The sequence below is a fragment of the Monodelphis domestica genome, chromosome 2 (genome assembly GCF_027887165.1).
Source record: "Monodelphis domestica isolate mMonDom1 chromosome 2, mMonDom1.pri, whole genome shotgun sequence".
NCBI lineage: Eukaryota > Metazoa > Chordata > Mammalia > Didelphimorphia > Didelphidae > Monodelphis > Monodelphis domestica.
In genome coordinates, this window is record NC_077228.1 from 259157318 (window position 1) to 259296851 (window position 139534).

Below are 139534 nucleotides of genomic sequence, written 5' to 3' on the forward strand. Positions count from 1 at the left end.
AGAAACATTAGGAAGAATCAATAGAACTTGGTGATGAGATCAGAAGAGAAAAAAAGGTTGACTACAAGAGAGATCTAGATATGACTGTGCCTCTGTTAAATAGATTGTAAACTCCTTGAGGGCAGGCACTATTTTTCTTTTTGTTTTTGTTTCCTCAGCATCTAATATCCTGCATATGTAGGCACTTCAAAAAATTCTGTTGAATTGAAATCAAACATATAACTTGGGGAGAGGGAATAGTACTTTCAGCTGAGACCCGAGCATCTCCAGACTGGATAATGCTCTTTCATGTCCAATTCTGTGACCCCTTCATCCTTACTTAGCAAGCCAGTACTTTCCATGAGGTTTTCTTGGCAAAGATACTAGACTGGCCTGCCATTTCCTTCTCCAGTGAATTAAGGCAGACAATAATAACACATGTATAATCCAGACCAAATTACTTACCCTCTCTGAGAAGGGGGAAGAGAGGGAGACAATTTATATCTTATAATTTCAGAAAATATATGTGGAAATTTGTTATTTCATGTAATTGGGAAAATAAAAACTTTGAATAAAAAAAAGAATTAAGGCAGACAGAAGTTGTCACTTGCTCAGGATCATGAAGCTAGTAAGTATCTGAGGCCAGATATTCTTGAATTAAGACCCAGCAGTCTGTCCACTGAGCCATCTAGCTGCCTCTGGTATGAGTATCCATTTGAGAATGGGATACTAAGTACTAGGAATGCAATGAAGTATAAAGAAAAGAGGCTGAACTCTTCCCATTTCACCTAAAAGGTCTTATAGCTTAGTGGAAGTAGGAAAATGGGGAATGGAAGGAATAGACATATAAGGGAGAGCATGGGCTGTATTGTATAAGAGCCATTTAAGAGATTGAGACAATTCAGCTGTTGCTTAGTCAGTCATATCTGACTCTTAGTGGTCCCATTTGGGATTTTCTTGGCAAAGATACTGGAGGAGTTTGTCATTTACTTCTCCAGCTCATTTTGTTTTAAACTCTTATCTTCTGTCTTTGACTCAATACTGTGTTATTGTTACTTAAGGACTAGGTAATAGGAGTTAAATGACTTGCCCAGGATCACACAGTTAGGACATGTCTGAGACCAGATTAGAACTCAAGGGTGTCTCCCTGACTCCACTGTCATCTAGGTAGCTGCCTTACTGTAGGAGACAATAAGGGTAGTAGAATTAGAGACCAGGAGCTTATGCTTCCAAGGGAAGAGAAATGAAAAGGAAGATACCCAAAATAGGGCTAATAGGAAGATTAAGATTTAGCAACATAAGGGACATCTAATCAGAGTAATGATTCTAAGAAGGAAGGTAAGAGTTTAAAAAAAAAAAGATTTAGCCACATGGAGGGATGGGAAGGAGGTCCAAATATAAGCACAATCATAGAAATGGAATGGTATGAGCAAAGGCCTAAATAATAGGAAAAGAGAATAAACCAATTCAGTAGATATGGAAGGTTGGTGTCTGGGAGATAAGGACTGAAAAATGGAAGGGTCAGATGGTAGAAAGTCTTGAATTCAATTCAAATATTTAGATCAAGAAATATTAGGGGTTGGGGCAGCAAGGGAGCACAGTGAATAGAGCACCAGGCCTATAGTAGGGAGGATTTGGGTTCAAATCAGGTCTTAGATAGTTCCCAAATCACTTAACCCTGATTACCTAGCCCTTGACATTCTTCTGTCTTACAATTGATAATAAGACAGAGGTAAAAGTTGGGTGTTTTTTTTTGTTTGTTTTTAAAAAAATATTAGAGGCCTACAAATATTAAAAATGACTCGGTTCTCTGTCTTCTAGGTAAGCCTAGGAAGGTAGACATATTTACAAAGGGAATGGTGGAAAGGATCCCAAAAAATGGTGTGATACTTGGAGAGAGAGAGAGATCACTCATGGATGGAGGAGGAGATAAAGGAAGGCTTCATGGAGGAGATGATTCACCAGAAAATTTTCAGTTGGTACAAATGTAGGGTTTACTGTTTTAGCATGTATAATGTATGAAGGAGGAAAAGGACAAAATAAAATTAGGGAAATGAATGGGTATAGTGTGACTAAGTCTAGGAATATAGTTTGAAAATGATTGCAGAGGCCTCAAATGCTAGGCAAGATTTGTATTTTTTTTTCTATAAACTATGGAGGCCAAGGATTTTGAGCAGGAAGATGAGTGTCTTGATTAAATCTTGATTAGGAAGATTACTGTGGCAATGGTAGATGGATTAGAGAATAAAGAAACTCAAGGCAGGGAGATGAGAGCACAATTACTCAGATAAAAAAGTAATGTAGGACTAAACCAGTCTGGTAGCAATAATCATGTATAACTATGGGAGGAGTGACTCAACTGGACTTAAGAAACATCAGAAAGGAAAAATAGAACTTTGTAATGAGATCAGTAGAGAAGGGAAAAGAAGCTCAACGAAGAGGGATGAAGGTGTCACAAAGACAGGGAACCCAAGTAGAGTACTGTTGTTTCAAGGAGAAACCCCATGGTTCCAGATTCAGACATCTTGCTCCATTTCTCACTTATACACCTCAGGGATGAAGATTCCGTTTCCTTCTTGAGGTTGGGGTTTCCCCATAGGTAACAACTTTATCTCCCCCCCTGAAAGTGGGAGCTGTCCAGAGCTGTCTTTCTCCATTATTTTAGATTAAAGACTAGAACACATGAAGGGATGAAAATAAGGATATTTAGTGACAAGAGAAAAAAAATACCAGAGAAGGTGAGAGGTGTCTGTGAGGTGGGGATATACATGAATACACATCTACCCACATCTACACACACCTTGATCACTCTAAAACAAAATAATAATGTCACCCCAACATGGATTTTCTAATGCCATGGGGAAAATGTTCCAAAGAGAGTTGATTCCCAGAATCTGCAAAACCAGCAAAATCTGGGGTAGCTGGGAAGAGGAAGGCTGGAGATGACTCTGGGGCCAGTGTTCCCAGTTGATTTTTTCAGGGACTACTTAAAGGAGTTCTTGGAGGGATAGTATGGGGGTTCTTTCTATCTATATTCATTTGGGTCACTGAATAAAGAGTAGTGGTGGTGGCCTGTGTGAGTGGGTGGGAGGTTAGGTATGTGGGGGGATCACTGGATGCATGACTGTGAGTGACCAGACTGAGTCAACAGAGAGCTCTTGAAGGTGGAAACTAGGGGGAAGTCTTGGAATCTTCTCATGGGGGTCACTCTGTTAAGAGGGATCTGGACCTGGAGGGAAGAGATAAAAGGAAATAGGAGGAAAAATCAAGATGGGTTTATGATGTGATAGAAGAGAGTATAGTGATTAGAAGAGCATTTGACCCACACTCCCAACCCCAGGCCCATTCCCCAGCTCACTCTATTATACAGCTGATGAAACCGAGAATTAACAAGGCTGCTGAGAGGGAAAGGAGCAGGATCCTAGCTTCCCTCAGATCCTGGCGTCCTGTGGGAAAGAGAGTGGTAAAAGAAGGTTGTCAGGATGCAGTGGGACCTTTCCTGCCCACTTTTGAAAGGGAGGCCTAAAGAGAGGATGGTTAGAATTCTATTGGAGAAGGAATTGAACTCCAGATGAGAGTTGGAGGGCTACACGATTGGGTCCCCAAGGGCAGGAGCTTCCAGAAAGGGCAGACAAGGGACTTAGATACTTGGGCTGACCTGGAAAGCAACGCTTGAGAGCCCAGCATTGAACTTCAACAGCTTTGCATGTGGAGCAGTTGTACAGAGTCGTTATTCCACCTGCAGGCCACAGTGGAGGCTGCAAGATTGGCTAGTGGAGATAGTTTGGTGAGAACCCTGCCCCCTCCCTCCTAGGGTTAGAGTCGTGATGGCAGCATATGGGCAGCTTCCCAGGAACAGGGATTCCTATTAGGTACTCTCCTTATCCCTCTCCACCCAATCTTTGTTCTCCTCAGAGATCCAGGTGATCAGACTACCCTTTTCCTCTCAACTCATTTGCTATATACTCACGGCAAGCAGGAGGGCACAGAGCTGAGAAAAATCAAGAAGAAAACTTTTTGCATCCAATGCAACCCCTCCTCCCACCATATCCTTCAGGGTTCCCCATTATCTCCCCCTGCCCCTTCCCCATGTCTGATACCTTGCCTCACAGATTCAGGAAGTTTAGTCTCCTGAAGCCAGTGCCAATAGGAGGAAAGGGAGAACACAGAACCTTTGATTTCTGGGAAAGAGGGCAGCAAATGGTTTATTCATGAATCTTCTCCTTGGCCCCTACTCCAAGTCATCATTTCCATTTTTTATCAGTGATTCCGAACCACTCCTTTCCCCCTCAGCTTCCTATTTTTCTCCCCATGCTCTTCCAATTCCCATAGGTCTCCTGGTCCCCCATCCCTAGTAACCATTCTCTTATTCCCCTTTCCCTCCTCCCTTCCCTCTCTTTTCACCATATTTCTTTTCCTATTCTCTGGTTTTCACTTCTTCTATTCCATGCCTTCTACCCATTATCTTTCCCAATGGTTCATTCTCCCTTCTTCATCCACCTAAGATGCCTCCTCCTTTCTCCTCACCAAAGATACTCAATACTCTGTGTGTCTTCTCTGTGATTCTATTCATGGATACATCATCTGGGGAAGAAAGGAAGATAGGAAAGGGATAGAGAAAATCTTAGACATCCTGGAGAGTAGAGTCCCTCTCCATGTGACATATAGTCTTCCTTTATGGATCCTCTAGACCCACATTGAAAGTAGATCCTATAATAAAATCCAGGGGAGATCTTAGCAAGAGATTTACTAGAAAGGACTATTATGTGGAGATGTGAAGAGATTTAGGAGCATGAGGAGAAGCAGAAAGGATTGTTCTAACAGATGCCTTGCAGTCCAGATCCCCAAGAGGCCTGGAGAAGAAGCCAGAACTGAGACTAGAGGAGAGGATTCCTAGGTCCCACCTAAGGCAAAGGCTGAGAAATTCCAGCTGGTTTTACAGTTTTCCCATTCTGAACTTATCTGATCACAGAGATGAGCCACTCGTCCAGAAAGGTCTCTAGAGGGGAGACGGCAGAAGATACAGGCCTGGGAGGTGCTCAGGCAAAGATAGCCAAGCATTAGGACCCACATGAGGACCAGAATGAGAACTTTGGTTGAAATAGGATATAGGATACTGATTCTGTCCACTTTGACTATGGGGCTCTTTATTCCTAGGTTCTAGAACCCCAAGGGTATTCCAACTGAAGGATAGCAGGTGAGTGGGTAGGGTCTCAGAATACACAGGGGGTGAGTTGGAAATATAGTATAGTAGAGAAGCCTAGATTTCTATAAACCCAGCACCTTACATAACACTGATATTTTTTGACTATTGTTGGTCAGTGATGCTTTCTGTAAGCCTATAAGGGCAATGTGTGATGATTAAAATAGTGGGAGTCATAAACTGTTACAGATAAAGAGTGGTTGGCTTAAATTGTGACTACAGAAAATGTGGTTTCAAGACAGTGTCTTGTTTTAAATCAAATATAAGGTGGTCGCCAGGGAAAAATTCCCAAATATTAAGTATACCCAAGTCAGCTGGGTTTTATGAAGATTTTAATTAATTCAAATGAGGAATTAATGAAAGAGAGAGAGAAAGGAAATAATGAGAAAAAGGGCTAGACCAGCCTAGGCTAGCATGAGCCAGCCTAGGCTGAAAACCCTAAGAGAGAGATCAGTCAGTCTTTTATCCACTCACCACAAGATTTGTCCAAGCAAGATTCTAGTGTTCAGAGAGATACCAGCTGCCTCCTCCAATTCAGCTTTTCCCAGCTGAATCTCTCTCTCTCTCTCTCTCTCTCTCTCTCTCTGCCTCCTTTTTGACCTCCTTTTAAAGGGAATTTTCTCCTATGTCACCTGCCCTAAGTTCTCACATCTACCAATCACAGTAGACGTTTTTCCAAAGGACAGACCATCCTTAATTCACACCTGAGTAGACTTAAACTTCTGATTAAGTTCACACCTGAAAAAAACCTCTGAGTAAGTTCTCACCTCTTTGCTCCTTGTAAATTCACAAGTTGTCTGACCTTTATAGGTACTTATCACCCTTTTGTATTAGATCTAAAAATAGGCACAGCTTAAGAACTTTTGCCTTACTATAAGTATGGGTTTAAGTATTTTTCATTGTTCAGCAAGGAGTTTCTTCCCCTAAAGCAGGCTTAAGTAGGGGTGGAGTAGAGGTCTCACATTCCTGATCTAAGTTCCTTCATTGTTTAAAATGAGGAAAGGTCTTAACCAAATCTTATGAAGTAGGGTCTGAGAATTTTTAAGATTCACAAATGTCACTATTAATTTTCCAGTGAGGGAGTGTAATATTTTAACACAGTGCCTGGCACATAGTAAACAAAAAGAATTAATAAATTCTTGTTGACTGATGGATCGACTGAACTGGCCAGCAGGTGTCCATCTATTTGGAACAAGAACCCAGCTGTGTAAATTACTCTCTGTGGTTCATGAAAAAAAGCTGCCCTTTTTTAAGAGACTGCAGCATAATTGCTGGCCACCAGAGGGGGCGCAGCACAGAAAATCCTGCTCTGATCTCCCACTGCCAAGCAAAGGAAGGGAAGGGAAGGGAAGGGGATAAACTTTTTAGGCACTTCACAGATATCCCATCTGATCCTCACAACAACACTTGGAGGTACATGCAGAAATATTCCAACACCAGCAGCAGCAATTTTGATGGATCCAAAGAGAAACTAAGAACATTAGTCAATCAACATGCATTTATTAAATGACTACTAAATATCAAGCACTCTTGATAAGTGATCGGTACAAAAAGAAATCAAAATAGCATTTCTGACCTTCAAAAACCTTAAATTCTATTGGAGAAAATGGAATTTACACCTTTCACTGTTACACTTTTCACTGTTATTGTTTTGAATTGTGATTTCATTGGTATAGAGATCTTCCAGGGAAGTGATTCTACCAAATGCAGATGAGAATTTGTTTTGTGGCTTCTCAGAGAGGCCCATAGCAGTGGAAAAAGGCTGCTTATGGAAGATGAGATTCGAGATGGGACCTGAAAGAAGCCAGGAAGCAGAGATGTGGAGGGAGAGAACTACAGGCAAAGGGGATAACCCAGTGGAAAATGTACAAAGCTGGGAGGCGGGATATCTTTTAGGGTACAACAAGAAAGATAGTATCATTGAATCAAAGAAAGAAGTGGTGTAAGAAAACTGGAAAGGTAGGAAGGGGCCAAGTTATGAATGGCTTTAAAAGCTAAGTGGATTTAGTTTTTGACCCTGGAGGGTTCAAGGGGAGGTGATACAGTCAGATTTGCCCTTTAGGATGATCAATTTTATAGCTGAGCAGAGGATGGACTGAGGGTAGGGGGCAGGGAGGGGCTTGTGAGGCTGACAGATCCTCTAAAAGGCTATTGCAATGGTGCAGGCTTGAGGTGATAAGGGTCTGCACCAGGTGGGTGACAGTATCAGAGGACAGAAGGGAGAATATACAAAGAATCAGCCAACCAAAGCAAAGGCCTCAGTAGAATGGAATGGGGGTAGGGGTGACAAATTATGGAACAGATCATATTCCATTTTTTCTAACCAGACTTCTGATCTTGGGCTTGAATGAAGAGAGAAAGGTAATAAATTTCTCATGCAAAAATGATGAGAAATTACTCTATCAGTTGCTTTCTCTGTGAGTCATGTCCCCAGGTCTAGGAGAAAATCCTAGGAGAGAAAAAGAGCAAGCAAGGACACAGGTTATACTTATGCGTTCCAGAGTAGCCCACCTCTACTTTTGTGTATAAAGTTGTAACTAGGGAAGGGCAACTGGAACTTTATCTCAGGACAAAGATATAGATAGAAGGGTATTCTTCCTCCTGGTAGTGGTTCAGAGACTGCCCTCTCTCTGTCTCAGGGGAAAATACTACTCTCTCATGTAGTACCATCAATATGTTCAAACATTCTGTCACTGTGGTGTCTTTCTCTTCCTCCCCAGTCCCAAAGGGAGTTGGGTCACTCTCTCTCCTGATACAGCTGTATACATGTTCATCCTGTCCTCTGTCACTACTATCCTTTCTCCAAAGGTTTTTCCCCCAGGTGAAAAGATTCCTACTTTCAATTCTGTTGCATATTCAATTCCCAACACATCTCTTCATATACCCACCCTGACCCTCTCTCTTTCCCCACAGATTTCACAAATTTGCAGTATAAAAAGGTTTTACTTTTATTATTTCTTAGGCATTTCTTATTTATTATATATGAATAATAAATAGTAACTTCTGAAAAAAAGATCTGTGCAAAATAGAAGAGTAAATATTCTATTTCCTTTTCCTCCTCTTCAGTCTTCTTAACCCTTCTTCCAATCTTCAGTTTGTTGTATTGAATTTCTCTTTCAGCCCAGGGCTGCTCAGGCCTCCCACTTATAGTGAAACCTAGCATCAGGACCATGGTTATTACAGCAACCAATATCTACACAATAGCCTCAGCAGCCCAAATAATCCCAGAGCTTTTGTATCCAGGCTCTCTCAGAGACAGAGATGCACAGAGACAGCTTCACCCCTGTTGACAGAGGACTGTGGATGCATTCATATATACACCCTATGGTTCAATAAAATATCTATCCGTCCATTGGATGTACACAAATGCACACACCCTGTGCCAATCCAGTCATTCCACAACAAGGAACAACACTGTAATAGGTACTCTCCAAAACAGACCTAGAAAAGCCCAGAGCCTGGGAAAGGAGTAAAGTCAGAGATCAAAAGGCAAATGACAGATTCTATTGTCATCCAGAGACATATAGCACTGAGACACAAAGGAAGACTCCCTGCCTCATCCCCCACTCTCTGTCAGCATGAAACATGGGGACAGAGTATGGGATCAATAAGTCAATAAGCTTTATTATACCAAGTTTATGGATAATACTTGGATTCCCACAGTTCACTTCCCCCCAACCTCTAATTTGGAATCCCTTTTGATATTTTCTCTCCTCTTCAAGTCTGAGCTCCAGTAGGGGACCGTAAGGTGCCCTTCAAATTTCATAGCCCTTTAGGGGACTGATCAAAATCATTTCTATTAGGTTAGAAGAGAGGGGAGGGTTGGTTTTCCAATTTTTCTATTCCTCCCTAGATTGAAGCTCCAGTCAAGAGATAGACAGGGAGTCCCCCTTAACTCTCACAGCTCCTACTTCCTCCAAGTCATTCCAGAAGATCCTAAATTTCTTACAGATCTAAGAGGAGTAGAGATTGCAACCCCCTCCCAACTTTATTGACTCTTCCCATTTCCCCCAAACCAAGTCACTATCCTTCAATGTCGAACAAAACGCAATGATCGAGAGTTGAGCAGGTCCTCAGGATCTGGGAAGACAGAGTCAAGTCGAAAGCCATGTTCCAGAGCCACCTGGAGCACTTCCTCCAAGAACCCAGGTGTCCCCAATACCTCCCGCCTCTCACCGGCCTCTCCTACTGCCCACAGTTGTTTCAATCCTAGACGTCGATACTCAACCTCAGGGAGCCCTTCTGGGCAGGGAGCCCATTCCAAACGGAAATGGGGACTTCCATCTCCTCCTTCCCCTTCAGCAACTCCAAACCTGGCCCGGAGCACCCCAAGACAGGTGGGATCTGTGCAGAAAATATTGGCCCTAAAGGTGTCAACTCGGGCAGCACTGAGTTCATAGTGGTGGGGGCCTCGACGAGCTGAGAAGTGGACCAGTCGTGGGGTGGCATCCACATCTGCATGGAATAAGGCAGCTGTGACCACCTCGGTTCCCTGAGTTACTTCCAGTTCCCTGAGTGCATCTAGTAGGGGCTGGATCTGGTAGAAATCAGCCTCGGCTCTCAGAAGAGCTGTCTCCCCGTATCCCCTAGGCAAGTCCAGGCAGCCCAAGCGCAGGAAATTGAGGATGTGACGGAAGGCTTTACCATCCCTGTCAATAAAGTAGTAGCTGCTACCCTGAGGACCAGAGTTGGGTGGCAGTGCTGCACCCTCTCTGAACATGGCCCCTAACATTGAGTCTGGGAATCGAGTCAGAGTTTCCAGGGTGGTAGCATACAGTGTTCCCCCCACATTCAGTGTCACAGGCCCCCCAAAAGAGGGTGCCTGGGAGGGCATCGGAGGAGGGGGAATTTTGAGGAGCACAGGAGATATACTGATGGGAAAGAAGAGGCTGGGTTTATGGGGTACGGTAGAGAAACTGATTTGTAGATTCACACCAGATGGCTTTGAGGTAGGGAATAGTTTAGGGGTACCCAGCAGCTGCCTCTCTGGTACACCTCAGCAAAATTAGCAGTAGAGGATATTTTCAGGGTATAGAAAAGTTTGGGGATACAGTGCAGTCCTGGGACGGCCCTGTGGCTGATTCCAAAGACAAAAAGCAGTTTGGGGGTGCGCCTCAGCTGGTTAAGGATGTTGAGCCAAATTAGAGATCAGCTCGTGTGAGACAAACAGCTGGCCTGTTGGTTCAGAAATGCTGGGTTCGGAGTACTCCAAGATGTGTGGGAAGAACTTTTTCTGGGGTACCTGAAGATTACGTTTCAGGGTTCCAGCCGACAGATGGGCGGGACAGAAGCTGATTTCTGGGTGATCAGAGAGGGGAAATAGGAATGCAGTCTTTTGGAGGGGAGGAGGAATCACTTGGCCGCAGAGAATGTCTTCAGTTCCCAGCAGAAGATATCCTAGAGCTGGCGCCGATATTTTGGGGAGCAGGTCCAAAGGTCTAGCGTTTCCAGTTCCCAAGTTAGGGAGTGGGGAGCCAAAGGGAGGCTGGAAGGGGCTATGACTTCAGGATGGGATGGAGTAGCCAAGCCGTCCCTGCAATAGGTTTCTGGGCTCGCTCCAAATTCGGCAAGGGTAGAAATAGTCTCAGAGAGCCGGTCAGGACCCGGGATTTCGGGGGCCGCACCCAGGATGGGATCCGCTGGCGTCGGCAGCAGACTCGATCCTCTGCTCTTCAGGAAGTAGAACTAACAACGCAGACGTGATGAGCCCCTTTAAGAGACAGGCCCGCCTCCTCGGAGCCCTACCCCTCCCTCTCCACCCCACCCCCACCTCCGCCTCCCCACCCCCTGCATCGCCGGCTTGTTCTGCCTTTTGGGGACTAGGGCTGAGCTGGACCACGCTCTCCCGCCCCGGGGAGGAGACAGGGAAGGACTGAGAGGAAGAGCTGAATATGAGCTGCGGAATTCCCTGGAGGCTGGAGCGGAGAGTGCAGGGTAGTAGATTCAACACCCTCCCTCCTCCTTCCCCACGCCTGGGTACCCAAGGGGAGGAGAGAGAGCCGGGTGGAGCAGAGCAGGCAGTCAGGGAAGACTCCCTTAACTCTCTCCAAGGGAGGCAACGACTGTTTCTGGGTGTGGAGGTTTCCCTACATTAGGGGGTCTTCCAGCAAAGAGGATTAGCACACCCCGAAGTTGTGCAAGGCATCTCTTACTCAGCTAAGGGTTCCTTAGGATGGATTCCTGAATGGCCCTGACAGCGATTCTTTCCTATTTTGAGCCTGGGGCTTGGGCCACCAGCACTGAAAGCATCTCTGGCTGCCTAGGGACACCCGAGTCCACCCGCGCCCTGCCGCCCCCTTCTCCTAAGGTTCTAAAGAGCCGAAGGTTTTAGATTGCAGTGGACTGAAGTTAATAGCCTGGGCTCCGGGGAAGTTCCCCGGGTGAGGAAAAGGCCTCGGAATTCCTGCTGACCGAGGCGCTGAGACATCACATTCCTGGTATCTTGGGAGGGTGGGGTCAGAGAGACAGGGAACCTGAGTCTTGAAACTCTCCCTGGAAATAATTGGTCTCCTTTCCGTGGCCCCCTTTAGGGGAGGGGTCAAGATTTGGGAGGAATAGGAAAAGTAAATGTCCCGGCCTCTGGAAAAAGAAAGCTGGGGCCAGATTCCTGGGCCAGTTGGATCCCCTCTACCCCTAAGAGGTAGGGAAAGCTCACCCATACTGGAGGGAAGGATTGACCACCCTTCTGGCTAACCAGTCTGGTAACATTTCATCAATACTCTATATGCTTGGGGGCAGCTAGGTGGCTCAGTGGATTGAGAGCCAGGCTTAGAGACCAGAGATCCTGGGATTCAAATTGGATCTCAGCTCAGATACTTCCTAACTGGGTGACCAAACCTGGGTGACCCTAACTGGGTGACTGAGCAAATCACTTAACCATTGCCTAACACTTACCTCTCTTCTGCCTTGGAACTACACAGTATTGATTCTAAGATGGAAGGATGAGGCTTTTATTTTTTTAAATTACTAATGTTTCACCCCCGAACTAAGGGTCTTCTGAAACATCCTGAGTTGGCAGTTCTCTATACCTAGAGTCCCCCAATCTGCCCCCAAATCCCTTAGCTTTTTGTAGGTTTCCCCCCATCACTTCTATCTCTCCCCCAATCCACTCCTCCACACCAATACAGTGGAGACATGTTGGGAGCTGAGAAATCATTTTTAAGTGAATGATTCCAAGGGAAGGTTGGGGGTCTAAGCACTCCAGTTCAGAGGGTGTGGAGATCATGGCTTCTTCGGCTCAGCTTCTCTGGATCATCAGAAGCCATGAGGGAGAAGTCTCGGAAAATGTCCAGATACGTCTCATCTCCTGAGGTGAGGGAAATAGGAAGGAAGAGAGAAGCTGGAGGCTGACGGGCTTTGGGGTTTCTGAAAAGAGTTGGGGGCATTCAGGGTCCAGGCAGCCGTGAGCCTTAATTCATAAAGGGAATAGGATCCAAAGGAGAGGGACACACAGTTCTGGGGGTTAGACAGCTCACCTGCCTGCCCTTGGGCCACTTCAACCTCTCTCATCTTTGCCAAACGTAACCTGAGGCAGAAGGGAAGGAATTTGTGTACAGCCTGGCCTTATCTCCTGTCCTAATTCATCACTCAGACCACATGCCCGTGCTGTCCCATATTCCTTTGCTTTCCTCAGTACTTCTCCTTTCCCTGAGCTGGGTTCTGTCCCATTGGATGTTCTTGGCTCCCACATCCATTGCCTGTCTAACCTGCATTCTTATCCTTTAAGCTGTTTGAACACCCCCCCCCACCCCCACCCAAAGGTAACAGGTCCAAAATGGAACTGTTCCTGAAAGCGGCTCCTGACAAACTTTCCATTTAGTAATCCCTGTATTATTTCAATATCCTCCCCTTCCACCCCTCCCCACACTCACCCTCAACCAATAAATTGCCAAGTCCTGTAACTGCCTCCAGTTAATTGTCTTTCCATTCTTACTGCTACCTCCTAGTTCTTGATCTACTTAGCTTGGGCCTGAGCTACTATAATAATCTCCTCTTTCCTCAATCCTCTTTATCTGCCACACTGGGCTCAGAGTATGTTTCCTAAAGCTAAGATAGGAAGAAGTCACTTCTCTACCCCAAAACTTGCAATAGCTTCCCAGTTTCATGAATAAATTCTCAGCTGCACAGCCTGGCATTCTAGGACCCCTAGACCTAATAATCAGACCCTTACCTACCTTTCCAGCTTTATACTCTACTGAACATAAATTCATTTCTCTCACAAATCCTTCCTCTGTGCCCAGGCTCTCATTTGCCTGATGTTTTCTTCTCCTATATCTCTATTAATTGGAATGCTAGTCACCCTCCAAGGCCCACATTATTATTATTTTTAAACCCTTACCTTCCATCTTGGAGTCAATACTGTGTATTGGCTCCAAGGCAGGAGAGGTATGGGTTAGGCAATGGGGGTTAAGTGACTTGCTCAGGGCCACACAGCTAGGAAGTGTCTGAGGCCAGATTTGAACCTAGGACCCTCTTGTCTTTAGGCCTGGCTCTCAAAATACACTGAGCCACCCAGCTGCCTCCCACGTAATTTTTTTAAACCCTTACCTTCAGTCTTAGTATCAATTCTAGGACAGAAGTTCTGGATAGCTAGGAAGTTTCTGAGGCCAGGTTTGAGCCCAAGGTACTCCTGACTCCAGGCCTGGCTACCAAACTGTCCCTCAAGGCTTACTATAACTACCATATTCTTCAGAAGTCTTCCCTCTCCCCCAAACCAGGAATGATTTATCCCTCTTCTGAAACCCTAGAGCATTTATTTTCCTTCTAGTTTTATATGTGGGAAACTGTACTTTGGAGTTAGGAGACCTGGGTTCTTAGTCCAGGTTGGGTAAATTATTTCAGTTTTATGAGTTCCTTACCTGTGAGACTAGGGATAATGTCACCTATTCTCAGTAACCTGTGATAGATGGTGAGGATCAAGCAAAGTGACTATGAAATGCAGCTGTCAGATGTAAAGTGTGATACCCATGTCCTCAGCAAAGGGCTGCCTTCTTCATACAGAAAAAGATGTATGGAGTAGGTTATAAGCTCTGTGAGTACAGAGATAATGCATTCCTCATCACAGGAAAAACTAGAATTGGGTGAAAGGACCTGTTTTGGCCCATTTCTTCAGCTGTCAGGTAAAGGGGGTGCATGATGATCTTTAAGCCACCTCCTAGCTTTGCTCCATTTTTACCACCATGCCCCCAAACTTCTTTCTCCCTGAAGGGCTTTACATACTGTATGAAGTATTTCTGATGTTATAGGAGACCCTTGTTTACTGAACAACACTATGCCTCTCAGTTCCACCCTTTCTTCAAAACTCTGCCCTCCTGGGTCTTCAGCATCCTGGCTTTAAGCTTTAGTTCTACTTCTTTTCAGGCCCCATCCCAATAATCTTCATTCTGCTCCTGTTTCCCATGCCCCTTCCCAGATACTCATCCTCATCTTCACAGGACTCACAGAGTGACGATGTCTGCATTGGCTGTGTCCATGGCAATGGTCAGAGGGTCTTTCCCTTCAGAGTCCCGAGCTCCCAGATCTGCCCCCCGCTTCAGGAACAGACAGGCCAAGCTGAAAGGAAACAATGGATGTGGGGTCCTCCTTTGCCCTACTCTTAACCTCCTGCCCCAGCCATTTCTTGGTTGTCCCCTCCTTTCCATCTGTTCTTTCCTCCCCTGGGGACCCAGGAATCCTAGTTTATACCCAGTATGGCCAAGGATGGTGGCATGGTGGAGGGGGCTCCTCCCCATGCTGTCTGCCTGGTTCACACTGGCTCCATTCTGTAGGAGAAATTCACAGGCAAGTAGGGAGTTCTGAAAAAATAAAAGTCAAAGAGTCAAAAAGAATGATATCAGGGAAGGAATAGATAAGATAGGGTCTGGGAAAGGGGGCAGAGGAGGAGTTGGACTGCCAAAGTATTCAGAATTTGTTATGGCATCTCTTGCCTCCATACATTTTTTTTAAGCCCTTACCTTCCATCTTAGAATCAATACTAAGTATTGGTTACAAGGCATATGAGCACTAAGGGCTAGGCAATGGGGGTTAAGTGACTTGCCCAGGGTCACATAGCTAGGAAGTGTCTGTGGACAGATTTTAACTCACGGTCTACCTGTCTCCAGGCCTGGCTCTCAGGCCACTGAGCCACCTAACTGTCCCTCATCCATGCAATTCTACCAGTCCATCTTCCATGCCTTCCATGCTCTCCCTACTAAACACTAATTCTTTCTCTAATCCTCCTCTCTCCCTTTAAGAATCAGCTCAATTGTCATCTCCTTCATGATTCTCCCTGGCTCCTTCCAGTTTTTAGTGCCTTTTCCCACCCCAGCTTTGTATTTACCCATGCATATATGGTATCATCCTAGGTGAATATAAGCTTCTGGGAATTTGGGGGGTGGGGAAGGCAGGGAATATATCTCTTGTCTTGATCACAACCTAGTAGACATTTCTATATTATACTTTGTATTGTAAAGGAGACATTGGTGGAGACAGAGAAGGTACTTGGGGAGAAAAGAGAGGACTGATGCTGGAAGAAAGAAGGAAGCTACACATGAAAACACCAGATGATAACCAGATATCCATGAGTAAAAGTAACAGAACTAGAGGACAGAGCTTGGAGAGACATATATTTCGGGCAACATATAAGAAAACCAAGTGTGAGCTAGGACACAAAAATCTCAAATAAATGCAAAAAGAAATCTTAAACACATTCTTTTATAGAGCACATAAGATATCAATAAAGGAAAAATGAACAAAATACATAGACTTAAATGGAGATTTTTTTTATATCTGACACCCTAAACAGTGGGTCACAGATAGAACCATAGAAACAACAACAAAAAAATGTTTTGAGATTATATTTCAAAATGTATGGGATATAGCGAAAAGAATTCTTGAAAGAAAAAAATTTATCCTATAGCACTTGTATTAAGGTTCTTCTCTTTGTTCATTCCTTCAACTGATTTCTATAAATTACTTGGATTATATAAAAATGGCTTTTGTACAAATTAAATATATCCAGCTAAAATAAGAAAATGTATAAATTGGGGGGGGGGGAATCTTTGCCCAAACATTTCTAACAAAATCTAAGATCCAAAATCTAAATGGAAATTGACACAAATCTACAAAAACCATTCTCCAGTCATTAAGTGGTCAAAGAATATTAACATGCAGCTCTTAAAAAAAAAGAAATGCAGGAGCAGTAAGGTAGTATAGTGAATAGAACATCAAGCCTGGAGTTGGTCAGACATTTCCTAGCTGCATGACCCTGGGCAAGTCACTTAGCTCTGATTGCCTAGCCGTTGCCCTTTCTATCAGTTTACTAAGACAGAAAGTAAGGGTTTAAAAGAAGCAATCAATAACCATCTAATTCAAAGAGATCATGGGAAGAGGAAAAGGACTCGTATATATGAAAAAATCTTTCTAACAGCTATTTTCTTATGATAGCAAGGAACTTGAAACTGAAGGGGTACCCCTTCAATTAGGAAATGGCTGAACAAATTATGATATAAAATATAATAGAATACTTTTGTCCTGTAAGAAAATAAAGGGCATAGCTTCAGAGAAACTTAAGAAGACTTGCATGAACAGATTGCAATGTGAAATTAGCAGTACCAAAAGAATAACTTCTATAATAACATCATAAAGACTTTGAAAGGCTTAAGAATTCTGACCAATTACGATGCTAGATGATGAAACATGACCCCTTACCTCCTAATATAGGTGACAGATTCAGGATGCAGATTGAGACATATATATATATTTTTTTTATATATGACCAATTCATGACTTTGGGTTTTTTGATTTATACATATTTGTTATGAGGCTTTTAATTTTCCTTTTCTATTAATAGGGGGACTGGTGGGAGGTAAAGAAAATAAATAAAAATTTTAATTTAAAAATATTCTTGACATTGATAATAGATACATATAAATTAAAACAAGTTTAATTACCTGGAGGTAGCACCCTGATATGATACCCTGAGGTATCACTACATACTCATCAAACCAAGATTATCTTAGATGGAACAATTCAATGTTTATAGGGACTTGGGAAAGCAAGAACATTACCTGATTGGCTGATGGTAAAAATGGTAAAAACAAATGATGATCTTAAAAATTAGTTCAACTATTTTGGAACACAACTTAGCAAAAACAAGAAAAGTTAAAAGGATTGTTCAGATTCTTTGATTCCATTATTTCACCATTGGGTCCAAACCTTAAGGAGATAATGGACAAGAAGTGACAAATCTCTATGAAAATATTCAGAGTAGCACTACTTGTGATAGCATTGATTAGAAACAAAAGATGGGGAACTAGGGAAGAGTTGAACATATCAAGATATTTGAATACAATGATACGTTACTGAATCATAAGGAAAACTGAATATGACTAATCTAAAGACAAGATGACACAGAGTAGGCGCAAAGCAAACCAAAAGAACCATAGACATCATTACTATTGAAATGAAATATTTAAAACAATTAAAAGAAATAAATTTAACTTGAAACTATTTAAATAAAATATTCAAAAACACTAGATAATACTGGAACTAATTTACAATATATTCACCCATTTGTTGTAAGAGGAAAAATTATTAAATGCATATGTAGGGCAGGAGCATTTCATTTGAACCTTTAAAAAAAACCATTTTCAGGGATCTTACATTATAAGCACCATGGAGTAATGTAGTATATATACCATGTGTTGAAACAAAACTTGTCAAAAGCAAAAAAAAAAAAACCAACAACAACAAAACCAACAGGCTGTACTTCCTGTCTTTATTTCCTCTCTTCAGCCTGGCTTCTGACCATAACTTTCAAATTGCTCTCTGAAGTTCTCAGTGCCTTCTTACTTGCTAAAACTCTGTCTTCTCTCAGTTTTAATCCTCCTTGACCTTTCTGTAGCAGGCAATAATTAATTGTCCCCTCTCCTCCTGGATACTCTCTTCCCCACCCTGGGTTTCTATAAAACACTGGTTTCTCCTTTTTGACCACACCTTCTTAGCCTTCCTCACTGGTTTAACTTCCTCCTCCTGCTGCTCCCTTGGGTGTTCCCCAAAGTTCTGCCTCTTTTTTTTTTTCCTCTAAGCTCTACACTGATGATATCAAAGGTTTAAGGATCGACTCTATGTGGGAGACACTCCCAAAGTCATCCAGACAACCATCATTTCTCCTTTGGATTTGTAACTTATGCATCTATCAACAGCTGTCTGACTGTAGGACAATTCACCTGGCTGTCCCAGGAACACCTCAAACTCAGCATTTTGAAACTGAGCTTAGCATCTCCACCTTGAATCTAATCCTTCTTCAAACTTTTCCATTACTATAGTATATAGTTCTATATAGATAGTACCAGCATCCTTCACAGTTAGCCAGGTTCAAAACCTTTGTCATCTTTGACTGAGCCACATTCCTCAAGTGCCTACCTCCTCCCCAGGGTTGATGTGAGGACCAAATGAGATGTAACAATTTAGTGCAGTGCCTAGCACATAGGAGGCATTTAATAAATATTTGTTCCCCTTTCCTAAGGCAGGCAGGTGGATAAAGTAGAGAGAGTGCCAGGCCTGGAGAGAAGACCTGAGTTTAACTCTTAGACACTTACTATGTGACCTGGGCAAGTCACTCTCTTTGCTTCAGTTTCCTCATCTATAAAATGGGACATTAATAGCATCTATCTCCCAGGATGGTTGTCAGGATCAAATAAGATAACAATTGTAAAGCATTGACAGTGTCTGGTATATAGTATATGCTACACAAATCTTAGCTATTATTATTTCCTTCCCCAACCCCACTTCCACAAATTCTCTTTAACAATACTATTTTGTCTTCATTGCAACCATCCTGGTTCAAGTCTACATGATCTCTCATCTGGACTATTGTATTAGGCTACTAACTGGTGTTCCCTCTTTCCAATTTTTCCCCTCTCCAATACCCTTCACAGTTACCAAAATAATCTTCCTAAGGTACAGATCTGACTAAGGCCTTCATGTTCGAAAATCTTCAGTGGTTCCCTATTACTTTAAGGTCAAAATACAAACTCCTCAGCTTGGCATTTCAGGTCTAGAACAATTTGGTTCCAGCTCTAGGTAGTCTAGTGGATAGAATCTGGACTGGGTTCAAATACAGCTTCAGATACTTCCTGGCTGTGTGACTCTGGGCAAATCACTTTACTTCTGTCTGCTTTAGTTTCCTCTTCCATAAAATAGGCATAATAATAGCACTTACCTCACAGGGTTCTCATGGAAATCAAATGAGATAATCTTTACAAAGTGCTTGGCACAGTGCCTGGCACATAGTAGGTGCTATATTTTATAAAGGCTTATTCTCCCACCTTCCCCCTACTTCTCTCTGTTTACAGAACACTTCATCTAGATCTCTCCTTTTTCTTATCAAAGGAGTTAAGGGAAGAGTTGAGCTTCAGGCAGGAAGTCGAAGAATGTCTGGGCAAAACAGAGCCAAACAGGAGACAAGGGAGATGGGATCTGGGTTGGGATAAAGGAAAATGAGAGTTCAGGCAGAAGGGAAGGAATCAAGGATCTTCTCACCGCAGATGTGGCCTGAATGAGAGGGGTTGCATTTTCTTGTGCCCCATTTACCCAGTTGACATCAGCTCCATGGGCAAGGGCATCAGCCATGGTGGGAAGAGACGGGTGTGGCCCAGCAGCCCAGAACAGCAAGGCTCCTGGGTGTAAGCACCCCGATTCGCCAGAAGGTAGTGCTGTTGGGGGGTTAACCATTAGTGTAGGGATATGTCTCTTGCCCCTGGCCCTCCATGCCCTGACCTGGAAATAACAGTATAGTATGAAGGAAGATACAGGTTAAACTATTGGGAAACCCTCTTCGAATTATAGTAGGGGAGACAGAAGCTCAGGTCCAGATACCTGGAGGAGAGTCCCTTAAGGAGGTAGGAGAGAGGGTGTTTAGAGCTCCAAAAGAATTCTTAAACTCATGTTTATAGTATGCACTATATTATAGTCATTCTCGATCACCGAGAGACTACTACTACTATAGTATGCACCAAATGTTGGGTATAGAGGCAAGGGCCTAGATTGCATGACCCCTACCCCAACTCTAGAACCTAGTTTTAAGAATCTTCTGGCTCTGAGGATCTCTCTAACCTTATCTTCTTTTGATCCTGGGAGTCTAGTCTCAAGCTTTCAATGACCATGTTCATTCCTCTGTCTTTAACTCAAACTTTTTTATGCTTCATTCATTCTCCCAAACTCAAGCCAACACAATCTCTTCCACAAGTGCTTCCATCTCACCCTAGTCTATCCTATGGTACCTCCCTCCTCCCAGTCGTTTCTAGTCTTTATAGTCTAAATAGGACATACAATGTAACTCAGTTACCCAGTTCTGAACTTTTCTCCCATTGTTTTGGCATTATAATTTCATTGTCCCTATTTTAGATCATCAACACTAAGCATTACTAATATTAGTCTCTCCATAGTATCCACAGCAACAGATTGAAACCCACCTCCTCAGGAATATCTAAAAATTTCCTTCTGGTTGATTTGTGTACATACCTGTTTTGGCCCCTATGTTCCCTGGTCGGGGTTGAAGCTGGGGTTTAGGAGGCAATGGAGGCTGCCCTCGGGGGTGGCCACGTCCCACTTTTCGTCCTTTGACCACAGGCAGCTTGGTCAAAAATTTCTTCTCCACATATTTGGCATGAATCCATGCCTCCTTCTCCTGCCTAATTGGGAGAGTAGGAGATAGTATAATGGATGAAGGAAGGCTGAAAACAGGGTAATTTCTCCTTCCAATCCTAGGGCTCCTAATCTCAAATCTCTTCCTTTCTAAGGATCTCTGTTCCTTTCCAAATCTTTAGTACATCAGTTCTCCCTCACCAGGGTCAGTCCCAGGAAAATCCAGGCAACTAAAACTCTGTTTCCTATGTCTGCTTACTCCCTTTCCATCTTCACACCCATCAACCCCTTTACCGGGAACAGGTCGGTCCAGGTTTCTTCACAGACATGTCCTGTATTCGAGCTTCATAGATCTGGTTGATGACAACATTCCCTAATTCACACATTAGCTTCATGAAATGGTGGAGGCAATGGAGAATATAGGCATGAAATAACTGGCATGAACAATCCCCTCCAACACACACACATTTCCCCATGATCTTGAAGGCTTCCTTGGCCCTCTGCTTGTCACCCCACTACCCCTCCAAATTTCTTCTAGTTGAATCACCTTCACCAGTTCAGGCTCCCAGGAATCAAGGGTCAGAGATCGGACTTTGGAGAAATGAACCCCTAGGCTCCTGCATAGGAGAGACAAGGGGAGGACAAGGCCAGTTAGGGTTGTTATAGATTTTGGAAAATAGATTTGGGGTAGAGAGTTCATAAATAAAGGGGAGGCAGTATTTTGGTGGGTGTACATGCTAACAAAGCCCAGGCTGATGAGAGACAGAGATCAGAGTAGAGCCATTAAGTTTTCTCCGTCTTATAAAATAGGGTTAGACTGACAGCCTAGTGAGCTGCGTCTAGACACTGCTAAGCTTTTATTATACATTTCTAAATCTGAGCCTCTTGGGATATGACCAGCTATGAAGGTAAAGTTAGATCCTCAGAGATAGAGCCTCTATTTTTCTCCTCTTTGGTTCTCCCCTTAACCCCTAGCATTGAGCTTTTTGCACATAACAGACTCATAACCAAAGTCAGGTGAATTGATCTGAAATTGAGACAGGACAGTGGTAGGTAGCCAAACTCAGATTTAAGAAGCTAACTCTCATCAAATGCTGCCATTATTCCATTTCACATCCTTCTTTTTCTCCTCTTTACTTTAGGGGAATTGGGCTCTTTTCCAATCACCATGTTCCTTTCTTTCTTGGCTCAGACTCAGCATAACCTAATGTGAGGTGAGGCTCCTGTTTACCTAATGACCTTGGTTTAGGAAGAACCTTGCTGCCCCCAGCTCTCACTCTGGAGAAGAGGTAAATAGGCAAATATTGAGAAACAGATGGAAAAGATGGAGAGACTGAGGAGGGGGGAAATGGGGGATGGGGTGGGGAGTAAGGGAAGCATTAATCCCTAGAAGGAAAATGAATGGAGAGAAGGGGTTATATATAATAGGGGTGTGGGGCATCTCTGGGCCTCAATTTCTTCCTCTGTAAAATGAGGGGGTTGGACAAGATCAGCATTTCCTTGTGTTCTTTGGAATGCTGGTGTTCTCTGTGATGTGAATGGGAGCTCTGTGAAAATATGTCTACGCCAGTGATCTTTTCCCTCTAAAATATTAAATGTGAAATTCTTGTATCTAACACATTTTTTACATGTAGCCATTTTTTGTATAAAAACAAAAACTGGGCTCAATGGCTTCTATTTTGTTTTACCATTTCCCTGACCTCTCCTCTTTAGCCCTGCTATAGTCCAAACTTTCAAATACTTCCAACCAGAACAGCATTTATGAATTGTCTATAGATTTCAAGTCTCCAGTTGTTGTGAAGCCAAACTGGTTAGGGTAATTATAGGCTAAACGACCTCAGAGTTCTTTCCATCTTTGACATCCTATGGTTTTATGATCCTAGGAAGTGATGTAGGTCATTGGTGTAAGAGACTAAGGAGCTGGGGTAGGGATTCCAAAGGGCTCATGTAAAGAATTTGAGGGCTGAGTAAGCAGGATCTTCCATAGCACAGAGCACCAAGAAATGTATTGAGGGTAGGGAAGGGATACTGAGGAAGGGAATCCATGGGAGATATTCTAGAGAGAAATCTTGAGGCACTAAGGGTTGCAACCTGTGAATTCCAGAGCACTGGATGCAGAGGGTCACGCCAAGATTGATGCTCGCCCATTCTGGTGCAGGTTCCCGGCAATCACAGCACTGGGCATTCCCCTCCACACTCTGTACCTGGGCTGCCACTCGTCCTGCCACACCAGACCCTCGGCCTATCCCCCTGGATGCTCCTCCACAAGCCAGGGTGGAGGCAGAGCCTGGGGCTGAGTGAGAGGGGCCCTGCAGGAAAAAGATACCTCAGGAGACACCCCATCCAACCCAAAGAGGGTTTATGACTAATTGATAGATGAAGGCTAGTTAGACTCCCCCACTTCCTTCCCAGCCTCTCCTCACCCTAGATGAATAACAGTGACTCACATTTTATATAAACTTTAAGGCTTACAAAAATCCTTCAGGTAAGACAGAACAATTGAAGGTTAGAAATTTATGGCCTACCTAGAGACCTAAGGACATTGTTCATGTGCTGATCAGAATGCAGGATAGAAAAGCAATGATCAACAAAGGATCATAGTCCCAGTGAATTTCATAAAACATCATGGGCATGACTTGGGGAAGAGATAAGTGAAGGTAATCTCCCCAATATTTTCAGTTGGATAAAATGGAGCCCTGGGAATATCTGCTGGGACCAGGGGTGTGATTAAGAACTAAGAAGGTTCCCTCAAGGGCAGCTGAGTGGCTCAGTGGATTGAGAGCCAGGCCCAGAGACGGGAAATCCTGGGTTCAAATGTGGCCTCAGACACTTCCCAGCTGTGTGACCCTGGGTAAGTCACTTCACCCCCCCCCCAATTGCCTAGCCCTTACCAGTGATTCAGCTAAGAGGCAAAATGGATAGAGTACCAGGCTTGGAATGTCAGGGAGATTCATCTTCCTAAATTCAAATTTGAACTCAGACACTTACTAGCTGTGTCTAGTGACCTGGGCAAGTCACTTAACCCTGTTTGCCTCAGTTTCCTTATCTGTAGAAGGAGCCAGAGAAGGAAATGGCAAACTACTTGAGTATCTTTGCCAAGAAAAACCCAAATGGGGTCACAAAGAATCAGGCATAACTGAAGGGACTGAACAACAACCATCAGGGTCACACAGCTTGTAAGTAAGTATCTGTGGCCACATTTGACCTCGGGAAGATTGGTCTTGCTGACTCCGGGCCCAGCACTGACCACTGTGCCATATAGCTTTTAGATTCCACGTCTTTTGCTTTGAAATAACATGTACCTTCTGTTTGGCCTGGTAAAAGGAAACTCATTGCTAAAGATCCATGAGCTTCAATGGTCATGAGCTTGAGGTGATGCCCTACCCACAGACTGCCTGTAACCTGGAGTAGCTTTTGGGGAGGTAGTATCTGCCCACAGGATGGTTTCCATTTTATAGATGAGATAGAAGAGGAATTCACTTGCTGAATGTCACACAGCTATTAAGTGGAATGAGCAGGTTAGATCCTCTAACTTGTTATCCAAGGTTTTTTCTAATGTTTCTCCTCATTGTCATGTCCCTGGACACCTACCTGGTCCAGAGAGCCTCTTTCCTCCTGCGCCTGGCTGAAGGCAGTAGCAATGCTGTTTTGAACAGCACTAACCCACAGCTGTAGAAGCTGCTCTGAGTCAGCCTGGAGGAAGCAGGACCTAGGGGGTTGGGGAGTGGGCAAAGAAAAAGATTACAGAGGCAGTATGTAGAAGTAGGAACAGAGCCGGCGATGATTGTTGTTCAGGGATATCTGACTCTTTCTGACCCCATTTAGGATTTGGGGGGGCAAAGATACTGGAAGTTTGCCATTTTCTCCAGTTTATTTTGAAGATGAAGAAACTGAGGCAGCAAACAGCATTAAATGACTTGTCTAGGATCACCCAGTCTCTGAGGCTAACTTTGAACTTGGGAAGATGAGTCTTCCTGACTCTAGGTCCAGTGCTCTATCCACTGCACCACCCAGCTGCCCATGAGAAGGTCATCCCATATTTAAAGAGTTGCGTTTACAAAGGCCTCTCCATGTGATATTCCAGTGAATTGAACAATACAAATATTATCTCCTTTTTCCTTTAGAGGAAACTGAGTAAGGTGACATCACTAGGAAGAGCCTAAACTGGGACTAATGGGGAGAGAGGGTCAGGACAGGACATGTACCCAAGTAACCCTAATGAGTGAGTTTTTTTAAGAGACCTGGGAGTCTAAAGGGGGTACTGAAAGACAAATCCTCTTCCTAAGCCCTCCTCAACACCGGATCCACCCCCCACCTCCACCATATTCCCTATCCCCATTACTTGGTGGGAGACACGACTTCAAAGCAGAATCTTCTTTCAGAGTCAGGGCAGAGCTTCACTGTGCACAGACGAAGGTCATCCACAACCACAGTCATGGGGTCCTAAAGGATGTAGAGGCAGATATTTGGCCTGCCAACCAACCCCAGCGCCCCTTCTACTCATCCTGACACCAAGGACTCATGAATCTAGCCAATCTCTACCCTTCACATCTCTATCTCTGTGCATTTTTCATCCCCAAATATCACTACTCACCCTGTATCTCTTTTGATAAACCAGCTGGTTCTTCTGAATGGTGAACCAGCGCCTAGGATGGGGAACTTTGAGTGAGCTGGAGTGGATATGTGATGGAGGAAAATGGGAAGGGTGGGGAGAAAAACTGAGGGGACTAAAGAAATGGGAGAATATAAGCTTGTTTTTTTGTTTTTTTTTTTTCAATTTACTACAACTGAACAATGGGGAAATACTGGAAGGAGGAGAAGAGGGGCTGCTGTACAAAGAGAGGAATTAGGCATGGCATGGGTGAAATCACTCAAACAAAGTTAATATCAAAGAATCATAGAAGGTCAGAATGGGAGAAGCCTTTAAAGGTCACCAATCTAAATTCCTTATTCTAGGGGGAGGGCTAAAAAGGGACCAGGAGTCAGTGGGAAAAGAATTTGGGGAGTTAAATGCATGTGTAAAAGAATGGGAAGTGGGGGAGGAAAGTGGTAGCAGTGACCTTACCTGCTCCATGTCTTGAAGGCATTACTGGCCCTTTTGAAAAGGTGTCCTTCCATCACCAACCCCCCTGGTCCTTCCCTCAGGCCTGGTTCTGGTTCTTCTCCACTTAGTTCCTGGAGAAACCAAACATAATACAGGATGGCTGACATAATACAGGATAGCTGACCAGGACTAGAAACTTTCCCTTCCCCATTCCACCTGGATCTCCAGCTTGATTCTTGCTCTCATTTCCCTTAGGGACTCACTTGCTCCTTCAGCAATACATGTCTCTGCTCCATGTCTCTTTTTTCACGTGCAGACTCCAGGACAAGCTTGTGCAACTGTAAGTAGTGGGGGAGAAAAGTATCACAGCTAGAGCCACCAACTCCCATTATCCCTGGGGATGGGGGGCAAAATGAAAATGGAGAGGGAAGAAAGGTTGGAAAGAGGACTTTTCCCGTTGCAGCCCCATAAAAATATCTACTACATATTTCTCTAGTTTCAGTTCCTTTTGTACATGTTCCCCCATCCCAGTTACATCCAAGTCTCTTATATTCACTCTTGAAACTTCTCCATCTCCCCCCAAAAAGAAACTTCCCTCTATCCTAATTTTTTAAAACTCATACCTACTGTCTTAAAATCAACACTAAATATTTAGTTCTAAGGCAAAAGAGGGGTAAGGGATAAGCAACTGGGGTTAAGTGACTTGTCTAGGGCCACATACACACAACAGCTAGGAAGTGTCTGAGGTCAAATTTGAACCCAGGACCTCTAGGAACTCCCATCTCCAGGCCTGGCTTTCTATCATGGAGTCAATCCAGATGCCCCTACCCTCATATTTTTTTAACCCTACCTCACCCACCACCTCAGGCATCCCTTACCTGGGCCCCCAGCTCTTTGTGGTAGACTCCTAGCCCACTCAGTTCTTCATGACCCAGCTGGAAGTATATTGCTTGAGCTTCTACCAATCGAAGTACCTTGGGTGTGGAGAGTGGGAAGTGGGGTGGGGAGAAGAAGAGAAAATGTACAATTAAGGAATCATGGCAATGGCTTCCTACCAATAGCCCTAATCAAAGCATTATCCCCTCTTTCCTACCCTGATGATGTCGATGGATGGTTTATAAAACATGGAGTCAGAACATCTTGAGATGTTCCCTAAACTGGTCTTTGCACAGTAGGCAAGCAGATTGAGAAGAGCTGGAGAGCTAGAGAAACTCTTTATGGAATAGTATAGCTTTGTGGATTTTATTTATTTGGATGGGTTTTCCTTGCCTCTGTCTGTGATCCTATGTGTTTTAAGTGTCCAGGGAACATTTTGGTTTGGTTTTTTTTTGGCATGCTGTGCTGAAAATTGCCCAAGATGTCAGAGAAGAAGACTGAAGGTCTGGGCAATGACAACTCTGAATCACAATATTGCCAAAAGATATTTTTTGACTAGGTCCAAAGACCAGGAGAGAAGAGTTTGGTATGAGCTCTTTGCTTTTCTTCTGTCTGTTTTTTTTTATTGTTCTGTTGTTATTCTCTATCAGGATGTTTGTTCCCACACAAAGAGTTCTTCTCCATCTTTCACCTATCTCTCCCACTTCCATACTCCCAAAGCCCTATTACCCCAACTTACAAACTCCATGATGTCAAACTTCCTCTTGTCCAGGATCACATTGATCTAAGGAAGACAAGGCCAATCCTCCTGACAACTCAAGGGAAAGCTTGTAGATTTTCTAATCCCCAGAACCATCCCACAAATACAGAATCATAGAGCATCACAGCCAGAATGGCTTTGAAAAATTCAACCTTCTCCTCAATTGAAGAAACTAAGGCCCATAGATGGGATATGGCTTATCCATGAGTCACCCCACCTACTTACCGAAGACTGTGTGACTCTCCCAGGATTTCCCCTTAGTCCTCATATTTTCAAAATCTTTCATGCCTCTCCCATTCTCAAGCTCCTATTCTAGAATATTGGGAAGGACTACAGCATTGTTGATCCCCAATCAGAATGGAGGGAGGAAGGGGTGTCACCTGCAGTACATAGTCCAGTGCCCGCCCCTGGTAGCCTGCCCTGGCTATCTTCAGTGCAGCCATTGCTTCTTCTGCCTCATGTGCTCGGCGCCGGGGGACTTCAGCATTGTGGTTGAGAGCTGCTTCTAGGTATTCTGCTCCTTTCCAAAACTCTCTTCGGGCTTCCCAGAAACCACGGAGACTCCTAAGGGAGAAATGAAGGGTCCAAAACTCTTACCATATCCTCTCAAAAGAAATAATGGCGTAATTAAATTTAGAAGAGCCTTCTTGATACACTCCCAAACTTATACAGTAGATTCTAAACCTAAGACTTCTGGGATGTGATGTGAGAAGGAGGTTTTATCTCCTTCAAAATTTGGGGCTGGGTGTGGAGACTATGAGATAAATGATATCTAGCTTTGGAGGCTAAAGAATGGGGAGAATATGAGACTATAATGCCCCACTTCCTTGAATTTTGGGGTGTTCTTGATCTTCCCTTCAAAGAGTAGGAGACTTCTGTGAGGAGTTAGTGGAAAAGGAGATAAAGGAAAGTGAAGACTTAGCATGGCTCCAGATTTTAAAAAACAAACAAACAAAAACCTTACTCCTTCACAAAAGTCTGGATCTGTTGTTTTAGGGTCTGTTGGGTGGCATTCAAGAGATCCTGGCAGAAAGCAGATGATTAGGACCTGAAACACTATTTTAAAAAGAAAAAAGATGCCCCCCACCCCCATCTATCCACTCACTTCATGGCAGTTGATTTTGTGACTCAGGCTCTCAGTAAATTTGTTCAGGCATTCCTAAAAGGGAATAAGGTAAATGAGACCCCAGTGAGGTATATCCCTAGAACTTGACCATGACACACTGCCCCTGCTCCTTTGCCTTTCCTCTCCGAGTCTGATAAATTTGTGTTTAAACAGGATAGGAGTAGAATTAGATTTGTTCAGTCATGTCCAACTCTTCATGACCCCAGTTTGGGGTTCTCTTGGCAAAGATATTAATGTGGCTTGCCATTGCCATTTCTAGCTCATTTTACAGAAGAGGAAACTAAGGCAAACAGTATTAAATGACTTGTCCAGAGTCATATAGCTAGTGTCTGAGCCCAGATTTAAACTCAAATCTTTCTGACTCAAGGCCTGGTGCTTTATCCAATGCATCACTTAGATGCCCTAGAATTAGATTAGCATTTTTAAAATTGTGTTCTGCAGAATACTGGAGTTCTTCCTTAAGAAAGTGCTATTGCCAGCAATATCTCTCATTAAAATTGCTAAATATGAAAAGTTTGAAACAAACATGTATGGCAATTTTTTTTCTATTTTGTCCCCAAATTTCCTAGCCTTTGGGACTTACAGTCATCATGGGCTCTGGGGGACCCAGGTTTGAGAGTTCCTGGATGCCACTGATGAAGGCTCGAAAAGTAGTAAGATAATGTCGTCCGCTTTCCAGTAGACTAGAACTGAGTTTGAGGAGCTAGGGAACAAGGGAAAGATGGGTCATAACTCAGGGCCCCCCAAATCCATTTTCTAACTTGGAGATACCTTTTAGGCCATAGTTCTTTACCTTCCCATTTTCCCTCAGATCTCACCACTAATCACCCTTTTATATACCATGATTTGGCAATTAGGCCAAGCTCCTCATTAACTTTGTATATGCACTGAGAGCTTGGTTTTTGTTCACATCATTTTCAACTTTCTTACCATTCTGTCTTCCACTTGTCTTCACTCACCAAAATTCTATCTTCCTTTCAAAGCACAGCTTTGATTCTTAACAAGAAGCCTTCCCAGTCTACTCTTGGACTAGAGATCTCTCCCCTTCTCTGCACTACTAGAGAGCACTAATACTATCTTATTCTTTTCTAAGTTTCATGTCCTATATGAAAATATATGAGAATATCTCTCTAAAAAAGCAATGAGTTTCTCAGAACACAGAGACTCAAAAACAAACCAAAACCCTTATTTTCTGTCTTAATAACAATTCCAAGATGGAAGGGCAAGAGCTATGACTTGCCAAGTGTCACACAGTTAAGTATCTGAAGCCATATTTGAACCCAGGTCTTCTTGATTCCAGGTCTGGAGTTTTATCCCCTAGCTGAGCTGAGACTTTTTTTTTTAATTGAAGAACACTAGATATGTGAGTTAGAAACCCAAATTTGGCCTCAAATATTTCCTAGTTGTGTGACCCTGGGAAAGTCACTTAACTCCAATTGCCTAGCCCTTGCTATTCCTCTGTCTTAGAATTGATACTAAGACAAGTAAACATTAAAAAAAAAAAAAGAGTTGGAAGCCAAGAGTTTCTAGTCTCAGGACTATTTGGCAAATGGCTTTACCTCTCTAGGCCTCGTTTTCCCCATTTGTAAAACAAGGATAACAATTTTGCCAGACTACCTCACAATGTTGAAAAGGGGAGCATTTTGTAAATTTTAAAGAGCTTCAGAAATGTGAGCTTTGGGGGAAGGGGAGATCCCTGTCTTTGCTTGGTGATAAGTACACTTGTTGGCTCAGTGTACACTTGTTGCACTGGCTTCCCAATTCTTCCCCTAGATCTTCTCTCCCCCTATCTTCTATTCTGCTTCCTATGTCTCGATTTCCTCTCTTCCGTCTCCAAGAGATCACCTTCTCCAGACGATTTTCCAATTCTGACACATCAGATTCCACAGACTCAATGGAAGCCCTAGGAAGGAAGATCACATACATGCTATGGGGAGGTAAGAAAGGATGAATAAGGAAAGAGGACTACTAGATTTGACATCCTATAACTTGAGGTCTCTGCTGTTCCCTCTCTGTGTAGCTTTTAAGTGAATCACTTTCCCTCTTTGGAATTGGAATTATGGGCTTAGTGATCTGGAAGATGCCTTTGTACTCTACTAGTAGAGTCTGAAGAAGGCTGGAAGGAAACCTCTGGTGTTTTAGCAGACAGTGGGTAAGGCCATAGCAGGAAGGATCAAGAGGGTGGTGGATGTGGTAAGGACAGGAAATTCATAGCCTCCCCAGAAAGCAGGTGATAGGGGTGGGGGTGGGGGACAGGGAGCTCAGAGAGAAGAAAGAAGAGCAACAGTTATGGAGATTGGATAGGCAGGGACAGACATATGGGGCCCATTGGGTGGACTGTCAAGAGTTGAAGAAGACCCCATTTTGGCCCCCATACTCTTCCGTTTTTCAGCCCTGTTTACATGAACGAGGATGTCCAAAAAGGGAGGCAGGAAATCACTTGCTATCTTTGCCCCCAACTTCCAGCATCCTCTTCACCCAAAGCACCCCCCTACAACCCTATGCACTTACCGGAATCGGGGAGAATCCTTTAGACACTCCTCAAAATCAAGTTTGACAGTCATCTTGGGCACTGTGGAGAAGAGGGCTAATTCTCTCTGGGGTGGAAGTGGAGATGTAAAGAAGGCTCACCCCCAGAGGGGAGGAAGGGGATGATGTAAGAGTTTAAGGAGAATAATCGTTTATTTCTGGGGTTGAAAGGACTCTGTAGGGAGGTCTTCTCACCCCAGGGGAAAGGGGTGGCAAATGAAAGACACCCTTAGTTGTCAGGGCTGACTGGGAGTGGCAGAAGGTGGGGCCTGAGGCTGGTGGAGGAGGTCTGAGATCAGAGAAGTAGAAGATCCCTCCCTTTCTTGGGTGTCTGCCCCATCGTGATGCTTCCTTCCTCAAGTCCCTAGGCCTCTGTCTTTCATTCCCATTCCTTGTTTTCTACTACCCCCATAATTTCTCCAACAAGGTTGTTTTATTTCCAGAATTTCCAACTTCATGTTCTTATTTTACATCCCAGATTCATGTTCAGTGGTATTTGAATGTGCCTTTTCATTTCACTTCCTGGATTCTTTTGTATCAACCCATGCTTTCCCTTCCATGCTTCCCTCTTTTCCTACTCATTTCCTTATTGCTCAGAACCCAGCCATCCACTGAATCCCATGCACCTGGACTCCACTCTTTTTTTTGTTGTCCTTTATTGTCCATCTCTGGGTGGTCACAGACTGGGGAGGTGGGGCGTATCTGTAGTGTCTCCCCCTCCCCCTTGTCCCCAGTTTCCTGAGTCGGCTACATCTTCCATTGAACAGCATCCTCCTCCTGACTCCAGTGTAGACGAAGTGTCTCATCTGGATGATGGGGGGAATTATGGGAGGTTAGGGTTAGGGAAAGTTATTGGGGATGGGGCAGGGGGCTAGAATGCAAGGGAATGGGAGTACATTTATTACTGAACAGAATAGCTCCCAAAGAATTAAAAGGAGACTCCCATCTTCATCGCTTACTATTGTTATTCTTAATGATGTTACTTTTAGAAAGCCCCATTACACTCTTAAGGCACTTTCACATACATTATTTGTTTTGGTCACAGAAAAATTGAGGCCCAGAGAGGTGAAGGAACTTATCCAAGATCCAAACTAGGAAGAGATCATCCTGGGATTTGAACTTGGGTTTTTCTAGCTCCAAATCCAGGGTTCTTTCCACCAACCCATAGTAATATTATTTACAGTAAAGAAAACCTTTCTTCTGTTTACTGTTTTGTAAGACTGATTTTTACATTTTATACATATGGGGGTAGCAGAAGCTTTCTCATGCAATGAGAAAGGAAGTCACTGCTGCCCCCAACCCAGTTTAACTGTGACCTTGCAATTACAGCATTAGTTCCCCTTCTCCCTCCCAGCATATCTCAGGTCCAACCCTGCTCTGTGACTCACGCCTTCGTTCCGGCCCTCCCGAGGCCCTCTGACTTTCCCCAGCATCTCTGTCTGGAATCCCCGAGCTCTTCCAGCTCAGTTCCTTGGTTATCAGCCAGTGACACCAGCCAGACATCACAGGGGACCCACTGCGCTTCTGGGGTAGGGCTGTGCCTGGGAAGTTGGGTGGGGAGGGTAGGAATCAGACCATGAGTTCTCTGGGCTGTGAGAAGGAAAAGAGGAGGCAGCCCTAGGGGGATCTAGAATAGGGTAATTGGGGAAAAAGTTTGAGAAGGGTTCTTGGTTGGGTGGGAGAAGAGAAGAAGGGATAGAGTTGGAACTAGAAGTAGGCAAAATAGTCAGCCAGCAACTGGCAAAATAGTTGAAGAATGGAGTAGGGAATGGAATGCATCATGTGATTTATATTTTTTAGGATTAAAACACAGCTGATATTTATGCTTCCATTTATCACTAATATTACTATTGGGTTTAAATGAGCTGCTACTTGGCATGATAGATAAAGTACAGGACCTGGAGTCAGGAAGACCAGAGTTCAAATGCATCTCTAACATTTTATTTAGCTATGTAATCCCGGGCAAATCACTTAGCCCTGTTTGTCTCAGTTTCTTCATCAGTAAAATGAGCTGTAGAAGGAAATGGCAAATCACTCTGATATCTTTGCCAAGAAAACCCCAAATGAGATCACAAAGAGTCTGACACACCTGAAATGACTAAACAACATTATAGCTTTAAATGTTTTGGTAAAGTCCTTTAAAAAACACACACAAAAACAAAACAAAACATATGTCTGTGGGGTGATAGGGGTAGGGAATGTGCAACAAGGGGCATTTATATATATTTTTTAATAAATGTCTACATCTTTAATGGCAGAAACTCCAGACTAATGTTCCTTAGACATTCATTTTGCATCACCAAATATTTGTATTAAAGGGAAGACTCAAAGTCTCCCAAATCACTAAGGGCATTGATGAATCTTGAAAAGGGGGAAAGGAATAAGCATTAATACCTGCTATGTGCCAGAAACTGTGCTGAGTGTCTTTCACATATCTCATTTAATCCTCTCAACAACCCTGAAAACTACTGTTCCCATTTTACAGTTGAGAAAACAGAGGCAAAGAGAGCCCATGGTCACACAGCTCCTCTCTAACACTAAATTTTACCTCAGGCATTTCTGATTCCAGGCTCTACTCTATCCACTCATTCATTGTACCACCTATAAATGCATGTATATGTATGTGCGAATGTGAGTGTGGGAGGAGGGTTAATGGGAAACATTCCTTAAATGGATATCAGGAAGGAACCTAGCAGGAAGAGGACTGGGGTGGAAAGCAGTGATGGGCATATCTGGGGAAAATTGGGAAAGTGGAGGGGTTTGGAGAACATAGGGAGTCACTGAAGGATCTTCTAAGGAAGGGTAGTGTCATGGGCCCCTCACCAGGCTGAGACTGTGCTATAGTGATAGTCAGAGGCTTCTCTGTAGCCTTCTGTTCTCCATTGGATGCCTGTCCAGTAAGACCAAGCAGGTGGACTCCCTGGGAGGTCAAGGGCTTCTCTATAACCCAGGTCAATCCAGAGGTGCCTGTAAGGACCCTGGGGTTCAGATATTGGAAGGCAGGCATCTGACCCCCTAAACCAATATCTCTTCCTTCCATTCCAGTTAGTCATTACCTGGCCCACATATCTATTTCTCCCATCTATACATTCAGTGAAAGGACCCCCAGCTCCCACCCTGAGCCCTAATACTATGACGTATTACAACTAGAAGAGACCTCACAGGTCACATTAAGTCTAACTCCTTTATTTTACACATGACAAAATAAAGCAGTCCAAATTATAGAATAGACTCTTGAAGGTCACACACAGAGCAAGTCAGTGCCAGAGCTGGTACTAAAAATTCTTGGTCCTCCTGACTCCTAATCCACCGCTTCTCTCACAATTTAGGGCTGCCTCACCATCTCTCCGATTCTTGTATCCTTTTCTAGAACTGTGGGTTTTGCCGACTTCACGTGTGTCCCTTTGCTGTAATAGTCCTGCTCTGGTGGGGGCTGGAGCAAGCTCTCGCTTCCATCCCCAATCAGAGGTATCTGAGGATTCTTTCTTAGATTAACCAGGATCTCCTGAACATCTCTCCTTTGTCAGATACAGTCTAACCCTAACCCATTTCCCACCTTGGCAGGTCCTAAGTCTTAAGGCATTTAACTTAAAATCCCTTATCTAGTTTCATTTGCTTCTCTAATTTATGTTTATACCAACACCTTAACTCTATTGGAGCTTCTGTCCCTCTTCGTTTGGAAGTGCCTCCTGAGGTCTTTAATCCCTCTTACTCTCTGGCTCTTCTACTCTGAAGGTGATCAGGAACATAAAGCCCATTTCTCTGCCTAGAATCTCTTCCCCACAGAGCTTTATGGGAGAATCTAATCTCTGTGAGAGGGGAAGTAGGAATAAGGGGAAGAACCATGATGCTCCATACATACATGCTCAATCAATTCCTATGTAGCAGGGGGTTGGAGCATGCTTAAGAATGGATTCTATAGCTTCATTCCCATGCATATTCCAACTCTCAGCCTTTCTCACTTCCCACCCCCATTTCTTCTATCTCATTTGGGATGTTCTCATTCCTCCCTACCCCACCTTACCCTCATTTAGAGACTGGGGCTTGGACTCAGGACAGTGCATCAATCAATTCTGGAATTTGTGCCTTAAATAAAAGATCCTGCTTTGTCTTTTCTCCTGGGGTGGGAGGTCATCAGGAAGTGATGAACTCCTATTATAATTCCCATGAATCCCTGATACTAATACCAAGGCTGACTAGCCTCTAAGACTGCTACCAATGCAGTTCTTAATCAATCTCATTCATCCATTCCTTTCCCTCTCTTTCCTTCCTTCTCTAGTTGGAAAATCCAGTGGGGATCTGGGACCCTTCCATAGAGCTTAAGTGAGCCAGATATTTTCTTGGGAAACCTAGAGAAAACTAACTCACCTGGGGGCTCCTCTTCATCATCCTGTACAGCTAATTTCTGAGCTTTGAGGAACTTCCCCTCATCATAGTGAGCCTTACGATGCCGCTCAAAATCATTTTGCACTGTGGAATGGGAGAGAACTAAGCCCTTGGGGCCAGTAGTTGAGCCTCACCACCCCTGCCCTACCCTTGGCTGAAAGTCTCACTTTTTTTAGATGTTAACTTGTCCTTGGAACCTGTGTTGTTATCTCCAAACTGAAGAACTTTGGGGTAAAAACTGTCCAATGATGCAAGCCTGGGGGAAGGGGAGTGGGGGGAAGAGAGCACTGAGGGCCCTGAAGAGAGGGAAGTGGGGATGGGGGTAGTGGTGGCAGAGGGCCTCCAAATGGGGAGAGAAAGCTACAACTCCCAATATCTCTCAAAGGGCAGATGACTCTACCACCAACTGCACCTTTATGTCAGAGCCAAATGGGAGCTATAGTTTCTTCCATTATATGGGTCCCTGAAGGGAGTCCCAATGGACCCAAGGGTTGGGTGCTGGCCAGACTCGCCTGGGTCCTTCATCAAGGAGAGCTGAGGCCAAGGAGCCCCCACCTCTCAGCAAGCACTTCAGGTGACACTGCCTGTGAGGTCCCTGCTCTCAGATCCTCTTCACTGTCTTCCAGCCTAAGGATGTGGGGTGTGGCAAGGAAGAAAGGTGAGTGCCTTGGGAAAAAACAAAAACAAGCATCTATCCATCCAGACTGATCCCTCCCCCAAATTCTGGTGACTAGCTAAGGTCTTAAGTCTGAAGCCCTAGGGGCAGGATGGGACCCTGGGAAGAAGAGTGGTATGAGGCTTGTCACAGCCAAGGTCTGTGTCCTGTTTTCCATGTACTTGGTGAATGGGGACCTGTGTTTGGCATGTGACCTGCGGTAGGGTGTGCTGGGCTCATCCACCTTCATGAGTCCGTAGTCCTTGCCCAATGGATGGTATGTGGCCAAGATATTCATCTCGTCCCAGTGTTGGGACTTCTTCCTGGATTGGGAGAATCATGGAGAGGGGTATCCTGAGTTCCCCTTCAGAATCTTGTGCTTCCTTTCCCTTGTCAGCCCCCAGTCCCTGAGAGATACTGAGAATGCTAAGCAGGGAGGTGGTTTCTGGTATGAAGGATTCCAAGTCCAAAACTGACAACTTGGCCAAGTTAAACTCTTTTATCTCAATTTTCTCAACTGAAGTTGAACTAAACATCTAAGGTCCCTTCCCTTCCAGCTTCAAATTCCTTGATCCTTCAATTTCCCTCACCCCTTTTTTAGACCTCATCTTCCAGGAGTCCTCAGAGGGTCACCCTCTTCCCTCAGCCTATCCCCTCTCCCACGTGGCACAAACTGTTATTATGGACTCCCTCCTCTCCCATCTCATTTCTCCCTCTTCCCCATCTCTCCGCTCCTCCCATCTGCCCCCTTACTTCTCCCCAATGGGGACTCTCTGCACCATAATGGTGCTGGTGTTCTTCAGGATGCCCCGGGGTCGCTCATCAGTGGAGCTGGAGACTGAACATGGGCTGAGCTCCCCGGAGTGCAAGCTGGATTCGGACAAATGCAGGCCAGCGGCAGGCCCCTCCAGAGTGTTGGGCGCCGTCACGTGCAGGCCACCCCCCCCTCCTGTGGCCCCCACAGCCTCCTGCTTCTCCATCGTGCCCCTCCCCAAAGCCGGGGGCCGCCCTCAGCTGCCCCGCCCCGCCCCTCCGCCCCACATAGCCCCACCCCCGTGACCCCGCCCCCACCACGGCCAGCTGGGGGAAATCCGCACTCCACTCTCCCCTCCTCTGCGCTCTCCTCGGGGGATGCTCTTTCCTCTAGCCCCCTCGTCCTTCCCACCGGGGGAGTGGAGGTGGGCGGAGTCACGGTTCGAGCCCCGGGGCTCAGCTCAGTTCCCTGCCGCCCCCTCTTTAAGCCCCCCCCCCGTACCCCTTTTCTGTCTCCCACTTTGCCCTCCCCCCCACTACCCAACCTAGCCAATGACAGAGCCGATAGTCCAGGGAGGCGGGCCTCGTCATTATGACGTCATACAAATAGCTGCCTAGTCAGCGAGGAGTGGGGTAGATCTGGAGAAAGGGGATGCTTAGGCTTTTGGTTCGGCAGTTCTTGGTTTAGGTTCTTGCTTGCGGTTGTCCGTGAGATTAAATATATTTGGGGGTCTTTGACATTAGCCTTGATGGAACTAATTTTTAGCCCTAGGTAAAGTCATTTCCACTTCAGTTTCCTCCTCTGTTAAAAAAAAATTAAATTGGAGTGTGTAAGGATGGTGAGTTGCATTTGATGAGCTCAAAGGCCCCCTCTGGAACTAATTCTTATTCAGTTCACGTCCAGCTTTTGGTTATCCATTGCTAAAACTACCGTCCCATTCGTCACTCATTGTTTTGAGAGCCCCTTAATGCCGGGCTTGATTTAAGCCCAAAAGCAAGCTTCATTTTTCCTTCAGTGCTGCAGCGGGTTAGATAGTCCTCGGTGTACAAAGCCTTATTAATAAAACACAAGATCTTTACCAATTCTCGGTCGGAGGTTTAATGATTCTGGAGATGGAGAAAACGGATTTCTGTGGAGAGGACTAGAATAGGGTACATAATTTAAGGAAACATGTCTACCACACCCCCAAGAGGAACGGATAAGGTAGCAGCTATGTCCGGACAATTGTTGCCTAGCAAAAAGATGTAAGCGAAGCCGTAAAAAAGCCGAGATTTTACCGGGGAAAGGAAATTCTTTTTCATGCACCCTAGAGCATAGAAGTCGTAAAGCAATGGGTTACATTATTAGACTTAGATAATTCCTTATATAAGGAATTGTTATTCCTTGGCCGTAAAGTAACAACTTAACGGGACGGAATGGGGGACACATCTCACCATTGAACAAGTAGAAACGCCTGATAAAATGTTTCCCAGCTGTCGTAAAGTAAGAGATGACATACGACTGTCCTTCTGAGGTAAAGCCACGGGTTCACATCTCTTGCCTTTCGTATTGCTAGGCAACGGTTTTCTGTGTGCGGACACGTGGGGAGGGGACCTTGGAACTAATAAAAGCAGCTTGACGTGATGTTGTAGAGTTGGGATCTGGGCCACGCGAAAAATCTCTTGTCCATAAGCTAACATCGAGGCGGGGTCTCAATGGCTTTCTTAACGGTACCTCCTAAGCTCGCGCCCTTCCACCATAAAGGGACCAATACCTCAGCAAGGGGTGTGTATGAAAAGAGAGGCTTACGCCAATCCGTTGTCGCAAAGCAATTGCACCACTGTGCCGTAAATCAAACTTGTCGATTGTCGTCCTCCGCGGTTCGGTTACCCTCCCCCATCTTGGTCCTTTTATTTTCGATCCTATTCCCTTTCCACCTGACCATTCGGCATCACTTCTAGTGGGGCGGGGCTGACCTCAGTGCTCAAGGCTGACCTCAGTGCTCAGTGGCCCGGCAGTGCCGTAAAGCAAATTCACTAGCCTCCTTTCTTCCTTTTCGCGTTACCCGTCTTGGTTGCCAAGCTGCCGATAAGCGCAGCTGTCGCACAGGCCCCGGTGTCAGTCAGCGTCGGAGCGGGCGGCGGCGGCGGCGGCGGCGGCGCTGGGGATGGCGGCGGGGGCGGGGGGGGGGCCTGGGGCCGGGACGGGCGGTGGTGGTGGCGGCAGCAGCGGCGGCGGCGGCGGCGGCGGCGGCGGAGGCGGAGGCGGCGGAGGAGGAGGCGGAGGCGGGGAGCTGCACCCGCGCACTGGGCGGCTGGTGAGTCTGTCCGGGGGTGGCCGCACGGCGCGGAGGCAGCAGCCGGGCCAGGAGTTCAACCATGGGCTGGTGCTGAGCCGGGAGCCCCTGAGGGACGGGCGAGTCTTCACGGTTCGGATTGACCGCAAGGTGTGGCCCGGCCCCGGGGGAGATGGGGTGGGAGGGAGGAGAGGGGGAAGAGGGAGGAGTGGGGGGCGTGGGGGGGGGGAGGTGGCGATGAGTTAGGGGAGCAGAAGCTCTCTGGGCCAAATAAGTGAAGAGCATATTGCGCCAAGGTAATGACAACAGAGACCCAGCTTCTGAGGAGCAGAGACTTGAGGAAGGTAGATGACATTTTTCTTTGTTTTATTTTCTGAGGACTTGTCTCAGAGTAATGGAGATATTCAGACATGTAAAAAGACTCAGGGAATTGGAAAGACCAAGCCAAGGAGACTAGGAGAATGACTAGGAAGTCAAGGAGACAGCCAGATAAAAAGGAAGAACTTTTGGAAAAAAGAGGAGGGACCTACTGTAGGACAGAAGACCAGAAGGCCTTCGGTCCACCTGAACTGTTTCTTCCTATGCCCCTCTCCACCCAACTCCCGATTCCCCATTTATAGGTGAACTCTTGGAGTGGATCAATTGAGATTGGAGTAACAGCATTGGACCCAGGTGTACTGGACTTCCCAAGTAGCGCCACAGGACTGAAGGGGGGCTCTTGGGTAGTGTCTGGGTGCTCGGTGCTTCGGGATGGGCGTTCAGTGCTGGAAGAGTATGGGCAGGACCTGGACCAGCTGGGTGAGGGGGACCGTGTGGGTGTGGAGCGCACAGCAGCTGGTGAGCTTCGACTCTGGGTCAATGGGCGGGACTGTGGTGTTGCTGCTACTGGCCTTCCCTCTCGAGTCTGGGCAGTGGTCGATCTCTATGGCAAGTGCACTCAGATCACCGTGCTGCCCCCAGAGCCTGGTCTTGGTACCCCTACACCTCCCCCTGCCCCTGCCCTGCCCCCTGGGGACACTTCTGCTGAGCAGGGGCCCTCCGGAGATGAAGGTGAGATGCCACAATGAAAGGAGGAAGAGGGTCACAGGTTGGGAACACAGGAGACATTTGGGAATTTGCATATATATGTATATACACATATGTGTATATATACACATATATAGAGAGGGCGGGGGAGTAGAAAAACAGCTAGAGGTGTGGAAGTTTGGCACAGTTGGTGTGTGGGAGGGATAGCTGGGATTATAGTCTGTGGAATAGTTGGGAATGTATTTTGCAGGGAAACATTTGGGTATTTATGGAGTAGAAGAGGGCTAGGGAGGGGTCAGGAAACAACAGAAAAGAAGAGGTTGGGAATATTATGGAATAAAGAGATATGGGAAGAGAAGAATATGGGCAAAATAAAAACTGGTGCATGCAGAGCAGTTGAAAGGAATGTTTTGGGGGTGAGGGGCTAGGCCTGGGAAAGTGTCCTGGTTGAGAGGACCAGGGGGTGAGGGCTTGAAGACCTTACTCCCTTCCCACCCCCACCCTGGTCCCTAGCCCTCATGCCGCCCCAAGCCCAGGCCCAGCTGGACAAGTTTCCCAACAGCCTTGAGTCGGAGAATGGTGAGGGGTGGGGTAGGGAAGGGAGGAGGGGGTAAGAGGTGGCTGGACTGAGGAAAAGGAGAGGGGTGGATAAATGGGAAGTGGGTAATTGAAGGGGAAGGGCTTTCAAGAAAGGGGAAACAAGCTTATTAGAGGACTAGGACTTTATTTTTCCCTTTTCTCAATTTATTGAATTCAGGTTTCTCAGGCATGGAACTGTCAGAAGTAGTGAGTAATGCCATCCTGTCTGCTTACAATGGGGGACTTCTGAGTGTCAGCCTTGGCTCCCCACCTGCAGAAGGGCCAGGACCCAGTACTGGTGGAAATGGACTCCCTGCCCCAACTCCCCTTACCTCCAACGATGCCCTTCTCTTTCATGAGAAGTGTGGGACCCTCATCAAACTTAGCAACAACAACAAGACAGCTGAACGTCGACGACCTCTAGATGAGTTCAACAATGGAGTTGTAATGACAAATCGCCCACTACGTGACAATGAGATGTTTGAGGTGGGAGCTCTGGGGCCTTGATTCTAGCTTTTCTCAGAAATCTAAGTGTATTATGTCTCAGTTTAGCTCTCTAAGCCTTGTTCTGTGGGGGACCCAGATATTTGATACAATAATCTTGATAAGGGGGGGAGTGGGAGGTCTTGGGATGGGCCAGAATTTTTTTCCTTAGTTTTCCCTCTACTTGGTAATAGGAGGAGTTAAGCTGAGTATCTGTCTCCTCCATCACCATTCTGTTCTTCCTCCCTCCTACCTGCTGACTTCCTTCCACCCTAAGATTCGAATTGACAAGCTAGTGGATAAATGGTCAGGCTCCATAGAAATTGGAGTGACAACCCACAACCCAAACAGCCTGGAGTACCCAGCAACTATGACCAATCTTCGTTCAGGTACTAGAGATCTGAGCCCCTATGAGGAATTGGAAGGGAATATCTCAAGACTGTAACTAAGAGGAGTAAGGTTTTCCTTCTATAGGCACTATCATGATGAGTGGCTGTGGGATCCTGACCAATGGCAAAGGGACACGCCGGGAATACTGTGAATTCAGCCTAGATGAGCTACAGGTGAGAGCCAGGGTCAAGCCTGGAAAAGTATCGGGGAGAGTAAGAGTAGACTTTCTTCCTATTAGATAAATTAGGGTGTTTGCAAGTGGGTGGTAGTTGGGGGATGGTGAAGTGGCAGGAAAGATTTTTTGTTCAGTCTGCCCTTACTATTGCTGAGACCTGTTGTCCATCTCAATAACATAGATAGATGGGAAGATGCCAGGATTTGGGCTTCTTGAGTGTGGGAGCTGGGGATATGGGTTGGGAGGAAAGTCTGAGTGCTATGATATTTCTTGTGCCCCCCAGGAAGGGGACCACATTGGTCTCACCAGAAAATCCAGCTCTGCTCTGCACTTCTTCATCAATGGAATTGATCAAGGTAAGGTGAAGAAAACAAGACTGAGGTACTCAAATCCACTAGGGTGGAGTAATTGGGTAGGAGTTGGGAATGAGGTTGATATAGAAAAGTTTTAGAAGATTTGAGTTTAAGGAACGTAAAAGATGGGAGTGACCCAAGGTTGACTTGTTCTCTACTTCTTTCCCATTCTTCTTCCATGATTTCATGTTATCTTTGGACCTCTTTCTGAGTTTGTCTCTTCTTATGGCTTCCTTCCTTTTCTTCTTTTTTGACCACTGGATAGGTGTGGCTACTCCAATGACACCCCCTGTGGTGTATGGTGTGGTGGACTTGTATGGGATGGCAGTGAAGGTGACCATTGTCCACAACCACAACCACAGTGACCGTCTTCGACGAAACAATGCTATTCTTCGTGCTCTGTCTCCTGAGGGTGCCCATCGTAGGCCCCCTCCTGGCCTTGCCCACTCTGAACCTGATCGCCTGCTGTTCCACCCCAACTGTGGACAGAAGGCAGCAATCACTCATGAAGGACGAACTGCTCTTCGACCCCAGTATATAGTCCATGGATAGTAAGGGGCTTGGGTGGGTCAGGATAGAGGAATGGTTCTTTAGAATAGAGAGATAGAGTGGCACCTAAGGGAAAACTGTAGTTTGGGAGTTGTCTGACTAGGGGAAATCTCCCTAATCAAGAAGAAAAGGAAACTGGAATTTGGGGGCTACTGGAAATATAGTTATGGCTGGGTCTTGACTCCCTATTTTACTCTACTCTCAGTGCCACTGATGACTTCAATCATGGTGTGGTGTTAAGTAGCCGGGCTCTTCGAGATGGAGAGTTATTCCAGGTTCGAATTGACAAGATGGTGGACAAATGGGCAGGTTCAATTGAGATTGGGGTCACCACCCACAATCCAGCTTATCTGCAGCTGCCTTCTACTATGACCAACTTGCGTTCAGGTAAGGGGCTCTTGCTCCAAGGATAAGGAGCAGTGTTTGGAAAGGGATGAATTTGGATAAGGATTTGGAAACAATTTAGAAAGCAATGTAGAGATCAGAGAAGGGTAGAGAGCCAAGTTCTGGGAAGGAAAAAAGAGCTGGGATTAAGGAAAATGGGGGTCTTTCAATCCCTTTTGTCCCCTTAAGCTTTATAAAACCATAAAATCTTTAGTGATATCTAGCCCTCCCTAGTTTAGAGAAATAGGCCAAGATAGGTGAAATGATTTACTAGTCCAAGGTCATATCCTGAGTCAAGGACAGAGCTGGGACTAAAACCTCGTTCTTCAGATTTAAAATCCTACTCCTGTAATATGCTCTCCTGACCTCTTAATCATCTGCACTTCTTCTAACTCACACTTTTTCTCACCAGGAACTTGGATGATGACCGGGAATGGGGTGATGCACAATGGAACAACCATCCTAGACGAGTATGGTCACAACCTCGACCGACTCAAGGTTTGGTGGGATTGTGGACTTTGTTTCTCAAAGGGCTTAATAGGTGGGGCTAGAGGATGGAGATGATTTCCCACTCCTACCCTAGGAAGAGAGAGTATAGTATGGTTTGTGGTGGGCAGTAGATAACATCCTGCCCAACACTAATCATGGTTCGGTTCAGGGATTAGGACCAATTTATTCTTTTTCCCAAGGCTGGGGACACAGTGGGTGTAGTGCGTCGTGAGGATGGCACCCTCCACTTCTTTGTTAATGGAGTGGCCCAAGGCCCTGCAGCATGGAATGTGCCTCCAGGGGTTTATGCTGTCGTTGATCTCTATGGCCAGGCTGCACAAGCCACCATTGTGGATGACTCTGGTAAGGAAAGGACATAAAGACAGCAGGAATCACTTTAGGGATCTAGAAGGGAGGGAAGGTCTGGGAGGAGTTGAAATAAAAGAATTGTGAAGAATGGATGTGGTCACTCCTGCCTCCTTATCCCTAGAGTTGTTGCCACTCCCTGATGACATTTCTGAGGGAAATAACCAACTGTCACCGAGTTCACCTTCATCTGGGGCAGGGACCACTGACCTTCGATTCCACCAACTCCATGGCAGCAATGCTGTCATCACTAATGGGGGCCGAACAGCACTCAGGCACAACTGTCGAAGTGAATTCAATGATGCCATCGTCATCTCCAACCGGTCAGTCCCATGGGAGATACAAGCATCAACTTACCTTTCCTCTCTGCCCCCTCTGATGCTTTCAAAGACATCCAAACTTCCCCCTTCTTTTTGGTAGGGCGCTTCGAGATGGAGAACTCTTTGAGATCGTTATCCAGAAAATGGTTGATCGTTGGTCAGGGTCTATTGAGGCTGGTAGGTTGGTTAGGGTGAATCTAGATCCTTGAAAAAGTTGACATTCAATGGTTACTTGAGCCATAAAGGGAATGGACCCCTCTTTCCCTTCTCAGGAGTGACTGCCATACGACCAGAAGACCTAGAGTTCCCCAATACAATGACTGACATTGACTATGACACGTGGATGCTAAGGTGAGGCAATTTGTTCATCTATTTTCTACTTCCTGTCATTTCATTTTTTTTGCAAGCTGATTGTATTTATTTATTTTTAATGTTATTTGGTCAATTTCAAACATTATTCCTTGGTTTAAAAAATCATATTCTATTCCTCCTTCCCCTCCCCCCACTCCTCCTGTAGCAATTCACCTATTTCCATGCTGTTGATGTTTGCACTAGGATGTTCATTTAGGGTCTACATCCCCAATTGTATCTCCCTCAACCCATGTAATTAAGCAGTTGTTTTTCTTCAGTGTTTTTACTCCCACAGTTATATTTCCTGTCATTTCTTGCATGCCTTATTGCAAAAGGCTTCCCAGGCACTAGGTAGGATAAAGGAAGGAGAAATCAAAGCCCAATTAGACAGAGAGAGCTATTGTTGATGGGAATTCCCATAATTGTGGTCTAAACTGTTGCATAAGTATAAAGAAACAACATATATATATCATAGAAGGGAGAAAAGAATACAACAGGGCATGTAGATATTATAGCAGGAAATGTTTTAGTTGAAGGACTGTGTTGAAATAGGTTTAGGGTCATCTCACTAAGATGACATCCTAGTTGAAGGGAATGGGGCTCAGTGAAAGGCTAGACCTGGAAAAGTGCCTTTTATCAATACTCTAAGGGAAAAAAAAATTTTAAGCCCTTACCTTCCATCTTGGAATCAATACTGTTTATTGGTTCCAAGGCTGAAGAATGGTAAGGGCTAGGCAATGGGGGTTAAGTGACTTGCCCAGGGTCACACAGCTGGGAAGTATCTGAGGTCAGATTTGAACTCAGGACCTTTCCTATCTCTTGGCCTGGCTCTCAATCTACTGAGCTACCCAGCTGCCCCCTCTAAGGAAATTTTTTGATAACAGGTGGATTTCCCTATTTTGTCAGGGGACTTAATTCCCCTTTCTCCTACTTTTCTCAATAGTGGCACAGCTATCATGCAGGATGGAAACACAATGCGAAACAACTATGGCTGTGACCTGGATTCCCTAGGCACAGGCTCTCGGATTGGCATGATGCGTACTGCTAAGGGAGACCTGCATTACTTCATCAATGGCCAAGACCAAGGGCCTGCCTGTTCTGGCCTCCCTGCTGGGAAAGGTGACCTCCCTATTCAGGAGTCCATGTCTGGCCCTCTAGCCTCTAGTTCTCCAAACCAACCATTTCCCTTTAGGGATGCAAGACATTCCCTCAACCCACACCCTTCTTGGGGACTCAGATACCTTAGTCCTCATTCCCTTCAGGATTTCAGGCAACTGGTGTCCCAGCCCCTGCCTCTCCCTCTGACCCCAGAGGTGTATGCTGTGGTGGATCTCTACGGCCAGTGTGTCCAAGTCTCCATTACCAGTGCTACAGGCCCTATGGATAACAGCCTGTCAACCAGCAATGCCACTGAGAAATCTTTTCCTCTTCATTCCCCAGGTAAGGGCTTCAAGGAACAAGGGATCTGTAGATAGGAGAGTGTTGAAAGCCACATAACAGAAAAATTATTCAGTTGAGACTTATGGAATTTTTGTAATATGGGATAGGATAGCTGTGGTCTTGGGGATCATAGATAAGAAAAAATTCTCAAGGATTTAGTGGTAGTAAGGCAAATAAAGTCATTCAGGGGATAAGAGAGGTAGGCCTGGAAACAGGAGGTCTTTGGTTCAAATCTGTTTCCGGTACTTTCCAGCTGTGTAATTTTGGACAAGTCACTTGAACCCCAATTTTCTAACCCTTATTGTTGTTCTGCGTTGCAACAGATACTTAGCTTTGACTCTTAAGACAGAAGGTAACAGTTTAAAAAAGAGAGAGAGAGATAGTGGTAGTTTCAGCAGTATAGAGTATGAACAGGTCATTTTTGATGAAGGGGAAGATTTAAGAATTCAGAGAAGAATGAAAGCAGGACAATTCACATTAGCTTTTTCTTTATGAAAAAATGTCAAGTTCATGATTGAGACTTGGAGGCAAGGAGGTATTCTGGTTTGGGAAGATGTATTGCTATATGTCCTTACTGTCCCTTCCAATTTCCTGCATGAACAGGAAATAGTCTACCAAGTCTTTTCACTTTCTGCAGAAGCAGGCAAGCAAAATTGGTGTCTCTCTGGGTAGAAGATGGCCTCATAAGGTTTTTTTGTCACTAATCATTCCAGGATTCAGCAATGTCTAAGCACTTTCTGGCTATCAAGATATGTGCTGAAATTTATGTTCTACTCTCATCTTCAAAAAGTTATGCTTCCCATATTTCTAAGTCCTTTCTCCCACTTTATGTATTGTGCCTTTCCCAGTGGCTGGTGTGGCTCACCGATTTCACAGCAGCTGTGGAAAAAATGTGACATTTGGAGAAGATGGTACTCGGGCCATGAGGGTAGCTGGCTATGCTCATGGCCTAGTCTTCAGCATGAAGGAGCTCAGGACTGATGAAGTGTTTGAGGTAGGAATGCAAGATGGTAGGATGGGGTTGGAGGCCTCCAGTGAAAATTTTGAAGAGAACTATTAATGGACAGATTTGGAGAAAACTCAGGACAATTCATTCTTCTGCCTCTTTCCTCCTGACTTTGCCTCCTCTCCTGAATCCTTCCCTCCTCTCCCTGCCAGGTACAAGTGGAAGAGCTGGACGAGAAATGGGCAGGTTCATTCAAAGTAGGACTGACAACACTTCTGCCAGGGGACTTGGGGCCTGGGGGAGGGACTGGGGCAGGGCCAGGGCTGCCCACTTCATTACCAGAGCTACGGACCAAGACAACATGGATGGTTTCTGGCTGTGAGGTGAGGCGTAATGGACAACTTCAGCGGATGAACTATGGACGAAATCTGGAGAGGCTGGGGGTGAGCAAGGCCTTGGAAAAGGGGTGGATTTGGCATATTGACATAGATTTCTGGGAGGACTGAGAAGTAGCAGAAAGGAGTGTTGTTAGGAGAGATGGTGTGAGGTTATGGATAGGGAGAACAGAGGATAGTGGGCTAGAAGAGGACAGTGTAGAGTACTGGTGATTTATGATCCCTGGTTGGAAATCTCTGGGCAGGTGGGAAGCCGTGTGGGAATACGTCGAGGGGCAGATGACACAATGCATATCTTGGTGGATGGTGAGGACATGGGGCCTGCAGCCACTGGCATTGCCAAGGTACTGGTGTTGGATTTTATCATTTCCCTGTCCTTTATTCCCAGGCCCACATTCCTTACTTTACTCCTTTTCTTCCATTTTGGTTCCTTCCTATCAGCCCTCCTTAACACTTTTTGCCCAACATCCCTCCATAGGTAACATCTTTCCCCAGTGGTTATTAGGTTTCACTGCTTACTTTCTCCCCTTCCCTTCATCTTCTCTTCTGTTGAGATCCATGATGTCTTATCTCTCCCTTAGTCTGTTCCCTCAGCTTTTCTCCCCTATTGAGTGTAGGGTTTGTGTGAAGAGCTGCAGAATGGGGAGAAGGAAGTATGCGGTAATACTCCACTCCCTCACCCATATGTGCCCCCAGAATGTGTGGGTGGTGCTGGACCTGTACGGGCGGGTGAAGGTCATCTCCATTGTCAGCTCCTCAATGCTAGAGGAGATCGAAGGCACCAAGCCGCCCTCCCTCAGCTCAGATACTGGCAGTGAGGGTGAGGAAGATGAAGATGATGAAGAACCAGGCATCATGGTAAGAGCTGAGGCTTGGGGAAAGTAAGGGTCTTGATATCAAGTCTCTATAGTCCATGCCACCATCTAATTGAGATTACACCTTCTGACCCGTATCTGCATATCTTAGATATTGGATGCTTGAGGAAAGGGGTGGGAATGTGTCTGGATATCCAAATATCTCATTTGGGCAAGAGATTCTCATTATGGAGAATTACTCTTCCTTATTTTAGGACCTGTGAGAATGGAAAAGGATAAGTTACAGCCCTTAGCTGACACCCACATGGTCCTTCCAACAGGGTGAGAATGAAGCAGCTGTGGTTACCCCTGCAGCCCTCGAGTTCCTGGAGAATCATGGGAAGAACATCCTCTTATCCAATGGGAACCTGACAGCCACACGAGTGGCCAGCTATAATCAGGGCATAGTTGTAATAAACCGGCCCCTGATTCCCCAGCAACTGGTCCAGGTGGGCTGGGGCCTTGTCTCCCTAAACAGAAAGGGAACTCCTTGCCCTGAAGAACTCTTTTTCTTTCTATTCCTTCCAACCCCAGTTGTTTCCTTGAGTTTCCCTTCTTGCTGAATAGATATTAAGAAGGTACAGCATGACTATCTTTTGGAAAATATGAAATAGAATGTTGGTTTCCCTTCTAGAGAACCCTTATTTCTGTTTCAGAATCAGAAAAAAATTCAACACTGTCAATAACTTCTTTTATGAATGACACCTTTGTTAGTGAGCTTTTACCTCTTTCTACCTAGAGAGAAAAACATACAAAATTAACATGGATAATGCTTGTCTGAGGAGGAAACTGTCAAAAACCAAAGTTAAACCATTCTCCTTATTGGCAAGGGAAGTAGTTTGTCCAGTTTACCCTAGACCATCCCCCCTCCCTCCAGTGCAGCCACTTCCTGTGGGTCAATGGCTGCTGGGAGGTAACCTCCCCTCCCCCCAGGTGCGACTAGACTTCCTGAACCGGCAGTGGACTTCATCCCTGGCCCTGGGAGTCATTGCCTGCCCCCCTGAGCGGCTCAACTTCCCGGCTTCAGCTTGTGCCCTCAAACGGGCCTCCTGGCTACTTCGGGGCCAGGGTATCTTCCATAATGGCCTCAAGGTGGGCAGGGGCATATAAAGAAGGGGAACAGGCCTGTGGGCAAGGCAGATCCAATGAATGGAGATAATTGGGATATTAGGAAGGAAGGAAAGGGCCCTGGAAAATGGGATAGTATAAGAATTAGGGAGCCATTTGAGCTGGGGGTAGAATATAAAAGGCAATGTGAACCTAAAGAAGAGGGGAGGTGGTAGGTAGACCCAGAGGATGGGCCCTGCCAAGAAGATGCAGGAATAAGTATTGGGGGAATCATAAGAGAAGCCTGGGAATAAAAGGTGTACAAAGAAATATATGTTTGGGTATAGAGTGACCAGAAAAGAATATTGGAGAATGGATATTGATTTCTATGGGGTGGTGGGGTTTTTTGAAAGAAAGTGTAGCTCACTTCTCATGCTTCTACCCCTCAGATCTGCGAGAAGTATGGGCCAAACCTGGACACGTGCCCAGAAGGCACGGTGCTGGGGCTGAGGTTGGACGGGTCTGGGGGGCTGCACCTCTATGTCAATGGTGTGGACCAGGGTGTGGCTGTGGCTGAGGTGCCCCAGCCTTGCCATGCCCTAGTGGACCTCTATGGCCAGTGTGAGCAGGTCAGCAGGGGGTGGTTGGTCAGGGATAGTGCTGGAGGGGGGGAGGAATATAGGAAGTTATAGGAGTATGGTGGTGGTGGTTAAAAGGTTAGAATTGGGGGGTGTAGTAAAGATATGATGGGCGGTTTTGAGAGAACTGGGGAGTTAAAAGGGGAAAAGGAATTGAGATTGAAGGGGGGAGAGGGTATGAGGGATGGTATATAGTGGGATTGAGAAAATCCAGTGTGGTAGGGGAAGGCAACAGACCTAAAGTTAACCAATCCTTCTCCTTCCTCTGCAGGTGACAATTATGAGTCTTGAGACAGGGGCAGCCAATGGGGAGGGAGCTGGGATCCAGGGGGACATGGAGAAGGCTGATGTGGTAGATGGTGAGGCTACAGGGAGGGTCCCCATTGGAGAGAACCTTGTTACTCTAATTCTACTCTCTGAACTCCTGTCCCGGCCTTATTAAGCCCTTTGCCTCTTTCTCAGAGGATCATTTCTTTCTGACTCTCCTCCCCAAACACACACAACTTGTGCTAAATGAGTCATTTAAGAAGTTAAAGAGGCATGTTCAGGAGAAGGGGAAATGTCCCCAAAATATGTCCTGCTCCCACCTCTTCTTCCCCAACTCCCATTTGATTCTTTTCTTCTCTCCCCACCCCTTTCCTACTTTGATTTGGCCCAACCCCTCAGGCATCAAAGAGAGTGTGTGTTGGACCCCACCTCCAGATGCCAGTCCTTTAAAGAGTTGTGAATACCATGCCCTCTGCTCTCGATTCCAGGAGTTGCTGTTGCTGCCTGGTGAGATGCCATTCCTTAATTACCATCAACTTTTAGGTCTTTTCTTCTTTGGACACTAGGGGTGCCTTCCTCAAACTCCTAAACAGTTGGGGTGGGATAGGATAAGACTCTTCCTGAAGATTAAGAAGAAGCCAGACTTAAACCTGAACAGAGATACACAGATGAGATATAGACTTGGGAATTCTGTAGGAAATGTAGTCCCTGAAGCTGTTACTTTCTTTGTCAGAGGATTACTTTGTCCCACCCCCCAAGCGAAGCCTTTGCTACTGTGAGTCTTGTCGGAAACTTCGTGGAGATGAGGCACATCGACGTCGGGGGGAGCCACCACAGGAGTATGCCTTGCCCTTTGGCTGGTGCAGGTTCAACCTCAGGCATGTGACTTGGGAGGGTTGGGCAAAGAACCCCAGGGCAGCCTAGGATTCGATGCAGCACAGAGAGCTTGCTTTTATTTTCCAATATTATCCGTCTAGAACAGATTCCTGTTAAGAAAATGACACCAAAATCGAATTTGTAGAGGTATTTTATTTTGTTTTTGTTGTTTGTCTTTTCCCTTTGCCCTCCTAACCATCCTGTGTCATTCCCTTTGGGAAAAAATAGTAAAGAAGGTCATTGGAGAATCTTTTTTTTTCTTCTTAATTTTATTTTAAAGAACAAGGCCATAAGACACCAGCAAGCAGGACAAAGCTATACTGTGCACTTAATATATACCTGAAACAAGCTGTACATAATGGAGATCTGTAGTTTCTTGTAAAATTCTCTTTCTGTTCTACTATAGATATATAGACACTCATTTTATTTTTACGTTCAGAATTTTTTAAAGTGTATAATAATGGGAAGTAGAGGACCTGGGTTTGAATTTTGATTCTTTCTAGATCTATGCTTCTAGGATCCTCTTTCTTACCAGATAGTTTTCAGCAAGACAGCTGGATAGAACAATTCATTTTGTTTCTCTCTGAAGAGAAATGGTTTTGAGGTGATCAGAATCAGGTAGACATAGACATTTCTTTCTTGCAGGGTGAATCCACGACTGGAGACAGCCACACTATCCAAGAAGTGGCACATGGCCTATCATGGGAGTAGTGTTGGGGCTGTTCGGAGGGTGTTGGATCGAGGGGAGCTAGGGGCAGGTAATGTGATAGGAAAAAACTGAGGGACTGTATGTTGAAGGGAGTGATTGGGGGAACTAGGACTCCCCTTGACATGGAAAAGAATGAGTCATACAAGAGTGGGGTATAGGAGGTGGGGGAAATAAAGGGGAAGACCCCCTAACCATTCCCCTTTCTCCTCAGGTAGTGCTTCAATCCTAAGCTGTCGACCTTTAAAGGCAGAGCCAGGGTGTGGGTATGGAGAATCTGGTGAAAACTGTGTCCCTCCTCCTCCTCGGGAGGAGCAGCCCCCTCCTGTGCTGCTTTCCCCCTCCCTTCGGCATGCTGCTGGGACTGATGCCCTTGCTTCCAAAGTGCAGTGAGTAAGGGAGAATAAAGGGAATGAAAATTGAAGTTGGGGGGTTTTTTAGGGATGGGGGGTTTGATGAAACTTAAGAGGGAGGTCCCTGCAGTCCAATTTTACCCACCTTGTTTTCCACTGGATTTTGGGTTCCAGTCTCCTCCCTTCCAACTTTTCCCTAACCTATTGGTTTCCCAAGACCCCTTTATTCACTCCTGTTCCACAATTTTTCCACCATGTGTTTGTACATTTTCACCCCTTCCTATCCTCATCCAATCCCAACAGTCTCTTCTTTCTTGTCCTTAGATTTCGGGACCCCAAATCTCAAAGGCCCTACCAGGCCCAGGTGGCATTCCAGGTGTGTGTACGTCCTGGATCCTATACACCTGGCCCACCTTCAACAGCCCTTGGGGGCCCACCTGACCCCCACTTTAGCCCTGCTGAACTTGAGTGGGTGACCAAGGAAAAAGGTGCCACGTTACTCTATGCCTTGCTGGTACGAGTGGAATGAGAGGATATGGGGCCCATATTGCCAAGCACAGTTGGCAAGGAAGGTTTATGGACTTGAAAAGCACCAACTTTTTATACATGCCCCCAACCATTCCCAGGGAGAAGGGATATGGTAGAGGCACCTTCATATTTCCAGGGGCCTTTGCATTTTTGTTTAGGGAAGTTTCCAATTTGGGGAGATGGTTCTCCTGGGTCTGGGGATACCCACAAATTTTAGGGGAATCGTGATCATCCAGAATGTTTCCCTATGCATTGGGAAAGTCCATGGAGGCTGAATTTGGAAGGCCTCCCTCAGTGAACTCTTCCTTGACCCCACTACTTCCCTCCCTCTCCTCATGCACTGATTTGGGGGAACTCCCATCACTTAATTTATTTCCGTTGTTTCTGGTTAATGTGAATTCCCAAGGGGAGTTGTCTCCCTACCTTCTCCGTTGAAACTTTTTCCAGTGGGAAGGATTAGCTGGGGAAGAAGGAGCCACCCCTGTACAGCTGTTACATACTCTGATTTCTTAAAGAACTGAAATAAACATCCTGTCTCAGATAAAACCTTGTCAGTTCCCGTTTCCACTTGCACTCATCTAGAGAAATCTTAAGCCAAGGGAGTTTCAAGGAGTAGGCAAATAGGTTTCTCAATGGATAAAGTGTGAACTTGGAATCAAGAGGTTCAAATCCTGCCTTAGATACTTGGTAGCTGCTGTGTCAGCCTGGGTTTAACTTTCTATGTTTGTTTCCCTATTGCAAAATGGAGATAACACCTGCCTCACAAAGTTGTGAAGATCAAATGTAAAGCACCTTGTAAACCTTAAAAAGAGCTATATAAGTAAATGCTAGTTATTAGGCAGAAACACTGTAGTTTGTTTTCTTCTATATTTATGCTCATCCCTCTTCCTGACACACTATAGTGTTTGGTCAAGTTATTTTCTCCCTCAATGTCATTTCCACCTAGAAATTCTCAGGAAAAAAGGAAAAATTGACCTTACACCTTTCTCTGCATTAGTGCTGGCACTACCCTCAGTTTATGGTTCCCTTTCCAAGGTTATCACAGAATTTTTGATTGCCTGGTATTGAAAGGTCAACAGATATAACTTGATTCCAATTACTTTGGGAGTGGAACTGATGGATTTAACGATGACTCCTTTAATTCTCTTTAGTTGAGAAGCTGTTTTTAAATATTCTTGAAGCACTATTGATTCAAGGCAATGTACTGGGGGTTAAGGGACTTGTTCCAAATTCTGAGTCTGCCACTTAGTAGTGTTCTGAGTTCCTTCTTTTCTGGGCCTTAAACCGTAAAATACAGTAATTGGACTAAAAGATAGCTAGGGGTTTCACCTACAATTGGTTATTTGAGCCTTGGCTCCTGCCCACGCCTCCCGTAGGAGTACCCACAAATAGGGGTTAGGTTTTCTCAGGGCGGGGGAACCTCCCATTTCTCCCTCGGAGACCCTAGGCCCCTCAGTAGAGGTGGGAAAGTCACATGTTGGAAGAGAAGGGCATTCCCACCCGTTCATTTAGGTTCCTTCCATTCCACCGCCCCCTACGTGTCTCACACGCCCCGCGCCTGGTCGAGGGGCAGGCCTAACGACGTAGCTCGACTGCCCCGAGCCCAGTGCAGGACGCGCAGTCGCTGTAGTTGCCTATTCTCCGGCGCCCGCCCCCTTCCCGCTCAGGCTGCAAGCAAAGCTTCGCCATCACCCATCTGTGCCCCCGGAAGTACTTAACCATGAGTAAGGAAATGACGAATTCCCAGAGGCCTGTAGGAGGGCTGAAGTGAGGAAGAAGAGGAGGCAGGTAGGGAGGGGCTGGGGGCCCCGAAGTTCTAATGTAAGTTTTGGACCCTGGTCGCGCCTGCGCAGAACGGGGCCACTGCTGGTAGCTGCTGGACAAGTGGGGAAGGTGGGGAAGCCTGTGGAGCACTCGACCCAAACCCCGCTAGCCGAAGCAGGTGATGGGCCCGAGGGGTGGTGGGGCGCCTGACGGGAGAAGCACGTGACTCGCCCCACACGTCCTGGCGGGGGCGCCTCCAGAGCCCCAATAGTCTCCGGCCCCGCCCTGTGGCCCCGCCCGATCGCTGCACTTCAGGGACTGAACAGCCCTATGGGGAGGGGAACAGAGGTGGGGCTCGGGAGTTCCGCGCACCCCTCCTGGAGCAAGGCGCCCAGCCCCACTGACCTATCCGGGGTGGATAGCCCGGTTTCCCACCTTATTTCTTTGGGATGGTGGGGTGGGTTCTCCGGTCCACTCTTCCCAGAATGGATTCCAGTGGGAGTACCTAGAGCAAACTATAATACATCTTTGTGATAATACTTATTCCCCAACAAACCAGATTTCTGCTGGGTTACTAGATTCATTTCGAGAACTGGATTGTCAGTGATCAGGTCTCAGGATACGCACCCCAGTCTGTGTGACAGCACTCTGCCGGTCACCATGCCGGCCCTGCTGGAACGCCCCAAGCTCTCTAATGCCATGGCCAGGGCATTGCACAGACATATAATGATGGAGCGGGAGAGGAAGAGACAGGGTGAGTGAAGCTGCCCCCAGCCTTGGGCTGAACACTTCAAGGGAACAAGACTGAGCCCTGTAATTTAGAGATATATCCTCTAGCTATGTTGCAGGGGGAGGAAGGGAGGTAATCCAGTAAGTAGCCTTGCAAGTTGAGTCCCCATTTCACAGTTGAGAAAATTGAGGCTACCAGGTTAAGTAACTTGCCCAGGGTCACACTGCTGGAAAGTGCCTGAGGCTAGATTCGAACTCGTTCCCACCTCCAAACCCAACATTAGCCTGGGCTTCAACTGCCTCAAGTTGTCAAGTGATCCTAGTTGAGGACTTGTGAGCCCCTATCTAAGTTTGTTTTCTGTGTTTAAAATGAAAAGGTTTTAACTCTTCCCTGTACCCCTTCCCCAGAGGAAGAGGAGGTGGACAAGATGATGGAACAGAAAATGAAGGAAGAACAGGAAAGGAGAAAGAAGAAGGAGATGGAAGAAAGGATGTCACTGGAAGAGACCAAGGAACAGGTAAACAGATTTTTACAGACACACCAATTCATGTTCTTCACTCACCCCGATTCCCTCCCCCTACTCAGCAGACCTCTTTTCACTATCTCTCCATGATCCTCCCAGATCCTTAAGCTGCAGGAGAAGCTACTAGCCCTACAAGAGGAGAAGCATCAACTCTTCCTGCAGCTCAAAAAAGTTTTACATGAAGAAGAGAAAAGGCGCCGTAAAGAGCAAAGGTGAGAACATGAGAGCTTTGTGAAAAGGGAATTTGGGTACTGAGATTTTAAAATTTCATGTAATTTCCTTGACCCCGTTTCTTCACCTGTAAATCTTTTCAGGTTCCTTCTACATTTTATCTTACTATCAAAGTCTTATGGTCTTTAACTCTCCCTTTAGTGACTTGACAACACTTACGTCTGCAACATACCAACAGGGTCTGGCTGTGCACACAGGGACACATCTTCTCAGCATGCAGGGTGAGGTGGACAAGGGGGAAGGGTTGGTACAAGTAGGGCAAGGATCACAGGATGTCTTAGACTCTACTTTTTGACCAACTTCACAGGCAGCCCTGGAGGACACAGCCGACCAGGGACTCTTATGTCTGCTGATAGAGCCAAACAGATGTTTGGACCCCAAGTGCTCACAGTAAGCAGACAGTAACAAATGGTCTATCTTCCCTAGTCATAAATTTAAGAGCTGTCTGTGGTAGTGAAGGAACCCAGGGCATGGGTTCACATCTTATTCTGCCTTGACAACTTCTCTAGCAAGTTACTATTGGCTCATCTTTCAAATTTGGAAATGTAAACTCTGGCAACTTGGTCTTTTATATATATTTATATAAATGCCTGGTATTTTCATCTCAAAGTCAAATAACAGCATATTTTCTAATATTTGAATATTCTAATCTTTCCTGTCTTCTCCAGACCCGTCATTTTGTGGGGTCAACAGCATTTGCAGGAACCTCAGAACATGGGCAATTCCAGGGCAGCCCTGGAGGGGCCTATGGGGCCCAGCCCCCACCTCACTATGGACCTACTCAGCCTGGTTATAGTCCCAGCCAACAGCTCAGGGGTAAGGATAAAAATGAGAACGGAAGTAGGGTGGAAGTGGAGATAGCTGAATATTTGGTTTGTGTCTAACCTGCTCCTTCAGCTCCTTCAGCTTTCCCTGCTGTTCAGTACCTGTCACAGCCTCAGCCACAGTCCTATGCAGTACATGGCCACTACCAGCCCCCACAAACAGGTAATGCCAATTGTGGATCATTTTATCCTGTTTCCCAGTTCATTAGTTTTCATATTCACTGATTTATCCCCACCTTAGGGTTCCTGCAACCTGGAAATGCCCTTTCCCTTCAGAAGCAGCTGGAACATGCTAACCAGCAATCTGGCTTCTCTGATTCGGTAAGACCCAACACTCTTGGGGTGGTTTTATAGGAATGTTTGAATGATCCTGAAGTTCTGACTTATTGCCATGTGTTACAGTCATCCCTGCGTCCCATGCACCCCCAAGCTCTTCACCCAACCCCTGGGCTTTTGGCTACACCCCAGCTTCCTGTACAGATGCAACCATCAGGAAAGGTGAGGATTAAGTGGGATTTAAAACCCCATTTTTGAAAATGGGGTTGACACTGATCTTTCCTACTTTGTTCCCATAACAGTCAAGCTTTGCAGCCACCAGCCAGCCAGGCCCCCGCCTCCCTTTTATTCAGCACAGCCAGAACCAACGTTTTTATCACAAGTGACCTGAGGACCTCTACACACAGCCCCAAAATCGGGGCCATGTCCTGCCTCCCCAGAGCTCCAATTAATAAAATTAAACTGCCATCAGAGAACCTGTTTCCTGCTGTCTGAATTCCCTCTGTTTCAGCCCACTAAAGTCACTAGAAAAAGTATATGAAGCTTGGGCAGTCATATTAAACTTGTAGTTTTATTCAGGTTTGATTTTAACAAATGTGTCAGGGAGAAAACCGCAAGGAGGGGTGGGGCCCATGGGTGCTAGGGGCCCTCCTGGATGCCTGAGGAGGGGAGTAGAGCCCCCTCCCCACTCCTGTCCCTTCTCCCACTAAAGAGATTTGGGTAAAGACACAGGCAGATGGGGGGGAGGGGTCTGGTCCCCTGTTGGAGGAGGGAGTGGTGCTAGGTGAGGTATAGGGAACCAGGGGGCCAGACAGATAGGTAGGTCAAGGGGACAGGATTTTTGCCAGAATCCAGAATCCACAGCTTTCTGCTTCCAGATTGAATAATAAAAAAGAAAAAACTAAATCTCAAGGAGCCCCCCATCCCTTCTCCCCCACCAGGGCTGTAGTGTGAGGTGGGGTAGAGAAGGGGGCAGTTTTACCAAGGCTCTGCCCCCATCTTGTCCAAGGGGTTGGGGGAGACAGAGCTGGACTAAAGGGGTGGGGTGGGGTGGGAGCTCCCCGGACTGAGGAAAAAAAACCAAAATAAAACATCAAAGAAATAAGAGTAGGCGGCCAGCCAGGGTAAGGCCAAAGCCAAACCAGGCTGGGGAGGAGAGGGAAGGCCTCTTCAGGCGCCGATCGCTGCTGCTCCTGCAGCCACCACCACCCTGAATGTGGAAAGAAAGATTTAGGTAAAGTACAACCAATACATAGCATGCAAAACAGATAAAGTATTACAGCAAAACAGGGGAGTGGGGTGGGAGTCTAGAAGAGATTCTAGATAAGCAAAGAAAATATAAGATCCCACTTACCTGGGGGCCAGTTACTTTGCCATGGCCTTGATTGCAACAGCTGCTTCCTCTGTCATGGCTGACAGCACCGTTATCTGTAGGAAAAGGAATCAAGGTCTAAAACTCTATCATAAGATTGTTAATTGGAAAACGAAGGTGGGAGGCGGATATTAGGATTTACCAGAATCTCTTCTCCACAATCATACTTCTGCTCAATCTCCTTGCCAAGGTCACCTTCAGGTAAACGCAGGTCCTCCCTCACCTCCCCACTGTCCTGGAGCAGTGAAAGGTAGCCATCCTGAATCCCAATCAGCTAGGGAATAATAAGGAGTGGATAATCAGAATTCATTCCACTTTCCATCAGGAACTCCACCCCCGACTTTTCAACCAAATCTCAAATCCAATTCTTTTCTCACATTTAAACCCCCCCCCCCCCAAGCCTTAAATGTTAGAGCCCTTTCTAAGTACCTGGAAATCATTTCTCTTGATATTGGGCACATCCATGTTGTGGGTTGAAGGGCAGATATCTTCATATTTCTTCCCAGTAAAGATATCGATACCAACCAGATGAACCTGGATACACACACACACATGTGTATATTACAGAGAAATCAGCAATTTTTTGAAGGGAAAGCGGGAGAGACAGGCATTGGGGATGTTTTAGGGCACAAAAAAAAAGCCAAGAGTTTGAGGGATAAAAAAAAAACACCTGGACACACTTGAGAAATGATTCTAGGAGTTTTGGGGAACAAGATGGGAAGGGGCAGAGATCAAAGCGTTAATAGAATTCATGACAAATACAGATAGCCCCAACCTCCAAAAACAAGAGGCAAGAGGTTGAAGAATCTGGAAAACAGGCTAAGTCTGAGTGTTGAGACAGAAAGGAAAATAGGAATCTGGGAACAAACAAAATAACTACTCAGACAAATTATAAAGTCCAAAGTGAGAAGAATGATCCTGGGGAAGTCTATATTGAACAGGATCAATTAAAAAAAAAAACTAGCTTTTTCTTATAAGAAAAGTAAGCGTATGCCAGAAAAAAGTAAAGGACAAAACCCTTGAAATTTCAAATATTGGGCATAATGTTCCTTTAGATCTTTCTGACCCTGGACAGGAGAGGAAAGAAGCTAAACTATTCATAGGTAAAAACAAAGGAATCTAAAAAAGGTCTTCTGAGGCTAGAAGAAATAAATATAAAGTCAGGATCCCAGAGCAAAGAAAAAATGAGGCTGTGGAATGAAGTCAATGGTGGTAAGAGACTCTCAAAGGAATTTTAAAGGTGAAAAGAGGAAAACTGAGGTCAAGGTAGGAATACAAAATGAAGTACTGGTTGGCCAAAAAGCCAGAAAGGCAAAGTCGGGAGTCATCAGAGATCTAATAATCTGGGACAGAGAGTAAGGTTTAGGAAGAACCAAGAGCCAAAAGGAGGCAGGGAAAAGAATATAAGCAGGCTAGGAAGTCAAAGACAAAATAAGAGCATTTCTGACCTTGGCATGGCCATGCTTTCCAGTCTTGGAGGTGGACATCTCAACTATCTTACAGGGCCGGCCTTTGAGCACCACAAAGCCATTCTTGCGCAAGGCAGAGCACTGCATGGGAAAGGTTGCTGATGCCCCTGCATCCCCTGTCTCGAAGTCCAGGTCATCTGCCATTTTGAGAGACTTCTATTCCAACTAAGAGGGAAAATAGGGGGAAAGAAAGAAAAAAAAAGGCGTTATTAAGGGGTTCTTTAAAGTTCCCTCATAGCTATTCTTCCCCTAGTTCCTGGATCTTTCTAGAGGTTAGGAACTTGGGGGAAGGGGGGGTGTAGTGGGGATGGGGAAAAAGATGGTAGAATTTAGGGTAATACTGATAGTCCCAGAAAATAAGTCCATTTTTTTCATTCTCACATTTGTCACACACACACCCCCCAAAGGGAGCCAGGGCTATAATTAGTTAAAGAGCTCTGAGCAACTGGGTGGAGTTGGGCTAATGCTAGGGGACTGGGTGGAGACTCAAGAGCTCAGGGCTCCACCCACAGTTGTGTCACACACCCCTATACCTACCAGTGGAACAGGAATCCACAAGGAACCTTAGCCAAAGAGATTCCCAGCCACCCAAACCCAAGCTACCAGATTCTGTCAGGGGAAGGGGAGAAAGGGAAAGGATCTACTCACGCTCCAGACAAGCAACCTAGTCATTGCTCCCTCAGGAAACCCAAATACCAGGCCTCCCCCTAGGGGCCCCTCCCACTTTTCCCAGCATGCACCTGCACTTCAATAGGCCTCGGGCCCAGGCGGCACATGGGGTAAGTTTGGGGTTACAAATCCAACCAAAGGGCTAGGCTAGTGGTGGTAGTTAGGAGTTGCACTGAATATATTTAAAGAGATAAGGAGGCAAAAAACCTACTTTAGGAAAGGATGGAGAAAGGAGGAAAACAGTGGCCATCTGGAAGCCTGTGTCATGGTTTGAGAACTCAAAGGTTCCAAAATACTACCCAAAATCAGGAAGGAAAAATGCTTTTTTTTGCCCCCTCCCCTTTATGTAATGCAAATTAATGGGGGAAATTTACCAAGGGCTAAGGAAGTAAATGTACCCCCTCCATCCTTTCCTTTTATCATTTAAATATTCTCCTTAAGCCTCCCTTCCCCTATCTCTTAATTTCTGGGATAGTTCTTTTTTAAATCCAAATTCTTCACTCCAAAAGAGAAAGGAGATAAATACTGTTGTATGGTGTGAGGCCTAAGTGGCAAGGTTATCACATGCTAACAGGGGCCTCTCCAATCTGCTTTAAACAGTAGTGCTAATACTGAAATCAACCCAATTGCCAATTTAGCCACCTTAATTTTGTTTCATACCACCCCCTTTAAATGTTCCCCCCTCTTTTTTGCTTATCTTCTGGACCCTCACTCAGGATTTGGGGGGATGGGAAAATAGCCCGCCTTCTCCCTTGCCCGGTGCCTCCCTACCCTAGGCCCCTCACCCCTCTGCTGGAGGCCTCAAACACACGATGTGGCAGAGTTCTAGCCACCTCCATGGGGTCCCCCTCTGCCTTGAATTTCCTGCCCCCTCCCTCACGACTTAACCCAGGCCATGTGGCCTCACAGTCCCCCTCCCTCCCACTCAGAGCCACCTTCTCCAGCAGAGGGAAATCGAGGGATTTCCCCCAACGCCCCCCCCAATCCAACTTCCTGTACCCCAAAAGCCCCTCCCCCAAATGTTTTAGCTCTCCTATAGCCTCTCTCCCCGCGTGCCCCACCACGGCCTTCACGTGCCCAACCCCCGACAGAGCAATTCTCTCCCCCCCTCACGTGTCCGCGTGGGGCGACCCCAAATCCCTCTCCAAGTCTCAATCCCAACCCCAACGGTCCCGCGTGGCTCATTCTCTCCTCCTCCCCCCCTCCGACTCACCCACGTGGTCTCATTCCCTCCCCCTCCCGCGAGATGAATCCAATCTCCAGGTCCCCTCGTGGTCTTCTGCTCCAGGTCCTCCAGCGTGGCGGCCCCGCGCTCGCCGTTCTACCTTCCCCCAATACCCCCCCCCGCCCTGCGTCGCGCCAACGTCACCCGCCCCGGGACCATAACCGCCGCACCTCGCGCCAGACCCGCAAGGCGAGCGCGCGCTCCCGCCCTTTCCTTCGCGCTCTTACCCCAACCCTCCCTTCCCAGCTTGGGCCCCGCGAGGCGACCGCCTGCCCTTCCCCTCCCCCGCCTGTCTGCCGGCCTCTCCGTTCCACTCCATTCCATTCCCTCCTCTCAGCTTCCCCGACCCGGGCATTTGCGCACGCGCACACTACCCGCCCTCACCTCGTGCGAACGTACCGACTGAACCCCCGTCCGCCCGCCGCAAGCTCAACCGCTACCACCAAGCCTACTGCCGCCGCCGCCGCCGCCGCCGCCGCCGCTACCGCTGCCGCTGCCGCTGCTGCTGCACACGGGTCTTAGTGCGCAGGCGCTGGCTCCCCACTGACCAACCAAGCAGCCGTCTGACAGGCGCGCAAGCGCTCTCCCTCTCTTTTCCCCCCACCGCCACCACCCCCCACGCTCCACCCCCGCACTACGCAGGCGCATCGGCTCACTCCCCACTCCTCCCCCCTCCCACCCACCCATTTATCGATTAATGCGCCTGCGCATTCTGTTCCTCCGAAGCTTTCCCCCAATACTCCCAATGCTCGAAACAACGCGCAAGCGCACTTATTCCCCCACCCCGTCCTCCCTCCTAAATTCTCTCGCCCAACCAGGTAGCCCCTGCGCCTGCGTAATAAGAGATACTTCTCGCCACACCCTCCTAAGGCAAGTCCGCGCCTTCAGAGCGCATGCGTATTATGCCGCCCACTCCTTCCTTTGCCGACGTCGCCAGTAAGCTGGAAAGACCTCGCCACTCCAGCTCCGGTAGCCTCTAGAGAACGCCCCACCCAAGTTTCACCACACTGCAGTTATTGCGCATGTGCCTCAGGCAACCCGCAGTGTGTCTCCCCCACACACACTCCGAAACGGAGTAGCACCCGTATCCGACTTGTGTACGAAGTTGCTTTCCTATCTCCTGTCTTCTCGAGTCCTCAGAGCGCGTGTGCGCGACGAAATCTATGCCCAGCTTCTTAGATCCAACATGTTCACCCCCCCCATCTACCATAGAGTTACAATGGGAGGCTAGAGTGAAACTGCTTTCTACCACCATCTTGTTTCAAAGACCCTTAAATAGTTTCTATGGCAACTATGGAGGTCATTCTACTGTGAATATTACTTAATCGTGTAAGGTTAAGAAACATGAGTGTAAAGAAACTAAATCCTACTTTGTTGGTGAAATTAGGCCTGGGGATCCTCTGGAATGGATTATCTTTACAAAAGATAATGATTTAATTTGTGAATTGGTATAAGAACTTTGGAAAGCAAACTAGAATTATGCAAAGAAAGTGACTAAAATATCACTCTTTGACCAAGAAATTCCACTCTAAAACATGTACCCCAAGGAGATCAGAGAAAAAAGAAAGGCCCTATATATACCTAGTATTTATTGTAGTACTCTGGTTGCAAAGAACTGTTGCCCATCAATTGGAGAATGGACAAACATATTATGAGACTTGTCTATAATATACTGTGCAGCAAGAAACAATGAACAGGCATAGACATATGAAATGATGCTACATGAAATAAGCAGCACTAGGAAAATTATACACAAGGACTATAACAATGTAAATAGAAAGAATAACAAAACTGAATGCAGTAGAATTGTAACCATCAAGCTTGGTCTCAAAAAAAAAACATGAAAAGATACCTCTCTGCTCATCATTTGGGAAATTGTTGAAGGAATTATGTTACAAGTATGCCAGAACACTATTCTTGTGCTGTAAGAAATGATAAAAGGGATATTTTCGGTGAAACCTAGGAAGGCTTGTATGAACTGAAAAGAAGTGAAGTGAGTAAAACAGAGGACAATTTGTGCAATAATACCATAAAGACAAAACAACTTTGAAAGACTTAATAACTCTGACCAACCATAATTCCAGAGTACTAATGATTACAAATGATATCCACCTCCTGAAAGAGAGGTGATAGATGTAGGATGCAGATTGAGGCTTTTTTTCTGAACAAAGCCAATGAGGGAATTTCTTTTGCTTTATTATGCATATTTGTTAAAAGAATCTTTTTTCTTTCTTTTCCTGTGTGTGAAAAAAATTTTAATTTAAAAGGACATTTCTCCCTCCTTTGCAGAAGTGGGAAGCCATAGGAGTGGGATTCTGCATGTAAGATTTTTTTTGATATATTGTTTACTCTACCCTTTGGAACATGCTTTAGCTGGCATTCAGGTGAAACACAGGGAAACTCAAGGTAAATGTGTTTACAGACATATATACATCAAGTTCTGACTCTTCTTGCCCCTCAACACTTCAAGGCAGGCACTGGTATTATATGAATTTCAGTCATCATGAATAATGATGTTCATAATGTAAGGGGACAAAAAGATTTTAGAGCAGCTATTGGACCAAAATTTTGTGGAAGAAAAAAATCAGAGTTCTAAAGTTTTTCAAAGTTCATCTTTATGATATCATTATATAAATCATTCTGTTCATTTCACTTTGCATCAATTCATACAAATCACAGACCCCTTTCCCTCTTCCAGCTTTGAAGTACAAGAATGACTTTCTGGGCTCCACAAGGGTTTAGGCAGAGAGTGTGACTTCCTCCATTTGAAATTCCAGAGCTAATAGGCCTCCTAGACAAGTTTAGGCCTTTCATTTATGTCTTCTTTCCTTTGACCTTTAATGCAGGGCCTTGTGAGATCTTAAAGGCAATTGGCATTTTCTTTTTCCTAGGCAGCCAAGCAGCAGGATTTACTGAAGCAGTCAGGAATGGAACAAAAGTAGGCACAGACTAGCCTAAAGGGAAGGAATTACTTGAAGAGAGAGAGGGGGGTAGGAAAGGAGGAAGAGAGGAAAAGAGAAAAAAAAGAGAGAGAAAGAGAAGCAGCAATACAATGAACCAGGACAAATCTGGAGGATTTATGACAAATTATGCTATCCACTTCCAGAAAAAATATATTGGAGTCAGATGCAGATCAAAGCATACTATTTTTACATTAATTTATTTATAGTTTTATATGAGTATTATCTTACAACAATGAGCAATATGGAACTATGTTTTGCATAATAATACATGTATAACCTAGATCAAATTGCTTAACTATTTCTGACAGGGGGTAGGGAAAGAACAGAGGGAGAGTGACAATTGGATCTTATAATTTTGGAAAATATGTGGGAAATTATTCCATGTAATTGGGAAAATAAAATATCTTTGAATAATATATATATATATTTTTTTTTTAAGAGAGGGAAAGAAAGATTATCAGACAAAAATATCCCCCCTTAGGGTTTATAGGTTTGTAATTAGTGCAGGTGAAATATTAAATTACTAAAACAAAACAAAACAAAAACAACCCTGTTTGAAAATGTCACTTCTCAAATGATTGTAATCATCTTATGATTCCTTATTGCTTTAGCATTCCTTTGTCTGTGTAGGAATAAAACTCCTTGTTTCATAATCTGATTTGTGTTGTATTATTGCTATCCTTTTCCTCCTCCAAGCCCTTTGCTGGAGAGAATTATTCCTCAGAATTTGAATTGGGGATGTAATTGAAGCATGGGGTGGATAGAAGAGAGTTAGTTCCTCTATTAAGAATATAGGCAATCTTAGAGTGTTGAACACAAGACAAATCAAGACAGGAAATGGAGAAGGCTGTCAAACATCATGGCCTTAGCTGAGCAGAGCCTGGCTATGTTAACTTAGCTTTTCACAACTTTTTTTTTCCTTTCTTTATTCACAAAAGAGATAACTTTCTATAAGGGAGTTGAGAGAAGAATACAGTGAGATATAGACATTTTTAAAAGCTATCAATAAAAATTTATTGTTTAAAAAAGACCATTTTTGCTAGAAATCCCAATATCTTTCTCTTACAAACATTCCAGTTGGCAAGAGTTTCTTTCTTGCCCAGATGTTTTGGAGCCATGTGGTCTGGCAAAGTGGATAGCTTATCTTGTCCCATGAGTCAATAAGACTGACACAGCAGCTGGGCTGGTGGCTGATTATAGTGCCACCTGGTGGACATATTTGACTCCTTCACTGGTTAATAAAGTGATTGTAGAGTCTCTCCCTCTCTTCTTTCCTTCCCTCTCTAAAGAAGATTGTCTATAAGGAGGAGGGGACTACTACTGCTGCATCTCAAGTGTCACACAGGATACCCACTAAATATATATAGCCTGCACCTATGGGCTTTTACCATCTATTTCAATCAATTGATATTTATTAAGTATCTACAATGTGGCAGGCATTGTGTTAAGCACTGGATCTACTTCACATTGTTGTGGTAAAGGAAAGCAATTTGAATGTCTTTGAATACTGGTGAAAGTAGGTGAAATTATTTTTTCCCCTCAATTTTTATTTCAGTTTCAAGTAACAGATCATTCAAGTATTTTAAGAAGCTAATTTCATAGGATCAGCTAGATAGCTCCATAGATAGAGAGCTGGGCCAGGAGTTGGGAAGACCTGAATTCAAATCTGACCTTAAGAAATTTACTGGCTATGTGGCCCTGGGCAAGTCACTGAACCTCTGTTTACCTTATTCTACTGGAGAAGGAAAAGGCAAAGCACTCCAGTATCTGTGCCAAGAAAACCCCATGAACAGTATGGTCCTTAGGTTCAAGAAGAGTTAGACAGGACTGAATAGCAAGTTTCATAGTTATATAGAGTGCCTGAGTTGTATGGCTATAATTAAAAAGTAGTGGATAAATTCTAGTGTCAAGAGCTCTCTGGAGTTCCAATTCTTCCACCATGGTCTCATTGCTCTCATGGAACCCAGTGGTCATTTCTTATATAATTCTACTACCTGGAATTGTACTGATATGTCCATGATTACCAGAAGGTTTTTAAATATGCAGATAAATCAATCAGAGAAGTAACAGGTTTTATTGATGTGTTAGAGGATGGATAAGTGGAGGGCTGGGCAAAAATCTATGCTTTGGTGATCTCTGCCAAAATTTCCCTGTAAATGAAGTTCACTTTCAAAAAGGATTTAGAATCTACTGCTAAAAAACAAAAAAACACCTAGTACAAACTTACCTCTATTGCTGATTATATAAGTCCCAATATGCCTTTCCTTCTGACTAGCATTGATCAGGCAACTTAAGATTCTGTTCTACCAATAATCAACTGCTCAATTCCAAATTATTATCTCTCTCTCTCCATTTGTTTTCTGAGATGAAGCACTCCCTATGTGCAAAGCATGCAGCTAGGCACTGGGAGGGAGGGGGGGGAGAAAGTGTTGGAGACTTTGGCTATGAAACTGGGAAGCTTCTCAGATGAGAGGGGGGAAATGGCCCTGTTTCCTACCCTCTGTTTCTCAAGGGCCTTAGTCTTAATGAAAAGTGATACAAGTCAGGACACAAAGAGGAAATAGGTCAAGAACAATCGTACTGTGGCATTTTCTTCACCATGTGATATATTGGCAGCTAACTCTTTGGGACTGATGGGTTGACTCAGTTGAATGCTATCATGTCCCAACGCCTTCTCTCTGGTGACCAGATCCCAGGTAGAAAGAGTTCAAATTCAGTCTGAATAAGTCATATTTTGGAGAAAAAGCAGAAACTAGAGTAAGGGGGAAAGAGAAGGTCCCAAAGACCACAAGATTGTCAGCTATTAAAAATCACAGTAGATTGGTGAACTATGAATAGGAAACCTATCCCCATCCCAGTACTTTCCCTTCTTTCTCATTTCTATTGCATTGCCCAGATCTAGGATCCCAAATAAATATCCCTTCCCACTTATTCCCTTTCCATGATCTTTGAAGGAGAGCAGATTAGGAATTCTCTGGTCTCATCTGAAGAAAGTAAATAGGAAGCAGGGGGATCCATGTAGAAACATTTAACATTTTTTCTAATTTTCACTGTGTCCAATGTGGATATAATATGAGTACCCATGTCTTGTGAATGTAGGGAATTCATTCAAACTGAGGTGTCTGAGGTAGTGAGAAATGGAGGCTAGAGCCCTAAATTCCCTATTTTAATGATTTTAAGCAACCTTGCATATTACAAAAGAATGGTGCTCTAGCTAAATTCTGAATCCAACTAGCATGAGTTTAATCTGGTCTACCCCATCTTGCATCTTTGTGTAGTTGTTGTTGGGATGCTACCTGGGTCTTGACAAGCTGAGTGCCATATGGTGGTCTGAAGGGATACTGTAGCCTGTGGGGAAGCTATCTTACAGAACAGTATGTACCAGAGAAACTCTTCTTAAACTGCTTGGCTGTTGACTTATAGTACAGTGCCATCTAGTCAGAAAATCAGATGTTGGAGTCCCTTATTGAATAGCTGGCCTGATCACTCACTGCCTCTCTGGAGACTGAGGAAAGTCAGCATACAAGCCAAGAGGAGAAACTTCTGTGTCTCAGGTTTCTCATAGTGTGCATTCCAGTCATCACATAATCTGTGGGTGTCACAGAATCATATAGACCAAATTCCAGGTGCCAGCTCCTTTAGAAGCTGTATATAGTAAAGGATAGGGCAGTGAGGCAGGACAAGAAAGAAATTTTGTTCATTCATTTATTAATTCAGCAACAATTTTCAAATGGCTTACATAGATTGCACTTGGAGATTTATAAAGCTTTTTCTGAAACTATCCCTGGCTGATTATGCAAGCAGATCTTATTATTCCCATGTCCACACAGAACCAAAATCTCAGGAAATCTGGGGTTAGAGAAAGACTCCATGCAAACTCCCAAATGATTTGGCCTACTGCAGCTTTGAATTCCTGATCCACCAGCCTCAGTCTTTCCAAGTAGCCAGTACGCACCACCATACCTAGCCCTGTCTGACAATTTTGCTTAGCTCCTCAATTTCTGCATTCCTAATTCTATAAACTTCTACTCTTGCAACCTCCTATGTCTTATAGCCTTTATTTTTTCCATATGAAGTTTCCTTCCCCCTTCTCTCTAACATCTAATGTCTCACATTAGAGTTAACACTACTTCATAAGCAGTGACCCATCTCTAACATATCTACCTTTCTATCAAGGCTAACCAGGCTTTGGGCATGCTGAGATCACCTAAAAGATGAAGGTACCCATAAGGGAAACTTCAACGACCTGCTACTGGGAAAAGAAATCCTGCTTATGTTCTCCTACCAAATAGGTGAGAGCAGCTTCTTTCTATTGGTTGTGTAGTTAGAATAGGCCCTATCTTTAAAACTACCAGACTAGGATAGTCTTGCTCTTTTTCCAGAAGTTCTAAAGTGAAAGTCTCCAGAAGCATAGGCACCATTCTCTGAGCTAGGAGTCGGGGAAGGGCTTTCCCACCTCTCCCTTTAAGGCCCCATGGCCCTGAGAACTGGATTTGGGGTTTTGGTTTAGTGCGTCTTTTTCAGTTCTAGACACAAGTGGTAGTCTCTGGAGCTAAGATCTTGAACTATAAGGACCATGAAGGACAGTATTCCAGGCTGATTGTTACTGCCAGAGCAACAGGGAAGCCAAAAAGCCAGGATTCCTGGACACAAACCCAGAGGGGCTTTGGATTTGGAACATGGTTAGACTCTGCTATGTAGAAAAGGAATGAAAATTGTGAATCTATTCCCTCCCCTCCCCGGAACCCAAGGTAGGATAGGGAATATTTTTCTGTAGGAGCTAATTTGACTAGTAATTGATTAAATGTAACTATGGTATAGAACATCTCTAAAATTGAGGGGATGCAAATTGGTGGGGGCTTCCCAAACCCCTTAAAGGTATTGGAGAATCCTAAGCATGGGACAGGTATGACTCCAATATTTTCTGAAAATTTACATGCAAATGAATTGAAGGACCACAATGCACTGTGGTCATCTTTGACTCAGTAGTCTACCTTCAAATAGGTCTTCTCAGTGCCTTTTCTGAGGGGGTAGTTTTCTCTGCTCCACAGACATTTTGTGTCTCTCTTCAACATTTTATCTGAGAGGCTGTTTCTCTTTCAGAGCTGATTTTATCAGTGTTCTTTTAAACAAATGCTTTGGGTTCCCCCTCCCCTCCCCTTTCAGTAACCAAAATGTTCACATACAAAAGGAGCAATTTCTTACATTGGGAAAGTGGCAGAAAGAATAAACTTTATAGGGTGTGGGGGAAAGGGAAGTGTCAAAATTGATTTCTGCTCTAAATTTATAAGCATTGCCCAGGAAGGCATACTCTTACTTAGGAAAAGAAATTTTCAGAACATTCCTGGAAAGTCCCAAGAATCTGAGAGCTTTTGAAGGCCAAGTTGGGGCCCTTCTAAAAGAGTGATGAGAGTGAAAATAGTTGGAGATACTATTTTAAAGGGTGTAAAAGGTAAAGTAAAAGGTAAAGGTAAAGTAAAAAAAAAGTAAAAGGTAACTTGCTTCTTCTCCCTATTACCCAAGGAAAGGGGCTCTTGTTATAGAAGAGGACATTGAGTTCCATACAAAAAGGGAAAAGCAAGATAAGAAATGACAGGCATCATTTCTCTAGGGCTAACCTTGGAATCAGGAAGACCTGGGATCAGGTGCTGGGTCTTAAGATATACTGATTGTATGAATATATATATATATATGTATATATATATATATATATGAACATAACCTCTCAATTTCCCTAGGCATTATCAAGTGGTCATTTCATTTTTTTTTTAAGAATCCATACTAAGTATCAGTCCTAAGGCAGAAGAGTAGAGGAGTTAGGTTTGCCCAGGATTATTATACAAGGAGGACATGTCTGAGGCCAGATTTGAAGCCAGGATCTTCCGATCTCCAGGCCTGGCTATCTATCTAGTGAGCTATCTAGCTGCCCCATTTTTTCTTATTTTTTAGTGGAAAAATTTTTATTGGAGGTAGAACAGGCAAGTTAGAGATAGTTTAGATGGATCCAATTTTGTTGGGAACATTAAAAGCATCACTCTCCAGGGTAAGTTGAGTATATGCCTTTTCTCCATCAGGCCAGATCAGTGTGTTAATGCTGACCACATTAATGTCATACAGTTTTTTTTTTATCACCTGCTTATATTTTTTTACCTTAACACCCATAATGAAGATCATAATTTTGTCCTTAATCTTCCTCAGAGTAGACTCAGTGGTCAAGGGAAACATGTTGATGGCATAGTGATGAAACTTGTTTCTATGAGTAGAGATAATTCTCTGATAGTGTTTGGGCTAGCTTCAAAGCCAACTGTTCTTGGGTAACTAGAAGGTAAGGGATGTTTGGATCTTCTTTTTGTGTCTATGGACACTCTTCATCACTAGTTTATGGGCCTTCAAGGCCTTTGACTCTGTCTTGGAGGGGACAATTGCTTCCTTTTCAACTTTGGTGCTATCTTGGGGAAAAGAATAATTTCATTTATAAAGATTTTTTTTTAATTATTTTTTGAAACTTGCTTTATCTCGTAAACTGGAAATCCTAGTGGAATTTGTGTGTCAGCTGTGTTTTTCTCAGGTTTTGCTTGTAGATGTTTTGGAGACATCCTTGTCTTCTGCCTTTGTCTCCTAAGCTTTCCTGTTGCCAGAATAGCTCTCAGCAACAGGCTGGAACCTGCGAACTTTCAGTGCTCCCAAAGTAGTATGATCTAGAGCAAAGTCTGGTTGCTACCTCCCTGATTTGAGCTCTACAAGTTCCTGACCTGGGTTTGTGTCTATATAAGAATAGACTCTGTTGTCAGCCACTGGCAGCCAACCAGAAAGTTCTTTTAGTTCAGTGACAGAATTGTTGGCTCCCCTTTGGTCTGGGGTCCCAGTCCTGGTAATATCTCTGCAAACTGGGATAAATGCTAGATCTGAGACCCTGTTTTGCTTCTGGGTGTGAGTCATATTGATGCAGTTGGCTTCTGAACTTCTTTTCTTGATACAATCTCCAGGGACTCCTTCCCCCAGGGAACATCACCTCTTCTTCTCAGTCTACCCTGGATGTATGACCTAGTTGGTACCTGTGATGTGCTGTTATGAATCTGGTGTCTCTGGAAGGTCTAGGTCCTTCTATTGCCCTGGTTCCCTGGGCATTGAAGTGCTTCAAGGACATTGTACTCCTGAAGTGATCCCCACCTTCCCCACCCCATCCCCAAAGTTCACAAAGCTGTATGTTTGCTTCTCTCTGCTAACCTGGGCTGAAATGTTTCTAGCTTTCCCCATCTAGATTTGCCATGGTACATTTTCTAGATTTGTGTGGAGGAAGGGCAGCTCTTCTATATTGTTTCCTGCTATTTCTTCCTTTCCATCTGTCCAAATTCTACCTACAGAAGATATCTAGAAGAAGGAATCAATAGGGGTTAGTGACTGACTGAAAATATAGGGAAAGAGATAAAGTCATGGTTTTGAATCTGGGAAGTAGAGACTAGGGATACCATTACTAAATATACGTAAACTAGAGGTAACGAGATAATACAGTAGACAGAGCTCTAGGCCTGGAATCAGGAGGAACTGACTTCAAATCCAGACTCAGACAATGGAATGTGACCCTGTATAACTCTGGGCAAATCATTTATCCCTGTTTGATTCAGTTTTTTCATCTATAAAATGAGCTGAAGAAGGAAATTGCAAACCACTCCATTGTCTTTGCCAAGAAAACTCCAAATGGAGTCATGAATAGTTGAACATGATGTAACAACAATCTTGAGACAAATTTGATAAAGGCCTTTGCAGGAAGGATGTAATCCTAGGTGTTTCAAGTTAGAACAGGTTTTAGAAATCATTTAGTCCATCTCTCTCACTTTATAGGGGTTATTTCCATTCACAGATGCTAAATGAACATGGGCAAGAAACTTAGCCTGTCAGTGCCTCCAAATATCTCTAACATCAGAAGTTACTAAGATGTTAGCAACACTTAATTAAACATTGTCACTAAGAGGCAAAGGTAAAACTGTAATTGTTACTCAGAGTGAAATCTCTCTGTAGACCTCCAGGTGATAGTTGGGGTTTTTGGCTTTATAAATATGATCTCATTTTACCCTTACAGTAATACTGGAAGGTAGGTGTTATTAATCTTCCTATTTTACAGATGAGGAAACCAAAGCTAACAGAAGTGACTTGCCCAGTCAGACTAAGGTCCAATTTGACCTAAGTGTCCCTAACTGTATGTCCAACACTATCTACACAGAGACTGAAGAGAGCAATGAGGGTTTCAATAGAATGCTGAGAATGGGAAGGTGCTTGTTAAAAAGTGAGTGGATGGTCAGGCTAAAGCCATGATGGCAAACCTATGGCACATGTGCCAAAAAGGGCAGAGAGAGCCCTCTCTATGGGTAGGCATACCGTTGTCCACCAGAGTTTGTAAAAATGGACTGGAATCCAGGACTTCGATCCCCACAAGCCTTTGCTCCACTTCCCCAGAATGCTTTGTAATCTCACCTGGGCCAAGATCAAGAAGGTATTTAACCTGATTGCAAAAGCTTTTGCGGTCTCTTTTGGACTTCCGTTTTGGGGCAGATGTGGCTCTTTCCATAATGTAGGTGAGGTCTTATCTAGGCCTCCCTGGCCTAGGCATTTTTTCCTTATCCTGTATTTTCTTTTAATCCTTAACTTTTAATAAACCTCTAAAAATGTAATACTCCTTGTAGAGAGAAACTAATTTCTACCTGCCTCAGTCTCCCCTAAATTTTAACTGTTACAGTTTTTGGTGACCACTAGATTGGATGAGAACTTCTCAAATTTTTTAGCCTAGATAATGATTTTTTTTTAAGCCATGTTTCTCCAAGATGCTTTTTAGAAAACCATCTTGATCAGCTCCTGCCTGCAGCCCTCTCTGGCTCCTGCTTCTGCTCCTGGCCTCTCACCTGGTGCCCCAGCTCCCGGCCCTGCTTGTCTGTGCTCCAGCTCCTGGCCCTGCCCACCCCGGCGGTCTGTCTCTCGCCCATCTGGCCTCCGACCCAGACGGCTCATCACCCCAGCCCCAGACTCACAAGCATGACCCCAGCCGGCTCATCACCCAGATTCTTGGAGCAGATAGCTCAGGACTCATTGTAACCAGCTGGTAACAGTATTGGCCACGTGGGCGGAGGGGAAAGACGAGAGGGAAAGGAGAACGGGTAATTTTCCCTTAGGCTAAGCCTCCACATGGATGGGGGTATTGACCACAGGGGGTTCATAGCAGGGGAGAGAGAAGAAACAGACTTTTCAAACAGAAATTTAAAAAGCAATGGGCTGTTTAAAAGGATACCTTTTGACTGGTCTGGTAATTTAATTGATTTCACCTGTGTGCCAGAAGAAAGATTCAGCCCAAAGATTCAACTTTGAAGGGGCAAATGGGTGGCTCAGCAAACTGGGATCCAGGCCTAAAGACATGGGGTCCTGGGTTAAAATCTGGCCTCAGATACTTCCCAGCTGTGTGGCCCCGAGCAGATCGCTCAGACCCCATTGCTTAGCCCTTACCACTCTACCTTCTGACAATAGGCATCTAAATGGATAATTAAAAACAACAAACAAACAAACAAAAAAACCCAAGGAACTTTAAAGAGACTAAAGGCTATATTTTAAGGCATTTCAGACTCCAATGGTTTATAAAAATCTCTGTATTCTATTGCATTTTTCCTGATTGTTTTGTTATGGTTTAACTTTGTGATTGATTCAATATTATTCTGTTACACTGAAGGTTGATTGAATTTATTTTGAATGTACTGAGTTTTGAAATTCTGTTGTTTTTCCCCTATAACTGTGCTGAACAAATATAGTAATTAAGCCCATAAGAAAAAAAAAAACAGTTTTTCTATTTTTCACTTTGTAAATTGTCATAGAGGAAAGATGGATTTCAGGACTGGTTATAATTGTATAACAACCTTTGAAAAATTTAATGTGCTAAATACCTCAAATTATTTTAAGGGTTTTTTAAATATGATTTTTGTAATTTTTTTTAACAATCTTTGGTTATTTTTGCCTGCCCCTACCACAAGGTAAGACCCATAGCTGAAGTGAAATACAATTATAAACCCCCAACCTTCCCAAATTTCTAAATATGTGAATGGAAGTTGGGGCAGTTAATCTCAGGGCATTTGTATCCCTAAAAAGCCTCAAAAAAAAAAGGAGCACCCTTTTATTTATACTCTTCAGCTCATTACTTTACTTCCACCAGAATGATATATAGATTTCTTGATTATGTTCTTAACCCAAGATGAGTTTTACTTTGTTTTAAAAAAATATGTTTATTACCAAGGTTGAAAGATTGCTATGTTTGTAAAAAACTTGTGACAAATACCCATCAATTCATAGGCTTTTAAATGTCATACAACTTACGTGAAATGTAAAAGTGTGTTTGTTTGCTATTGTAATTAATTGGGCTATTGAGAATTTTGGGGATTTTGATAACTACATATTTGTACTACTGTATTTTTAAAAATGAAAAAATTGTTACCTTGTTCAATTCATTTGCCTTCACTCACAGTGATCATGGCCAGATATTAAGAGAAAATGGATCTCATTTTTGGTGAGAAAGCCTTGCATTTTATATTTTCATAGCTGACACAGAGTGTCAATGATTATAAGATATATTTTTGAATTTTAAAAGACTTTTATTATATTTTTCTCGCATGTGCAATATACTTTTTATTTTTTTTTTAAATTTTTCTCTCCTTTTTATATTTGAAGCACATGCCACCAGTATTAAGATTTTCTTTAACCTTTTGATTTTGCAGTACTACAAGTTTAAGATACATTTGCTAATGCATGCCCTAAAAAGCTTGTGACTATAAAAACGATGCCACTAATTATTTAAAAAATTATGGAACTTTGCGGACATGACAGAGGATAGACTCTAAATGAACACTCTAATGCAAATACTATCAACAAAGCAATGGGTTCAAATCAAGAAAACATCTAATGCCCAGTGGACTTACGCGTCGGCTATGGGGGGAGGGGGGGAGGAAAAGAAAATGATCTATGTCTTTAACGAATAATGCTTGGAAATGATCAAATAAAATATATTTAAAAAAAAAATTATGGAACTTTGCTTAATGATTCTGTCTGATTCCAGGATAAGATATACACAAAAAAGCCATTGCATAGAGCCAAAGAAAAGCCAATCCAGGATGGATTGATGCACTTCTAGGCCAATACAAAGGTTTTGAACCTAGTGTGAGACTTGGGGTTGCGACACTTGACTTATGTTAAGATAGATGTAGGCCTTCCTTGTGTCCACACTCACTCTGAAGATACTCACAGACGAGTATTCCCAAACTTGGCTCCTACTTGGCTTCTATAATCTGGTCCCTTTCTTTTCTGCCTCTCATAGTGTGGTACCTTTCTGTAGTCCTGGCTATTGACTGGGTAAATGCATCATTGCTTAGATCATTTTGATTGGGCCCTGATAGAAGGACCTGTTATAGATTTATTTTTCTTTACTTGCAATTTTTACACATAAGACTTTGATAGTCTATATTTTCATCCAGAAATTTTTTCTTTTCTTTTGGATTTTTCTGATGTGTTTTTTTTTTTAAATGTCTCTTGCCAATTGATTCCTATACCTCATACCTCAGCCATGCATCGCTAAGTGATCCTGTTTTTTTAATCACCCTCTTAATGGGGGGAATGTAAAAAATATCATTATTTAAATTGCAAAGTTTAAATTCCTTTTGAGAAGAATTTTAGGTAAAGAAGATGCTACCTCTCTGAATCCAGAACTGAACTGTTGGAGAAGCCACCATGAAGAAGCCTCCAGACCACAAGTTGCACAAAATTGAACTTTGGGTGTGGTTGATTGAACATTTATTTGTATGTATACTTTTATGCCAAAGGGGACTGCCCCCTAACTGGCTTTTTGTCAATGCGTTCAGCAATTATTGGTTTTATTCTCTTTTTTTCTATTATCCTCAAATTACTGTAATGTTTAAGTTGATTATGTTCTCATGATCTTTTTTGGGGAAACTTTGCCCCCCAACAACGATCAAACGGGGGGAATGTAAAAATGGACTGGAATCCAGGACTTCAATCCCCACAAGCCTTTGCTCCACTTCCCCAGAATGCTTTGTAATCTCACCTGGGCCAAGATCAAGAAGGTATTTAACCTGATTGCAAAAGCTTTTGCGGTCTCTTTTGGACTTCCGTTTTGGGGCAGATGTGGCTCTTTCCATAATGTAGGTGAGGTCTTATCTAGGCCTCCCTGGCCTAGGCATTTTTTCCTTATCCTGTATTTTCTTTTAATCCTTAACTTTTAATAAACCTCTAAAAATGTAATACTCCTTGTAGAGAGAAACTAATTTCTACCTGCCTCAGTCTCCCCTAAATTTTAACTGTTACAAATTCTTTACTAGAAAGGCAGAGGGACTTGGGGGAATTGTTCCCTTTCCCCTCTCCACTGCACTGAGGGCCTTTTTTCATTTCATCCACCCCTCTGTCCAGCAGCCCAATGGAAGCACTTCCTCCCCTGTCTGGGAAAAGGGGGTAGGGGGCAGGTCAGGGCATGGCACTCTGGTCTCTGAGGACAGGAAATGGCATGTGGTCTCTAAAAGGTTTGCCATCAGTGAGCTAGAGAATCAGGCACTGACTGTAGTGAACTTTGGTGGTGGGAAAAAAAGGACAGAAACAGAACAGTAACTTGAAGGAGTCTTGTAATAATGGAAAGAAAATTGGATTTCTATTTAGGATTAAAAAAAAAAAATCCTTACTTTCTATTTTAGATCCAAGGCAGAAGAGCAATAAGAGTTAAGCAATTGGGGTTAAAGTGACTTGCCCAGGGTCACATAGCTAGGACATTTCTGAGGTCAAATTTGATCCTCCCCACTATAGGCCTGGATATAAAATATAAATGAAAAATATATAAATGATAAAATATAAATGAAAAACATTCCCTGCCTTCAGATATGCTTGCATTATGCTGATAGGTTACAAATGCAACCCAAGACTTGATGCCCTCATGTTCCATTTTGGAAGCTTTTAAAGAATATAACTTTGATTCCTATTTCAACTCAAGGCTTCTCAAGAGAACCTCAAAATATGTCTATGTCTCCATAGATTTGGGGAAAGGGACCCAATTCCCTTGCAAATATTCAAGCTAATTATATCAGATACAGGATAAGAATGTCCACACAATAGTCTACAATCTCTCCAAAACACCTTTTCCTTATATTCATTAAAAATCTCCCAGAAGCAAATTCCCTAGTATCCTCCACACGGAAACGTTACATCATCCTATTACAAATAAATATAATATCATTTCAGAAAGGAGATAACACTAATAAGTAGGAGATGGAGGACCAAGAAAGGTTTCCATGGGAGGTAGCATCTGAAATGAGCCTTAAAGATACTTAAGAATTCCAAAAATCAGGGGAAAGGAGGGAGTGCAAGGTGGCTAACCTGTGAAAAATCATGGAGGTAGGAAATGGAATCCCAACTTTTGAGGAACAACATGTTAACTAGAAGATAGGGTTCACAAAGGGGAGAAATATGAAATTAATCTGGACAAGTGGGTTAAACCAGACCATACTGTGAAGAGTTTAAATGACAAGCTGAACAAAGTAGTGAAATGATCAGATCTGTGCCTTGGGAAGGCTCTTTTGGTGGTTGTCTAGTTAAGACAAATAGGGAAGAGAGAATGTAAATAGAGAGGTGGTGAGGGCCTGAACTAGGGTGTTATTTGTGTGAATGTAGAGAAGGGTATGGAAACATTTGTGTCACACCCTAACACTAACCTAGAAAACTGGAAAAAAAAAAGACTAATAACAAAAAAATAAAGCCACCAGAGACTCATTATTTGCCAATATTAGACTATGTTAGTAAAGCTAATTTTTTCATACACAAATTATAGTTCTTGGTTTTGAATTTCAAAGCCCTTCATAACCTAGCCCTTACCTTCTTTTCATGTCTTCCCCCCACTTTACAATACCACCTGTAGATACACTTCAGTCTAATAACTCTGGCCTCTTTGCTGTTCCTCAAACAAAACAGGTGTTATCCAAGGCTTATTGTTTATCACAGGATGATTCTGGCCATTATGGATATCAACTTGAAATCTGGAGACCCAAGTCTGCTCCTATCCCCTGAGAATTCACTCTGAGGGAAGCCCCAGACTCACTCATTTCAAGTAAAACAATAGACCTTAGGGTAGACTTAAATGAAATGTTAAATACCCTTTTGCCTTAGTAGTTTCTCTCATAGTATCAAAGTCCTCTCCCAGGTAGCCCAGGCCTTTGGTTGGATCCTTCTCTTTTGTATCTATTGTAAAGCATCAGTTTCTCCCTGCTAATCTTGTCTTGGATTTCTCCTTTCCTTGTAACCATGGTGATGACAATCAATCAAACTTCCCTGTCCTTAGTTTCCCAAAAGGTATATAAGCTCCCCAAGTTCTATTGTTCTTTGGAGGATCATCTAGCATAGAGACCCTCTCAGAGACACTGTTGCCAGAGTGCCAGAGCTTTTGGCTCTGTGTGGTTTTAGGTGCTTGACTCTGTGTGAAGGCTGAAATATTGAAAACTACCTCTTTCCTGATTAAATACTTGGTTTTTCTGACTACTTTAGTAGTTCTGTGTTTTCCCAGGTTAACACAGGTCAATAAAACAATAACAACAGCAACCTAGAGCTACAAAAGAATAAGTTAAAGGATGTAAGAAAAAAACTTTTGAGGGGCAGGACAGAGTTACATGTTTATTTTATAACCTATATGACATGTTATGAAAACAATCTCCAATTAAATCAAAGTAAAAAAATAAATGAATAAAATGCAAGATACCAAGTTTAGTCCAAGTTCATCCAAGTTGCTGGTGTTGTGTAGATGAACAAAAAGAAGCTGCTATTTATGGTGACAGGTGATGCAAAGTGAATCAACTGAATATGTTAGCATTTCTCCATCTCTGAACCTTCCTTAAAGAAAAGTCATAAAACAGGTCACACCACTCTCCCAGAAGTCCAATAAAGACATTATGCTGTATGGATTCATATTTTTGCCTACAAAGACTTGATAGTTTTAGAAATTAGCAAGGGTACATTTTATTTGTTCTATAACTCCCATTTTAAAAGATTTTACTCTATTTGGCTTCTGTTCTTTGGTGTGCTTTTTATAGAATTCTTTCCTGAAGCTAATTTCTTGTAGATGATGGTTCATTGTTGTATTGTTTTCTGGGATTACATTGGTATCTCTTCCTTCATTCTCCAGGGCCTGCAGCAAAAGCATTTCTACCAATGAACGAATTATTTGTATTAATGACCATGCTCACCTCTCCACCCCACAAACCATTCATGATCTTTTAGATCTTGTAGATATCAGAGAAAATCTCATCATAGCTGATGACATCCTGATAGATGATCATATGATGACAGGAGGGAGGCAGCAGTGGGGTTGACCTATTACAGAAGCCTAGAGCTCAGATGGATGCAAGGATTTGTTAAAGAGTTTTAAAAAAATTTTATAAATGAAGTGAGGGTGTTAGAGGAAAGAGTTGGAAACAAAATGAGAGTTGCAGAGAAAAGACTTGAAAAGAGAATGAGTATTTTAGCACAGGAGGTATAAAACATTACTCAAAGTCCACTTGAAGGTCAATCATGCAGCTCAGGCCACTGAGTGGCCTTTTCCTGCACTCCTATCTTTCAGATGTAAACCTTAAAATTTCTTAGACTTATAAATGTTGGAAATTTCACCATTGGGAAATTTCATACTTGGAAAATTTCTTACTGATAGTCTATTGGAATGTGAACCCCATTGGCATGGGAGGTTCCTCCTCCTCCCTACTTAAGATTACTTTAGGACAGAAACCTTTTGCTGAACAATGGAAAGGGCGCATAGAACAGGAATTTCTTTGAGTCATGATTGATTTTAGAATTGATACAATAGAGATACTTGCAATGACAGAACCAGGTCTTGGAAATTACAATCTCCACCCTACTCAGTCCTAACAGGATTTAGGAAGGGCTGCAGCATAGATCAAAATTTAATTATTCCAATCTCTACCCTACTCAGGGTAACAGGATTTAGGAAGGGCTGTAGCAAAGGATCAAGATTTAATTATTTGAGAATATGGCCTTCAACAGACATGTGCAAAGCCACAGACCTCTGGGCAGTCCTGGGTTAAGGTAGAGCCACCATTGGCACAGGGAAGACATGGACAGTGATTGGTAGATGTGAGAACTGAGGGGAGGGAACTTGGATGGTTTCCTTAAAGATAGAGGGGTCTGAGGACTGAGGGGGTGGTTGGAGAGTTTTGGCTCTGAGTGGTTGGAGAGGTGCTCTGAGAAGCTTGCTCTGAAGGAAGCTGGAGGTGGAGGCCCCTGAGACTGTTTCTCCATTTTGGTCACGTGAGTAATAGGGACTGATCTCTTTTCTTTGCCCCAGCTATCTAAGGGCTTGGGCCTTTTGGCCCAGCCTAAACAGAAGGGGTATTTAAGCCCTATTCCCTTCTCTCCCTTTTCTCTCTCCCTCTCTCTCTCTATCTCTAATACCTTTCTTCATCCTGTTTGTAATTAAACTTTATAAAAGGTTGACTGCTGACTTGAGTTTTCATTTAGGAATTACATAGCTGAATTCCTTGGTGACCTTAAATTAGTATATATCAGTCTTTCAAAGTGATTTCCTTGTCACACAGAGTACTCCCTATGACTGGATTAATGGCTACTAAAGTTTGTTTTGTTTTTATATATTCCTCTTGTAATGGAAAAAGCTGTCACTAAACCAGGATAAATAACTCTCCTCAAGAACCAAGTCCTCAAAGGCTTATGAAGGAGGCAAGATATCAATTTGGACTAGAGGACTCTGGAATTTTTGGCAAATTTAAATTAAGGGCACTGATACCTGAGGAGCCTGGGACTGCTGATCTTGAATTAGCATTTCTTTTTACCAAGAGAGGCCTCCTGTCCTACTCATTTTGTTAGAAGGCCCATCTTGTATCACAACTCAAAATAGGCAACTGTAGATGAAGGGTGATAATATGACTTTCTGTGATCCATTTAGTAGTAATTAAAAACCCATTAATAGGAGAATAATTCCCTTGCAAAAATAGTGACTACTTTGGGAAGTTTTCAGTTCAAGAAACCTAATGGTCATTTTGTATTTGTATTTGTATTTTTGTAACCTTTGTATTTGCCAAAGGCTTCATTTCAATTCATCTTTGTGGACAGACACTTTCAAATACATGAACCCCTCAGGGTCATAAGCACCAAGGAAAGAGACTTCATCTTTTTAGGTCTTTTGGGGAAAAGAAACAAACTTACACAGGTAACTCAGTAAATTTATTAATCAGTATACCCAAATAGGGAATATGAGTTTTCCAGAACTTGAAAAATCCAAAATGCCTTTGGGCTTCCTTTTAAGGTTATGGGGAAATCAGTATCTACAGCTTACTCTGAAATCCACTGGCCTTCTCTTAATTTTATTGAGTAGGCTGGACCCCAGATTTTCATGTGGTTAATTTCTTATCCCTTTTCCTTTATATGGGCTACCAGGATCTTAGTCACTAGTTTCATTTTGTCTAGACAACATTATATTGCTTAGGTAGTAGTGTACTTTGTTGTCCTCAAGAAGGAAAGACTCTTTAACTTTCTGCCTGTCAGACTGTGGCAGTGTGAGAAAGAGTTCAGGTAGCACTAGAGAAGGAAGGTAGAGACACACTGGACCTCTTCCCAGATAAAAGCAAACTACTCCTGACCAGTTTCAGCCACAGGAATAGAGGCAGGAGTTGTGCAGTGGGAAGGCATTGGTGAGGTCTGTAGCTCCATAACATTTGCCTTGGGCCTGAACCCCCATATTGACTGATCAAGAACAGCTTCTTGAACAGAGGATAAACTACCAGATTGTGCCATCTGTCTTCACTTTAAGCTGTTGTAACATGAGTTGGTATACTGAAGTACTCCAGCTTCCTTCATCTCCATCACTAGGGAAAAAATAACTTTCATGACCCACCCCCATCCCTGATACTCAATATTGTCTATTATTACCTATATGGAATGATTCAGGTCTAGCTTTTCTTTGTATATTTGGCATCCTTCCCTCAACCCCATTTCCAAGTCCCACTTGGACAAATTGTAGCAAAACAAACAAACAAATTTACAAAAAATGTTGCAAATAGGAAATAGGTCCTAGAGCTATAATCTAGGCCTCATAGGATTTGGTTTTAGGCAATTCATCCCCAGAGTCCCTCAAGTCTGTCTATAAAGACTTAAGAGGCTTTGAATTGCCAAGTACTGTAGAACCCATAGAAGATGCCCAAAGCTTAAGCTGGTTTGAAAGGCTAGGGATATTACAATATAGTTTTATTAGTTCTCCCAGAGGCTACAGATAATTGTTTTCTTGTCAACCTCAAGTTTCAGAAGCCACACCCAAAGCTCCAGACAAGAGAGGGTGTCATTGTACTCCACCCATCTGCCAGAGAAGCTGGGCCTCCTTCAATCACCCTCAGAACACCCATTTGCAAATGTAGCTCTATTTGTCTGATAGCTACTGCTGACCCAATCTCTTGCTCAAATTTTACCAGTTGAGCCATTCAGGTGGTGGTTCACCCAGAAGGCTGGAGGTAGTAACCCAGAGGAAGGCTAAGATGGAAGGGGGAGGAATCACAAATAATCTATCAAACCCATTCCCTTTAAGAACTTTACCCCTAAATATGGAAATAGGTCTTGATCAATGACACATATAAAACTCAGTGGAGTGGGGTGGGAGGGGAGGGAAAGAACATGAATCTTGTAACCATGGAAAACTTTTCTTAATTAAATAAAATTTAAAAATAAACTGGAAATGAGGCGGAGTCAAGATGGTGGCTTAGAGGCAGCAATAGTTCAGACCTCTGAAAACCCTTCCTTACCGATCACAAACTGACTGCTCCTAGGAGACTAAAAATCAAACCTAGCAACAAGGCAGAGTCAAGGAACTCTCCTGCTGGACTGAATCCAAAAGGTATGCCCCTTCCAAAAAGCCAGAATCTGAGAACACTCGGGTTTAAGGGGAAGGCAGAAGTAAGGTCCCAGGACCCCTCCCCCCCACCTAGAGTGCTAAGCCTCCAGTGGCAGAGGGAACCTCTGGGCAGGCAAAGGCACTGGTCTGAAGGGTGTACCTTGCGGGCAGGGCTGAGGCCAGGCTCAGAGTGTCAAACACAGGTGGAGGGGAAGAAGCTGGAGAGGGAGTGCAGAGCTGCCAGCCTGGTCAAAATGGCTGAGACCCTCCATATTGCTCCAGCCTTCCAGGAGGTTTTGACCTCAGGGCACATCCAGCTCAATCCAGTTTAACTTAATCCCATCAAAAGTCTTCAGAGCTCAGGGAATCCCAAGCTCCAACACCTCTCCCTCACTGACTGCTGGACTTTAATCCAATCAAAAGCCTCCAGAGGACAGGGAATCTCAAACTCCAACACTATTCCCCTAGAGGTTGTACTGAGAGATCTGACAAAGCTCCAAGAGGGGAGACTGACAGAAAGCCTCAAAATCAAAAAAATGAGAGGAGCAAGAGCAGAGACAAATATGGGGAGTGAAGAAGGGGTAAATATGAGCAAACAACAGAAAAAGAAGAAAGAAATGACAATCGAAAGCTTCTGTACAGGCAACAAACCAAGAATAAATGGAACACAAGAGGAGGCAAGCAATAAAACAGAAATCCCAGCGAATTGGATACAGACTTTGGAAGAACTCAAAATGCAATTCAAAACACAATTAAGAGAGGCTGAAGGCAATTGGGAAAATAATTTAAAAACTAAGATAAGTCATCTGGAAACAGAAAATGGTGTCTTGAAAGCCAAAATCAACCAACTTGAAAATGAGGCAAAGGAGATGAAAGATGAGGCAAAGAAGATGAAAGATGAGGCAAAGAGATTGAAAGATGAACTCCAAAGAAAATCATACCAGAAGGAGAAGGATAACCAAAAAGCCAGGGATGAAATCCAGTCTGCAGAGGAATCCCAGGTCAAAGAGTATGTGAGGAATTCTCCATTCTTGCACCCCAGCAGTGTTGGTTTAAAGAAAGCAATTGAAAGAACAGTATGATAAAGCTAGTCTCTGAGAGATGCGTTTTCCCTAGCTTCTGGATACGCATGGATATGTACCCTGAGTTTGCATCTCCGACTTCCATTCATTCCCTGAGACATGCAATTCACCCTCCTTTGTGGTCAGGGACACCTGTTCTTTTTACCTCAACACTTACAGTTATGGCGACCAAACAGACCAAAATCCTGGGCCAGGTGAGCAAGAGAGACCAGGAGCAGGAACCACCAGGGTGGGCAGGGCCTGGACCAGGTGCACACAATTCTGGGTCCGGATTGCAGGCAGGAGCAAGATGAGTCAAGAGGCTTGCTAAAAAGCCTTGGAGAAATGTGGCTTAAAAAAATTATCTAGGCTATCTTTTTTTTTTTTAATTGAGAGTTTTGACCCGTTTGGTCACCATAACTATAACAATTAGATTAATTTTTCTCTACTAAAAGTATTATATTTTTAGAGGTTTATTAGAGATTATTAGAATTAAGAAATAAAGAAATACAAAATAAGAAAAGCCCATGTCTAGGAGGGCTGAATAACCCTTTCATTTTCACTTACTACATCTTGAGAGACGCGTGTGTTTAGAAGTGGAAGCAGAAAGACCAGAAGTAGAAGTAGGCGGAGAGTCAGTTTACATACAATTTCTGTTCTCGGCCTAGGTGGGAATTCAGGTGATATTATAGGGAATTCTGGGAACTAGCAAGTACTTCTGGGGATTGAAGTTTGGGGTTCAAATCTCCATTTTTACAACACCTGTATACCACATCCCCCAGTTGTGGGGGGGCTTGAGGTGAACTCCTGGGGTTTGGGATGAGTACTCTTAGCAAGAATGCAAGACTCCATAACTTAGTTTAGAAATGAAAGAGAAATTTATTCATCTAGAAGTCATGTTGAACTTGTCTGGAAGGACAGTGTGCAGGGGTTGACACTGCCTCTCTGAGGAGATGGGGTAAGGGCATTTTATGCCCCTTTCACAACAGGGGTTACAGGATAAGAAAAAGGGGATGGGATGAGTTAGGAATGAGGTAATTTCCTTGAGGTTGGGGGTATAGGGGATTGTCTATAGCATTCAAAGGATTATTAGATTAGGCCATCTGGTGTTTTATCAGAGTAGAACCTGGATGTGCATATCTATGCTAATTGAAGGGGAAGGAGAAAGTCCCAAGGGAGTTGGATGCTTCTTTTGGAAGCAGAAAGGAGTTTCACAAGTCCTCTTTGACCTAGAACATCTCTGGAGTTAGGGAGTGTCTTAGGGGGAACCCCATATCACCCACCTCCATTTCTGGTTACATAGTCTCTGTTGTTAAAAAGGTATAAAAATCCTGACTCATCTCTTCATGGAGAACCTTTACCTGCACCCGCCTCCAGCTCATTCGACTTGCATTCAATTTAATAAATTTATTTATTTTTAAAAGCTAGTCATTGGAGCCTGTCATTAACCCTTCTAGCCCAGGTTAATCTCAAACTCATAACATCTCTATCCTTCAAAACTCAATTGAAGTACCAATCTTTTAAACAAATTATTTCCTGATTCTTCAGTGTCCTGCCCCAACTACTTTGTATTTAAATTTGTTGTTCTGTCATTTCGGTGGTATTCAACTCCTTGAGACACTATTTGTTGTTTCTGTGGCAAAGATACCAGAATGGCTTGCCATTGCCTTCTCCAGCTCACTTTACAAATGAGGAATGGAGGCAAATGGGATTAAGTGACTTGCCTACAGTCACACAGCTAGTAAGTGTCTGAAGCCAGATTTCAACTCAAGAAGATGAGCTTGAACTCAAGGCCTTTGAACTCCAGTGTTCAAGTGGGCCCAGCATTATTCAACTCACTGTACCACCTAGCTGCCCATTTGTATTTAAATACCTTGTATTTATTTGCATTGGGTCTGATAATTGTATGCTTCTTATTATCAGCCCTTTCCCCTACCACCTCTACTCCCCTACAGGAAAATCTACTGCTACTGGTTGCTTCTTCCTTTGTACTTACTTATCCTACACCTAAAAAAACACTTTGAGCATATTGTGGGTGCTCAATAAATGCTTATTTACTACTTGATTTAACAGTATCCTTGGACTACCCTATAGCCAGACATACATTTAGCTCCTTGCTTCTCCTGAATCACTGTCTTGACTGGGTTCTGGATGGGAAAGCAAGAAGTTCTTTTCCTAGACTAGGAAAATCCATTTACAAGAATTCTCTTGATCCCTGGGTGAGTAGACTGTGAATAAACATATTTAATTCCTATATGCTTCTGTCCAAGGCAGCTTTTGGCAACTCCAGGTATAGGAGACTATGTATGTTTTGCATTATGATCTTTTGTTGTTTCTTAAAATCCATTTTGTCACTTGGGGAACATCTTGTAACTCTGACTTGTGGCAATTTCAATTTGCTGTGGAATTTTACTAGTTGGCTTGCTGAAATCCCTCACATATTGGCCTCCCCTGATTGTATATTCTGATAAACTAATATCCCTTACCCTTTTCTGGGCAAAAAGCCATCACTGCCTAAATGGGTTGATATAGGGTCTTTCACCTACATTAAGACTGCTAAAATGCTTAGAAGGGACTGTCTCCTTTTAACTTTGAGGTCTGGGAGGAATGTCTCTTCCTAACTTAGAGGGCAGGGAGGAATGTCCCTTCTTTGCCCAGATGGTTGACTGTCCTAAAGAAACCCTATAAAAACCCCCACTCAAATCTCCAGCCAGTGGAGCAATCACCGACAGTCCTGGGACTGTTTGATCTTTTCCCACTCTTGGCTGATGCCCAGAGAACTCTCATCCCACAGGGATCATCTAATCCCCTGGACAGAACTCCTGGACTGTCTCTGCCCATCTTCCCTTCCCAGTTAGGTTTCACTGGTGCTGGACTGCCCACCTCTGGACCACCACAGACTACCCACCAACAACCTGTGTTGCTATCAACATATTACTAGTAAAGCTCCCTGTAATAATTCCCGAATTCTCTCCCTTTCTGACAAAATCAAACCAGCCTAATGGTTAACTAGCCAGTTCTGGACCATAGGTACATCATGAGTCACTGACCAAAGCTGAGACTAGGTGTCTTAGTGGCTATGAGGGCCAAATCAGTGAATTCTGGTTCAGTAGGTATAGAACCCCTCATCTGTGTCTCCCCCTTAGTTCATAAACTCCCCCCCAAACTGGGGCTACTTAGGCAGTCTCCCTGATATCTTGATAACTAGGTGCTATGATTTAGGACACCAACACAAGAGTTTGACTGAGGAACCTTGTGGTTCACTGGGAGAGGATCACACTAGATTTTCCACTAGGATCATCAAATCACTGACCAAGGATGGGTCTCAATGCTTTAGCAATAGGGAATTTCTATTCTCCCTTTGGAACTGTAAGTGCAGAGCAAGACCATAATTAGGGCCCCTTGCTATTGTACCTTCATGAATAAGACGCCTTGTCCTTACCAAAGTGAGCAAGGGCCAGAGAATGAAATACATATCCCTTCCTTGAGCCCCCTTAAATTCTACTAACAAGGGGCAGGTCAGGATTATGGGGCCAATATGCTTCAGTGGTAGGAATATATTGTCAAAGCAAGGCTTGTGCACATTAGCAATATATTCCCAATTCACAAACACTTTGCTATGCCCTGGTTTGTTCTATGAACTGGGGGAAGGAAGAAAAGAGAGAAGTCTGTTAGTTCTCTTTAAAAGCCAGTCAAGAAGAATTGCTCCTTTGATGAGTTGTAGCCAACCAAATAATGTTGGAGATAGCCAGTCACTTAACATTCATCTTCTAAGAGACACTAAAGGGGTTTCTACTGTATACTATTGTTCCTTATAACAATTTTAAAAATTAAATGTATTGATGTCTTTTATTTTTACATTGCTTAAATTTCCCAGTATCCCTTCCCCTTCCCCTACAACAGAGCCATTCAAATGTGGTAAAGATTTTTTTTTTTAAGAAAAAGAGGAAAAACCAAAACCAATCAAAATATATCTAGAAATCTGAAAATGTATACAATATTCTACATTCATAGAACTCCCACCTCTCCAAACTTCTATTTCTTTAAGGCCATGTATGTCCATTTTTTTTAAAACCTGTACCTTCCATCTTAGAATGAATGTTGTGGGGGCAGCTGGGTAGCTCAGTGAATTGAGAGCCAGGCCTAGAGACAGAAGGTCCGGGGTTCAAATCTGGCCTCTGATACTTCCCAGCTGTGTGACACTGGGCAAGTCCCTTAACCCCCCCATTGCCTAACCCTTACCACTCTTCTGCCTTGGAACCAATACACAGTATTGATTCCAAGATGGAAGATAAGAGTTTATTTAAAAAAAAAAAAAAGAATACTGTGTATTAGTTCCAAAGCAGAAGAGAAGTAAGGCTAGGCAATTGGGGTTTAAGTAATTTCTCTAGGTCACATGGGTAGAAGTATCTGAGGCCAAATTTGAACCCAGGACTTCTCATCTCTAGGCTTAGCCTTCTAACCACTGAGCTACCTGGCTGGCCTCAACCCAAGTGTGTGCTTTATCATTTGTAACATTTTTTATTTGTGGTTCTTTCTATTTACATTGTTCTAGTCATTGAGTATATTGTTTCCTGCCTCTGCTTGCTTCACTTTGTATCAATTCATGCAAGTCTTTTCATGCTTCTCTATTTATTACATTTATAATTTCTAACAGCATAAATTGTTTAGCTCTTTCCCTTCTGATAGGTATCTACTTTGTTTCCAGTTCTCTACTACCACAAAAAATAGTGCTTTAAATACTCTGGTGTACATGAGATCATTCTTCATTATTGGTGCCTCCTTGGGATATGTGCTTAAGCAGTAGGACCTCTGGATCAAAGGGTATGAACATTTTACCCCCTTTATTTATAGAATTCCAAATTGATTTCTATAATGGTCATACTGATTCACAGTTCTACTAAGAATTTGTTAGTGTGACTATTTTCCTTCAATACTTTCTTTTCTTCAATACATTTCTCTTTAATACTACTTCCATTTTTTTTATCTTTACCTGCATGCAATTCTAATGTGACTATCTGTTAATTTGTATGTGCATTGTGCAGATTACAGATAACTGTGTTAAGATAATTGTGCTAACATCTTTAATTATGTACTATACTAATTTCAGTACCCCGCATTATATGATCCAAGATATCTTAGAGACTACAAATTTTCAGAGGGGAAATGGGAGGGAATACAAAGAGGTCAACTTAAAGCCAAGATCTATGGAATTGCCCTAGCTACATATATAATAATGAGAGGAATTTAGGGGAAAAGGATTGAGGTGGTCAAGTTACAGTGAGATGCCTTGAAGCAACTCCACTTAGGGTTTTTGGTTGCTCTCCCTTCCTTTTCTAATTCATTTACATGAACAACTGAAAGAAAAGAATAATGGGGTCAGGAAAAATGGGGGAAACCCAAGACTCAGAAAACCTTTGGCAATTTATTAAAAGGACAGCCTCTAAAAGGATACTAAATGGGGGCAGCTGGGTGGCTCAGTGGTTGGAGAACCAGGCCTACAGATGGAGGGCCTAGATTAAAATCTGACCTCAGATACTTCCTAGCTGTGTAACCCTCAGCAAGTCACTTAACTCCCATTTCCTAGCCCTTACTACTATTTATCAATAGACAATATCTAGAGCAATACTTAGATAACTTACTGGTCAATGTTCCAAAAGAACTTAGCCTCTCCAGTTGAAGATGCTCCTTTTGGAGTGCAAAAGCCTGTCACAGCCAAGATATGAAGGTTGAGAGGAAAAAGCTCTCCCCACTCCCCCCTATATAGAGGATGCTGGACCTAGAGATATGAGTTCAAATTTTATCTCAAACACTAGTTCCAACAGGCCATCAAAGAACTCCCTAAGAAAAAATCCCCAGGGCCTGATGGATTCACAAGTGAATTCCATCATTCAAAGAATAGCTAATCCCAATACTATACAAACTATTTGACATAATAAGCAAAGAGGGAGTTCAACCAAATTCCTTTTATGACACAAACATGGTACTGATTCCCAAACCAGGCAGGTCAAAAACAGAGAGAGAAAATTATAGACCAATCTCCCTAATGAATATATATGCAAAAATCTTAACTAGGATACTAGCAAAAAGACTCCAGCAAGTGATCAGAAGGGTCATTCACCATGATCAAGTAGGATTTATACCAGAGATGCAGGGCTGGTTCAATATTAGGAAAACCATCCACATAATTGACCACATCAACAAGCAAACCAACAAAAATCACATGATTATTTCAATAGATGCAGAAAAAGCCTTTGATAAAATACAACACCCATTCCTATTAAAAACACTAGAAAGCATAGGAATAGAAGGGTCGTTCCTAAAAATAATAAAGAGTATATATCTAAAACCATCAGCTTATATCATCTGCAATAGGGATAAACTAGATGCATTCCCAATAAGATCAGGAGTGAAACAAGTATGCCCATTATCACCTCTATTATTTGACATTGTACTAGAAACACTAGCAGTAGCAATTAGAGAAGAAAAAGAAATCGAAAGCATTAAAATAGGCAAGGAGGAGACCAAGTTATCGCTCTTTGCGGATGACATGATGGTCTACTTAAAAAATCCTAGAGATTCAACCAAAAAGCTAATTGAAATAATCAACAACTTTAGCAAAGTTGCAGGATACAAAATAAACCCGCATAAGTCATCAACATTTCTATATATCTCCAACACAGCTCAGCAGCAAAACTAGAAAGAGAAATCCCATTCAAAATCACCTTAGACAAAATACCTAGGAATCTACCTCCCAAGACAAACACAGGAACTATATGAACACAACTACAAAACACTCTCCACACAACTAAAACTAGATGTGAGCAGTTGGAAAAACATTGACTGCTTGTGGGTAGGACGAGCCAATATAATAAAAATGACCATCCTACCCAAACTTATCTATCTATTTAGTGCCATACCCATTGAACTTCCAAAAAATTTCTTTACTGATTTAGAAAAAACCATAACAAAGTTCATTTGGAAGAACAAAGGACCAAAGATATCCAGGGAAATAATGAAAAAAAAATACAAAGGAAGGGGGCCTTGCAGTCCCAGATCTCAAACTATATTATAAAGCAGTGATCATCAAAATAATTTGGTACTGGCTAAGAAACAGAAAGGAGGATCAGTGGAATAGACTGGGGGCAAGTGACCTCAGCAAGAAAGTATATGATAAACCCAAAAATCCCAGCTTTTGGGACAAAAATCCACTATTCGATAAAAACTGCTGGGAAAATTGGAAGACAGTGTGGGAGAGATTAGGTTTGGATCAATACCTCACACCCTACACCAAGATAAATTCAAAATGGGTGAATGACTTGAACATAAAGAAGGAAACTATAAGTAAATTAGGTAAACACAGAATAGTATACATGTCAGACCTTTGGGAAGGGAAAGATTTTTTAAAACAAGCAAGAAAGAGTCACAAAATATAAAATAAATAATTTTGACTACATCAAATTAAAAAGCTTTTGTACAAACAAAACCAATGTAACTAAAATCAGAAGGGAAGCAACAAATTGGGAAACAATCTTCATAAAAACCTCTGACATAGGTTTAATTACTCAAATTTACAACAATTGTACAAAATATCAAGCCATTCTCCAATTGATAAATGGGCAAGGGACATGAATAGGCAATTTTCAGATAAAGAAGTCAAAACTATTAATAAGCACATGAAAAAGTGTTCTAAATCTCTTATAATCAGAGAGATGCAAATCAAAACAACTCTGAGGTATCACCTCACACTTAGCAGATTGGCTAAAATGACAGCAAAGGAAAGTAATGAATGCTAGAGGGGATATGGCAAAGTAGGGACACTAATTCATTGTTGGTGGGGTTGTGAATTGATCCAACCATTCTGGAGGGCAATTTGGAACTATGCCCAAAGGACCATAAAAGACTGTCTGCCCTTTGATCCAGTCATAGCACTGCTGGGTTTGTACCCCAAAGAGATAATAAGGAAAAAGACTTGTACAAGAATATTCATAGCTGCGCTCTTTGTGGTGGCCAAAAATTGGAAAATGTGGGGATGCCCTTCAATTAGAGAATAGCTGAACAAATTGTGGTATATGTTGGTGATGGAATACTATTGTGCTAAAAGGAATAATAAAGTGGAGGAATTCCATGGAGACTGGAATAACCTCCAGGAAGTGATGCAGAGTGAGAGGAGCAGAACCAGGAAAACACAAAGACTGATAACACTGTGGTACAATCGAATGTAATGGAATTCTCCATTAGTGTCAATGCAATGTCCCTGAACAATCTGCAGGGATCTAGGAGAAAAAACACTATCCACAAGCAGAGGACAAAGTGTGGGAGTAAAAACACTGAGGAAAAGCAATTGCTTGACTACAGGGGTTGAGGGGACATGTCTGAGGAGAGACTCTAAATGAACACTCTAATACAAATACCAACAACATGGAAATGGGTTCGAATCAAGAACACATGTGATACCCAATGGAATCGTGCATCGGCTTGGGGGCGGGGGAGAAAAGAAAATGATCTTTGTCTCCAATGAATAATGTTCGGAAATGACCAAATAAAATAATGCTAAAAAAAAACATTAAAAAAATATTAAAACAAACAAAAAAAAAACCACTTACTAGTTTATAACCCTGGGCAAGGCTCTTTAACATTTGCCTCAATTTCCTCTTTACTAAAGTAGGAATAATAAATAATAACCTCTCAGAGGTGTTATAGTATAAAATGAGAAAATTTGTAAAGCACTTTGCAAACTTTAAAGTGCTATATAAATGCTAGCTATTAAATGAGATGATGCATAAGTCTTTGGGGTCTAAGCTAATAGAGAGGACAGAATCTATTCTTCCTTTTGTTGGATCATCACAGAAGAATATATTTAAAACTGGAAGAGACTTGAAGAGCCTCTAAAACTCTCATTTTATAGAACCTTACAAATGAAGAAAACTGAGATGGGATTTTGAGTTCAAGGTAACAAATAGTAGCAGGGTCAGTATTTGAACCTAAGTCCTCCCTTTCTTCTGCACAATGATGGTGAGGAATTAAGTCTCTGTACTAAGGATTTCTGCTGAAGACAGAAACTAGAATCTCTGAAATCTTATAATCATCAGAATCATACCTGGCAACAATTATGGGACACCATTAGCTCAGTAGATTCTTACCTACACGATGTCATTCTAATCAGCAAGGGAGCTTTGACCTGCTCCATTTCCAACCTGAATTGTTAGTAACCTGGTGGCTTCTCAACTTCAGAAATTGGGAAGCCACCAAGTTACTAACATCAGGCCTATAAGGATCTCCTGCACTTTCACCCCTGGTAAGAAAGAGAAACTCAAGTCTTTTAAAAACAAAGAACTGAGGCCTATGAACTTCTCCAAGAGGAACTCACCATGGATGGCCTCTATTTTTTTTTTTTAATTAAAACCCTTACCTTCCATCTTGGAGTCAATACTGTGTATTGGCTCCAAGGCAGAAGAGTGGTAAGGGCTAGGCAATGGGGGTCAAGTGACTTGCCCAGGGTCACACAGCTGGGAAGTGTCTGAGGCCAGATTTGAACCTAGGACCTCCCATCTCTAGGGCTAGCTCTCAATCCACTGAGCTACCCAGCTGCCCCCGATGGCCTCTATTTTTTATTCTGTCAGAACAGTAGGAGATGAAGAACTTTGAGAAGTAATACAGGCTGCTTGAGAAGAGAAAAAGAAGTTTTGGAGCAGACTATGTGTTAACCAAGTTAAAATAGGAGGGCCCAGGTGAAGGTCCAGGTGAGATTAGAGATCAAACTTTCTCTTGACCCAGTGAACATAGTACTACTACTCTATTAGCTTTCAAAAGGACCATAGGAGCAGAAGGAGTTTATAGGGGTGGTTAATCAGAGTCAAAGTTTAGCAGGACACGAATGACATCTAAAATGAGAGGTTCAGGGAGCAGCTAGTTGGCTCAGTGGATTGAGTCAGACCCAGAGATGGGAGGTCCTGGGTTCAAATCTGACCCTGGGCAAGTCACTTGACCCCCATTGCCTAACCCTTACCACTCTTCTGCCTTAGAACTAATACCCAGTATTGATTCAAGACTGAAGGTAAGGGTTTGGAAAAAAAAAAGAAAGGTTCAGGTAAATGATATTGGAAAATAATATCTAAATTTATGTGTTTTGTATCACAGGATGTATCCTAGAGATAGCCATCAAAATAATTTCCAATTGGAAAAAAAAAATTTGATTGTCAGATCTAGGAAACTTTGATCTTGGATGAGAGTATGGAGAAAGATCCAGAGTATTCCAGAGCCTGAAGTAGGAGAAAAGGATCAATTCCATCAATCAATCTTTCCATGTCTAGCTCAAGTTTCAGATCATCTATCAAGTCTTCATTCCTCAACCCACATGGAACCTCCACTGCTCACTTACTTTCGCTACCATAACATATAGGAAAACTTTAATCACTCACTTCTTTGTTGTCTTTAAAATTTCATATCTTTCCAAACAGTTTATTTATGAGCATCTTAGGTCTCTTTTTCTATCCTACACTTCCTAGCTAGCTCCTGGGAAGTGCCCAGCATATGCTTCTTATACTGAAAAGGAAAATGCTGAGGATAACATTCCAAGAACATAGTTGTTGTTGTTGTTGTTTTAATAAGCCCTTACCTCCCACCTTGGAATCAATATTGTGTATTGGTTCCAAGACAGAAGACTGGTAAGGGCTAGGCAATGGGGATCAAGTGACTTGCCCAGGGTCAGACAGCTAGGAAGTATCTTAAGGTCAAATTTGAACCTAAGACTCTAAGCCTGGCTCTCAATCCACTGAGCTGCTGTGACAGAGGCTGGCACTAAAGAAAAAGTGCCAGGCTGAAGAGTGTGTGGAACCAATCTCCTCATAACATAGTTCCTAATGTGCTTGGAGTGTCCCTTTTTATTTTCTCCTATTAAAAATGAAAGTAAATGAAACTCTAAAGTAGGAAAGAGTCCCTCAGTCAGTTGGCAACCAGAAAACACAAAAAAATGTTGACAGCTTAGCATTTAAGAAGAAACCACCAGAGGGCGAGCAGCAGATTGGAGATGCTGGGATAATAAGGAAGGCAGTAATGAGTCAGGACAAGCCATGTTTGGGGAACAGAGATAAAGGAAGCCAAGGGAGGTGTGGATTCTATCCCCCTCCTCCCCCACCTAACTGGGCCATCTAGGGCAGGGAACCTGGGTCAGGGCCAGGCCATGAGGCCGAGAATGGGGAAGATGGAGAAGTTTGTGACAGAGAAAGAAATAGAAAAAGAGATAGAGATTATGTATATTGGGGGGAGGAGGGGAGAGAGAGATGTTTGAATGGGAGATGTCATTTTGTCTCCTAACCCTGGAGACTTCTCTATGCTATTCTCACACATGAACTTTCTGTCCTCTGGAATATTCTTTGGCTTGTGCCTTCTAAAAATATACCCAAGAATGGATCTGTTCATGACCTTTCCCTCAGCTAATCCTCCCTTTGGCCAGGTAACTGGGTTTCTAAAGGGAGCTGGATGGGGTCAGAAAACCCTGAAAAAGAGAAGAGAGTTATGCCCTGAATGTATCTTATCTCTCTGGGCTTATTCTCCAAAGCCTTTCTTTTCCCAGCAGACAAGCACCAGTACCTTTATTCAGTCTTTATGGTTATTCATTTGTAACCCCTTACCTCTACAACCTGTGTTTTTCTATGAGTTTCTTCCTCTAGTAGTAATTAGGATCTTTTAAGTCCTTTCTTGATATTTATCCTTCTTTTTCTATAGTATTTGACTATTCACCATCCCCTAGCTCCTCTCTGAAACTACTTTTTATTAAGTTGCTCTTTCTTTGTTCTCTTCTTGTCTCTCTGCTCACCTCTCAATTTCCTTTTGTTATGGGCAGGAAGGATACCTTTTGGGGTTCGGGAAGGATGCCTTTTGCAAGCATGCAATGACTCCAAAACTTAGCTTAAAAACAAAAAGAGATTTATTAATTTAGAAAGTAATGTTGAGAGTGGCCAAGAGGATAACAAGGTAGAACAGCAAGATGGGGAGCTGTCCCTGGGAGGACAGCATGAAAGGAAAGGCTGTCTCCCCCCCCCCCCCATGACATCGGTTCTGGGGATTTTATACATTTTTCAAAACAGTTAGTCACTCAGGCATGAGGTGGGGTGATCGTACTGGGGTCTGCCTGGGGACATAAAGATTCCTTAGTTTTAGGGGATAAACAGATGTCCGCGAGGTGTGGTCTGAAGGTGCATCTTTCTGACCATCTAGAGGACGATCAAAGGAAGATAGTCATCTCAGGACTCTAGGTAGGGTCATTGGGTGGTTTTAGTCTCAGAGTCAGGAAAAAAACAAGGGAGTTCCCCTGACAATAGTTCGCCTGGGTTTCTGGGGTACAGTGCCCTTGTCACTTTGAAAGATAAGCTTGGTCTAATCTTTATGAACAGGTATACCCCTTCCCTTCTGAATTTTCTACTTTCTTTTCACCTAGGGTTTTCCAAACCTTTTCATCTTTTCTCAAGTCTCCCCTAGCTCCCTGTTCTCCCAGCCTCTCCAGCGAGAATCTTGCCTCATATTTCAAAATAAAAATTGAGGTCATTCTTCCAGAGCTCACTCTTTTCCCCTGCTCCTCATTTCATGCGGCTCAGGTGATTTTGTCCACTACCTCCTTCACTCTTGTCTCTCAAGTAGAGAGGTAGCATTTTTCTCCTTGCCAAGGTATACCCTTCTACAAGGAAAAATGATCCTAGTTCATACCACCATCTCCAGCAGATTGCTTCTTTTATCATCCTCACTTTCTCACTAATCTTCATTCTCTCCCTGTCTACTGGCTGCTTCCCTGCTGCCTACAAATATGCTCATATCTACTGCATCATCAGGAAACTTTCATTTGATCATCCATCTAGCTATTATCTTATATCTCTCTACTCTGTTGGGGCTAAAATCCTTGAAAAGACTACCAACAATGAGGGTTTCCATTTTTTTCTCCTCTTACTTTCTTCTTACCTCTATAGTCTGGCTTCCAACTTCATCATTCAATTAAAACTCATCTTTTCATAGTTATCAATAATCTCCTCAAACCCATCAATGAGTTATAGGAGATATCTACTTCAGACATATAAAAACTTCCCCTGGCAGAATGGGCAGGTGAACACAATTTATTTCAAAAGCCAGGAAGGTGGCTGAAGCAGGTGCTATGGAGCCCTTTGAGCTCGGCCAGACATTGCAGAGACCAGGGTCATTAATATATTCCTCCATCTCAGGCCAACACCAATTGTCCTGACTTTTGCCTTGTCACTGAACTTTGATGACTCCAGAAGAGAGGGAGGAAGGCCCATGACTCTGCCTTACTAAATTTTTTAAAATTCTGCAATACATATTTCCATGTTCATATTGTAAAAGGCACTTTTTGCTCATACTAGGGAAAAATTCATGGAGGAAATAAAGTGAAGAATGGATTGCTTCCATCTTCATTCAGACTTTATCAGTTCCTTCTATGGCAGTGGATAGCCTTTCTTATCATGAGTTCCTTAGGGTTGCTTGGATCCTTGCATTGCTGATAATAGTTAAGTCATTCACAGTTGATTATCATATATCATTGTTGTTACTGTACACCATGTTCTCTTAGTTCTGCTCACTTCACTTGTCTTTCCAGGTTTTTTGTGATCATCTTATTGATTAATTCTTATAGTATTCCATTACAATCATCTACCACAACTTGTTCAGCCATTCCCAATTGATAGACATCACTTCAGATTCCAGGTCTTTGCTACTACTATGCCTCACTTAAATCCAATTCATGTGCAAGTCAGGATATCATCCCATGATGTGAGAGGGCAGGGACCAATTTTGCCTTTCTTTGTATCCCCAGAATTTAATATTTATTTACTTATTACCATTATATATTATTTTTTTAAAACATCATTTTATTTGGTCATTTTCATACATTGTTCATTGGAAACAGATCATTTTCTTTTCCCCCCCCAATCCCCCACCACCCCTTCCCTAGCCGACATGTGATTCCTCTGGGTATCACATGGGTCCTTGCTCTGAACCCATTTCCTTGTTGTTGGTATTTGCAATAGAGCGCTCATTTAGTATCTCTCCTCGATCATGTCCCCTCAACCTCTATAGTCAAGCAGTTGCTTTTCCTCGGTGTTTTTACTCCCTTAGTTTGTACTCTGCTTGAGGATAGTTTTTTTTTTTTTCGTAGATGGCTGCAGGTTGTTCAGGGACATTGTAAAGCCATTACTGGAGAAGTCCATTACTTTCTCTTGAACCACAATGTGTCAGTCTCTGTGTACAATGTTCTCCTGGTTCTGCTCCTCTCACTCTGCATCACTTCCTGGAGGTTGTTCCAATCTCCATGGAATTCCTCCACTTTATTATTCCTTTTAGCATAATAGTATTCCATCACCAACACATACCACAATTTGTTCAGCCATTCTCCAATTGAAGGGCATCCCCGCATTTTCCAATTTTTGGCCACCACAAAGAACGCAGCTATGAATATTTTTGTACAAGTCTTTTTGTCCATTATCTCTTTGGGGTACAAACCCAGCAGTGCTATGGCTGGATCAAAGGGCAGACAGTCTTTTATGGTCCTTTGGGTATAGTTCCAAATTGCCCTCCAGAATGGTTGGATCAATTCACAATCCCACCAGCAATGCATTAATTTCCCTACTTTGCCACATACCCTCCAGCATTCATTACTTTCCTTTGCTGTCATGTTGAACAATCTGCTAGGTGTGAAGTGATACCTCAAAGTTGTTTTGATTTGCATCTCTCTGATTATAAGAGATCTAGAACACTTTTTCATGTGCTTATTAATAGTCTTGATTTCTTTAACTGAAAATTGCCTATTCATGTCCCTTGCCCATTTATCAATTGGAGAATGGCTTGATTTTTTTGTACAACTGGTTTAGCTCTTTATATATTTGAGTAATTAGACCTTTGTCAGAGGTTTTTGTTATGAAGATTGTTTCCCAATTTGTTGCTTTCCTTCTAATTTTAGTTACATTGGTTTTGTTTGTACAAAACCTTTTTAATTTGATGTAGTCAAAATTATTTATTTTGCATTTTGTGACTCTTTCTAAGTCTTGCTTGGTTTAAAAATCTTTCCCTTCCCAAAGTTCTGACATGTATACTATTCTGTGTTCACCTAATTTACTTATAGTTTCCTTCTTTATATTCAAGTCATTCACCCATTCTGAGTTTATCTTGGTGTAGGGTGTGAGGTGTTGATCCAAACCTAATCTCTCCCACACTGTCTTCCAATTTTCCCAGCAGTTTTTATCAAATAGTGGATTTTTGTCCCCAAAGCTGGGATCTTTGGGTTTATCATATACTGTCTTGCTGAAGTCGCTTGCCCCCAGTCTATTCCACTGATCCTCCTTTCTGTCTCTTAGCCAGTACCAAATTGTTTTGATGACTTCTGCTTTGTAATATAGTTTGAGGTCTGGGACTGCAAGGCCCCATCATTTTTTTTTTTTTCATTATTTCCCTGGATATCCTTGATCCTTTATTTCTTCCAAATGAACTTTGTTATGGTTTTCTCTAATTCAGTAAAATAGTTTTTTTGGTAGTTCAATGGGTATGGCATTATATAGATAGATAAGTTTGGGTAGGATGGTCATTTTTATTATGTTAGCTTGTCCCACCCATGAGCAATCAATGTTTTTCCAATTGTTTAGATCTAGTTTTAATTGTGTGGAGAGTGTTTTGTAGTTGTGTTCATATAGTTCCTGTGTTTGTCTTGGCAGATAGATTCCTAAATATTTTATATTGTCTCGGGTGACTTTAAATGGGATTTCTCTTTCTAATTCTTGCTGCTGAACTGTGTTGGAGATATATAGAAATGTTGATGACTTATGCGGGTTTATTTTGTATCCTGCAACTTTGCTAAAGTTGTTGATTATTTCGATTAGCTTTTTGGTTGATTCCCTGGGATTCTTTAAGTAAATCATCATATCATCCGCAAAGAGTGACAGCTTGGTTTCCTCATTGCCAATTTTAATACCTTCAATTTCTTTTTCTTCTCTAATTGCTACTGCTAGTGTTTCTAGTACAATATTAAATAATAAAGGTGATAATGGGCATCCTTGTTTCACTCCTGATCTTATTGGGAAGGCTTTGAGTTTTTCCCCATTGCAGATGATGTTTGCTGATGGTTTTAGGTATATACTGTTTATTATTTTTAGGAAAGGCCCTTCTATTCCTATACTTTCTAGTGTTTTCAATAGGTATGGGTGTTGTATTTTGTCAAAGGCTTTTTCTGCATCTATTGAAATAATCATGTGATTTTTGTTGGTTTGCTTGTTAATATGGTCAATTATGTGGATGGTTTTCCTAATATTGAACCATCCTTGCATTCCTGGAATGAATCCTACCTGATCATAGTGGATAACCCTTGTGATGACTTGCTGGAGTCTTTTTGCTAGTATCCTATTTAAGATTTTTGCATCTATATTCATTAAGGAGATTGGCCTATAGTTTTCTTTCTCTGTTTTTAACCTGCCTGGCTTTGGCATCAGTACCATGTTTGTGTTGTAAAAAGAATTTGGTAGAACCCCTTCTTGGCTTATTCTGTCAAATAGTTTGTATAGTATTGGGGTTAGCTGTTTTTTGAATGTTTGATAGAATTCATTTCTGAATCCATCTGGACCTGGGGATTTTTTCTTAGGGGAATTCTTTGATGGTTTGTTCAATTTCTTTTTCTGATATGGGGTTGTTTAGGTAATTTATTTCTTCTTCTTTTAGTCTAGGCAATTTATATTTTCGTAAGTATTCATCCATATCACTTAGATTGCCATATTTTTTGCCATATAATTGGGCATAGTAGTTTTTAATGATTGCCTTGATTTCCTCTTCATTAGAGGTGAAGTCTCCCTTTTCATCTTGGATACTGTCAATTTGGTTTTTTTCTTTCCTTTTTTTAATTAGACTGACTAGTTCTTTGTCAATTTTATTTGTTTTTTCAAAGTACCAGCTTCTAGTCTTATTTATTAAATCAATAGTTCTTTGACTATTTGACTATTTGACAAAGGAGAAATTTTACTAATTTCTCCTTTGATTTTTAGGATCTCTAATTTAGTCTTCATCTGAGGATTTTTAATTTGTTCTCTTTCTAATTTTTTAATTTGCATGCCCAATTCATTAACTTCTGCCCTTCTTAATTTGTTTATATATGAGCTCAAGGATATTTCCCCCTGAGTACTGCTTTGGCTGCATTCCATAGGTTTTGAAAGGATGTCTCACCATTGTCATTTTCTTCAATGAAGTTATTGTTTCTACGATTTGTTCTTTAACTAGCTGGTTTTGGAGAATCATATTGTTTAAGTTTCCAATTAATTTTTTATTTATCTATCCATGTACCCTTACTAATTATTATTTTTATTGCACTGTGGTCTGAGAAGGTTGCATTTATTATTTCTGCCCTTTTGCACTTGTTTGCAATGATTTTGTGCCCTAGTACATGGTCAGTTTTTGTGAATGTACCATGTACTGCTGAAAAGAAGATGTATTCCTTTTTGTCCCTATTTATTTTTCTCCATATGTCTACTAACTCTAATTTTTCTAAGATTTCATTTGCTTCTCTCACCTCTTTCTTATTTATTTTTTTATTTGATTTATCTAGTTCGGATAGGGGAAGATTCAGATCTCCCACTAGTATAGTTTTTCTATCTATTTCATCCTTGAGCTCCTCTAGTTTCTCCTTTAAAAATTTGGATGCTCTGACATTTGGTACATACATATTGAGTACAGATATTTCCTCATTGTCTATACTGCCTTTTATCAGGATGTAATTACCTTCCCTATCTCTTTTAACTAGATTTATTTTTACTTTGGCTTTGTCTGATATCATGATTGCTACTCCTGCCTTCTTTTTATCATTTGATGCCCAATAGGTTTGGCTCCATCCTCTTACTTTCACCCTATGCATGTCTACCTTCCTCATGTGTGTTTCTTGCAGACAGCATATGGTAGGGTTTTGGATTCTAATCCACTCTGCTATTCGTTTGCATTTTATGGGTCAGTTCATTCCATTCACATTCAGAGTTGTGATTACTAGCTGTGTATTTCCCAGCATTTTGATTTCTACTCCTGGTCCTGCCTTTTCTTCTTTCACTATTTCCTTCTATACCAATGTTTGTTTATAGTCAGCCCCTCCTCCCCCCCCCCCCCGTTCCCTCCCTTATTTTATTTCCCTTTCTACCCCCCTCTCTTCTTATTCCCTCCCTTATTTTCCCCTGTAGTCTTTTTAAAATTCCCCCCCACCCTCTCCCTCCCTTGTACTGCTTCCCTCCCCACCAGTCTGTTTTTTACCCTTCTACTCCCCTATAGGGCGCAAATCTATTCTCTTCCCCAGTGGATTGGGTTGTTCTTCCCTCTTTGGGTCAGTTTCAAAGTACGTAGGAGTTGAGTATTTCCTGTCTCCAACCTCTTTACCCTTCTAGTGTATCGGTGTTCTCCCCCCTCCCGCCATGAGATTCTTTGTGACATATAAATTTACCCCCATTTGTTTCTTTTCCCATTTCTTTTAGTCATAACCTCTTTTCTTTTTTAGCTCTAGTCATGTATATATATGTATATATATATATACACATATACATATATATACATACACATGTATATGTATGCATATATCTATATACCTATTTATGTCTTGTCCTTTCATCCTATACAGTTTGTCACTGTTCCCTCTGGGTGTAATTCTTCTAGCTGCTCAGGTGATAGCAACAGTTTTTAAGAGTTACCAATGACCTCTTTTCTTATAGGGATACATATCATTTTAACTTACTGAGTCTCTTATAAAATTTTTGTTGTTGTTTTGTTTTTTTCCCCTCTTTTTTAATTACCTTTTGATGATTCTCTTGAGTTCTGTGGTTGGACATCAAATTTTCTGTTCGGGTCTGGTCTTTTATTTATGAATGCTTGGAACTCTTCTGTTGTGTTGAATGACCATACTTTCCCCGGTAAGAATATAGTCAGTTTTGATGGGTATTTTATTCTTGGTTGTAGACCTAGTTCCCTTGCTTTCTGGAATATCGTGTTCCATGCCTTTTGGTCCTTCAATGTGGATGCAGCCAGATCCTGTGTTAACCTCACTGTGTTTCCATGGTATATGAATGGCTTCTTCTTGGCAGCTTGTAATATCTTTTCTTTCATCTGATTGTTTTTGAATTTGGCTATAACATTTCTTGGTGTTGTCAGTTGGGGATTAAATACAGGGGGTGATCTGTGGATTCTTTCAATCTCCACTTTCCACTCTTGTTCTAGGATCTCGGGACAGTTTTCCTGGATAATTTCCTCTAGTATTATGTCCAGGCTTTTTCTTTTGTCATGGTATTCTGGTAGTCCAATTATTCTTAAATTGTCTCTTCTTGAACAATTTTCTAAATTGTCTGTTTTGTGAATGAGATGCTTCACATTTTCCTCAATTTTTTCATTCTTTTTGTTTTGTTTTATAGTGTCCTGCTGCCTTGTGAGGTCACTTGATTCTAGTTGTTGTATTCTGGTTCTTAAAGATTGGATTTCATCTCTGGCTTTTTGGTCATCCTTCTCCTTCTGGTCTGATTTTCTTTGAAGATCATCTTTCATCCTCTTTACCTCATCTTTAATCTCCTTTGCCTCATCTTTCATCTCCTTTGCCTCATTTTCCAGCTGGTTGATTTTGTCTTTCAAGACACTATTTTCTTGTTTTAGTTCAAGTGCCTCTGTTTCCAGATGACTTATCTTAATTTTTAAGTTCTTTTCCCAATTGTCTTCAGCCTCTCTTAGTTGTGGTTTGAGTTCTTCCACAGCCTGTATCCAATTCGCTGGGATTTCTGGTTTATCATTTGCTGATCTCTCCCCCTCTGTTCCATTTGCTGAGTAGTAGCTGTCTATTGTAGTTTCTTCTTTTTCTGTTGTTTGCTCAAATTCACCCCCTTCTTTACTCCTCTTTACTCCTTCTTTACTCCTTTGTGCTCTTGTTCCTCTCATTTTCTTTGTTTTTGGGGGACTTCTATCAGTCTCCCCTCTTGGAGCTTTAACAGAAGATCTCTTGGTGTAGTCTCTGGGGGAGGGTTGTTGGGGATTTGAGCTTCCCTGTCCTCTGGAGGCTTTTGATTGGCTTGAAGTCCAGCCGTCAATGAGGATGGGCGGGGAGCCTAGGCTTCCCTGCGTTCTGGAGACTTTTGATGGGATTAGATTCAGCTGGTTCTTTCAGAAGACTCTGCTCTCTAAGGGGGGAGGGGTCATGGCCTCCCTGGGCTCTTGACGGGATTAGGTTCAGCTTGTTTGTACTGAATGAGCCCTAAAGCAAAAAACCTCCTCCTCCACAATCTGTGTTGAATGCCCAGAGACTGGCCCAGGTTGCTTTCAAGGTAAGCTCTTCAGAGCAACCCCTTTGCTGGCCCTAAGATTTCTCTCCTTTCAGTAGCTCTGAGGGCTCCTGATGGGATTGGGTTCAGCTGGTGCCCTAAAGCTGGGACCTCCCTTGAGACTCAGCTGGAAGGACCCAGCCAGGGGTCTACAGGCTTCCCCCTTCTCTCTGTTTCCTGCCATCTGTGTTGGGCATCCCGGAGACTGGCTCAGGTTGCTTTCAAGGTGAGTCCTTCAAAATAGCCAGTCCTGGGGCCCTTTTGCCAACCCTGAAGTTCTCGCTGCTGCCGTGGGCTCAGCAGTCTGAGTTGGGGGGATGGGTCCTGGGACCTTCCTTCTGCCTGCCCCTTAGATCCGAGTCATCTAGGGTTTTGACTTTTGGGGGGCCGTACCTTTTGATCCAGGTCTGGGAGGAGGGTTCCCTGGGTCTGTCCTGTTGTTCAGCTTGAATTTCGGTGTCCTAGGAGCTCTCAGTTTGCGATTGGTAAGGAAGGGTTTCTGAGGTCTGAACTTTCGCAGCTTCTAAGCCGCCATTTTGACCGGAAATCACCATTATATATTATACCAAATTTCCACACAAGTTTTCCCAAGTTATATGATTGAACTTATCTTCTTCCCTTCCCTTCCCCCTTCTGATGCTGGCAGGCAATTAAAATCTGGGTTATACATGTATTATCATATAAAACATATCTCTTATCCCCAGATCTTAGTACAGAGCTTGCCACATAGTAGGTGCTTTATAAATGTTTATTGACTTGGTTTCACTTTGGCTGTTTAGTGGAGGATAGATTCAGGTGGGGAGAGACTTGAGGCAGGGAGAACAATCAGAAGGCTATTGAAATTGCCCAGTAAGGTGATGAAGGCAAGAACCAGAGTGGTAGCTCTTTTTTTTTTTTTTGGAGATGAACAAAAGGAGAGATTTGATGAAGGCAAAAAGGACAAGATTTGGCAAAAGTTTGGGTATGTCAATTGATTATGAGAGAAGAGTTGAAGATAATATCAAGGTTCAGAACCTAGGTAACTAGAATGATGGTGATATCTTTGACAGCAGTAGAAAAGTTGGGAAGAGGATAAGAGTTTGTGAGAATTCAAGAGAGAGATTAGAACTGGATATACATATTTGGGAATCATCTGCATAGAAATAATAATTGAACCCAGAATAATTTATTTAACAATTTAAAATAATAGGATTAAAAAGGAAATTAATTGAGCCAAAATATAGTTATTGAATTTTTTTTTAAGTTTAGAGACTCCAGGTAAACGGTTTGTTCCTTTATGTTTTGGGGCCATCTGATCCTGTAATGGGGCCTTTCATTGACTACAGAGTTGTACATATATTCCTTCAGGTAAATTGTGTCAGTATCTTCTCAGTTTGGTTCTTTGTGTGTCTGTCTGTTCTTGATCTCCTGCCCTACTTTTTAAAGGCCAGGTCTTAGGTATAACATAGGTATCACTACTAGACTTTAAAGCCTCTTGGAGAGAGAGCAGAGCCTAAAACGTGTAACTTTCTCACTTCAATCCATGTTCATGGGCAAGTCATCACCCTATGATGACATTGGCCCTCTTTAGAAGATAGTTATTATTTGCTTCACAAAAAAATGCATAAGAAAAACTAAATAGTGAATAAAACCTAGTTGAATAACTGGAAACTAAGGGGTGTTCATTACAGGAAAATGGCTAAACAAATTGTTGTATATAAATGAAGCAGGACACTTCACAAATGAGTTCAAACACCTAGAATATTGATTACTGGAACCACAATTTATTAATAAAAGAGAGAAATAAAGAATCTACCAGCTGGGGCAGAGTTCCCTAATGGAAAACTGTGTTGGTTTGACATTAAAGGCCAGATTATATACATTGCAGAGTTCTTATCTAACAAACAAACCTTAACACAGGAATGTAGGGTGTGAATTTTAAAAGTCTCCATTTTGGTCTAGCACCCAAAAATTGTGCACACCCACCTACACGGGCATGTGCTAGTCAATGACAAATCAGAAATAACTAACTGCCCACCTGGGCTGTCCTAAGCCAAGCTAGAGCCAACCATTGGATTTGTGAGACACAGGAAGAGAGGTAGGGAACAGCCTCTGAGATTCGCGGGACTTCCTGTGGAGAGAGCTAGGGGAGTTGGTGTTAGGAGCTTGGAGAGGGAGGACGCCCGCAGACAGCTTTCCTTCAGATCGGTCACGTGAGTTAAGGACTGATTCTTTCCACCTGGGCCTTTGGGCCTAAAACTCCCCCTGCCTTGGTCAGAGGTTGAGTAGCCTCTTTCCCTTTTCTCTTCTCTCCTTCTCTCCCTAACCTTTTCCCTACTCCCAGTGTGATTAAACCTCCATAAACCTCATTCTGACTTGAGTGTTTCATTTTAGGAATTTCATAAGTAAATTCCTTGGCGGCCATTGTTAAATATCATATAAATCTTGTAGCCACATTTGTAACCATTACTATATTATAACCTTCTCCCAGAAGCCTTAAATTTCCCCATTACAAGGGTCCAAGATGGGGGGGGGGCACAATTCTTAGATTTAAGATGGGGCTGTTATCCAAGGAGTGTTTATCTTCACTTAGTCAAATGTTAGTTCACTGGCCCTTTGATATTCCTAAAATTCCTCTTTTGTCTCTTGCAAACTGAGCAGAAAGCATTTTGTTATCTGCCCCAAACATCTTGTCCTTCTGGAGGGAAGAAAAAACCAGATCTGTCCCCTAAAAATGTGGACAGGGGTAATTTTTCCATCTTTGGTCTTTCTGGGGCTACTTCATTCCCTCCTTTTTCTGTTGGGGGGAGTCAAACCCTTGACTCATCAGACAGAGGAGAATAATGTGATCTTAAGGCCAAAAGCTTAATAGCCTGAAGATGCTGACGGATATAGGTCATAAAATGGTTGATCAGGCAAGGTCCTATCAAGAGGCCCACTATTACTAATATGAGTGGTCCTGCCACAGCCGTGATCAAAGTAGTTAGCCATGGAGACCAGAGGAAAGACTGGAGTACCAGTTGCTGGATTGAGCATTAGCCTGGGTCCTTCCCTGAGCAAGGCCAGAGATTCCTGTATAATTCCAGAATGATTAGCATAAAAACAAGAGGATTCTCCCAATGCCACGCAGAGCCCCCCCTGCTTAAAGAAAAGGAGATCTAGTCCCTGTCTATTTTGGAGAACCATTTCTACCAGCGAGGACAGTGACTTCTCCAGGAAATTAACAGACATTTCTAATTCACTAAGGTCTAAAAAGACAGTTGTGAGCATAGTGAGGAGGGATCGCTCTCTGTGAGGGCACTTTAGGGCAGTCTCAAAAGGTTGCCCAGGTGCAGAGACAGTGGGGGTGGGTTCCTGGCCCCAATCCCACAAGGACCTCTCAGTTCTGGCTGACCAGTGAGGGTTGCATTTTGTAAATTCTATTCCTGGGTCCTGGCCTCTCACTTCCAACCTAAGTCCCCATGTCCAGCCTAATAACCATCTTTTATCCTTTGGGTTTTTAATAGTCAGGGAAAGGGGATTCCTGAAATCAAGGGGGATGTCCCAGGCCCTGCTTCGCTCCCTTTGTAGTATGATATCGGGGTCCTCCTGCTGCCACTGGGCAACAGTTCCACATCCCCAGGCTGCACAATAGAATTCTCTCCCTGATTTGCATGACGGTGGCCCTGTAGATGGGCAAGCATAGACAGGGGCTTCTGATAGATAGAGTTTCCGATGGGGTTGCGCATGAGTTTGTGAGGGATCTGTCCATTCACTCCCAAATAAGTTACACAAATCAAAAAGGATTTGGGGGGTTTTCTCCTCCCAGGTTGGTCTGTCACCAATTAATTCCTTCCCATCCCTTGTCCTACTGATTACCCACCAGTATTGAATTACCTGGAAGGGTAGACTAATTTCCAAAAATCCCCAAAGTACAAGTCCAAGCATAGCTCCACCCCATCCTCCCTTTCCCATAGTGTTCAGTGTCTATGAATCTTAATCTTTAGAGGATCCAAAGTTTTGGTGACCTTCCATTGCTTTGCTCCTTGTGCTGCTGCTCTTGGTTTAACAGGTTTCAGTTGAGACACATGGATCCAGCTTTTCTTTCCTGACACCTTTACAGCTCTGGGGGTGGTCAGTGTTATCACGTAAGGTCCAGTCCACCGTGGCTGGAGAGCCCCTGAAGGAATCTTCCGAACCCACACAAGATCTCCTGGTTCACCTATAAAAGGGGGCAGGTCACATTCGAGGGGTGAGGGATGGGCAGTCCGGACAGTTTGAGTGATAGTTTTCCTGAGCTTATCCAAAGCCTTCAGGGAAGAGAACAGATATTGGTTATCACATTCAGTCAAATTTTCTAGTCCCAATTTAGGAAGGAGGGGAGGGGGTCGACCGGACAGAATTTCAAATGGGGTAATACCTTGTACATATGGGATGCATCAGGCCCTCAGGAGGGCAAAAGGGAGGAGGCTTACCCAGTTCTCAACAGACTCTAGGACCAATTTTGTCAGGGTCTCCTTCCAATTGCTGAGTCACTCTAGCTACCCTTCTGGTATGTGAGTCCTGCCATCTGGCAGGCCCAGCCATGCAAAGGGGAACCACACAGCCTCCAGGAGGGCCAGAATCTCAGGCCCCACCTGGTTCAGTGCACCCTGCCATCCCATCACCTCCCCTCTCCAAGTATCTAAGGGTAAAAGGGTGAAGGTCCAAATATTCTGTAGTTTCTTCAGTGCTGAGAATGGGTGTAGAGCTGTCCCTGCCTATGGTCAGGAGAGAGGGGGAGGGGAATAAGAGGGGGAGGAAAAGGCTGCAGACACAGGGTCTTTAGGGGCATGTGAATTCCAGGGTCCCAGATCGGTGGAGAACTGCTTGGAGATCTGAAGGGTGTCCAGCCACTGCTTCCCCCGATTGGCAGATCAATCACAAGGGGAAAGCCCCTAAGATAGAAGTGTACTGGGGCAAATACTAGAATAGCAGATAGGAACCTAACATTAGTACAATAGCAATGAACATCACACATTTGCATTTGGGTATCTTAGCCAACAGACTTCATACTCAGAAATCATCTTCTGTCAGGAATAGATCCCTTTAGGAAATTGTATTCCTTAATTGTTTGCAGACTTGGTATGTGATGTCTCTGTTAAATAATATCCCTTTGCAAAGTACACATTAACTGTAAACATCTATAAACACTTGAGTAACAGTATCTTACACCCAGCTCTCACTTGTGGCTCCTAGTAGCTGCTAGCATACGGCAGCGGCCACACCCCAGGCAACGGCTTTGACAAGCCGGCTAAACCTTGTGAGGTTAGCCATCGGGTCGTAGACCCCTGGTGAACTAAGGCTTTGCTCACCCAGCATGTGAAGACTGCTTCTGCCGAACAGATGGAAGAAACCAATAAGAAGGTTCAATGGCTGAGAGGGTGATGCAGCAAAGCACTGTGGAGTGCTTAGGGCGTGTTGGAGCACAAAAGATAACATGGCCATCCAATGCAGCTGAGGAAGTCTCCAGGTGTAATGATTTTTCGTGCCAATGGACCCAGGCTTCCAACGCCGAGAGAATGGGACTGTCTCTGTGCATCGACTTTTCCACTTAAATCTCCTTCACGCACAAGTGTTTTTGTGCACACTCATCTACATCACAGATGAAAGCGCACAAAGACAAACGTCATCTTAGGTTACCGAGAGACTACTACTAACAGTATCTTACAGATGTATTCTTTTACCCCAGATTCTGGGGAAAATTCAAGAAAGCTTTGAGCTATATTTCCAAGCTCAAGATCCAAACTTCAACTGTGGTAAATTAAGGTTACAAATACAAGCCATCTATGTTTGAGGAAATGGAAACTTTAATATCACAATTTGCATTATGTGCTGATCATGGGATATTGTCTCCAAGGAAAACATTTCCTCAGGTCCCAAAGGACCCAGTAAGTGGCTTCACATGCAGGTAATTAACAGCCTAGATGGTCAGAAGAGGTCCATTCCCAGGCGAGACCAGGACATGCCTCTGTAACCATTCCAGGACATTCTCATTGTGAATCTTGAAATTTCTCAGACTTGTGAATGTTAAAAAATTCCCCATTGGGGAATTCTCCATTGCGACAACTCCCTATTAGGGACCATTCCCCATCTAAAATGTGAGAACTCTACTTGTATCAGAAATGGGAGGACCTCTACTTCACCTGTACTTAGGACTGCTTTAGGGGAGAAAGCTCCTTGCTAAACAATGAAAGTACTTAAAGCCATACTTATAATGAGGAAAAAAGTTCTTTAAGCATGCCTATTTTTAGAATTAATACAAAGGGGTGCTAAGTACCTATTAAAGGTCAGGCAACTTGTAAACTTGCCAGGACAAAAAGGTGAGAAACTTACTCAGAAATTCTAACCTACTCAGGGGTGGATTACTAAAAGGATTAATCTACTCAGCTGTGAATTCAGAATGGGCTGTCCTTTGGAAAACGTCTACAGTGATTGGTAGATGGAAGAACTTAGGGGAGGTGACATAGGAGAAAACCCCCTATATAAGAAAGAGATTCTCTTGAGAAGAAAATCTCTTATGAGGATCTCTTGAGAAAGAGAGGCTCTTGAGAGACAGGCTCTAAGAAGGGGATCTCTTGAGAAAGAATCTCTTGGAGGAAATCTCTAAGGAGGTCTCTCAAGGGAGGCTGACTCTGGCTGGAACTCCCTCTGGGGAGATTCTGTCCCTCTGAATCCTTGCTTGGACAAATCATATGGTGAGTGATAACTGACTGACTGATCTTTTCTCTCTTAAGGCTTAGGCCTGGGTTGGCCAGAGCTACCCTGGGCTGGCCTATTCTTTTCTCATTAATTCCTTTTCTCTCTCCTTCTCTCTTTCTTTAATTCCTCATTGTAGTATTAATTAAAATCTCTATAAAATCTAGTTGACTTGGGTATATTCATAATTGGGAATATTTTCCTGGCAACCACCTTATATTTGATTTAAAAACAAAACACTATGGTGAAAACATATTTTCTGCAGTCACAATTTACTCACCCACTTTTATATCACTTTAATTCTTACATCTGTCCATGGTTTACTGTGTCACCATTAAATCCCAGAAGCCTTCTTTTGCTTTAAAAGACAAGTCTCACCCATTTCAGATGAGAGAAATTCAGCTTATCAGCAGTCCAGAAACAAATATTCATACCCCCAAACAAGCCTTTGATATCCCTACAAGGCTGATCACTCAATTATTCTCATGTATTTCATCAATAATTTACACATCACACCTTAGACACAAAACCTGAAATAAAGAACATGAGTGCTGAATTAAGTAGCTCCATAGTAATATAAATCAGGGCTGTATCATCTTCCGGACCTAGGCCATCTGAAAGACTAAGACAAGGCCATACAGGAATCACTTCAGGGTAACTGTCCAGAGAAATTAAAGAATCATGTGTGATTTTCCCACAACACATACATTAATTTTATATATTATCCCCAAGTTAAAGATCCAATTATGAGAGCAGAACATCTGTCTGTTCTCTTTCATTTTCTCTCTCCCTCTCTGTCTCTCTCTTTCTCTTTCTTCCTTTACAACCCCTCTGTTTAAAAAGCAGAACACAACTTCCATTCTTCCTTTACAAACCCACTAAAGCTTTAGATCAAAGTCCCTTTCTTCCAAATTCAAATCCAACACACCATCCCACCTTCTCTGACTAACTCAAGTCAAACAAACATACTATTGGTATCACTTCAATTGCTAATCGGTAACCCAAACGAATTCTGATTTAAATGATTACATCATTGAACCACTATCTTTAGCATAGTGGTCATCCATTATAAATTTCAGTTCATAGTACAAATTGGTAAACTGAGGTAATCACTTTGTATTGAACAAAATCTATGGCACAGGTTTACAATGAGCTTTTGTTCACATCTAAACAATACTTAAAACACATATTTTAGCAGCAACTCACATAACAATGATAAAATTTCTGAGCATTTTTCACATATATGCAATTTTTAACATCCTACCCACTCTTTGGCTACTGTTTGCAACATATATCCTTATACAGATCAAAATTTAATCAAAATATCAACCAACAAATCCCCAAAACTCGTGTGAGGCAACTTATAAATTACATATCACTCAACTCGTTTTATCATTTGTAGCAGTCCACCCCTAGCTATGGACAAGGGGAACAGTTGGTATGTACAGATGGTCTTAGAAGAAAGCATGCTCAGTATTGCACATGGCTGGGAAAGCCTCTGACCCTTGACCCCAGCTTCTCCCAGGTTAGGCGAGAACACAGGTTTCTTTGTGCTCACCTGGTTAAGGGAAACCACACCTATACCTTGTCATTAACCAATGACGATCATCCCTATGTACTGTGTATATTTGCATATCAAAGAGATTAAATAGGCCTCAGCCAGCTCCGCCTCTCTCTCTTCTGCTTTTCCTCCCTTCCAGCTCGCACTGATGGCTGTCCTTGCTAGAGCCTGCCCTTTGGCCAGGCTCCATCTTTAATCTTTATCATCTCTCTGACCTGTGTGGTATTGAATCTGGATCTCTGGATTGGTAAAAGCCTTCGGAAGGGTCCTTTGATCAGAGCTTGGCTGTGGCTCATTGGTAATTAATAAAGACTCATTCCTGCCACCTCATATCTCTAATTCGACTCCATCATCCCCCTCGTGGTATCTAAAACTTCTATCCTTTCTCTATCTTCCTACCTTAAAGCTTCTCTCTCCCCTCTGAGGAAGCTTTATCATTCTGGACCTGGAATGTTTGCATTAAGATTCCACAGCTTCAAATAAGCTTTTTGGTCAGACAGGGCTGGCAATATTTGCTTTCTTGAGCACCTTAAAACCTCCAAAATATTCTATCACACAGTGATTGTCAACTTTTTTAGATCCCTATTTTAGTCCCTAAGTATCAGTGTGGAACAATTATAAGCACTTCTTTCTCCTTCCTGTGTGCAAGGAAGCAATTTATCCTAAGGCTGCTTGGCTTGATTTAGATTTTATTACTTAGCAACCTTGGCCCATCCTTCTTTAACCAGAGAGCTCACTATAATGTAAAAGTTTGAATGTATCAAACCCCTTTCATATTAATATACTCTCAGTGGATTTCAGTTTGAACTCCACACTTCCAAATAACTCTAAGTCCTTTAGCAATGTTTCAGTGTAACCAAACTGAAGTGCAAAGCATTTACTTCTCTCAAACCTGTCTAAAGTAGAATAGAACCTCCAGTTTGGTTTCTTTCTAGCTCAAAACATTGCCACATTCCTAATTAAAGTCTATCAACATTATTCCAATTTATAATTTGTTGTGTCTATTTCACACTAGAATTCATAGTATCAGTTAGTATCTCTATTCATTACTTTTATTGAAGTGGAGCACTTCATAAAATGAATCCAGACACCCAAAAATTCAATTATTAATTCATATATATATAGGTTATAAGATATAAAGTTATTTCCTTTCACATGTACTTAATCACTTTTCCCTAGTTAGCTACATGTATCCTGGCATTGCAGCCTGACCTCTTTGATATATCTGAAGCTAGACTGTATTTAATCCTCATGACAAGCCCTCTTGATTTCAGGGCTGGTTAAATTTGTCTTGTTAAGGACATATAGTTTGTATATCATATACCCTTAACCTATTTATGTGGAAAACTTAATTCTCTTCATAATACAAATGCATACATATTTTGCATTCACTCAGCACTACTAATTTTGGTATCTGAATACATGTTCATCTCTAGATCACAAATTCCTTCCTATGCATTTTGCACATTTAAAAACAATTCATATAACCTTAGTCAAAGACAACATCATTTTAAAAATTTCCTCTTTTGTAAAATATCAAATTCTTAGCACTTATATCATTAACTCCCATGCACAGATTAACCACTTTAAAAACTTCGTGTGTCATATGATTTCTTGCTGCTAGTTCTGACAGCACATACATTAAAATAAATCTGATTTGAAAGATTCCCAAGTTTAAATTCTAGAATAAGTTCTTCTCAACAACATAACTTTTTCTGAATGACTTTTATATCTATAAAGTAGCCAGTACAATTTCTGTCCATACAGAATAAACATTCCTCTCTGTGTCAGGCTGTTTATCAATCACACTTAGACAATTCTCAAATTCACTGAAACCATTATGCATTGCAAGGTTTAACAAAACAAACTTCTAACCAGGAGTTTTTTGTGCTCAATAAAAATCTAGCAACATTTCACATTTAACTGACAAACTAACCACAATACATTACATTTGTACCATATCAAAATCATTAGCAATCCTCCTAAGTTGATAATTAATTTTAAATTAAAACTGCTAACTGTGGAGTAAAAAATCTCCCTTTTCTGCTCAGAATTTTCTTCCTTTCTCTCCTTTGGGGGCCCATCCAAAGGAAGAAAGAGGGAAAAATCATTGAACAAGTATTTGCTTTTGTCCTTTGCTGAGGATTTTTGACAGTGGAAAGTTCAAGCTTGCACCTCCCCCCTCTTTTTACATAGAGACGAGACTGTGACAAAGACAAAGATAGACAGTAACATACAATGCAGTGACAAGCATGCTTTGAGAGGAAAAAATAGGTGTTTATAGGATCCATTCTTAAGAAAAAAAATATTTGCAGTGAGAAAATTCATTAAAACAGTTTCAGCATACTTGGGGAAGCTGTGATGAGCTAAGCCATCTGATTGGCTGAGCTGAGGATCTTGTTCCCTAACTCTCTCTGAACTATCTATCAAAAACTGACTTTTTTTTTTTACTGTGATTTCTAACAAAATGCTCTTGTAGTATTTGGACAAAACTATCTGCTCCCAATAGGATTGGAGGTGAGCTTTCCTGAGACTGGCTGGTTTTCTCAAGGAAGGGACTTGTAAATCCCCTCCTATTCAGACTCTTTCTCCTGATTAGGAGCTTGCTGTGGGACACAGCCCAGCCCTTCCCCCATAGTCTGCCCCGTTGGGATGCAGTTGGAGGAAGCAGGGGAACAGCCACTACAAAAGAAATTCCCGTCTGCATCTTAAACTCTTTTTGCCTCTTTCTTTGTTTCATTTAGCCACACAAAAACAACAAAGACTCAACAGAGACCCATAGGACATACTCTCTCACACATTCATACACCCTTGAACCCGAAGGTTCCCCAGAAGTCACTGAAAGACATCTCTTTAGTGACCTGACTGTGGGACTAAACTGTGTCCAGCAACCCAACAGCCTCTACTGAATCTGGATTTACAGAACAGAACAGAACTCCAGGGCCAACAGGACTCTAGGGCCCAAAAAAGAACTTCAGGACCGAACCTTCAAGCAGGCAGACTCCTAGAGTAGCTAGGGATCCAAACAGAACTTAAAGACTGAGCCTTTAAGCAGGCAGACTCCTAGAGTAAAACAGGCCATGGGGCAAAACAAAACAGAATTCTAGAGAAACAGAGCTAACTTACTAGAGCAGAATAGAACAGAACAGAACAGGGCAGATGGTTCCAAAATCAACCTAAATTTTGGTCAAAATCTCAAATACCAGAACCAGGGGAGGGCTCCAGAGAGGATACCATTCACTTCCTCGGATGTCTGACCCAATCCCTCACAGGAGAAGATAAATGCATAATCTCCAAGTCCACACTCAAAAACACCCCCAAAGGGGATAAGGGTTCAAGTCTCATTCACAGGCCCCGGCTTAGCAAACCCCAGCCACAGGCCTAGGGAACTCTCCCCCAAGCAAGCACAAACACACACTCTTACAGCAGCCCTCTCCAAAGTCCTTACCTCCTGGTCCTGGGACTCGAGATCTCACTGGGGCCTCCAACTGAAGCGGGACACTTCACAAATGAGTTCAAACACCTAGAATATTGATTACTGGAACCATAATTTATTAATAAAAGAGAAAAATAAAAAATCTACCAGCTGGGGCAGAGTTCCCTAATGGAAAACTGTGTTGGTTTGACATTAAAGGCCAGATTATATACATTGCAGAGTTCTTATCTAACAAACAAACCTTAACACAGGAATGTAGGGTCCAAGATGGGGGGGGGGGGCACAATTCTTAGATTTAAGATGGGGCTGTTATCCAAGGAGTGTTTATCTTCACTTAGTCAAATGTTAGTTCACTGGCCTTTGATATTTCTAAAATTCTTTTGACTCTTGCCACCCAAACTGAGTAGAAAGCATTTTGTTATCTGCCCCAAACATCTTGTCCTTCTGGAGGGAAGGAAAAACCAGATCTGTCCCCTAAAAATGTGGACAGGGGTAATTTTTCCATCTTTGGTCTTTCTGGGGCTACTTCATAAATATAATACTATATTGTCCCATAAAAAATGGCAGAGACAGTTTCAGAGAAAACTCAGGATATTTATATGAACTGAAGCAAAATGTATGAAGTGAAGTTAAATGAATGAAACCAAGAGAATAATTTATACAATAACAACAAAGAAAATAAAGAAGTAAAGAAAAACAATCTTGAAAGACTTAAGACTTATAATTCACAGGTTCCAAAGACCAATGATAAAATAAAGCTACCCATAACCTAACAAAGAGGTAATGGATTCAAGGTGTAGAATCAAACCTATATTTTTGGGCATGGCCAACATAGGAATTTGTTTTGCTCCAGTATTCAAATGTTACAATTTTTTTAAAAATTTCCGGGGGGGTGGGCATCTGGGTAGCTCAGTGGATTGAGGACCAGGCCTAGAGACAGGAGGTCCTAGGTTCAAATCTGGCCTCAGACACTTCCTAGTTGTATGACCCTGGGCAAGTCACTTGACCACCATTGCCTAACCCTTACCACTCTTCTGCCTTGGAACCAATACACAGTATTAATTCTAAGATAGAAGGTAAGGGTTTAAAAAACAAAAAAAAAATTTCCAGTGGGAAATAAAGGTTAAGAGTTTGGGCAAGGTGAGTAACGTGCATTGTTTGGAAACATTTTTATTAAAATGCACAAATGAGACCAGAAAAAGTCCAGAAGGAAGCACAGACAAAAAGAATAGCTTTGAAAGTTTCATGTTGGATATATTAAATATTTTAAGAGAAAAATCAAACTACATAATAGATTTGTAGTTTCATGACATAGTAGATGAATGCTCCACCTGGAATCAGGAAGACCTGAGTACAAATTTTGCATTAGACACATGTGATCCTGAACAAGTCATTTAACTTCCGTTTGCCTCAATCCCTAAACAGTAAAGTGGCCATAATAATAGCAACCACCTTCCAAGATTATTGTGAAGATCAAATGAGATGTTTGTAATCAAATGAGATGTTTGTAATACCAGTGCCTGGTCCAAAGAAGGTGCTTAATAAGGTCCTTGTTTCCTTCCTCCCTTCATATATAAACTTTTTCTGTTCTACTTTGTAACTGAAAATGCTAATTTTATTTCGTGTTTGAGAACTTTAATAACAAAAAAAAATGTGAAAATATAGAAATCACTCATAATAGCTAACAAGCTCCCTCCAGAAGGGAACTAAATCTGGGGTTGCCAGGTCACTACAGTGAAATTTCCTTTAAAATTTCATTCCTGTGAAATACCCCCTTCCTCCAGATTTCTACCAGATCCTTGTTAAGTCTGATATTTTGCCATTCTGTGATTTACACACAAACACACACACAATGTGACCAATGAACAAACAACACTGAAATTCCAGTGGGTTTGTTTTTTTATATCCCCAGAGATCTGCTTAGAAATTGAGTCTTACATTACTCTCAGAACTTTGGGGCTGCAAACACCTTCCCTAAGTCTGGTAACTCACAATAATTGCAGAGAATAGCAAGGTCCTGATCTCTTGACTCTCCTAGAATGACTATAACCTTTACTCCTCCTGGAGGAACTTTTTAGAAGGATCCTCTTCTTTTGCTGAAGTAGTCCAAAAAGGCGGAGGACAATAAAATGAAGTAGATAAATCCCTGCCAGCATTTTTAGGGAACAGACCTAGCTTCCCTCCACCCCAGGAGGTCCTGCTTATGCAGACAGCAGACCAGGCTCTGCTTAGCTTGGGGATGAGAATTAGAAAGGGCAGGAAACAAAGGAATTTCAGGAGGTCAGGATGGAAGCTAGATAAAATATGGCTAACTAGGGCTAGGTGACTAAGTGCATGTGAAAATAAACAACCCCTAAATAATAGCCCCCACCTAAATCTGAGGATTGTCTCCTCATTACTGACCCCACATTCCTGTGTCAGTGATAAGGCTTGTTTAAGAACCTATATGTAAAAGAAAATAACTTTGTATTCTGTAAACCTATATAAACTGTTTCTTAATGTCAGTTCGGGACAGCTTCCACTAGGGAAGTCTGTCCCAGCTGGTAGATTCTTCATTTGTTCTTTTATTAATAAATCGAGGTTCCAATAATTGAAATTCTGGGTGTTGGACTCACTTTATGAAGTACACCACTTCATCACAACAGGGATCCTACTCAAAAGTTCCACTTCTCTGGTAGAATACCAGGTCTAGGTCTCCAAAGACTTGAATTTCAGATTAACCCTGAAGATAGATTCTACTCTCATTACCACCACCCCTCAAAAAAATAAACAAAAAACCCATCCTCTTTTGGTTAGAAAGCTAGTAGGCCCTAAGGTTAAGCTATCTAGGAAATTCCCCTACTCTTGTCTAAGTTCATCATCACTGGCCTAGACCTTATCATTCCTCTGCCATGGAAGCAATACAGAGTATTAATTCTAAGAAGGAAGGTAAGGAGTGTTTGTTTTTCTAATCACTGGGACTCTTGAACTATAGGGTTACTCTTAAAAAAATCCCCAGAGGCTAAGAATCTCAGCTTCAATTCAAATCAATAAACACTAAATGAGTAAGGCAGCTAGGTGGAGTAGGAGATTGAGTGCTGGGCTTGGAGGCAAGAAGACTCATCTTCCAGAATTCAAATCTGATTTCAGAGATTTACTAGTTAGGTGACCTTGAACAAGTCACTTTATTTTACTAAAGTTGGAGAAGGAAATGGCAAATCACTTCAGTATCCCAGCCAAGAAAATTCCAAATGGGGTCACTAGTAGGAAGTGACTGAAACAACTAAACTGCAATGTTAGTCCTGATGGTGAGCTGTGGATACAAAGAATAAAGACAGTTTCTGACCTTAAGTTGCTTACCATTCAAGGGGGTAAGATTGTGTTGGATGGAACTTGAGGATGGCTTGGGCTTTGTACCCCAGGAAACTCAGGCAAACTATTATCAGGGAAATTCCTTTGCTCCCATAAGTCCTCCAGACCTTAGAGATTACCCTCCTTTGATTGCCTCACTGAATTGAGTTGGACAAAGAGACACACCTCATTCATTCATCCTCCAAATCTTGAGAACCACCTCCATGCTCTCGGGCAAATCCCCCCCAACCCCTTCTCCAAGGAGGATTCCTCACAGCCACAGCTTTAGAAGACTATAAAAACCCCAGAATGGAGGCATTCAGGGAGCAACCTGGGAGGTTACTCCACTCATGCTGTCTTGCTGGCCAAAAATTCAACATTACTAATAAATCTTTCTTTGCTTTTATGTTAAATTTTGGAGTCTTGCATTCTTGAGAAAGTTATCTTTCCTGAACCCCAGGGGTTCATCTCTACACCCCACAACAAGGGGACCTTGGAAATTTCAAAGTTCACCCCTCTTTTGCCACTTATTAAAAATATATGACAGTGGATATCAAATAATTTAAAATGTAATACTTTATTGAGAGATGGGGGTGGGGGTTTGTCTCAGGTTGAAGACTAGAGATAGATCCCCCTAGGGATCATATAGAAAATGTTAGGTACTGTCTGAAGTTGTGGCTCAAGAGGAATGTCTAATCATTCACAGAAAAAATCCCCCTTTTATAGGAAAATCCTGATGTAATCAAGTCTCCTATAACATTTTATAATAGTTGGAGACAGTGTTGAATAGTTTTACATTGACTATGATGAACACATTAAAGCTTCTTTAACATCTTCAAGAATTTGGAGAATAGCTTCACAATGGATACATCCAAAAAAATCAATATTTTCAAGAAAAGACCAGGAAGTTGGAGACAGATACTCAGAGGGGTGTAGCTCATGACTGGGTTATCTAGGAGGGGCTACAAAGATACCATAGGAGAATCTTCTGGGACAAAAGGGTACTCAAGATTGGTACTTCAGATTTGGTTCTAAGTAGCTCAGGATCTAAAAACATCAGCCTAGGACTACTGCCTGGGGCAATTCCCAGACAGGCTCACTGAAATCTGCAAAGTTTTTGCAAGAATGAAGGGGGGGGGCACCAACCTTTAGATATTAACAACTTTTAATAATTTGAGAGTAACACACTAATTTCCCACTCCACACAAGATCTTACACAAAAGGAAGCTGAAAAGGTCCAGGGGTCATCAGAAGGTACCCAATGCAGAGGAATTTTTCCAGTATTGTCTAAAACAAGCAGAACAGATGATGAAAAATGAAAGTTATTTGGAAAGTTCCAAGACCTTGTCAACATGGAAATATAGAGATCCCCAGTTTATTTAGTTTGAGTGTAGAAACCCCAGGTTTTGACCTTGTCACAAGAGAGGTTTCCCCCTGAGGGAAGGTCCCTCTTCACCAGACAGTGAACTTCCTTGTAGTTTGGGTGGGAACAGCTAATCCCATCCAATATTAAGTATCCCTTTTGTCCCAATGGTCTCTCCCCCTAGGCTAAGGTCCATGACCAAGGTGACCCAGAATCTTTCCCTTTTGTGTCCATTGTGGGGCATCAGCCCCTCACTATTATTCCTGTCTGGAACTCCTCATTTTCCTTTCTTCCCATTGTAAAGTCAATCAACTGTCCCTCTAATCCTAAACCCCCCCAGGCCATCTAGAGTGGTATATAGGTTCCCCAAATTCTTTTGTTCCCTGGAGTCCATCCTGAGTCGGTGGCACTCCCAGGGGCTAGTGCCAAGGCTAGTACCTTGACTCAGTGCAGTCATGGAAAGCAGCTCTGTTGTCGCATTAGTAACGCTAACCCCTTTTCCCTTTAGTGATTTTTGACTATTTAATAGTTCTGTGTTTTTTTCTAGTTGACCACCTCTATAAAGAAAGGCTTTGAGAGGAGTTTATTTCCCTGCCTTCCAGATGTTCCGAGGAGTCAAACCAAACAGAGACTCTGGAAAATGTTCAGGAAGTCTCTCATTCCTGAGCCAGTACATTTTTACCTCTAGGTGATTCTGTCACTGCAAAAATTCTATCAGGGCCCCATCTGCTGCCATCTTTTTGCCTGAGGAAAGTCAACTATTTGGAATCCTCTCTAGCCAAATCAGAAGAAAATCATGAGTAGCTTCCTTTCACTTCTATCATAAATCAGCTCTAACCATAAGAATGCCAGCCAAGTCCAGGGGGACTGAGGAAATCTCTGTCCTCTCACTGATCCCATTAACAGGGTGATCAAACTGTTTTGTCCCTAGGGAGTCTGCCCCTCCTCCCCATTTTCACGGGATTTGAGTCATTATGACCTTCCTTCAGGGATGATTTACATAAAACTTAGGTTTGGGTTCCTATTTATCATCTCCCTAAAAAAGAAGATAAAAAGGTTCTCAGTGTGCAAAGTGAATCAGGTAAGAGAAGGAAATGGCAAACGACTCCAATACCTTTGCCAAGAAAACCTCATGGACAGTATTGGTGTACTATGGTCCTCAGGGTCACCAAGAGTCATTGTTCATGACTGATGGCCTAAACAATTGGATATGTACTTATTTGCTAATCACAAAAGAAGCTAAACTAGAGAGGCAGAGTCTAGGTGGCAGAATAGCAGGAAGAAGTACAGGAAGCACCTTCCATCTATTCCCCCCCAAAAAAACAAAGTAACTCTCCCTCAAACTGATCTAGAAAATGTATCAGACCTAATATTGATCAAGGAAAAAAAAATCACAGTCAGTCCTTCTAGCTCAGGTCAGCCTTGGGAGCAGAAATTACAGGAACAGTAAAATGGGGCCTGGCTTTCAGGAGCATTCCAGTGCAGAGAATGGGTTGTGTAACAGAACGGAAGGGTCCCAGATCTAGCACAGAGGGTGGTACAGGGCAGGAATTGGCATCGCTTGGTAGTTCTGGGGCTCCACCCAGTTCTGGGTCATAGATCAGGGTGGACTGAGGAAGGGACCAGCTCCCAGGACTGGTGTTTCAGAGAAGAGTGATTTAGAGTCCTGCCCAGTAACTGGAGCCAGCTGGAAGCAAGTAAACATCCAATCTGGACTGGCCAGTGTAAAACCTGAAGTGGAATGATCAGGACAGGAACTGGAGACCAAAGATCTGTCTGCAGGAAGCCTGAAGTTCTGTCATTGAAACCTGAGGGCTTTCTGAATGATTAATAGTGGCTGAGTTCCGCAGGAGTCTACTGAAACTCTTAAATGAAACCAGGAACACACACCTAGGTTGAGAACTTGTAACCATCAGCTCCGGGGAGTCAGTGGTCAGACTTTACTTTGGGAGAAGGCTTATAGGTCCCCAGCCATGTGCTGTCTCTGAAATCCTAGAATAATGTGACACCAAGACTTATCCTTCTGAGTTCAAATCTGGCCTCAGACACTAATAAGCTATGTGACCCTGGACAAATCACTTAACCCTGTTTGCCTCACAGTTTCTTCATCTATAAAAATGAGCTGGAAAAGGAAATGGAAAAGCATGCCAGTATCTTTGCCAAGGAAAACTTCAAATGGGGTCATGAAGAGTCGGGCACAACTGAAAATGTCTGAACAACAAAAATGTTCCAAGAAAGTAAAAGCAGGATCAGGGTAAATATTCTCTCCAGAAATACTTGGAGTCTGCCCCAACTTAAAAGTCAAAAATTAGGAAGTAGGCTAGGAAAATGATCAATGAAAAAAAGAATCCCACCATAAAAAGATATTATGGTGACAGAGCATACAAGACATCAACCCAGAAGAGAATGACTACAAAACATCAAAATCAAAGAAAAACACAGTTTGGTCATAATTTAACTACAGTTCCTGGAAGAGATGAGGTTGGTTGTTTTTTTTTGTTTTTGTTTAAAGGAATTAAGATACGTTTTTGCAGTTTTTACAAATGAAAGCACTAGGGAAAAAAACAGAATGAAATGAGAAAGGAAGAGATTTGGGAAGGGAATTAGCATCTTGATTTGTACAAGAAGTACAAAACCTTACCTAAGTAATAAAACTCCTAAAAATCAGAATGTATCGAATAGAAGGTAATGAGTATAGAATAAATATTAAAGACATAATGCTAAAAAAAAGAATAAAATTAAGATCTCAGAGCAAAAACAGCTGACCTGGAAGACAGTGAAGGAAAAAAATATAAGAATCACTGGATTAGGGGTCAGATAGGTGGCTCAGTAGATCTAGAGCCAGGCCCAGAGATGAAAGATCCCGAGTTCAAATTTGACCTTAGATACTTCCTATCTGTTGTTAGGGTCCAGGAATTCACCCCCCACCAACGAAGGATCTCCGACAATGTAATCAGACACGGAAAAGGCCCTTTATTGAAAAAAAGACTGATGCTCGCATCAGTGGGAACCTCTACCATCAGAGTTCCAAGTTGCTTCTGACAGGCTGGGTTTTAAATACTTTTTCATGAATAACCTTTGTTGGAAAGTTGCTTTTTGCACCTGGGGTCTCTGTGCTGAAGCTTATCAGCCAAGGTCCCAGCACAAGCAGGAAGCTTATCTGTCTGTGGGGCCTTGGCATTTTTCTTGGCTGAATTTCTCAGGGCAACTTTCAATTTTGATCTCCCTCATTGTGTGATCCTGGGCAAGTAATTTTAATTTCTTTGCCTAGACCGTGTTGGGGAAACCTATGGTCTGCCCTCCCCCTCTCCCCAAGACTGAGGTGTTCACATTCCCCACCCCTCTGCCCAGTAGCCCAATGGGAGTACTTCCTCCCCCAACCCCCCCAACCACATCTGGGTTAAGAAGGTGCCTCACATGTGTGTGTGAGGGTACTAGGTCTCTAAAAGGTTCATCATCATTGGCTAGACCTTATCATTCTTCTGCCATGGAAGCAATACAGAGTATTCATTCTAAGATGGAAGGTAAGGAGTGTTTGTTTTTCTAATCACTGGATTACCTGGAAAGCCAAACAACAACAACAAAACCTATCATATTTCAAGAAATTATAAAAGAAAACCTCACAGATCTCTAAGAACCAGAGGGCAAGGTGGAAACAGAATCTGCCACTTACCTTGTGAAAGAAATCTCCAAATGAAACTCCCAGAAACATTATAGCAAAAATCCTGAGCTTCCAGGTCAGAGAAAAAAATACTATAAGCAGCCAAATACCATGTTAAAATAATAGCCACTAGTTAACTGAAAAAACACAGAATTATTAAATAATCCGAAAAAACCCACTATAATTAAGGAACGGGGTTCAGTGCTTTCCTCAAAGCCTCCACTCAGAGATGCTTGCTAAAACCCATACAGAGTCCAGAGACCCTGGTTGCTCTGGTCACTGACACCTGGGAGAACCAACTGGGCTAGATTGACAACTCTGAAGGACAAAAGAATTTGGGGAACTTACATACCTTTTGGGGAAACTGGGAGACAGGGAAATATGACTGATTGACATTACCATGGTTACAAGGAAATGGGAGTGTTCAAATTAGCTGACTATACAAATAGGCTTGGGAAAGAGAGCATAGCCAGAGGCTGGGGTATCAGAGAGTGACCTATTTACAATAGACACTAAAAGGATAGTCCCTGCCCAGGTGCTGGTCTTCTTGGGAAGGACCAGATACAATGGGGAAAACTTCTAATATAAAAGGATATTTAGCATTTGCTTATGGAGATTATAATTTACTTTAGGGTCTATTGTTCAATTTGAGATTAGCTAAATCTGAAACTTCCTTGGGGCAAACTCACTGGAATTTGGGGTCTCTGTTTACAAGTTTGGGAGTTTCTAGATTCCATGTTGTTTGGAGAGCTTGAAATACAGTATTCAAGAAAGCAAAGAAAGAAATAGGCTACCATCAGGAATAATTTACTCAGCAAAAATGAGTAAAATCTCACAAGGAAACAAAAGAAATAGTTGCATTCTAGATGAAAAAAACAGAGCTTCATAGAAACTTTGAATACAAATATAAAAGTAAAGAGAAACATAAAGCAACTTTTTAATTTTAAAAAGAATATTAAAAAGCAAACAATTTAAAGAGACTAAACAAATATAAACTGCTTACATTCTAATGAAATGTCTCACGTGTCTCCTCTGAACCCTACCATTATCAGGGGTCTTAGAGGGAGTCTTATGAGACAAAGGTCTAGGAGTGGTTCTGTTATGCCTTGATGATCTTAGAAGAAAGGAGAGTAAGAAGAAAAATTGGAGGGAGGGGAAGGGAGAAGAAAGTAATGAAGTAGCCCCAAAAGGGCTAAAGATGGAAAAATTAAAAGGAGATAAAGCAGATAGACCCCTGTCAGCATTTTTAGGGAACAGACCTGGCTTCCCTCTCCCAGGAGGTGAAGCTGTTTATGCAGATAACAAACTAGTCTCTACTCAGATTGGGGGGCAGAAAAAGAGGAATTTCAGGAATATCAAAGGGTCAGCAAACTAACATTTGGCTAAGTGAAGATAAACACTCCTAGGATAACAGCTCCCTCATAAATCTAAGAGTTGCCTCCTCATCTCAGACCCCAGATTCCTGTATTAAGGTTTGTTTTATTGTCAGATAAGAACCTGTAAAGTATATAAGCTATCCTGTAATGTCAATCTGATGCAGTTTTCCATTAGGGAATTCTGTCCCAGCTGGTAGATTCTTTATTTCTCTCTTTTATTAATAAATTGCGGTTCCAATAATTTCAATTCTAGATGTTTGAACTCATTTGTGAAGTGTACCACTTCAATAAGGGGAAATTATCTCACAGAATCAGGTCTGGCAAGTAGAAGTCTATACAAAAAGGAAGGGGTTGGGAGAGGAGGAAGTTGACACTTGAACCACAGTCTCATGAACTCATCAAAGGAGGAAAGAATACATATACACACATACAGGTAGAGAAAGACATATCACTCAACAGCAAAATAGGAGGGAAAGGGGAGGAGGAGTAGATAGAGGAATTAGTCCTAAGCAAAACAAATTCTAAATAAGAATATATGAAAATATGGCTCTTTGGTGGGGACAAAGAATTGGAAACTGGGGTGGAAGGTGCCCATTTTTAATAAATAGCTGAAGAAGTTACACCATATAAACATGATGGAATATTGTTCTGTGAATAATGCTGAAAGGGGGATGATAGAATAATCTGGGAAAATGTGTATGAACTGATACAGAGGTGAAGTGAGTAGAACAATTTATATGACAATAATATTGTTGAGACAAACAACTTTGAAAGATTAAGGAACTCCAATCAGCATAATTCCAGAATACTAATCATGAAACATTACCACCTCCCAATAAAGAAACAAAGCACTCAGAGTACACAATAAGACACATTTCTTTTGAACATGGACACATTTATGATAGATGGGTTTTTTCCCCCCAGTTGAAGGCAGGGAGTGGGAGGAGAGAAGGCAGACTTTTGTTCATTAAAAAATTTTAATTTAAAAATTAGGAAAAAAAGATAAACTCCTAACCTTTCCAAATATATATTTGACAGAAACTAATTCAAACAAGCAGCAGTAATAGTTTCGATTATATTCTCTTGGAAGGCTGATGCCTCTTTTAAACAAGGCATTTTCAATTCAATTAAATTCAGTTAAGATTAATTTTTACTATGTGCCAGGAATTGTGCTGAGCACTGGAGTTATGAATAAGAAAAATAAAAGACATTCCTTGCCCTCAAAGAACTGGCAATCAATGGGAGAAGAGAACACAAAAGAAAGCTGAAAAAGTAGGTATGTATAACCACCAGGGGGCATAATGGTCCTAGGAGTGAAAACAAAGTTGAGGTGCTGATGGGAAATGGAAAGAAACCAGCAAAATTCTAAAGTCCTGTATAAAGGAAGACATTGGGAGGAGTTTATTGCTCCACCCTCTAGCCCTCCAATCAGATGGTCCAGGCAACTGAGAGACTTGAGATATTAAATATAAAAAATTGAGTCAATCTCTTGGTGATGAGATTACAAGTGATCTGTTATGGGGGAGATATGATGTTCTGTGGAGTGAAAAATTCACCTCAGTTTTATATTGTTCCCTTCTCTGTGAATGAGTTAAGAAAACAAAGGACATAGCTTCTCTCAAAGTAGGAAAGCAGAAGCTCCTAGTGGCTTCCAAGCCTGGACACATTCACCTTTATATCAGTATTCATTTGCCTGTGATCAGAAAAGAACAAACACAAGTGAGTCATCACCACATTCAAAGGAAGTATGCTTAGCAAGGACATGAGCTTTAGCAGTTCACCATTTATAGTAGAGCATTGTGAAGGGCAGTTTCCTCTCCCAAGAGAGCTATTTGCTGCTGGAGAATCCAAGGAAGAATCATACCTCAAGGGCAGAGTCATAGTCATTTCCTTTTAAAAGATCTACTGAGTCATCAGCTCTTCTTGTTCATCATTCTAAAGTGCAAGGTTCCTTCAGTACTGAACCACACATGCTGGAAGTCACAGATATCATCATCTCTACATGATGATCCAGCATACACTGTTGACTAGAATAAGGAAAGGTAGTTTATGTATGCCATATTCAGCCCTAACTTACATAGCTCTTACTGGTTCCTGGGAAGAGACTGAATGCATACAGAGACTTCCTCCCACTTTCCAGAAATACAGGTCTCTGCTGTTTTGGGGTTTGTTCTCTGAAAAGGAACTGGACTTTGCCTCTGGAACCCTGGGCTCTGATAGTTGAGCTTTCATTGTATCCTGTCTGGAACCAGGCCATTACACCACTTCCAGGCTGTTTCCAAACTATGTTGTCCCTCACCACTTCCAAATCTAACTCCCAGTTCTAAACTGTAATCTCCTATTAGAATGTAAATTTCATGAGAGCTAGGGCCTTTCTTGCTGGTATTTTTGACCCCAGTTCTTTGCTCAGTACTTGGTTCTAGTGCTTAATAAATGTTTTGTCATTTGTTCATTTAAAAAGGAAAAAGGCTGAACATCTACTCACTCTTTTAGGCAAGTGGATGGAGACAATGACTCCTCAGTCAAATTCTGCTCTTCTCAATCATCTTTAGTGTAACCCCAGTCCTTGAAACTCAATAGCAACAGTCTCTCAATTTTCTCAAGAAGGTTCCAGTGGATATGCCCCCTTTATGAGCAGAGGCCATCAAAACCCCAAAGGCTCACTGCTTTGTAATTTCATCAAGTTGATTAGGAAGTTCTTTTTTGACTTGGGAATTGCCTTAATCAGCATTATTCCCTTCCCCACTCTACAGAAGAGTCAACCTAGAGAAGAAAATCTAATACTTCCACAGCTGGGTGTTATCCACAAAATTCTGTGGCCTCTTATCTTTGTAAACAAGGAATTTAAGCTTTGAGTTGGCTTTGTCAGTGGGATTTCACCTTCTAAGAGAGATTAGGAGGGTATTGGTCCTTTCTGGGTCTACTCTGGATATCCATATACTCCTCCTCTCTCAGTCCCTTTACTATTTATTTGCCATTCCCCTTCTCTTATCTCTTGATGTCCCCAATCCCTTCTAAAACCCAATGCTTCTCCAAGTACTTCTGTTGGAGAAGAGGAAGAAAATAAGCTTTTATATATTGCCTACTATGTGCCAGGCATAGAACAATTTTAGAAATATCTCATTTAATCCTTACAACTCTAATAACCCCATTTTACAGCTGAGGAAAATAAGGCAAAAAGAGTGACTTACCTAGGGCTGTATAACTAGTAAATGGGTCTCCTTGACTTTTGGCCCAGTGTTCTATTCACTGTGGCACCTAACTGACTCATAACAACTTGATTCTATATAGTGCCTATTTGCCAGCAGACACTGTACTAAGTATTTTACAAATATTATTTCATTTTCCACTGATCTCCTCTGCTTCTTCATGTAGCCTTTCCCCTCTCAGATTCTATCACTCTATGCAATAACCACTAATTAAGCCCTGGGGTGGTACAGCAGATAGAGTGACACTGTGGATAGAACACTAGGAAGACTTCACATCTGACCTCAGACACTTATTAGCAATGTGAACATGAGCAAGTTACTTAACATTCTTTGCCTCAGTTTTTCCATTTGTAAAATAAACTGGAGAAGGAAATAGCAAACCCCTCCAGTATCTTTGTCAAGAAAACCCAAATGGGATCATGGGTCAGACAGGACTGAACAACAAATATTAAGTCCTATTGGGTAACCAAAGGGGGAAAAAAGACCTTGCCTTCAAGAACTAACATTTTAGGGGGGGGGGTAAGTTTGAAGATACAATATGAACACAGGTAAGCAAATGCCAAGTATATATATAGTAAATGCAAAATAATTTCTTGGTAGAGCATATAAACAACTAGTGGGGATCAGGAAAGACCCATAGGTGGTACCTGAACTGATCCTTCAAAGAAAGCCAGTGATCTGAAAGAGGCAGAGATGTATAGGAACAGCATTAACAGGCATGGGACTGAGGTAGGAGAGACTGCAGAAAATGGGGAACAGCAAGTACATTAGCTGGTATGGAAGGCAGATAGGTGACTGAGTAGATAAGAGTGGTGGGTCAGGAAGTCAGAGTGCTGGGGTCAGGTATACCCACTCAGTTAGAATCTGGTTTCAGATACCCACTAGCTGTGTGACCCTGGGCAAGTCACTTAACCTGTTTGCCTTGATCTGCTGGAGAAAGAAATGGCAAATCACTTGGATAACTTTACTAAGAAAACTTAATGGACAGCATGGTCCATGGGATCATGAAGAGTCAGATGCAACTGAACAACTATCTCTATGAAGATACAAACTCTTCTGTCTGGTACTGAAAGCCCTTCACAGTCTGGTTCAGATCTATCGTTTCAAATTAATTTCACATTATTCCCATCCTCACACTCTACATTCTAGACAATCTGAACTATTTGCTGTTCCCAATAAATAATATTCCATTTCTCTACCTCTGATAAGACTGCCTTGTGTCTGGAATGCTCTCCCTCTTCTACCTGGGATTTCTAGTTCTCTTCAAAAGTTGGCCTAAGAGCCATCTCCAATAACAGAAAGCTTTTTCCTGATCTCCACTTCTAATGGTTAGCACCTTACTCTTCCAAAATTACCTTCTGTTTTTATACCTGTTTTGTTTTTACTTACCTATGTACCTATTGTTTTTCCCAATTGACTATAAATTCCTAGAGGGAAGAAACTATTTGGATCCTCTGAGCCTGGCATATATAGTAGTAAGTTAGTGTTTAATAAATGCTTGTTGAGCACTGTTGTAATTACTATTGTAACTGTAATGATCAACTTTGGCCCCCAAAAAGCAAAAAATGGTTCCCTTCCTCACTTCTTTTGTAGGGCGGGGGTCTACAGGTATGAAATGCTGCATTTACTGTCAGATGTGTTTGAATATTGCTTAGTTTTGTTGAATTATATGTGGTCTTGTTCTATCTTTTTTGTTATAAGCAAAGGCTTTCTGGGATGGGGGAGGGATATATTTGGAAATTAAATTATAAAAATAAAAGATGTCAAGAAAAAAAAATTTTTTTTAAACCCTTACCTTCCGTCTTGGAGTCAATACTGTGTATTGGCTCCAAGGCAGAAGAGTGGTAAGGGCTAGGCAATGGGGGTCAAGTGACTTGCCCAAGGTCACACAGCTGGGAAGGGTCTGAGGCCAGATTAAGAAAAAATTTTAAAGCACAAAAAATGCCAAGTAAAATAAATACTTGTTGAATTGAATTTCCTCTCAGGTTTCAAACTTGAATGCTTAGAAGGATGATGGTGCTCTCAACAGAAATAAGGAAGAATGGTTTAATATTATGGTTAGATAATGGGTTCATTATGAGTTCCATTTCAGAGATATTAAGTTTCAGATGCTTTTGAAGCATCTAGGTAGTTGATAATATCAGACTAGAATATAAGTGAGAAATTAAGGTTGGATATATAGTTTGGGAATTTATCTGTATTGAGATAATCATTGAATCTATAGAAATGAAGTGGTGAAGTAAATAGATTGCAGGAGGACTCATCTTTCAGTTTAAATCTGGCCTTAGACTATTACTAGCTATTTGATCATGGACAAGTCACTTAACTCTCCTTGTCTCAGTTTCCTCATTTGTAAAATGAGTTGTAGAAGGAAATTCCCAGTATCTTTACCAAGAAAACCCAGGGTTATGAAGAGTTGGGCATGATTAAACAAATTAGGAAGTTATCAAGAAGACTGTAGAGTGAAAAGGAAGGAGTGGGACACAGGTATTGATTCAAGAAAGAACACGAAGGCTGCAGGTAAGAGAACAAAGAGAGCATTATGACAGAAATGGTCAAAAGTTTCAGAATAATTAAGTAGAATGAAGCTGGGTAAAGGCCATTTGATTTGGCAATTGGAGAGACCAATTTTAGTAGAGTACTGGGGTTAGAAGCTGGGTTATAAAGACTTAAAAGAGTGGGAGGTGAATAAATGGCAGCAATCAAATATAAATGACATTTCTAATTTGGCTGTGAAAGGAAGATAAAGGGAGATAGCTTAAGGAGATGTAAAGATCAAATGGTTTAAGTTTAAGGTTTAAGGATGAGAGAGATGTGGAAATATTTGTAAGCATCTAGGAAGGAGCAATTGAAGATGAGAAAAAGAATAATACTGGTAAAAAATTCCCAAAGTAGATGAATTCTTTCAAGGGCCGAAGTAGAATGGCAAGAAGTGCTACCTCTTTCTCAAAGACTGGAGTAAAGAACATGGGATGATGTGGAAGGGTTTCTGAGATATAGAATAAGGAGTTTATAAGATGTAATTCTGTAAAGAATAGAATCAATCTGTAGCAATGTAATGCTTAGTTCACAATTGACAGTTGATTGATTAAACACAGTTGTATGACATTCTCCAGAAGCATTTATTGGCACAGAAGTATCAGTGGAGAAAGAAAACTGTTGGTTGGTGAAACCAAAGATTTCGGTTTGGCAAAAAGGAATATCAAGAAATCAAAATAAGGAATTTACTGGTAGAGGATAGCGTCTAGTTGAATTGGTCAACTTATGGTAAAGACTAAAAGGAAAAGCATCCTGGATCTGAGCAATTGTGATGGACTGGAAAAACAAGGAAGTAGGAGCAACTGGATTTAAAGCTTGAAACTGAAGAGTGGGTTTAAGAGTGAAGCAGAGGGAGGGGAGATGGAAGGATATAAATTTATTATTAAAAATATTCTGGATCACGGAGATCACAGGTATGGATGATGATAGAAGACCATCTATAGGGAATGAAATGGAGTAATGGTCTTTTCATGGGGAGCGGATGTTGGGAAGCCACTATATTGGAGGAGACATTCCCATGTGAGCAAGTTGAAGAGAAAGCTTTTGAGTTAGGTCATTTTCCTCTTTTCTCTAGAATGTGATAGAAGATGACGCAATAAAAATCTAAAGTAGGTTATTAAAGATGGAGGGAGTTTCAAACACAAAGAAATTGCTAGTAATGATGGCAAAGGGAAAATTTGGAAATGTCAGGGAGTGGGGTCACTCTCTAGGTCCCAGTTTGACTGGGAACAAGAGAGCACCAAGTACCTTAGAGAGTGGACAGAGTCTTCTTGAGAGAGCCGGTTTCTGTTAGTTCCAGATAAATGTGTAGCTGAAGAGCTCTGCGGTAAAGGGAAATTTGTTAACAATGTAGCAGGAGTTCTGAGGGCTTAGTGGAAGGGAAAAACAAAGATGTTTTTAACTGTGGAGTGGTAGGACTGAAGAAGAGCGGCGTCAGTACCTGAGTGAAAGGATCTTCGCTGCACTAAACATTTACTGAATCACAAGGACAGGAGACTCGGAAAGACAGGAGCTGGGAGTTTGCGATTGGCAACCCATCCCAAATCTGGGAGAGGGGACTTTCTACGTTGGGAATAAAGGACTCCTCGGACTGATCACTTCAAACCCAGAGACGCCAATATCTGTAAGCAGTGGCGGCCAATTCAATCTCTGGATCCAGTTCCAATAGCAAGATTAATTTAGACAACATCTGGTGCCCGGTTAACTTTCTTCACTCAACCGAGCATGATTCTTGAACAGCGTCACTACAGTTCGACTTTTTTTTTTTTTGCATTATCCTAAAGTAGTATCCTCAGTGGCGAAGCAGTCATTCCCTGGGTCCGTAAATATCTCGTGCTCTCCTCGTCCAGGCAGCACTGCACAGACTATACTCTCTAGCCGCATCCGGTCCACCGCCCTGGTCCAGCCTCTTGTTCCTCCATCCCCGGACTGTAGCTATCAAAGTCCCAGGCCCCTTTTGGAACGTGCAACCCCTCCTCACGCGTCCCGCTCCCGGACTTCAGGGAGTAAGCGCTGAGTTGCCCGGTACTGGAGTGGGTGGTTGAGGAATAAGGGCGGCGGCCAGGGGTCCGAAGCTGGGAAAGTCGGACCCGAGAGACCCTAGGACAAAGCGGTGCGTCGGAGGCGCTGCTGTGCAAGCGCGGCGCGACTCCGGGAACCCGCGTCCACAAGTAAGGAAGGCAACGCGAGCACACAGAACATAAGTGGCAGCTTCTCCTCTCTCTTCCGTAGTCAGGGGTAACGGAGGCACTCGCGGAGCCCCGCCCCTCCCTGGGCCGGCAGGTGGCGGTTGGGGTGTGACAGGTCGGTTTGATTTCCCGCGGCGGGTGGAAAGGGATGGAGCGGGGGGAAGGAAAAGGAGGGGGAGGGGAAGAGAGAACCTACCAGCCAATGAACCGGACCCGATGGAGTCACGTGACACATATTGGTGGGCGGGGCCAGGGCGGTGATATAGCCCCGGGTGCGAGGGAACCGGGCTCACGTGCGAAGCCTGGGGGTGGGACCGCTCTGGACTAGCTCGTGGGCTGGGCTTGTTGGTCCTGTATTGGCTGGGGGGTGGGAAGAAGGAGTCTTTCCGGAGCTTCCCCGCACGCCTCATATTAGCTTGACCGGCGGCCGCAGCGGCGAAGAGTGGGGAGGGGGCGTGGTGCGAGGGAGAGGCTCAGGGCGCGAGGACCGGGCGGGGAGGCGGGGCGCGAGCGGGCCGGGCGAGAGAGGGAGCGCGCGGGCGGGGGGGAGGGGCCGGGGCGGCGGCGGCGGAGGAGGAGGAGGCGGAGGAGGAGGCGGCGGCGGCAACGGAGGCGGCGGGGGCCGGTACCGGACCCGGCGGGATGAGCGAGGCGGAGACGGCGGCAGCTGCCCCGGCGGCGGATGTGGCGGGGGTCGGGGTGGTGTCGCCCGGGGGTGACCTGCAGAAATCCGGCGTTGGCGGTGGCGGGATGGGAGGGGGAGTGGGAGCCGCCCCCGCCCCGCCCCCCGCCGGGATCCCCGCAGCTCCGGGCCCCGCAGCCCCAGGCGCCCAGACGACGGCAGCCCCGGGGACCCCCGCACCCCCCGCCCGGAGCCAGGCGGACAAACCGGTGCTGGGTGAGGGGGCTGGGTCTGGGGACCTGACACCTGAGGGGCCCTGGGTAGAAGCACTGGTTGGATGGGTAGAGCTGAGGGTGCAGGTGAATGAGGAACCGAGGTCAGGGAGAGTCAGGAGCCTGGCGAACCAGGCTCGGAGGAAGGCGGAGCCCCACTGAAGGACTAGGGCGAGGCAGCTAGGCTCTGGAAGCGCTCGGGGACCGTGCCCCCTAGGTTGGGGATCCCCGTGGCCTGACTGGAGCAGCGATGACTGAGGGAGGTGCCTTGGAATTGAACGTGGTGGTGCTTAGGACCTCTATGGAGCACGAGGTCGGGTTGTTTGGAAGTTCAAAGAAGTAGAATTGGTTGGGAGTAGGTTAAGTTCCTAGAAGCTAAGCAGGTGTGGCTGTCCGGCTTGTATAGGTTAGGAGTGGGGCTGGACTTTGGTGTGTGCTCAGAATTGATTGAGCCTAACTCCATCTCTCTTCCCCTGCCCTATTCTCCCTACTTGACCTCCTCCCCCTGGCAGCAACCCAAGTTCTGGGCACTGTCAAATGGTTCAACGTCCGAAATGGTTATGGATTCATCAACAGGTACCTAAGGCAGGGAAGGGGTGGGGATGTCCTCCAAACTGGGCTGACTGTGGTTTGGAGGATCCATAACTTCATCCAGACCCTTTACTGAGGCACATGGTTGCCCCTAGTGTCCAGCTGAAGCTGGTTTGAACGTCTTTAACCACTGCACAAATACCTCGCCCTTATAAGGAAGATGAAGCATTCCCTAGCCAGGGGGCCCAGTCTTCCAGTTTTTATTCGACTGGAGAGGGTTAATTCTCTAGGAATCCACTAATTTGGCTGTTAGTCTGCCACACCTCATTGGAATTGCCCAATTGCTTCTTATTTGCTGTGCTTTGGGGGCAGGATATGTGTATGAAGAGCTTTTCGAGCCCAGCCTGGAAGATCCCCATCTTCCCTGAATTTCCTCTTATTGAGGTGTTCCTTTCCCCTCTTCAATCTCTAGAAGGAGCATTTGGCTCTGTATTAATTCTACAATACACCTTCCTTCCTATCAGGTGGAAACAGGAGGTTATCAACTCCACCCCCTTTGAAACATCAGTTAAGACTCTGAATGTTAAATACAAAGGAAAGTCAAAATCAAGGTCTCCCCCAGTAGGCTCTTCCCCCAACTTGGGCTCCTTGCCCAGTTTGTCTCTAGGGAAGACCCCAGACAGCCTATTAGCCATCTGACCTTTGGCAAACTCAGCTAGCTGCCTTAGTGCCTGAAACATCCAGTCTTTGGGAAGGCCTTGGAGATGGGGAATCTCTGGAGACCATGATAGGATCATGATGAGGGTAGAGTTGGACAATAGATGAGTGTTTCTACCTCACCTAATCTCCCTCACACTTATTCTTACTAGGGTGTGCGGGCAAATGGGAATGTCCTGACCTTGGGGAACTGGGATTCATCTACAAGTCTGGGGTCAGGATAGGAGCTGATCAGTGACTTCTTGGTGAAGCCTCCTGGCTCCTTGTCTCCCCTCCCCAAACCTGTTCTGCACCTCTTGTTCCACCTCCCCCACCTTTCTCCCTCCTGCAAGGAAGAAGGAAGGAGGCAGAGTGGAATTTTCCAGCCCCTTTGAAAGGGGGAGGAGGGACAGCTTCACCCTGCACCTCCCAGTTCCCGAAGTGCTCCTGGGGGTAGAAGGTGGGGCAGAAGCAAGCAGAGAGCTATCCCATTCCTTAGACACCTTGGCAGGTTCAAGGTGCCTTTGCCTGTTTCCTATAATGCTAGTTTTCCCACCTGGGTTCTAGATTTGTGTTCTTCCCTCTGACCACACCTTGGCCTGACTTTACCCTTTCACACCTGGAGTCCTTGCCAGCTGCTAATACAATCATGCTTGCAAGGACCATCCCTCCCCCACTGAATTAGAAAAACAAAAAAACTAACCCCTTGAGAAGCACTGGGTAAGAAAACAGCTTATTGAACAGGAAGAGGGAAGTCATATTTAGGGTATGCCCTCAAAACCCCAAGCATTTCAGCCCCCTAATGATGCCCCTTCCCATTTCACAGGAATGACACCAAGGAGGATGTCTTTGTCCACCAGGTAAGAGTCAGGCTTGCTTCTCAGGTAGGATCTTTCTCTCAGAAGATATAGGATCAGTTCCTTTTCTGAATGCCACTTAATGAGCATCTTTACTATCCTCAGACTGGGAACATGTGCCATGGCAATCCTAAAAAGGCTATTACTATTGCCTCCAATTCCATTATGTCCCATCTGTGACAAGTGCCTGAAATAACTATTATTAGTCACTGTTAAGGCACCAAAAGCTTCTGTTAATTCAAAGTTACTGCTAAAAGTGAATAGTGCCTGTAAATAGGGATAAGGACTGGCTCTGTGATCAAATTGGAATAGGGAACTCCTATCAATGTGAATCAGTACCTACTCTCCAATTTCTAATTGAAGAGTTGCCTGGAGCATTGAGGGGTTAAGGGACTTGCCCAGAATCATTCATCTGGTGTTTATCAGAGGCTGGACTTTAGGTCAGCTCTTTCCACTATTCTACACTGCCTGTCATGCTCATTAATATAGCATGAAATAGTTTCTCAGGTTAGCAACCACCTGTCCAGGACACAACAGAAACATTTTAATTGGGGAGGAAGAATGACCCAAATCAAGTTGATAAATTTAGGGAATAGAAGGGGCACTAAAACTTCGCCTTAGGTGTACTTCTATTCTGTTTTTAAGTTCTCATCTCTTCCTGTCACCCAGCTCCCCAATGGGAAATTCTTAAGAATGTTTGGGGGGCAGGTAGGATTGTACACCAGGACATCAGTCCATAATCTTATATCCAAGTCTTTAGTCTACTCTTGGCAAGTCCTTCACTTCTCCTTCAAAAGGCCAGAATATATAATTTATGGAGCAGTAAGACAACAGGTGTTGATATTAATGGATAAAAGTAAAAGATAACATGTCTCCCTGTCTTGTCCCAGCTCTTCTCACTGCTTTTTCCCCAACCAGACAGCCATTAAAAGAAACAACCCTCGGAAGTTTCTGCGCAGTGTTGGGGATGGGGAAACAGTGGAGTTTGATGTCGTGGAAGGAGAGAAGGTTTGGGGGATTTGTGGAGGGGCAGGAGGTCCTGGAAACATGGAAGAATAAGGATTAAGGGAAGAGGGTAATCCTGGGCCTCAGAACCTCATGAGGTTATCATGTACCCTACTTTTTGGCCCTTCCAGTCTAGAAGGAATGGGGTCTCCCTACATTACTCCCAATCAAGATTTGGGGTACTAGAGAAGAGGTTCTAAATTAATTTTAGTGCCCTCTTGATACTAGCCCTAAGAATAAGAAGTCAGTGATGTGTTCTTAGGGGTCTTATGGGGTGGGCAGGGGGGGGAGTTGGAGTTGGGAAAGAGTTCTGATTTTTTTCATCCCAGGGTGCAGAAGCCGCTAATGTGACTGGTCCAGGGGGGGTACCAGTGAAGGGCAGTCGCTATGCTCCCAACCGGCGCCGTTTTCGTAGATTTATTCCCCGGCCACGCCCTGCTGCACCCCCACCCCTGGTGGCAGAGGCCCCTACAGGGGTAGCAGAGCCAGGTAGTGAAGGGGAAAGGGCCGAGGACCCCAGTCAGCGACCTCGCCGACGCCGTCCACCCCCCTTCTTTTACCGAAGACGTTTTGTTAGGGGCCCTCGGCCCTCCAACCAGCAGCAGCCTATGGAGGTGAGAGAAGAATTAGTTACAGATGTCCCTAAAGGGCAAAGGCTTAGAAAGGAGGAAGCCAAGAACTAGGTAGCTAAGTTGCCATGGCCTTAGGAGAAAAATAAAGACTTAAAGGGATCAGAGGGTCATAGTTTTGAACTAAAAGAGACCTCAGAGGTCACTCCCAAATTTTTGACTGAAGGTTAAATGACTTTCTCACAGTCACAAATTAATATCTGAGGCAGGATTTGAGTTCAGGTCTTCTTCGTAGTAAGTCCAGTGTTCTATTTCACTTCTACTTAGAGTTCCAGAAAGGAGAACAAGAGGGAATTCGTTTGGGGCTGGGGATGGAGGTAGAGAAAAGCTGATGGGTAAGTCCTTATAGGGAATTAGGTATCAGGCTAAACTAGAGATGTATTGGTTTTAGGAATGGGAACCTGACTCCAGCTTTATTTATCATGAAGATTCACAAACCCCAGTTTTATATATCTTTAGGGTACAGATGGGGTAGAGCCCAAAGACCCAGCCC

At 43.1% G+C, this 139534-nt stretch overlaps 8 protein-coding genes and 1 pseudogene across 31 annotated transcripts in view; 3 read left to right on the forward strand and 6 right to left on the reverse strand.

Annotated features, from left to right (window-relative positions):
- Positions 1 to 2668: 2668 nt before the first annotated feature.
- Positions 2669 to 5135, reverse strand: TMEM95 (transmembrane protein 95). The gene is made up of 7 exons (XM_007483195.3): positions 4884 to 5135; positions 4507 to 4563; positions 4080 to 4160; positions 3950 to 3970; positions 3638 to 3718; positions 3338 to 3425; positions 2669 to 3208 (listed from the first exon to the last, which is right to left on the reverse strand). The coding sequence occupies exons 1-7, from the start codon at positions 5050 to 5052 to the stop codon at positions 3184 to 3186; spliced, it is 522 nt and encodes a 173-aa protein (XP_007483257.1). The 5' UTR covers positions 5053 to 5135; the 3' UTR covers positions 2669 to 3183.
- A 2970-nt stretch (positions 5136 to 8105) lies between these two features.
- On the reverse strand, positions 8106 to 10898 carry KCTD11 (potassium channel tetramerization domain containing 11). Its single transcript, XM_007483197.3, has one exon. The coding sequence runs from the start codon at positions 10014 to 10016 to the stop codon at positions 9213 to 9215; it is 804 nt and encodes a 267-aa protein (XP_007483259.1). The 5' UTR covers positions 10017 to 10898; the 3' UTR covers positions 8106 to 9212.
- Positions 10899 to 11113: 215 nt separating this feature from the next.
- ACAP1 (ArfGAP with coiled-coil, ankyrin repeat and PH domains 1) lies at positions 11114 to 31907 on the reverse strand. 3 transcript variants are annotated; one of them, XM_001370168.4, is made up of 23 exons: positions 31771 to 31907; positions 31127 to 31187; positions 30461 to 30518; positions 29199 to 29318; positions 28595 to 28648; positions 28454 to 28512; positions 27870 to 28053; positions 27469 to 27513; positions 26732 to 26827; positions 26117 to 26191; positions 25875 to 25984; positions 25404 to 25455; positions 25152 to 25252; positions 24401 to 24518; positions 22901 to 23118; positions 21357 to 21426; positions 21104 to 21198; positions 20687 to 20856; positions 19706 to 19878; positions 14867 to 14976; positions 14624 to 14734; positions 12658 to 12707; positions 11114 to 12488 (listed from the first exon to the last, which is right to left on the reverse strand). In XM_001370168.4, exons 1-23 carry the CDS (start codon positions 31808 to 31810, stop codon positions 12388 to 12390), a joined length of 2271 nt encoding a protein of 756 aa, XP_001370205.2. In that variant the 5' UTR covers positions 31811 to 31907; the 3' UTR covers positions 11114 to 12387. The 3 variants fall into 3 exon arrangements, with proteins under 3 accessions (XP_001370205.2, XP_007483263.2, XP_056673613.1); XM_007483201.3 differs by lacking the exon at positions 12658 to 12707; XM_056817635.1 differs by lacking the exons at positions 28454 to 28512; positions 30461 to 30518; positions 31127 to 31187; positions 31771 to 31907 and having other exon boundaries at positions 29199 to 29273.
- Positions 31782 to 37220, reverse strand: LOC103099279 (protein phosphatase inhibitor 2-like). Of its 3 annotated transcripts, XM_007483198.3 has the most exons (8): positions 36939 to 37220; positions 36401 to 36508; positions 36086 to 36157; positions 35698 to 35786; positions 35513 to 35614; positions 33968 to 34111; positions 32533 to 32685; positions 31782 to 31950 (listed from the first exon to the last, which is right to left on the reverse strand). In XM_007483198.3, exons 1-8 carry the CDS (start codon positions 37163 to 37165, stop codon positions 31892 to 31894), a joined length of 954 nt encoding a protein of 317 aa, XP_007483260.1. In that variant the 5' UTR covers positions 37166 to 37220; the 3' UTR covers positions 31782 to 31891. The 3 variants fall into 3 exon arrangements, with proteins under 3 accessions (XP_007483260.1, XP_007483261.1, XP_007483262.1); XM_007483199.3 differs by lacking the exon at positions 33968 to 34111 and having other exon boundaries at positions 36939 to 37214; XM_007483200.3 differs by lacking the exons at positions 32533 to 32685; positions 33968 to 34111 and having other exon boundaries at positions 36939 to 37214.
- Positions 37221 to 38584: 1364 nt separating this feature from the next.
- NEURL4 (neuralized E3 ubiquitin protein ligase 4) lies at positions 38585 to 53275 on the forward strand. Of its 8 annotated transcripts, XM_056817630.1 has the most exons (30): positions 39071 to 39364; positions 39835 to 40264; positions 40754 to 40819; positions 40998 to 41026; positions 41183 to 41305; positions 41580 to 41691; positions 41777 to 41865; positions 42151 to 42223; positions 42486 to 42753; positions 42975 to 43156; positions 43566 to 43651; positions 43843 to 44005; positions 44133 to 44331; positions 44429 to 44505; positions 44601 to 44679; positions 45623 to 45798; positions 45991 to 46119; positions 46968 to 47113; positions 47278 to 47508; positions 47706 to 47804; positions 48157 to 48318; positions 48596 to 48763; positions 49248 to 49406; positions 49811 to 49990; positions 50271 to 50358; positions 50666 to 50773; positions 51000 to 51144; positions 51788 to 51900; positions 52063 to 52237; positions 52526 to 53275. In XM_056817630.1, the coding sequence occupies exons 1-30, from the start codon at positions 39086 to 39088 to the stop codon at positions 52728 to 52730; spliced, it is 4539 nt and encodes a 1512-aa protein (XP_056673608.1). In that variant the 5' UTR covers positions 39071 to 39085; the 3' UTR covers positions 52731 to 53275. The 8 variants fall into 8 exon arrangements, 7 of the variants coding, with proteins under 7 accessions (XP_056673612.1, XP_056673608.1, XP_007483420.2 ...); XM_007483358.2 differs by having other exon boundaries at positions 40998 to 41305; XM_056817629.1 differs by having other exon boundaries at positions 39071 to 39235; positions 40998 to 41305.
- Positions 53276 to 54360: 1085 nt separating this feature from the next.
- GPS2 (G protein pathway suppressor 2) lies at positions 54361 to 57553 on the forward strand. Of its 7 annotated transcripts, none has more exons than XM_056817638.1 (11): positions 54361 to 54517; positions 55072 to 55247; positions 55631 to 55740; positions 55846 to 55958; positions 56119 to 56198; positions 56285 to 56367; positions 56646 to 56793; positions 56875 to 56964; positions 57043 to 57122; positions 57204 to 57299; positions 57380 to 57553. In XM_056817638.1, the coding sequence occupies exons 2-11, from the start codon at positions 55154 to 55156 to the stop codon at positions 57461 to 57463; spliced, it is 978 nt and encodes a 325-aa protein (XP_056673616.1). In that variant the 5' UTR covers positions 54361 to 54517; positions 55072 to 55153; the 3' UTR covers positions 57464 to 57553. The 7 variants fall into 7 exon arrangements, with proteins under 7 accessions (XP_056673616.1, XP_056673614.1, XP_016286326.1 ...); XM_056817636.1 differs by having other exon boundaries at positions 54372 to 54517; positions 55053 to 55247; XM_016430840.2 differs by having other exon boundaries at positions 54383 to 54841; positions 55053 to 55247.
- Positions 57554 to 57629: 76 nt separating this feature from the next.
- On the reverse strand, positions 57630 to 62785 carry EIF5A (eukaryotic translation initiation factor 5A). 7 transcript variants are annotated; one of them, XM_056817641.1, is made up of 6 exons: positions 62674 to 62785; positions 59898 to 60083; positions 58879 to 58983; positions 58592 to 58723; positions 58432 to 58505; positions 57630 to 58287 (listed from the first exon to the last, which is right to left on the reverse strand). In XM_056817641.1, exons 2-5 carry the CDS (start codon positions 60060 to 60062, stop codon positions 58443 to 58445), a joined length of 465 nt encoding a protein of 154 aa, XP_056673619.1. In that variant the 5' UTR covers positions 60063 to 60083; positions 62674 to 62785; the 3' UTR covers positions 57630 to 58287; positions 58432 to 58442. The 7 variants fall into 7 exon arrangements, with proteins under 7 accessions (XP_056673619.1, XP_001365196.1, XP_016286327.1 ...); XM_001365159.5 differs by lacking the exon at positions 62674 to 62785 and adding an exon at positions 62212 to 62551; XM_016430841.2 differs by lacking the exon at positions 62674 to 62785 and adding an exon at positions 62197 to 62459.
- A 16870-nt stretch (positions 62786 to 79655) lies between these two features.
- LOC130457297 (translationally-controlled tumor protein-like) lies at positions 79656 to 80128 on the reverse strand (annotated as a pseudogene).
- A 54849-nt stretch (positions 80129 to 134977) lies between these two features.
- YBX2 (Y-box binding protein 2) overlaps positions 134978 to 139534 on the forward strand; it is a 6095-nt gene continuing 1538 nt past the window's right edge. The window contains exons 1-6 of the mRNA XM_007506041.3: positions 134978 to 135327; positions 135836 to 135899; positions 137377 to 137410; positions 138326 to 138415; positions 138742 to 139026; positions 139501 to 139534. The exon at positions 139501 to 139534 is cut by the window's right edge and continues 70 nt beyond it. Of these exons, the coding sequence (XP_007506103.2) occupies positions 135072 to 135327; positions 135836 to 135899; positions 137377 to 137410; positions 138326 to 138415; positions 138742 to 139026; positions 139501 to 139534 (763 nt within the window). The 5' untranslated portion in view covers positions 134978 to 135071. The remainder of the gene's footprint in view (positions 135328 to 135835; positions 135900 to 137376; positions 137411 to 138325; positions 138416 to 138741; positions 139027 to 139500) is intronic.

Coding starts and splice junctions, on each gene's coding strand:
- LOC103099279 (XM_007483198.3), bottom strand. CDS start 37,165: ATGGAGAAGCAGGAGGCTGTGGGGGCCACAGGAGGGGGGGGTGGCCTG. Junction 36,158..36,400: donor CCCAGCACACCCTACCGCAG/GTCACATGCCAA, acceptor CCACATCCTTAG/GCTGGAAGACAGTGAAGAGG. Junction 31,951..32,532: donor GGGAGGGCCGGAACGAAGGC/GTGAGTCACAGA, acceptor CCCATCATCCAG/ATGAGACACTTCGTCTACAC.
- KCTD11 (XM_007483197.3), bottom strand. CDS start 10,016: ATGCCCTCCCAGGCACCCTCTTTTGGGGGGCCTGTGACACTGAATGTG.
- NEURL4 (XM_007483358.2), top strand. CDS start 39,086: ATGGCGGCGGGGGCGGGGGGGGGGCCTGGGGCCGGGACGGGCGGTGGT. Junction 47,805..48,156: donor CAGCCACTGGCATTGCCAAG/GTACTGGTGTTG, acceptor ATGTGCCCCCAG/AATGTGTGGGTGGTGCTGGA. Junction 48,319..48,595: donor ATGAAGAACCAGGCATCATG/GTAAGAGCTGAG, acceptor TCCTTCCAACAG/GGTGAGAATGAAGCAGCTGT.
- ACAP1 (XM_001370168.4), bottom strand. CDS start 31,810: ATGGACAATAAAGGACAACAAAAAAAAGAGTGGAGTCCAG. Junction 25,253..25,403: donor TTTATCAAAAGAGATACAGG/GTGAGTAGTGAT, acceptor TACATCCTTTAG/GACCCCATGACTGTGGTTGT. Junction 12,489..12,657: donor AGTGGCCCAAGGGCAGGCAG/GTGAGCTGTCTA, acceptor CCCTCACCTCAG/GAGATGAGACGTATCTGGAC.
- GPS2 (XM_056817638.1), top strand. CDS start 55,154: ATGCCGGCCCTGCTGGAACGCCCCAAGCTCTCTAATGCCATGGCCAGG. Junction 56,794..56,874: donor TCCCAGCCAACAGCTCAGGG/GTAAGGATAAAA, acceptor CTGCTCCTTCAG/CTCCTTCAGCTTTCCCTGCT. Junction 56,965..57,042: donor CTACCAGCCCCCACAAACAG/GTAATGCCAATT, acceptor TCCCCACCTTAG/GGTTCCTGCAACCTGGAAAT.
- EIF5A (XM_056817641.1), bottom strand. CDS start 60,062: ATGGCAGATGACCTGGACTTCGAGACAGGGGATGCAGGGGCATCAGCA. Junction 58,984..59,897: donor GAAAGCATGGCCATGCCAAG/GTCAGAAATGCT, acceptor GTGTGTATCCAG/GTTCATCTGGTTGGTATCGA. Junction 58,724..58,878: donor TCAAGAGAAATGATTTCCAG/GTACTTAGAAAG, acceptor ATTATTCCCTAG/CTGATTGGGATTCAGGATGG.
- TMEM95 (XM_007483195.3), bottom strand. CDS start 5,052: ATGTGGGTCCTAATGCTTGGCTATCTTTGCCTGAGCACCTCCCAGGCC. Junction 3,426..3,637: donor TCTCAAGCGTTGCTTTCCAG/GTCAGCCCAAGT, acceptor TCTTTCCCACAG/GACGCCAGGATCTGAGGGAA. Junction 3,209..3,337: donor TTCATCAGCTGTATAATAGA/GTGAGCTGGGGA, acceptor TCTTCCCTCCAG/GTCCAGATCCCTCTTAACAG.